The sequence below is a fragment of the Xenopus laevis genome, chromosome 1S (genome assembly GCF_017654675.1).
Source record: "Xenopus laevis strain J_2021 chromosome 1S, Xenopus_laevis_v10.1, whole genome shotgun sequence".
Taxonomy (NCBI): Eukaryota; Metazoa; Chordata; class Amphibia; order Anura; family Pipidae; genus Xenopus; species Xenopus laevis.
The window spans coordinates 29926635-30070813 of record NC_054372.1 but is presented as its reverse complement, the minus strand read 5'-3'; the positions used below and the strand labels follow the sequence as shown (position 1 = coordinate 30070813).

General features: G+C 40.2%; 4 protein-coding genes across 8 annotated transcripts; 2 read left to right on the top strand and 2 right to left on the bottom strand.

Moving 5' to 3' along the window:
- Positions 1–21054: 21054 nt before the first annotated feature.
- On the bottom strand, positions 21055–38817 carry kiaa1456l.S (kiaa1456 like S homeolog). 4 transcript variants are annotated; one of them, XM_041576184.1, is made up of 5 exons: positions 38541–38817; positions 38073–38196; positions 27313–27467; positions 24240–24413; positions 21055–23358 (listed from the first exon to the last, which is right to left on the bottom strand). In XM_041576184.1, the coding sequence occupies exons 2-5, from the start codon at positions 38117–38119 to the stop codon at positions 22343–22345; spliced, it is 1392 nt and encodes a 463-aa protein (XP_041432118.1). In that variant the 5' UTR covers positions 38120–38196; positions 38541–38817; the 3' UTR covers positions 21055–22342.
- A 34512-nt stretch (positions 38818–73329) lies between these two features.
- On the top strand, positions 73330–91126 carry LOC108706598 (LON peptidase N-terminal domain and RING finger protein 1). Its single transcript, XM_018243155.2, has 12 exons — positions 73330–73941; positions 77641–77759; positions 78895–79017; positions 79926–80078; positions 81121–81355; positions 82159–82243; positions 82911–83025; positions 83683–83804; positions 84134–84292; positions 85391–85553; positions 86709–86858; positions 89581–91126. The coding sequence occupies exons 1-12, from the start codon at positions 73476–73478 to the stop codon at positions 89737–89739; spliced, it is 2049 nt and encodes a 682-aa protein (XP_018098644.1). The 5' UTR covers positions 73330–73475; the 3' UTR covers positions 89740–91126.
- Positions 91127–96060: 4934 nt separating this feature from the next.
- ppat.S (phosphoribosyl pyrophosphate amidotransferase S homeolog) lies at positions 96061–124014 on the top strand. Of its 2 annotated transcripts, XM_018243153.2 has the most exons (11): positions 96061–96602; positions 101267–101333; positions 103783–103989; positions 110314–110426; positions 110707–110849; positions 119025–119097; positions 121785–121936; positions 122421–122548; positions 122697–122918; positions 123145–123265; positions 123391–124014. In XM_018243153.2, exons 1-11 carry the CDS (start codon positions 96475–96477, stop codon positions 123561–123563), a joined length of 1527 nt encoding a protein of 508 aa, XP_018098642.1. In that variant the 5' UTR covers positions 96061–96474; the 3' UTR covers positions 123564–124014. The 2 variants fall into 2 exon arrangements, with proteins under 2 accessions (XP_018098642.1, XP_041435416.1); XM_041579482.1 differs by lacking the exon at positions 101267–101333 and having other exon boundaries at positions 96466–96602.
- A 2399-nt stretch (positions 124015–126413) lies between these two features.
- paics.1.S (phosphoribosylaminoimidazole carboxylase; phosphoribosylaminoimidazolesuccinocarboxamide synthase S homeolog) lies at positions 126414–140086 on the bottom strand. The gene is made up of 9 exons (NM_001092779.1): positions 139864–140086; positions 138312–138509; positions 135080–135258; positions 134762–134941; positions 134553–134666; positions 129652–129735; positions 128804–128984; positions 126806–126964; positions 126414–126622 (listed from the first exon to the last, which is right to left on the bottom strand). Exons 1-9 carry the CDS (start codon positions 139877–139879, stop codon positions 126456–126458), a joined length of 1278 nt encoding a protein of 425 aa, NP_001086248.1. The 5' UTR covers positions 139880–140086; the 3' UTR covers positions 126414–126455.
- Between the last annotated feature and the right edge of the window lie 4093 nt (positions 140087–144179).

Sequence of the window (144179 nt, the reverse complement as noted above, 5' to 3'; positions counted from 1 at the left end):
ATGGGGTTTAATTAATATTTTCATTCAATTAAATGATTTTTTTAGTAGACTTGGAGATCCAAATGGAGACCCGTTATACAGGAACTCCAGGTCCTGAGCATCCTCAGTCCCATACCTGTAACAGATAAATATCTATCAGATGTAAATGAAAGAGAAATAACATATCAGAGTTTGCATGTAATAATAAGGAATAGGTTCCAATTTTCAGCATAAAAAAAAGAAGAAATCAACTTGCATTGGGCTTTTCATACATCTCTTTTGTTTTTTAAGTGTTAATTTCCACGGATTTCAAAAACGACTTCCCCATCAGATTTCCAGCACTGATTTTATATATATATATATCTATATATATATATATATTGATAATGGGTTGAGTGCAGAGGACTCTTGTATTTGACTATATGTATTTTGTGGTCACACCCTCATTGCACCCCCGCCTAATGATTTTAAAAAATAGTGGTGAGCACAACTTTCCTTTGTTTGTTATAGTTATACAGGAGCAGTGACCAGCTCCATGTTGTAGCTCCCACCCTTCCCAGCTATAGTCTGGTGATCCCACTGGTGTCTAATAAAAGGGCAGCCAAGTATGGAGGTTTACTTTGAAAGCAGCAAGTTAAGTTGCAGGTAAAACCAAGTCCCTTTGTAAAATGTATAATGAAGCAACAGAATTCTTAATGAATCAGATAAAATTGAGCATAGGACTGGCCAGATATGGGATGACTTTGACGTAGTTGGCCAGCTTAAATATATTGCAATATATGGACAAACAATCCCTGTTTTGTTTAAAGGGTAAGGCATTTTTTAGTAGCAGTATGCACAAAATGTCGCTGTCTTAAATATATTGATAATGGGTTGATTGCAGAGGACTCTTGTATTTGACTATATATATATATATATATATATATATATATATATATATATATATATATATAGTGAATAATAAGAAGTTACCGAGGAGTTTCATGACCATATAAAAACACTGGGGGTACTTTATTTATTATAATACACAAGGTTTTCAGTGAGAAATGACATCAGAACTTACCGTTTATAACTGATCACATCAGAACTCACTGTTTAAAAGGATATAATTTACAAGATATTCATGGCTTTTGTGTATTATATCAGGATATTTTAGACAAAAGCCAAATTTCCGGATTTAAACCTGGGAATTCGGCTCTGCTAGTGTAGAGAGTGCTATTGTGCTCATTGCACTTATGATGTGCCCCCATTGACCCACTCTGATGCTGATGTTTTAAGCACAGTGGTAGCATCACCGTTACAGGGTAATACTGGACACAAATGATATGTGTGGCCTGCTAGCAAGTAACTGAGTGTCTTCATGGCAATTGGATTAGGAACACATTTCTGTTTTTGCATTTTTAGGGAAATGCATGGTTTTACTACATTTTGCTTAGGGTTTCAATTTTTTTCTGGGTTCTGGGTCAGTTTTGTGGCAGTGAACACCACTATAACCTATTGCCACAATTGTTGCAAATGTCTACAAGAATTTTACCACCAGATGAAAACATTTCAAACATGTTTATGCCATCGGTGACAATTCTTATAATGGCCACCTATAAAAAAAAGTCTCATGTGTGCAAGTAATCATTTTTGTGCATTTAAGAAATGATTTAATTTTATTTATTCATTTACTATCAAATGAAGGTAAAAGCTTTAAGCAATCAAAAGCGAAGAAAGGTTGAAAAGTTCTCTAGGATGCTTCCCAGTATGGATTGAGGGACACCTAATGGTACAACTGAGAATTGGATCTCATTTTTGTAATGGTGTTAAATGGAATATATCCCCCATCACTCAGTTGGCCACATTGTTAATGAAATGTCCCTTGGCCTAGGTATTTCTAATGCCCCCCATTTAGCTGTGATGGTTGTTTCTGGCCTGTGTCTGTGCTGGAGAACATGGCAGTGGATCTAACTTGCTTTAAAATAATTACAATCTTTATATTCTTATGACCCCTTTTTTACGGTTCTAATCAGATTTTCCATAAACACTTATTCTCATGCAGTTCTCATATTCCAGTCGTGTTCAAGTTCCTCCTGTTTCCAGTTCCCCAGTTTCCAGTTCATCTCCTTCATCCTGCATTTCTCTGTTATTCGTCTGTTAACATTTCAAGGACTGATTACCTGGATACTGTGTTCTGACCCAATTTGTAATTAACCCTTAACAGACTGCCAAAACAGACACTGCTTTCAATATCAATTATGTTAACAAATAAAGTTAAAATCCTGAAACATTTGTTATTAATATATATTGTGAAGATGTTTATAATTTTATTTGCTTTTATAATGCAAAATGTTATATTTGGGTTTATAAACCCTTTTCCATCCTTCTACTACTGTGTTGGCTGAAATATCTTCCATGACACATCTCTCTTTTATTGCACCCCCAAATATATCTTTTTAACTTGCGAAGTAAAAAACTCCAAATACAAACCATAGAATTCGTCAGGAAATTTACATTGTCACAAGTTAAAGCCCCAGTTGTACCAAAATTAATTCTGCTCTGCCCAAAGATACTGCAGTTCTGATAATACAAAAATATCATTCCCACTGTCTCACAATTGGTTGAATTAGCACATGATTACACATGTGAGCAGTAACGCCACGTCAAGGCTTCAACCCTGTTACTGTCCATTCACTCCGGGTGTAACATTCCTCAGGGGGTCTAATAATATTATAGCAACAGTTAATAAATAATATAAGAAAATAGCGAGGCTTACTCATGTCTGTGAAGTTTACCCTTTGCTCAGAATATTCTTAATAAACTTCTAGTTCATCTGCAGGAGGATAAAAAAAACCCCATGTACTGGGGGGAAAAAACCTTTCCTGGCATAGATGATTGGACTATAAGCATTAATATCAGGGTGTGGGTTCAACAGACATGTGTATGAAGGCAAAGCTGAATGTTAAATGTTAGACCCCCTTGCCCTCTTGTTACACCCTTGGCCTTTCATATCTCACATTCACTCACACATTCACACACCATTCACTTCAACAATTAACTGTAACTAATACCTTTACCCACCTGAACCTGTAGGAAGGAAAATGTTATTAAAAATGTTCAATAACTATATACATGGTATAAGGTCCTACGACAGGAAGGACAGAGGATTTTCCTCAGTTGGCATGGAATGCTCCATTGGAGGCTGCAGGAAAAAAAAGAGAAAAATAACCCTTTAGCCAGGATGATATGGAATGTGCTAACATGTGGGTATGTAATTATATTAATCCAGGGCTATATTTCTGTTTAATTAGGTATTCAGTAATCATGTACTTACTGCTCTTAGCTGGAAGTGGGGTGGTAGGTTTTTATTTTCCAGCTCCACCCAGTTGATAGAAGAGAAGAAAGGGTGGTGTTTAATATTTCCATCCCCAAGACGTTGATTTGGATCCTTCTCTAGGAGCTGAAGGAATAAAAAACAAAAACATAAGATGACATAAATACAGTAGTATGTCTTTGAGTGCACTGGATTCTAATGCAGTGTTGTATAACAGAGACCATTTGCTAGCAATGGAGATTATGATGAATTAATTAACTACTATTTTATTTATAGCCCAAATGCATTGGGAACATTGCACATTCCATTCCAAATCAAAACATCGAGAAAAATCCTTTACAGAACATGAAGAAAAGGGAACTGTTCCAAAATATAGCAGTGCTTGCATTCTTCTTTACAAACTCGAATATTCACTGTATAAACAGAAAAATTAAATGTCCCACTGCTCACACTCACCTTTCTCAGAAGGTCCTTCAGATCTTCATTCAGCCAACGAGGAATCCTGGGCTCATCATTGATGATAGAGTTTATGATTTTCTCCCTGTCGTTGCCTTCATAAAAAGGGGAGTCTCCAGAGGCCATTTGACAGATTATAATTCCAACTGCCCACCAATCCACTGCAGCATTGTATCTCTTTCTTTGCAAGACCTTGAAAACAAAGTGATACCAAACTTCAAAAAAAGCTCTGAATGAACTCCCCCTATAGCATTCTGACCTTCCTACAATATTAAAGGAACTGATTATATAATTTTTCTTACACACATTTACAGAAAGGCAGAAGATTTCAAGTAGGAATACATTTAAATCTCAGTACTAATATTGTGACAATTAGGACTAAATATTGATTTCCCCAAATATTTTGTCATGGCAAGTGTTCTTGAGGCATAAAAAGAGATAAAATGACACAAAACTGGATTTTTAGCAACAGATTTGAATGAAGTCTATCACTAGCAAGAGAAAAATTATATACAGACATATATATCCCAATATACATTTTTAGACAACTGCTAAAATATTAATTAGAAATGACAATACTACTGATACCCCTATGTTTGTACATTTGATGAACTGGATTTAAATTTTTGCTTTGGGCGCATTATTATACACTCATTTTTGTTACTGATTTTAAGCTTTAAATGTAGTGAAACTGCACTGCTCACCTCTGGTGCCATGTATCTCATTGTCCCTGCTCGGCCACCGATGGTCTTGTCGCCAAACATGTTTGGAACTGCCAGGCCAAAGTCTGATATTTTGACAAAGCCGTCTTGATCCACCAAGATGTTGTCAGGTTTCAGATCTCTGTAATATAGGAAAGGAAAAATGTAAAAGTGATCAAAATACAAATAACTGTAGATGATCTGAGAGACAGAGCTATACTGACCGATGAACAATGCCGCAGCTGTGCAGGAATTCCAGGCCGCACACGATCTCCGCTGATTGGAAACTTTTAAATAAAAATAAAATGTTTTAAAACAAAGTATAATGCAAATTCCTAACATACTTACTTTTATTTATCTCTTATGTCAATACAAATAGGTGCAATTGCTTCACAGCATTATTTTATTTTCCTAAAATGCAGTTGTATAACTTACAGCACTGCCTCTGGCTCCAGGCTCCCGTAGTAATCCAGGTGACGTGCAAGGCTTCCTCCATTGAGGTAGTCCATCACCATGAAAACATGACGCTGGTTAAACAGACAAATGAAAAGAGATTAAAACACTGAAAACAATGGCCCAAAGGTGAATAAATGCCAATAATGTCACAGTTTTGTACCTGAGTTTCAAACGTAGAATAGCCTTGGCACAGGAATGGATTCAGATGAGGCATCATGAGCACACTGGCCTCTATCCGGATGCTGTTGTAATTGCATTCAGGACTCTTCCTGATGACTTTCACGGCCAGTTTCCGGTTGGCAAATGTAGCCAACATAACCTGAGAAAGCCATAAAGAAAAAGGTATTAAAGGTTTTCTTGTAGGGAGTGACACTACTAATCAGTCGTACTGATACACTTATTTGGTAGACGGATAAGACCACTGACTGGACTTCAGTACAAATAATGAAACTCTGGGAAAAGTAGAATTTGTGTTAAAAGTATTAACACAAATAATATTTTAAATCCTTTAGATAAAAATTCAAGATTAAATTACTGAAAATAAAATGTAATTATGTCAGTTAAATAGTTACATAGTTACATAGTTAAATCAGGTTGAAAAAAGACAAAGTCCATCAAGTTCAACCCCTCCAAATAAAAACCCAGCATCCATACATACACCCCTCCATACTTTTACATAAATTATATATACACATACCTACTCTAACTATAGAGTTTAGTATCACAATATTGATATTATGTCTGTCCAAGAAATCATCCAAGCCATTCTTAAAGGCATTAACTGAATCAGCCATCACAACATCACCCGGCAGTGCATTCCACAACCTCACTGTCCTGACTGTGAAGAACCCCCTACGTTGCTTCAAATGAAAGTTCTTTTCTTCTAGTCTAAAGGGGTGGCCTCTGGTACGGTGATCCACTTTATGGGTAAAAAGGTCCCCTGCTATTTGTCTATAATGTCCTCTAATGTACTCTAATGTAAAATATAATCATGTCTCCTCGCAAGCCCCTTTTTTCCAGAGAAAACAACCCCAACCTTGACAGTCTACCCTCATAATTTAAGTCTTCCGTCCCTCTAACCAATTTCGTTGCACTTAGTCTCTGCACTCTCTCCAGCTCATTTATATCCCTCTTAAGGACTGGAGTCCAAAACTGCACTGCATACTCCAGATGAGGCCTCACCAGGAAACTATAAAGAGGCATGAATGACACTGCCCAGAATTAGACAACGTGTTATCTACAAAAACCCCAAGATCCTTCTCATTTAAGGAAACTCAGAAACACACTGCCATTTAGTGTATAACTTGCATTTATATTATTTTTGCCAAAGTGCATAACCTGCATTTATCAACATTGAACCTCATTTTCCAGTTTGCTGCCCAGTTTCCCAATTTAGACAAATCACTCTGCAAAGTGCCAGCATTCTGCATGGAACCTATAGTTCTACACAATTTAGTTGAAAAAATATCTCTAGAAAAGCACAGAGCATATAATTCCCAGTATATTAAAATAATAAAGTATTTGTCTTCAGAAATCATTCACTCACTTTGCCGAATCCTCCTTGCCCAAGAATGGAATGGAAGTCGTAGTTGTGGACATCCAGTGGGCTAATTCTAACTCCTGTGGGAAATAAAAGTGCATGTATGAGTGACTGTCCTTCATAATCATAACCCCATAAATCCAGTTTGCAATGAAAAGTTATATTCACTATCCATGTGCAACACACAACACCAATTGAATTGCACTGTAAATGGCAGAAGTATCTTTAACAGGAAGGGACTCATGAACTTTTCTATATACAGTATATATATATGTTTAAATTATTTATATTTTATAGACTGGCACTTATACTTATAAACTTGCCCTGTCTTGAATATTATCTGATATTAAAAATGTTCCTTATATTTATTATACAATTGTAACCTTTTTAAGTTCAAGTTCATGGATAGTATAGTATGCCACAGGCAGTCTGATTCTAAATCAGTTCACAGTTTGTCTATTCCATTGATCCAGTGGCTTGTGAGCAACATGTAGCTCTCCAACTCTGAAAGCAAGTGCTTATTTTTGAATTACTGACTTGGAGGCACATTTTTGTTGCATAAAAACACATGTATTGCCAAACAGAGCCTCATATACTGTAGGTTGACATAGGGGCTACCAAATAGCCAATGACAGCACCCCACCCCAATAACATTTCTCATGCTACCATTGCTCCTCAACTCCTTTTACATCTGAATATTGCTCTCAGGTTTAATAGGTTGGGGATCCCTGGTCTATTCTTTGTTGCTGTTGAGTTAACCTGTTGCTCTGCATCTTTCAAGTTATCTTATCTGGTTGCTATGGCCCAATTATAATAGAAACCAGGCAGCGGTATTAAAAACAGACTGGAAGATAATGAAAAAGGCTTGGTGTTTTTAATCTGTCACAAAGCACAGTGTAGAACCTGTACTGACCAATGCCATGGGTGCAAATATACTATGCATGGGAATGAGACTGATTCTCCCATAGCAGGATTTTTTCAGGATAAACTCTTATTTGGGAGTCATACTGTGAACTGAATATTATCTTTTTCAATGACATGGAAAAGATTTACAAATTATTTCCAGAGAGCTGCAAAGTAGGAAGTAGTGTTGTGGCTATTTTGTTAGACATCCAGTCACTCCATCCTTTATACATTACATTTTTGGCTAATTAACTATGTTAGAAACATTTTTTATTTTGCACAGCCTATTTACCCAGTTTCTATTTTTATACTGAACAATTCCCAAGAGAGACCAAATTCAGTAAATTTGGATTTGAGCACATTCCCCAGGCTTATCCCAGAAAGCTAAAAATAAGGCAAAGACCCCTTTTTATTGCAGATACCCTATTAATGCTTTCCTCTTATAGCAGACTAGTCAAACCAAATTGCTAAGAGGTTATTTTGGCAACTGCACTTGAGCAATGTACCATCTATGTTCATAAATAATCTCTGATATATTAAAATATATGAAGAAATACAACCCCAATCTATGTCTTTAACACAATATACAAAATGTATCACAATTACATAGACAAGCTAATGGTAAATACAATAAATTATCTTCCATTAAAAAACAACATTTCTTAAATATAAGGGAGTATTCAATGAAAAATGATTATTTGCTGCATACTGTAATATGGACAGGTAACATGGATATATTTGTGCCTAAAACATGAGGGAGATCCCTGCTAGATAATAACATTTGCCTCCACATACAAAATAGAAGTCAAACTAATCCACATCTTAGCAAGACAACAAATAATAAATATAAAAATCCCCAAAAAGTAAATTGTGGCAACACAACAGGGGCCAGTGACAGTTTAACAGCTTTTCCCAGAGGGATGTCCCTTTACCTCTCTGTCTCTTCTCCATCTTCTCTTGGCGACGATCCTTTCTTCTTTTCTTCAATATCTGACCTTAATGCACCTCTGTCTCCTTCTCTCCCACTCCTAGAGGGCTCAGGTACAAATATCTCTCCAAAATTCCACGCTCTGTATCCGCTTTGATAGTCAAAAAACTTGCGAGACTCTCACCAACACTCCTCTCTCACAAGCAGTCCCATCAAAAGACAGTTGGGCACATGCATGACATCATCACCTTGGGCTCATGCTGGAAGATACCATTGCAGCAGCGCAGGGGCACAGCTCAACAGTTACTACAGAGCAGACACAGTTACACCTGTACCTGCAGTAGTTTCTGGTTGGAGCCATCTTGAGCAATTAGGGGGGTTAAGAGTGTGGTTTGTAAGGATATTGTCCTTCAAAACATCTTTCATGGTGAGCTTTTCTTCAATCAGTTATTGCATAAAAGGGGCAAGTAATAAATACAGGTATGGGATCTGTTATCCAAAATACTCGGGACCTGGGGTTTTCCTGATAATGGATCTTTCCGTAATTTGGGTCTTCATGCCTTAAGTCTACTAGAAATTCATATAAACATTAAATAAACCCAATAGGCTGGTTTTGCTTCCAATAAGGATTAATTATATCTTAGTTGGGATCAAGTACAAGCTACTGTTTTATCATTACAGACAAAAAGGAAATCATTTTTAAACATTTGGATTATTTGGATAAAATGGAGTTTATGGGAGGCAGCCATTCCGTAATTCGGATCTTTCTGGATATCAGGTTTCCGGATAAGGGATCCTATACCTGCACTACGATATTAAAATAGGTTTAAAGACAAATTGTCATGTAAGTGAGATGCAATGCTGCCTAAGTGACACAACTGAGTTTGACTGAATACCAATTTTTAGTGATCTAATGTATAGATTGTAAGCTCAATGGACAGGTCCCTCATTGAAACTACTCTATGTACTGAAATACCTAGTATATATTAATAATAACTTTACCCCTTTTTGTTTTTAAAACCTTGTAAAACACTGTATATATATATATATATATATATATATATATATATATATATATATATATATATATATCTAGTGATAGTTAACATTTTTCTCTTTGACTTAGGGACAACCTGTGCCCTGTAGGAGGGACGTATTCTTTCATTGTTTTAAGGATATAGGATAAGATTAGGCAGGGCCACTATCAGGGGGTACAAACAGGACTGTTGCCAGGGGATTGTCAAATTTTAACTCAAACAGGAGCATGACGGGTAACTTGTGTGTAAACTTATGTGACTTATTAAGCAAAGACAATGCAGAGAAGCATGACAAGGGATGATGATTAAGGATTCAATTTAGTGAAAGCTCCTCTGACCCCCAATGATTTAAATGTAAGATACATTCCACTGAACCCCAGTGAAGTATCTTATTAGCACATTATGTTGATATTACAGGTATGGGATCCATTATCTGGAAACCTTTTAACCCGAAAGCTCTGGATTATGGAAAGGCCGTCTCCCATAGACTCCATTATAATCAAATAATCCAGGTTTTTAAAATTGATTTCCTTTTTCTCTGTAATAATAAAACAGTAGCTTGTACTTGATCCAAACTAAGATATAAGTAATCCTTATTGGAAGCAAAACCAACCTATAGGGTCTATTTACTGTTTACATGATTTTCTAGTAGATTTAAGGTATAAAGATCTTAATTACAGAAAGATCCCTTATTCGGACAACCGCAGGTCCTGAGCATTCTGGATAAAAGATCCCATACCTGTATTACTATATTTTTTATATAACTTTTATATAAATTACTTATAACAGAGTAACATGAACTGTTTATATTGGGATCTATTTACTGAGCAGCAGCTGCAGGGTCTGTTCCCTCTACAGTTACGTTCCTGCTTTTCAGAGACATTAATGGTATTTGAATCACAGCAGTGTCCATCAAATTCAACCTTTTGTCCCAGCAAAACCTACCTAATTGCTAGCTGACTTTTAGAGAAGGGGCATGGCTAAACATGTTAGTATTACATGCTTGTGTTCATGGGTGGACCCCAGACAAATAATTGTACAGAGTCCCAAGAATACCAATGGCAGGACTGGGATAAGGGCACCTTAATCCTCCAAAATGAACACACACTCCACGGACTTCCAGACAGCGATGAGGATTACAAACAGCTTTATTTCATCAATATTCACCTTTAACTATTGCATAATCCAGACAAAGGGGCAGAATGACATCAGGACATTGTGACCTTTTGGGGACAGGCCTGTTATTTTTGGAGACCAAGTCATGACATCACATGACATCATGCCTTCTGTTCTGATAGGCCGTGGGAAAATGCCCCATCCATTCATTAAAATGGTCCTGATGTGATCGTATAAGCAGAGGAGAATCTGGGAGAAGCAGTTACATCCAAGAGTTCACAGGAAATGTCCTGCCTTCTAGTCATAGGAGCTACTTTTTTTAACAATTGAGTTTAGAGTAAAAACCATGATCCTGATTAAAAAAACTGGATTGCGACTATTTGCAGTGATCATGGAAAAACCAAATTCCACTGTTAATAAAGTATTGTATTTGAATAACGAACCGCCACCTTTCTGACTAACCTAAGCTATTAGCCGTAATTGTATTCTATGAATATGATCTACTTATTCATGATTCTCTTTTTATCTACATGTTGATTTCTGGACATTTTCTGCATCTTGGAAGCTTTACATGACACCCTTTGCCTTTACTTCATTCCATTCCATTGGTCTTCACTGTGTTTCTTTAAAGGGGTTGTTCACAGTTAAATTAACTTTTAGGGGAAAATTTATTAAAGGGCGAAGTGACTAATGCTGACGAAAATTCACCAGCGTGACGTCATTTTGGAACTTCGCCGATTTACTAACGGGCGCTGGCGTAAATTCGCTAGTGAAGGAGATAGACTCTAGCGCTACTTCACACTCTTAGCCAGGTGAATTTTCACTCAGGCGAATGGACGTAACTACACAAATTCACTAAGATGCGGATTTTACTGAACGTTACCTCTTGCGCCAGACTTGCCTTCGCCACCTCAGACCAGGTGAAAGTGTAATAGAGTAGATAGGAGTTCCTCTAAATAAAGTTGAAAAGTCCCAAAAAACGCTGGTGTCTTTTACTTTTTACAGGGTGATAGGCTGAAAAAGATCGTAAATTTCTTATCGGTTCTCTCCTTCCCCCCTACATTTCCTAACATATGGCACATAAACTATACACTGTGCTCATGTGTAGGGCAATATAACAACTTTATTTTATTTTATTAAGGTTCCCTGGGCTTGTGTAGTGTAATGTATTTGCTGCAACATATACGTCCATTCAACTTTAATTTACGCTGTATGCTAATTAGGCATCACTAGCATAACTTCGAACTGCTTATCATATTATCGCTATCGCAACTTCGCAATCGTTCAGAACCCTGGACGCAACTTCGGATTTTCGTGAATTAGCTTTGTCCTGGCGAATCTACGCCTGGTGAAGTGTTGCGATGTCAGCGAAGCCGTCACTGGAGCAATTTCGGAGGTAAGTAAATTTGCCCCTTAGTATGATGCAGAGAGTGATAATCAGAGACAATTCACAATTGGTTTTTATTTTGTAATATTTGTGGTTTCTGAGTTATTTAGCTTTTTATTCAGCAGCTCTCCTGTTTGCAATTTTAGCAATCTGATTGCTAGGGTCCAAATTTCCCTAGCAACCATGCATTGATTTGAATAAGAGACTGGAATATGAATAGGAGAGGTCCTGAATAAAAAGACGTGGAATAAAAAGTAGCAATAACAGTGAATCTGTAGCCTTACAGAGCATTTATTTTTAGATGGGGTCAGTGACCCCCCATTTGAAGGCTGAAGAGAGGGAGAAGAAGAAGGCAAATAATTAAAAAAAACTGTAAAAAATGTAACTGAAAAAAATTAATAATGAGGACAAATTGAAAAGTTTCTTAGAATTGAATATTCTATAACTTACTAACTTATAGGTGAAGCACCCCTTGTACTCCTTTACTCAAATATCACTCTCAAGTGTTCCATAAAGGACAGATAAGAGAAAATACGTATGTCCATACATTTCTTTATTGTTAGATTTGCTTTTATCCCCTTTGCTATGGTGATTTTATCAGCTAATTTCATATCTGTGTGAACAAAGCCCAGGTATGTGTCAGGGTTGACTTCTACACAGTTATTTCTTCATGCAGCTGTCAGATTGATTTGAAGCAGATGAGAAAGATCAGCACAGGATCATTTTCACTCTCATTCATTTTTTCTCCAGAGCCAGCATACATACTAATACATTTCTATAAGCTTTTAATTGAATGCTTATTTCATTGGCAACTTAAAAATGGTATTAAACACAAAACAGAATCAGGAAAGAGATAAATAAGTACAGCTATGGGACCCATATTTATTTTAGTTAATTTCCCCGGATTTAAGAAACCACTTCCCCATCAGATTTCCAGCACTGATTATAGATATATATAGTGAAAAAAGTACCCCCTCTTGTAAAATATAAGGATATTATAAGTTACCGAGGAGTTTCATGACCATATAAAAACACTGGGGGTACTTTATTTATTATAATACACAAATTTCAGTGAGTCATGTGACAGAAATGACATCAGAACTCACCGTTTATAACTGATGACATCAGAACTCACAGTTTATAAGGATATCATTTACAAGATATTCATGGCTTTTGTGTATTATATCAGGATATTTTAGCCAATTCAGCTGCTGGCATGTACCATCTATATATGAGTATTTGGCAGGGAGGTAGAAGTTAAAGCTGATAAACATTGAGAATGTCTCAGATGGTTTTGTGCCCCTGTCTTAACATAAAACCTCAGCTCGTTGACCCTAGCAACCAGATGTGAATTTGTCTTTTAGAATAAAGAGTGAACCTACATAATTTCTCATTGTTTCATATCCTGAAAGCTGCTAATATTTTGTGGCTTTTTTTTTGTGAACCTTTATAATTTCTCATTGTTTCATATCCTGAAAGCTGCTAATATTTTATGGCTTGGTTATATATATATTTATATATTATAGTCCTTGATAAAGGTCCCCAGGAGGGACTGAAACGTCGGAAGTAATGTGGTGTTACAAATAAATACACTTCATTCACAAGAAACTAAGAGTGTGCTGATCCTTCATCGCTTGTACACAATATATTGATCTTGCACCTCTGCCTCATACAGAATCGAGTGGGGACACCAACAGCATTTATATTTATATAGTCATATATAGCATTGTTGGTGGGACATTTCTCCTAAGATTCCATTGCATCAAGGCAATCCCTAGGCAACCCAGCCACCTACCTCGCCCCCGCCGTGTGTGCTGGGGGTCTGCAGTGACAGAGGGGAGCAGGCCTGAACTGAGATTCAAAATAGGCTCTGGAATTTCAGATACACATAGGCCCAAACAGGCCACACAGCAGCCCAAACAGCCTCCCACCAGCCCAATATACAGTGACTGTCTATGGCAACTTACAGCAGCCCCTCTGGCATTTGCCCACAGGGCCTGGAGAGGAGAGCAGGGGTAAACAGAAGACCCTTTAACAGGTACCTGCCCGACATGATATTAAAGTGATTGTTTCTAATCTATGATTTTCCCAGCAAGCTGTCCACTTTTCATTAGTTCAATTTATTTGATAGATTGTGATAGGCCACTGCAATGGAGATTTTTTAGACACCGACAGAAGTGCTTAATGCCTATGTTGCATTAAGTCATACAGTAATCACTTTCTTATCAGCTAGACTATAGTTCAGCAAGTAAAAATTATTATATTAAACTCAGCTGAATGTTTTGCAAAGGTGGATTTAATCAGTGTTTTTACCATGCCAGTAGGAACTCAATTTGTCTACATTTAAGTGGTATCAAATTCTTAGTATATACTGTAGACATATTTTCACATTCCACATGTACTTAGTGAATATTAGTAGTCAAGTGATTGTAGCCATTCAGGGCCTCCTGGAATTTAACAAGCTGCCATCTGATAAGACAATGGGTCAGAACAAACTCCAAAGCAATGAAAAAAATGGAATATAATAGATGGTTGTTCTCTGTCACTCTACTCCAGGTGTCTGCTGAAAGCTGATATGTTCCAGTGTATAATAACACTCCCACAAACACAGGTCCTATAATCTCAAGGTCTCTGTAACATCAGGAGGCTTTTGGTGCATCAGAATTGGCACATGGTTTGTCTTTCATTTATATGATGAAAGCAAGAGTCAGTAAGCTATTAGAGCTGCAACAAACTGCAAATGTTATGTCACTTAACAGTATCAGATGGCAATCTATTTCCACAACAAAGTTTAGTATAGGATAAAGTAGACAATGGTGATCTAAGGGTAGACACACATGGTCAGATTTGGGGAGATTAGTCGCCCACCGATAAATCTCCTCATCTTCAGTGCGACTAATCTCCCCGAACTGCCTTCCCGCTGTCTAGAAAGTAAATCACTTTGTTTTCCGAAGTTGCCCAAAGTTGCCTCACGAGGAAACAGTTCGGGGAGATTAGTCGCCCGAAAGAAGAAGAGATTTGTCTCCCTGAATCTGACCGTGTGTCTCTGCCCTTAGGAAATCAGATACTGGTCTTTATAACATTTTTAATTATTCCTAGTAACATACAGGCAGGTTAGGATGAAAAATTTGATTGCTCCCTGCCTGGATAAACTTCTAGAAAAGCACCCAACTTGGTTTTAAATACCACTTTACTTGGTAGAAGATTCCATAGCCTTATGTTATGGATATTTTATAACCTTATGTGATAACGTTTATAGTCATATAATACACAAAAGCCATGAATATCTTGTAAATGATATCCTTATAAACGGTGAGTTCTGATGTCATCAGTTATAAACGGTGAGTTCTGATGTAATTTCTGGCACATGACTCACTGAAACGTGTGTATTATAATAAATAAAGTACCCCCAGTTGCAAAATATGAGGATATTTGAAGTTACCTAGGAGTTCCATGACCTGTATTAAAACACTTGGCCTTCGGTCATGAAACTCCTCGGTAACTTATAATATCCTTATAATTTACAATAGGGGGTACTTTATTCACTATATAATACACAAAAGCTATAAATATAACAAATATCTTGTAAATGATATCCTTATAAACAGTGAGTTCTGATGTCATCAGTTATAAACGGTGAGTTCTGATGTCATTTCTGTCACATGACTCATTGAAACTTTTATATTATAATAAATAAAGTACCCCCTGTTGTAAAATAAAAAAAAGAGTTCCATAATCTGAAATAATCAAGTTCATCTTCACTATTCCTCTCTCAGCATCTGTTTCTCTTCATTCTGTCTTCATGCAGCAGTTGGGTTTCAGATATTCATTGACAGTTAGATCCAAAATTTCTTATGGGGGGGCTCCTTTTGCCCAGAAGATGTATTAGAGCTCACTCTATTAAATTCACCAGACATCATGTCTCTCTACATGCAGGATTTGTGCAAAAGGCAGTTATTTTGTTTGTCCTGGAATCAGTTATTTGAATGCGCTCTAATTCATCTGCTAGGAAAGGAAGCCCCCCTATAAGATATAATGGATCTAACTGTCAATGATTGTCTGACACTCAACTGCTGCATGGAGACAGAATGAAGAGAAACAGATGATGTTAGAGCAATAGTGATGTTAAACTTGATTATTTCAGAAGTGATGCAGAATATGCAATTGATTGTATTTAGAAATGTTCTTATTTCAGTATGATAAAGCTTATATTACATTTTAATTTCCGCTAGTTCCCCTTATTATATATATATTATATTAACACATATTTGCCCTTGTCCCCCTTTGTAGATTAATACATCTTCTAAATTAAGGTAGAGGTATGGGATCCATTATCCAGAAACCCATTATCCATTATCCCATAGACTCCATTATAGTGAAATAATCCAAATTTTAAAAATGATTTCGTTTTTCTCTGTAATAATAAAACAGTACCTTGTACTTGATCCCAACTAAGCTATAAATAATCATTACTGGAAGCAGAACCAGCCTATTGATTTCATGTAACTTTACATGATTTTCTAGTAGACTCAAGGTATGAAGCTCCAAATTATAGAAACATCCATTATCCAGAAACCCCAGGTCTCAAGCATTCTGGATAACGGGTCCCATACCTGTATTTGATATAGCTTGCCTTTTTCTGTCCAGAAGTTGCTCCTCTCTACATTTTTTATAAGATGTCGAATAGATGTAGCTAAATTAATAAACACAGTGAAATGCTCTGCCATATAATGTTCGCTGTGTGAAATATAAGGAGGTTAATATGACAATCAGTGAGAATTTCATGCTTCATGTGAAGACAGAGTGATGCTTTTAGGGATGCCAGAGAGTGGTCTAGAATTAAACAAACCATCTCTCTGCTTTGCTGCAGCTCCATTTATACCTATACTAAAAAAGAAAGCATATATATATATATATATATATATATATATATATATATATATATATATATATATATATATATATATATATATATATATATACATGTATTTTTTAATGAAAAGAATAGGCACATGGGGCACACCATCTTTTTCTTCCCCTCTCCTTCCTCCCCCTTTGTTTTTCCCTGTGGACACCAAATTAATGCTAAGATACTGTTATTACTGCCCAAAATGTTGAAAATGCAAATAAAAATTATTGAAAAGAAAAGAATAGGCACAAAACAATTTTTAATTCAAATCCTTTTTATTTGGCTTATGTTAACACTGGCCCTTTTATAACGTATAATAATTACTAAGAAAATATATGATGATTTTATTATAGGTTTACATTTAAACAATATTTTATATCAGTCTTATTTCTGTCTGTGCAGGATGGGAAATGTGAATAGTGTGATATATATATTATATAGAGGGTGGGGAGGAATCAAATCAAAATAATGGATGGAAAGAGAATGCATGGATAGAGAGTGCAACCTCCTAAGCCAAATATCTGTATTGAGGAACAACTATGTTTATTCAGCAGTCTGCTGTTTAACATGTACTGTATGCAAATGGAATGCATGTAGGTCAATGGTGCACTATTCAGAAGAAAAGGTATATTGATTCATATACAACAAGAGTCTCCAGCCAATGGTTTGGAAATGTCAGACACAACTTGTGGTGAGGCAGCAATCATCAGTGAGCTGTCTGTGCTATACCAGGCATAGCCTTAAAATGTGGCCTCCAGGATCAATTCCTCCTCCAGGGTTCTTTTTCATAAGGCTCTCATTATATGTCAAGTATTCCAAGAATAACTCATACATAGCAATTTTAAGAAACCCCCATTTGCATTATCTTTCTCATAAATCTATTAACGTAATTCTTACAGACCAAACATAAACATGGCGTCTTGCTGCACTATCCCTTAGATCCTCTTTAATGGCTAAAATACAAAGGCCTGTCTAACCAGCACAAATGTGTCTTGGAAATGTACCAGAGATATTGTGAGTCTCGTTGACTATCAGAGGCAATTAATTTCATCAATCCAATAATCAGTCACAATATTTGATCCATACTACAAATTAAATGAACAGCAGAACAAAGGCAGCCATTCATTGACAAATAAAAGCTGACGATGGAAAGAGTCAGCAACTTATCAGCCGTGAACTGCTTATAAATGACACAATTCTACATGTTTTTTAGCAACAATGTCGGGTTTCTTTTACCCAGCATTACCTTACCCAAAACTTGTGCAAAAATGCACCAAATCCAGGATTCGGTTCTGGATTCAGCCAGGATTCGACAGTTTTCGCCAGGATTCGGATTTGGCTGAATCCTTCTGCCCAGCCGAATCCAAATCCTAATTTGCATATGCAAATTAGGGGCTGGAGGGAAATCGTGTGACTTTTTGTCACAAAACAAGGAAGTAAAAAAATGTTCCCCTTTCCACCGCTAATTTGCATATGCAAATTCAGATTCGATTCGGCCAAATCTTTTGCGAAGAATTAGGGGGTTTGGCCAAATCCAAAATAGTGGATTCAGCGCATCCCTACTTTTATTGCATTGCGAATCTTAATTGCACATTGCAGTTTCGTTAAATATTCTGTCACAAAAAATGGTTTGCAATTGCGAAATTTTATTACACACACTGCAAACTATAAAATTTTTCACTTTGTGAACATTTATTCGCATTGCAAAGGGATTGCGAAGGATTTTTGTGTTAGTGACCAATATTACATTCCCCCATTAGTATCTTGATATTTTGGGTCATGGATGGAAATATGTTTAAAGAAACACTTTTTTCATCAATTCAGATCCATAAATGATAAGGACAAGCCATTTAGGCTTATATTGGCCTTCTCCAAGCATAATGCAGTCCAGATGTAACAATGTAGTGAAGACCATATTTATTCTACTTTTGTACCCAAAATGCAAGGTTACACACGTTTGTCAGTTGGCTTTGATAACACATGGCTTTAAAGGCGCTCTTAACATTGGTTTTTACCAGACATTCAGTTTATGTTGATTGAAGATCATAGATGCTACATCTTCTGTTTCCTAAAGCAGTATTATTTTGATTGCCATAGGCCATCACAACCTTTTATTCAGTGCCGATACACTTGTATTTTGTGTAATAACTTGAAAAACCCAAGTACTTATGCCTTTTATGTATGTATTACAGGCCAACTAATGCCTGATCCATTTTGTCTTGTGTAATATACCTACTGTAAAGAACTTTCCCCCTTTACACAGGTACAACAACAATCAAAATCCTCCTCTAAATACTGACTTAGTAACTAAGTATAAAGGGCTCTAGATACCAGCACAGTGCCTCAGAGTGGAAATTGTGTTCAATTTGCTCACATATAATTTACAATAGACTAGGGTACCAGCAGAGGATTTACCAATTTTGCATAAACAGTATATGACTTAGGATAAAGGGGGAAATTTACTAAAGGGCGAAATATCTTTATTCGCCAGCGTGACGTCATTTCGTCACTTTGCAGATTTACTAATGGTAGCTGGCGTAATTTCGCTGGGGAGATAGACTCTGGCGCAACTTCACACTCTAACGCCAGGTGAATTTTCGGTCTGGTGAAAGAGCGTTACTACACAAATTCACTAAGTTTTTGATTTTACTGACCATTATCTCTATTGCCAGACTTGCCTTCACCACCTCAGACCAGGCGAAGTGCAATAGAGTAGATAGGAGATCCTCAAAGAAAAGTTTAAAATTATTCTAAGTCCCAAAAAACGATGGCGTTTTTTTCCTATTTAAAGGGTGATAGACTGAAAAAGATCATACATTTTTTTTGGGGGTACCCTTCTTCCCCCCTACATTTGCTAACATATGGCACATAAACTATACTGTGGACACATGTGTAGGGCAATATAACAACTTTATATAATTTTAAGGTTCCCTGGCCTTGTGTAGTGTAATGTATTTGCTGCAGCGTATACGGCCATTGTACTTTAACTGCACGCCGTATGCTAATTAGCCGACGCTAGAGTAACTTCGAACTGCTGAGCGTAATTTTGCTGGCGTAATTTCACCAGTGTTCGGTACCCTGTGCGCAACTTCGGATCTTCGTGAATTAGCGTTGTCCAGGCGAATTCACGTCTGGCGAAGTGTTGCCATGTGCGCGAAGCCAGCGCTGGCTAATTTTCGCCGGTTAGCGGAAATGTTTAACAGCATGAAACAGTTACAACCCCTCTCTGCAAAGCTATGTAGGGAAACACTTATAAGTTATATTTTTATATAATGGGGTTTCTTGGAGGGATAGAAAGCAGAAGGGGGAAAGAAGTAGGGGGTGCATTACCACAGAATACAGAAACTATTATGACGGGTATAAAGACTTGATACTGACACTAAAAAATTTATTTTAGCATATGAATGTACATTAAGGGGCCGACTCATCAAGAGTCGAATATCGAGGGTTAATTAACCCTCGATATTCGACTAGGAACTAAAATCGTTCGACTTCGAATATCGAAGTCGAACGATTTAGCGCAAATCCTGCGATCGAAGGATCGAAGGATTATTCGTTCGATCGAACGATTAAATCCTTCGAATCGAACGATTCGAAGGATTTTAATACAACGATCGAAGGAATATCCTTCGATCAAAAAATCCCAGGCAAGCCTATGGGGACCTTCCCCATAGGCTAACATTGACTTCGGTAGCTTTTAGCTGCCGAAGTAGGGGGTCGAAGTTTTTCTTAAAGAGACAGTACTTCGACTATTGAATGGTCGAATAGTCGAACGATTTTAAGTTCGAATCGTTCGATTCGAAGTTGAAGTAGTAGTCGAAGGTCGAAGTAGCCCATTCGATGGTCGAAGTAGCCCAAAAAACACTTCGAAATTCGAAGTTTTTTTAATTCGAATCCTTCACTCGAGCTTAGTAAATCTGCCCCTAAATGTTACCTATAGGTCATGTTGATCATTTTTTGCTGAGAGGTTTGTTTTTGTATATAATTGTTAGTTGAAGTTCCTAAGCCTGACTCTCTGACACTCTGACTTTGCCAACCTGACTGTCCCATCTCAGCCTGTTAGTTACAGTTTCTAATGCTAACTGCACCGGCCCAGGGGTTATAACAGTGAGCAACACGGAACGATCCTCTTCCGTCTTCATGCGCAGTAGAACAAAAAGCCAAACTTTAACTAAAAAATCGGCTATTTTGTTCTACTACACATAAGTCTGCCCCGGGAAATTTGAAGAAAGAAGAAGCCAGAAGAAGATCGATCTGTGGTGCTCACTGGAATGACCCAGGGTGGTGCAGTTTTCTGCTGATAGGAACACCGACCTGGGGTTTCAGGTAAGTAAATACAATCACTTGCCTAAAATTTGGCACCCACAAGTGCAAGATGACTTTCTTTCTCCTTTAAGGGACAAGACTAACTCCTCTGAAGTAGTTTATAACCTGTTAATAACAGATTATAAATAATAATACAAGCCAGCAGTTTGAGCCTGTTCCCTATGCTATCCACCGAGGGGCATGATATAAAAAGCAATTGCCTTTCTCTATGCAGTCTCTCACAGGCATGTCTAGCATCACTGAACACATCAAATACTATATTTATTGTATTGTATTTAGGTTAGCTTAGGTATCAGGCATATGTATCTATAGGAACCAAAGGGCCTGTGCCTAGGGCTGCAGCTTTTGTGGGTAGCCCTCAGGTGCCTAAATAACAAATACAGACATACATTTTTTTTTTTAAATAAATAATCAAAAATGCCCCCCCCCCCAGCCACTGGAAATCTTAATGCAGGCCTCAGAGCATGGCAGAGTGACATAGGCTGGAAGTGACTTCATTTGCATCAGTGTGAGTGACATCACAACGTTACATTGGGGGTGTTCTAAGGTCCTAAATATAGCCCTGTTTAACTGTCCTCAGTAGAAATGATTGTGTGAAGGGAGAGAGAAGGGTCAAAGAAATGTATGCTTATATTTGTCACTCTCTGACATGACTAAGTAACAAATATAAGGATAAATATCACTGTTTAATTGATGATGTCATGCATACAGCTATTAAAGGTCAAGCAATGTCCTTACACAACTCAATCTCAGCCTTATACACCCCTAGCATAAAATAGGTGTACAATACCAAATATAAAGCAGCTCTACAGTTCAACAAGTTATCTTCCCCTAAAACTTTACTTATACAGTGTAAATGTCTTTGTGGCTCTCATTGGATTTCTGATGTCCATGGTAGTACACTAAAGACACAACCAGCTATGTTGTCTAGTTTGTACATTTCCAATATGCTCCCAGCATGAATCTTGGATCACGTCTCTAGTTTAACTAAGAAACTTGTTTTTAACTTTACCATCCCTATTTAATAGACTAGTCCCCATTTGGCCAAAAACATAAAATTTGTCCAGGAACAGTAACCCATTTCAGCCAATAAGATGTTTGCTTTTAAACAGGTAACCAGTAAATGCTACCTGCTTATTGGTTACTATGGGTTACTGCTCCTGTGCAAACTTTTATTACATAACCCCTATATTTTGTGAAACAACTGTATTGAAAACAACTTTTTTAAGTTAGACAAAAAGCTACAGTTTAATTGCATCCTCTTGGATAGTTTTCATACTTCTAATCATCATGACTGATTGCTAATTTTTTTCTTCTCTCCAATTATACACCAATTGCCATGGTCAAAGCAGGAACTTGTAATTTGAAGTTCCGGTACATCCGTTTCCAGCAGACTGCTAAGCTCCCCTTCCCGGAACACATGGTAGTATCTCATGAATGCTTTGGAATCACTGTGATCATTCTCCTCATCCCCGACTGATACGGTTTCATCCAAAATGGAATCATTTGATTCTGTCGTTGATGTTCGCTTTAATAATTTACAATGTGTAAGCTGACTATCTTCATGGCTGCCTATGTAGTTACTGTACTGTGTTTCCTCTATTTGTTTGGAAGCTTGCTTTGGGTCTTTAGGATCAAGTTCGCAGAACTTTCCATTTTCATTTTGTCCCGCATTTAAAGTTTTGATCCACTGAGTATTATTTTGTGATTTATTTTTAATGAATACATCATCATCAAAGCTATGTTTCTTCATAAACAACCTTTCGTGCCCAAGATCGATGCTGCAGTGCCGAGAAGGCTGGAGAGATACAGGGCTGTTTACCCATCCACCAACTTGGCTGAAACACTTCATCTTGTCAAGATGCCTTCTTAAGGCAGATTCATCAAGCGATCGAGAGAAAAACCATGAACGGAGTGATCGACCTATGGAACTGTAAAGTCTATTTTCATCATTTGGAAAAGTGATACAGCAGGATTCTGCGGATATGCAGTTGCCCGTTTTGTGCGATTGCTTCGAATTCCCTAAATTACTCATTTCAGTTCTTTCCAGCCCTATAATTTGGTTTGCAGTTGTGTCCTGTAGCTTATCATTATGGTTAATATTTTCAGGCTGGCCGGTTTCGGAAGGACGTCGAGGCAGCAATGCTTTGTTCCAGGGCACAAATACATCTTGCTTTTCAAAGCGACGACTCTTTTGCTCCATTGCCCAAACATACAGCATAATCCGACCACCTGGAACTAACGTCCTGGCCATTTCCTTTATTGCTTGGATTCTTCTTTGCTTGGTGGAGAAATGATGAATCACTAGGAGAAGAATAAGCAGAGTTCAGGAATTATTGACATGATGCTATTTTACTCTGACCATTTATAGAATGAAATAAAAAGTGTGTGTTTTTTCATATAAATGTATGAATAAATGGCTTAGCACACAGGAAGTCAACTCTTTCAAATAAAGATGCAAAGCACAAGCGGTGTGTGTGTTGCAGGGCAGCCATCAGGGTGGGACAGGGGGGAGAGTTGTAGGGGGCCCCTAGGGTAAGGGGGGCCCGGCCATGCCACACTTACTTGATAAGTCGGGCCCCCCATCTTTCTGAGAGGTGCTGACTTTGGGAAGGCATGGACGTTTAAGGTGCCCTGGCCACCAATTTTCTTATAATGTGGGGGGGGCCTGGCCCCCAATTTTGGCCACCAATTTTTTTTCTCATGTGGGGTCCTAGCCACCAATATTTTTTAATGGGGGTGCCCTGGCCACAAATTATTTTTTTATGGGGGGCCCTGACCACCAATATCTTTTTATTTTTTATTAACATGTGGGAACCCTAGCCACCAATATTTTTTTTGTTTTTTTACTGTGTGGTGGGGGGCGAACCTGTGGGGTGGGGAGGGCGGACCTGTAGGTGGGGCTTGCAGTGGGAGCAGCCCAGGGGGCCCAGGAAATTTTTTTGTATGGAGCCCTGTGATTTCTGATGGCGGTCCTGTGTGTGTGTGTGTGTGTGTGTGTGTGTGTGTCGGTGTATGTGTGTCTGTGTGTAGCAAAAAACTAAATACAATAAATTATCATTAAGCCTGTCAGCCTTTAAAAATATATATCAGTTGAAAAAGAATGCATGTACTACCAGACTACTCTACAGTACATTGATTCTGTAAAATCAGAAACCCCATAGGGATAGAATTGCAATACTTACCGCCAATGGAAATGACTGTGTCGATGCACTGGTCTCTGAATGGCAGATTCAGGTTGTCACATACCATAACTTCATGTTTGTTATTCTTGGCAATTTCCACTAGAGGCTTGCAGTAATCGCATCCCAGATTGTATATTTCACTGTTAACCCTCAAATATTTCCCAGTCCCACATCCTAATAGATGAAAAAAGTATCCGTTTTAGCTGTTTCAATTACATATATTCCGTCATCATATTTAAGACAAGAGTAGGTGGTTAAAGGTACAGTAACACCAATGAATGAAAGTGCTTTAAAGCAATTAAAATATGATGTACTGTTGCACTACACTGGTAAAACTGGTGTGTTTGCTTCAGAAACACCATGGGGTTATTTATCAAAGGCCTTATTTTTTAATTGTATTCACAATTCGAATGGTATGTTATTGATGAAAAAATTTTACAGTCTAAAATTCGATCGAATAGTCCCAACACGAAAACTCAAATCAAATTCAAATTAAATTTGAATTGAGTTTTCCTCAACTATTTTTTTGACGCGCAACATTTTTTTGACACAAAACTTTTTTTCCATCTTATTGGAGTCTATTTTTTGCCAAAAATTTGGCTCATCACTACTATTAACATCTTAAAATAGTTCAAGGGACCTCAGCCGTTGACTTCTACATGAACCTGGCAGGTTTTAGGCGGAGAATTGTCAAATTACAACTGTTTCGAGTTGGTGGTTCTAAATTCGAATTGGTGAGTTTTGACCAAAAAAAAATGTTGAAAATTGGAATTCAAATTCGAATTTACCATTCGAACCTTAGTAAATGTGCCACTATATATAGCTCATATAAACAAGCTGCTGTGCGGCCATGGTGGCAGCCATTTAGCTATTTAGTAGATAACCTCTTCCTATTGTATTCTACAGAGGTTATCTGCTATGTAAACCTGAGCCTCCTTTGAATGGCTGCCCCCAGGGCTACATAGCCGCTTAATCATATATATATATATATTATACTATGGTTGTGTTTCTGAAACCAACAAAAATGTTTTACCAGTGCAGATCCACAGAACATTATAAATTAATTACTTTAAAAAACATTTTTGGTGTTTGGTGTAATGCTTGGTATCTACTCATGCATAATTAATACAATACATCTGTACATGAGATTTAAAATCTGTAACCAAATCTGGGATTAGTGCAAATACTTCCCCTTTGGCTTGCCAGTATAATTTACTGTAATACTGGGCTTCATTGCAATTTGTAATTCTACTCTCAGGAGTGGAACATCAACTTTTCTTTCCTGGAAATAAATATATATACAGTATATATATTTATATATATATATATATATATATATATATATACTGTTTTGATAATCTATGACGATCGATATATATATATATATATATATATATATATATATATATATATATATATATATATATATATATATATACAGTATATATAACAAGGGAAAGTTGTGCTCACCACTAGTTTTTAAAATCATTAGGCGGGGGTGCAATGAGGGTGTGACCACAAAATACATATAGACAAATACAAGATTCCTCTGCACTCAACCCATTATCAATATATTTAAGACAGAGACATTTTGTGCATACTGCTACTGAAAAATGCCTTACCCTTTAAACAAAACAGGGATTGTTTGTCCATATATTGCAATATATTTAAGCTGGCCAACTACGTCAAAGTCATCCCATATCTGGCCAGTCCAATTTTCATCTGATTCATTAAGAATTCTATGGTTTAATTATACATTTTATAAAAGGGACGAATACGTTTTACCTGCAACTTACTAGCTGCTTTCAAAGTAAAACTCCCAAACTTGACTGCCCTTTTATTAGACACCAGTGGGATCACCTCATATATATATATACACTGTTTTAATAATTTATGACGATCCCTAAGCCTCCCAACAGCAGCCCAGACCACACTGAGCATGTGCGTAGTCTTGGTCTTGCAAAGATGTTTAACAAAGTTACAAGATGGTGACCCCGTGTGCCCAACTTTGAAAGCATAAATCATTTGTCTTATTAGGCTTATGGTGCAGTAAGTTGTTCATGTTTATGTTTAGTATACATCAAATATATTCACGGATCAAGACACTTACTAATTTTATTAGGCCAAGTGTCTTGATTCCATAAAGCTGTTTCAAATTGGACTTAGTTACAGCTCTTTCTATTTGAATACAGTTTGGTATAATTTAACATGGATTGCATATGAATACAACCTATTCTCAACCCCTTGGTCAAGCTATTAATATTGTTAAGGGGGTTATTTACTAAAATCTGAAAATCTGGTGCTGTAAAAGAATCGCGAAAATATCGGACACCTGAACACCCAAAAACTTTGTCGAAAATCTTTTTCGGATTATCACCCAAAAACCACAACTCCTTCAAATTATTGTACTAAACCCAGCACAGATCTGGTTGGAGTCAACTTTCCTAAGGAAAAGCATGTTATACTAGGGGTGCCAAAAGTTAGTCAAACCTTAATAAATCTGCCCCTAAATGTTTTCACATGTTTACACAATTTGGCTCTTGTTTACGAAGATCAGCACTGGCTAAAGGCCAAAGGAGAGAGGACCAACAAGTCTGTTTTTCTTTTCTACCAAAACTGATAATTCATTTGTAGCCCAGCATTTTTCCACCATTGAGCACTAGTGTGACATGGACCTAAAGGTAATGCTATGTCAATCAGATAGCCCATCCTATTTTTCTCAATAATCTACAGATAAAAAGCCCCTAATTAATTACAAAGGCTTGCAACAAACTTGCTTCCGTTCATTCCTTACATGGCGCTGCAACTTTTTTTATTTTTAAGAATGTGTTCTAGCATTAAATGTCTTAGGCAGGCCTCGATTTGCTTAAGATAATAGGTGTGATCCTGGCCACAAGTTGTATTATTCAAGATCAAAACTCTCCCAACTATAAAAGAAAATACATCTACAATATATAATTTATAATGTATGAATTCTAAAAGAATAAAAAAAAAATCTAAAAACACATTGATATAAATATTAGGCTAAACACATACATTGTTTTTACACTATCACCTCCTATGAATATTTTACCTATATCCACAATGAGACTGCCAGGCTCTTGTTCCAGAAGAAACTGGCGCACCTTTGGCCAGGCTTTACTTTGCACTTCATTGAAGTAAGGGGCTGTGCTTTCATACACACTATGAACATGTTGCTTTTCAAGTTGGGTAGCTTCATATTCCATTCTGTAAAGCAAGACAACTATGTTACGATTCCATTATATCCTGGTTATTCCTGATTAACATACATTGTAAATTGTCAATAGAGATCAAATCACTGTCACTTGATTAAAACAAAGCAATAAATTGTGAAAATACTGAATATATACACTTACCAACAAGGTATTAAGTAGTCCCTGTATTCCTGTAATAGACACATATAACTTTATCACGTTTGACTTTTGGATGTATACTTTATAAGGCTTTAACCCAGCTAAATAGCATTTAATGCCCTATAGCAGTTACACAGAAGTCATGGGACAGATTTACTAAAGGGCGAAGTGAGTAACACTGTCGATGATTCGCCAGCGTTACCGTTTTCAGGCAATTTACTAGGGATGCACTGAATCCACTATTTGGGATTCGGCTGAATCCCCGAATCCTTGGTGAAAGATTCGGCCGAATATCGAACCGAATCCGAAAGGAAAGGAAAAATTGAGAAAAATTCTTGTTTTGTGACGAAAATTCACATGATTTCCCTACCCGCCCCTAATTTACATATGCAAATTAGGATTCGGTTCGACCAGGCACAAGGATTTGGCCGAATCCTGCTGAAAAAGGCCAAATCCTGACCGAATCCTGAACCGAATCCTGGATTCGGTGCATCCCTACAATTTACTAACGGGCGCAGGTGTAACTTCGCTAGCGAAAGAGACAGACGCTAGCGATCATTCGCACTCTATTGCCAGGCGAATTTTTGCTCTAGCGAATGGACGTTACTTTGCAAATTCACTAAGATGCGATTTTACTGAACGTTAACTCTTTTGCCAGACTTTCCTTCGCCAGCTGAGACCATGCGAAGTGCATTTGAGTGCATAGATCTTCCTCAATCTTCTGTTATTTAAATCATATTTTTTAGTGGAAAAAGTCCCAAAAAATGCTGGTGTATTTTCCTTTTTTCAGAGTGATAGCCTGCAAAAGTCCTTAAAAATCTTTTTGGGTAACCGGGTTCCTCCATACATTTTCTAACATATGGCACATAAACTATACAGTGGGCTTATGTGTAGGGCATTATAACAACTGTATTGTCTTTATTAAGGTTCCCTGGACTTGTGTAATGTAATGTATTTGCTGCAACATATACGTCCATTCAACTTTATAATTTCCTGCCGTATGCAATTTAGCCTGAGCGAAGACGTCTAACGAAGTTGCGCTAGGCAGAATTGAACGCTAGCACATCTTTGCTTTGATTGCGACGTAACGCTAGTGAAAATTCGCTTGGCACCCTGGACGCAACTTCTCATTTTAGTAAATTATCGTTGTCGGAGCTAATTTTTGCCTGGTGAAGTGTTGCGATGGCATGCGAAGCCGCCGCTGGTGAATTTTCGCCGCTTAGTAAATTTAGCCCCATAAGTACTGAAGGCTGCAGAAGAAAAGAGTACTGAAAAATGTTTATAAAATGATTTTTTAATCTATGTAATACTGTTGCTAGCTCATTTTTATGATACCCACTGTGTATAATATATGAAGAAAATAATTTATATGTGCCCTGATTTTCTGAAAGGCTCATTATAAAAATTTATATCAGAAATGTTCTGCACTCAAAATAAAAGGACATGGTTGCTCTTCCTCTGTAAAGCACACCCTTGCTCCAATGGTTTAGTCAATTATTATCAGTAACACATATTATAAAGCACCAATATATTCATTAGTGATGGAGGGGTGTGTGTATGGATGCTGGATTTTCATTTGGAGGGGTTGAACTTGTTGGACTTTGTCTTTTTTCAACCCAATTTAACTATGTAACTATGTAACTATGTAACAATAGAAGGTTTATACATCAAATTTATAGATGACATACAAAAATACATACATATAAAATTGCATTTATTAGATGTGACCCTGAATTTTCAAGTGATCTGGTAACCCTGAACAAATAACCAATACAAGAGGTAAAGATGATCCTGCTCAACAAAGCTTATGAAATAAAAGCTTTCACCACCAACCACCGACAACACTTAGGGGCAGATTTATCAAGGGTCGAATTTCGAGGGTAAAAAACCCTCGAAGTAAAATCCTTCGAATTCCAATATTGAATTCAAAGGATTTTAGCGCAAAAGCTTTGATCGAACGATTGAATAAAAATCGTTCGATCGAACAATAAAATCCTTTGAATCGAACGATTGGAACGAATTTAAGCGATCGATCGAACGATTTTTAATCGACCCAATATGGGTCCCCATAGGCTAACATTGGACTTTGGTAGATTTAAAGTGGTGAAGTATGAAGTCAAAGCTTTTTTTAAAGAGACAGTACTTAGATTATCGAATGGTCAATCGATTTTTACTTTGAATCGTTCGAATCATTCGATTCGATCAATTCGTTCGAATTTGACCAATTTGATCAAATCAAAGTACACAAAAAATTACATCGAAATTCGAATATTTTTTCATTCGAATTATTCACTGGAGCTTAGTAAATCTGCCCCTTAGAGACAGGCAATGTATAAAGGTGCAGAAATTAAATCTGTCTCAAATTTGTCACAGAGGCTGCTGTTCATTTTTGTAATACCCAGTTTGAAAAAGTGACTAAAATAGAACTGTCACTCTATATCTAAAAATATTTCCAAAAAAAAGGCTAGATTAATTTTTGTAGAAGAAGTGGGATGTAGAAAGCAATTAATTTAAAATGCCCACGTGCTCCCCAAATTTAGGGATACCCAACCATTTGCTGACATGATTATAGGTCAGATATTAGTGCAGGCTGGCTACCCATATGTACAGGAAATTTGCACTGATTTGACTGGTTGGTTCCATAAGCAGAAAAGCAGCACATGTATCCCGGGTTTGCCAATAAAAACAAAAACAATATGGAGCCACTGCGTTCAAACAGGACTTGATCAATTTGAACTTAATAACAGAGCATTCACTTTTACTACACTTGAAGCTGACTTACCTTAAAATTCCAGTGGATATACCAAGAGAAACAGAGGCTTAAACAGCAAATAATAACACTAATGTACTATCATGAATCAAACAGAAACAGATTTGTTTTGTGTTTATATCTCCTGTAAGGCCTGATTTTATGGTATGCCATTTGCCATCAGTCTGAACATTAGCAGAATCCCTTGTGTACATTAGGGATGTCAAACGGGTTATTTACCTTCAAATTAACTTTTAAGGGGTTATTTACTAAACTCCGAATGCAAAAATCACGAAAAATTTGTGATTTTTTTTTTTTACAACTTTTTCGGAATTTATTAAACCTAGAGGATGGAAAAGTCCGAATCTGAAAATCCGGCTGATCAGACCTGTCGAGGTTGCCTATAAGTCAATGGGAGAAGTCCCAATGATTTTTTGAAGTGCGCTGGATTTCGTGCAAAACCCCAAAGTTTTCTGGTGAAAAATTCAAAAAATTTGTGAAAATCTGATAAAATATCCGAAAAAATCGTGAATATCGGATTTTTTCCCAAAAAGCTAATTTTCGGGAAAATGTAATAATAAATAAGCGGAAAAACCCGAGCCGTTTCATATAAATTCGGACTTTGATGAATAACCCCCTATAACCCCGTTTTTTTTTACCTAGCAGCTCTCCAGTTTGCAATTTGAGCAATCTGGTTGCTAGGATCCAAATGATCCTAGCAACCATGCACAATTTGAATAAGAGACTGGAATATGATTAGGAGAGGCCAGAATAAAAAATACAGCAATAACAATACATGTGTAGCCTTAGAGAGCGTTTGTTTTGGCCCCCATTTGAAAGCTGGAAAGAGTCAGAAGGCAAATAATTCAAAAACAATTATAAATAAAGGAAATAATGAAGGCCAAATAAAAACCAGCCATTCTATAATATACAAGTTAACTTAAAGGTGAACCACCCATTTAAATTGTCTTCCAAACATCCTCCCAACAATTGATCCCCCTCACTATCCCATTCTTTTTACCCAAATTGTAATATAGCTCACATATTTACTCTCTTCTTATAGGAATTGTTCAGTATAAAAATAAAAACTGGGTAAATAGGCTGTGTAAAATAAAAAATGTGTCTAATATAGTTAGTTAGCCAAAAATGTAATGTATAAAGGCTGGAGTGACTGGATTTGTAACATAATAGCCAGAACTATACTTCCTGCTTTGCAGCTCTCTTGGTTTCCAATGATTGGTTACCAGGCATTAACCAATCAGTGACTTGAGGGGAGGCCACATGGGCCATAACTGTTGCTTTTGAATCTGAGCTGAATGCTGAGGCTCAATTGCAAACTCACTGAACAGTTATGTCCCATGTGGCCCCCTTTCAAGTCACTGACTAACTCAGAGTTATAGAGCTGAAAAGCAGGAAGTAGTGTTATGGCTATTATATTAGACATCCAGTCACTCCAGCCTTTATACATTACATTTTTGGCTAACTAACTATATTAGAAAAAAATGTTATTTTGCACAGTCTATCTATTTACCCATTTTAAACTGAACTGTTCCTTTAATATACAGTAGACCACTTTATCTTTGCCGCAATGCAATTTCTTCCTTCTGTCCTTGTATATTTGTATCTCTCACTGCCATGCATGTTAACCACCTCCTTTCTACTTTACTTCACTTATTCGCTTCAACTAATATATTCTACAATGTTATATATTCAGAACACATTTACATCTTTTATAGTTTCCAAAGTATTCCTCCCTTGCTGCTTATGTTTTGGTTCCAATCCTTGTAGTCTTGACAAAGTTGCCTAATCTGTCCATGCCCGGGGACCAAATGCAGATTGAGAGAACTATGAGCCATGTGCCTGAACGCTGCTCTGTACTATATGCAGTAATAATTAAGCAAATTATATATATAAAAAAGTATTTTCAGCTTACATTCACGGGTTTTCTTGATTTCCTGCCCAGGATAAAGGATATGAACTGCTATTCATGAAGCAAAGCAAAGTTATTCATTGTTCCATTATGGATTTGTTTTCAGTTCAGGGCTGGTGCTTAATTCCCTGGTGAATTATACAGCATTCAAGTTGAGCATTGCTTTCCCGTTGTCATTGTTTATTGCGGCCAAGCAAAATTCAAAGGATTCTATTTCCTCCTACAGTGCCCAACTTACTTTGTTACAGATCCCCAAAACACAGTATTCTCACATTTGCCCATTCATTATAGAAAATACTAGATGCTGTTTGTTTTTTTTTAATGTACAGTGTAGTCAGAAATAATCCATCATAAAGATCTAACTTGAATATATATATATATATCTATATATATATATATATATAAATATATATATATATATATATATATATATTTTGAAAGCAGCTAGTAAGTTGCAGGTAAAACGTATTCGTCCCTTTTATAAAATGTATAATGAAACCATAGAATTCTTAATGAATCAGATGAAAATTGAGCATAGGACTGGCCAGATATGGGATGACTTTGACGTAGTTGGTCAGCTTAAATATATTGCAATATATGGACAAACAATCCCTGTTTTGTTTAAAGGGTAAGGCATTTTTCAGTAGCAGTATGCACAAAATGTCGCTGTCTTAAATATATTGATAATGGGTTGAGTGCAGAGGAATCTTGTATTTGTCTATATATATATATATATATCGATGTGTATTATTTTATGCCAGACTGACAAAAAGTATCAAATTCAATGTTTAAAAATGGTGGCACCCATAATGTACCATGGTGGTGTTATGTACCAAGTGGTGATATTTAGAGGCACATTGATCAACGGTCGAATTTCGAATTCATGTAAACGAGTATTTTTTTAACTGTATTAAATTAAATTTTCCTCTAAATTCGATTGGGGGGTTATTTGTTAAAAAATGTAATATCTTAAACTGTGACTACTTTTACCGAAAAAGTCAAAACGAATTTGAATCGATGTCAGGAAGGCTACTATCATCTTCACATTGGTCACTGGACCTCTCCCATTGACTTAGACATGAATTCGGCAGGCTTTAGGTGACGAATTGGATTAAATTGAATTCAAATTTTTTTAAAAATTCGAATTGAGTTACATTATTCACTAGTCGAATTTGACAGTTTAGACCAGTGATCCCCAACAGTACCTCGTGAGCAACATGTTGCTCCCCAACCCCTTGGATGTTGCGCTCAGTGGCCACAAAGCAGGTGCTTAATTTTGAATTCCTGGCTTGGAGGCAAGTTTTGGTTGCATAAAAACCAGTTGTATTGCCAAATAGAGCTTTCTGTATGCTGACAGTCCACATAGGGGCATCCAAATTGTCAATCACAGCCCTTCGTTGGCATTCCCAGGAACTATTTTCATGCTTATGTTGCTCCCCACGGGTGAAAAAGGTTTGGGATCCCTGGTTTAGACCATAAAAAAAAATCGAAAATTCCAATTTTCAATTCGACCCTTAATAAATCTGCCCCTTAATGTGTCTGAATGCTATTGTTTTAGTATTATAAATATGGTTAGAGCTATGGTTAGACCTGTGTTTTCCCCATAGATACAGGAATGCCTGTGTTTCAGCAGCACTGTATATGTGAGAGGCAGTACACGGGTAACCCTAACCCCTGGCTTACCCTTCATTCAGGTCCCCACCTGTCTGTTTTTTTATTGGGCCAGGTAGTGAAAATGGTGCTCATAGCAGGGGAGAAAGCTGAAAGAGAAGTATTTTCCAGAAAAGGTGGCAGCCCTAAATACAAATGACAGAAAGACAAAAGGCCTGTAAGAATTGCCAGGCAGAGGGTGAATACTGGCTCAAAAGGTTATTTTCTCAGCCAGAACATTCAATGAATAACCTTAAAAACTATATGTGTCAACAGCTCTGCCCCCTGATGTGCTAATTTATCACTTTCCCTCCAGTTCGGCCTTTCATGTCTTACATGATAATGTCAATTTGTTCATCTATTATATAGAAACATAATGTACGATAATTCTCTGAAGCTCAAGGATAATTGTTGTCTGCATAAAAAAGCTAATGAAATACGGAGCTGTGCCCTGGTTTTTAATGCGCTTGTGTTTTTTCTGCAAGTGGAGAAAAGCCAATGTGCTCCCACCTGCTCTTCAGTGTCTCTGCACTGACAGACAGAACAACAGGAGTGGATGTGTTTCACTAAAGAGGCAAACATATAAATCTAAATACAGATAAATTTGCTTACAATGCCATTATACTACTACTTAAGGAAATTAGCAAAGAATAGCAAAGTCTCAAACAATCTCTCAAGCCACTCTTTCTGGGTTACTGTGTTTTATTTTGCAACATATCAGTATCCGAGGAGTTAGATGGTAGAAGTGAAAACTGAAATGTTATATCACAGTTACATTCAGAACCATATTTTTATATATAGGCATCATGGTCTCTAAGGTGGCTTCAAGCAGCCAATAATATAAAGGAAAAGATAGTACCCTCAACCCTTTGCCATGCATTTGTTAATTTATGACTTTATGCACCCACATATGCTCATGACTTTATGTACCCACAGCTAAATATGTCACAGGGAGTAACTCCATTGTTATGAGATTAAATCAATACATATTTTGAATAAGTGAGAGATATGTAAGAAAAATAGAAGAATGAAGAATAAGGGATGTATAGGAACAGTTATGAGCGTACACCTGATCTCACACGTATAAGTGAAGAAACTTTGGCCAAAGAACAAACTATTATAAAGGTCTATTCACCATTTTTTTTTTAAGGGGATCAAATTCAAAGAGTAAAGAATAAAAAAAATAATACAACATAAAATACAAATTTACCCATTTTGTTGTAACTTTTACCTACATTTTTCAACCATATTTAACATCTCCCTCAATCTGAGAGAACATCAATAATCTTTTATTTGACAGAAAGCATTGGAAAAGGCCATATTAAAGAATTCTTAGTGATGTTTGAAATCAAAGATTATCATGACTTTGGTAGATGGTCATAAAAAATTATGGCCATTGCCTAAGTTGATATTGATGATGATAGAACCAATGACTGTCATGCCTCAGTAGATGCTTGGAACTAAAACACTGTCACAACTTCAGTAGATGGTTGAATTAATGATTGCCATGACCTCAGTAGATGGTTGGAACCAACAATTGTCATGACATGAGTAGACGGCTGGAATCAATGACTGCCTGACCTAAGTAGAAGGCTTCAACCAACGACTGCCATGACTTCAGTAGATAGTTAGAACCAATGATTGTCATGATTGTCAGTGATTGTTTTGACCTCAGTAAATGGTTGGAACTAGTGACTGAACTAGTCTTGAGGAACTAGTCTTGTTCTCTGGCTTAGATTTAGGGTAATGGCACAAGGGCTTTTTTGTACCTGCTGGAATTCTCACTTGAGCTGGATGACAAAATTCTAAAAAATTCTATGACTCTGTTGGGGCAATCACAGATCATATCACTCAGAAATGCTCGCTGACAAATTTCCTACCACTAATTACCTGACCCGTTGCCCATTGGCAGCGTAAGAGTGATTTCCATGTTTCAAATGGATCTTCTGTACATCAGTAGATTTCTATTTTGTATGAGTTTTTATTATACAGAAAATTATGCAATATTATTATAATGTCTTCACAGCTGTGGTAGCCTTGGCCCTAATCTATTATTATGATAGAGGTAGCTCTGTAATTTTGGTGCCAAAGCTACTTTAAAAATAAACTACTTATGGTTGGTTGACTGACTTCATTAGTTTTATGCTGCTAATTTAGAAAGACAAAGAGTACAAAGGATGTAATTTTACAGTGAACTGTGTCTCTTACAATTGTAAAATGAAATCTCCTGCCTTGACACTTTACGGTGATGGGATACACCCTGACGCCCATTCACGATGACATGTTTGTATTTCCTTAACAACCAAAGAAACAATGTGAGAAAGATTTAATAAGCACAGAAATTCTACTTTCCGCTCCTGCCTGTAATCCATTCTGGTTAATGTACAATAAATGCCATGCCTCTCAATAGGTTGGAATTATCTGTGACCTTCACATAAATTGTGCATACAACTGCAATGTCTAATAACATAATCTGCATGTATTGTTTTGTGCTACAACATTCTGTTGCCGCATATATTCAACTGATAAAATCAAATAAGACAAAGAGGGGTAAAGGACAGAGTTTACAAAAAAAATAAATTTTTTAATCTATTCATTTATTTACACTTTTTTTAAACAAAAAAAAAAAAAAGCTTGTGTTTATTGGAAGGCTTGGAAGTTACTATTGTTCACTCATTTCTAATCAATAGTTTTTCTAACAGCAAGGGCAGCAGAAGAATAAAATAGACTTCATTCAAACATCTGGGTCACATGCCCCCTTCTCCATTGAAGAAATTCCGTGTACCACATCAGTAACATTTGAATCATCTATTCATAGCTACCATACAAGATGTACCCCTCTGAGGCAAATTGGAGAGGCTTCAGATGGTTTTTTTTTGCCTTACTTTGGATCAACTGGCAGTTAGGCAGGTTAAAAAAAAAATTTAAAGGTTGAACTTGATGGACGTGTGTCTCTTTTCCTCCTAACTTACTATGTTACTATATGGTGGTCTCCAAGCTCTGATTAGTGGCCTGTGCATGGGACCCTCCCAGGGCCAGCCAAGCTGACTGGGCACCCTGGGCAACCTGGTCTACTAACCCCGTCCCCCATGTGCATACGTGCGCACGAGCACCATAACATAGGTGCAAGAAGGGGACGTGGAGGGGCATTTTGGGGCAGGGGAGGGATGGACAAGGGATGGGGGGAGGTTATGGACATGGGAGGGATGAACAGACAGAGGAGGGAGGGGCAGAGGAGCGAGTGACAGAAGAGGGTGGGACGGAGGAACAGAGGTGGAAGGGATGGAGGGACAGAGGAGCGAGCAGGGAACTACCTCTTTGCCAAACAAGCAGATCTTCAGGTGTATGACAATTGCACCACGGGGATCTGTGTAGCCTGTTCTCTGCACCTTCACTGAATTTGGCACAGGGTGCAAAGCGCAGCACTCTTGGCCCACTGCAGCCCTGTACTTTACACATCCCATAAACAGCCCCCCCCCCACTGGCACTTCCTATCCTGCACTTCTGAATGTAGTGCAAACTAGAGGGAGGCCAAGGAGATGCCCACTTACCACCACCTGCCCCACTCATAAATACAGTGCTGCTAAATGCAGGCATCACTTGCAGGCACATGTTTAGAATTGAGCACAAAGACCTGCACCAATAGGAGATTAGTTATGGGGCTGGGTTCAAAGTGCGTGAAACATTTTTGCCCCCCATTATTTTGCACCGCACCTCGCACTTTACAAATGAGGCTTATTGCCCTTGAGGCAGCTGCATCCTAGCAGAGTTCCAGTAGCTGAGAAGCCACTGATGTTATTGCCTTGAGCACCATTTGTTTACCCATGAGTACATTTCCATATAGATGGAAATGTATATTATGTATATACAGTAAATGTATAAATATATATTTCCATTTAGATGGAAATGTATAGATGCAGCTCTATAAACTAGATACAAAACAAATGTACTTTTAAAATCCTTTCTAAACGCAGATGGAAACACACTTTTGATTAGTCTAAGCCCAGAAATAAAATTGTATTTCTTGCAGAAAAAAAAAACATATACATTTAGCACTGCTCTACTCCTCGTTCCAGGTGCCAACAGCATATATTCTATTATTTAAAGAAATAAAATGAACTAAAACTCACAGATACAACTCTGCATGCCCAGCCATTATCTTTGAAATGGGATTCATCTGGTGCAATAGTCCTCCTTGGCAACTTTTCTTCTTCTGACTCTTTCCAGCTTTCAAATGACGGTCACTGACCCCATCTTAAAAACAAATGCTCTGTAAGGCTACAAATGTTTTATTATTGCTACTTTTTATTACTCATCTTTTTATGCAGACCATCTTCCTATTCATATTCCAGTCTCTTATTCAAAGCAATGCATGAATTTGGACCCTAGCAACCAGATTTCTGAAATTGCAAACTGAAGAGCTGCTGAATAAAAAGCGAAATAACTCACAAACTAGAATTAATAAGAAAATGTAAACCAATTGCAATTTGCCTCAGAATATCACTCTCTACAATAATACTAAAAGTTAATTTAAAGGTGAACAACCCCTTTAACCTGACCCAAGCCTTACAGCAGCATAAGGTGCCTATTAGCGTTACCTTATAGTGGAGCTTCCCCGGCCGTCACAGGCAAGTCCCAGCATTGTGCCCATGTTGTATCACTCCACCGCAAGGACTGGCATGTGCCCCCTCCATACCCAGCAGCTCCTGCCACCGCTCACCAGCAGCCCCTGCGTGCATCTCGCCTTCTCCTTAGATGAGAGTCCGGAGTGAAGCGGAGAGATAAGGACTAGTTAGTACGTGGTCCAGCATGGCACAAAGCCGAGGGATGCCAAGCCAGATGTGTGAGGGAGAAGCGCTGCTCCCAGATGCATCACTGTGGGAAATGGAACAAGGCACAGGCTGCCGGGGATTGGGAGGGGGCTGGGACTGTGATGCTCATGTGACCTCGCTTCTCTTTTCCTGCCTTGTGCTCACATCAGGGCAGCAAAGTGTGTGTCATTGGGATTCGGTGGGACAGGTCCCTCGTTCTTAACAGTCACCCGGCTGCTCCGACGCTGGCAGTTGCACATCCTGTTGCTGTAAGGCCGATAAGTGGCAGCGACTGCCCAGAACTGAATGGAAAGGCAGAGCGAGGTACTTGTCTATTCCGCTGCTGCTACCGAGATGCACACAGATCCCAAGGGGGAGGCCTGTGGGACTGAAGCTGCCACTAATAATCCTGTCCTCTGTCTAATCCATTATCCGAGACTGTCAGTCACCTCGGCTGCAGAGAGAGACTGGAAAAGGGGGGTCATGAGCACCCAGCATGGGCTCCCCTGTGACTTTTCAGCAGTTCTCTTGATTGAGCCCCTAATCAACTCAACAAAAAGTCATTTTCTAACTAGTTTAGTTTTGGATGGGAAATAGGTTTCTCCAGCACACACAGAAGGCGTCCCCCTCAAATAGAGTGGGACAGTCCGCAGCTATGTTGAATAATCAGTCATTTCAGTGAATTCATTACAGCTATATGTTTCATTTATGGCACATGGGAGGATAAATACAACATCAGTTCTATGTAGGGTTGCCACCTGTTCATTTTTGACCCGAACAGTTCCGTTTTTCTAAGGTCTGTTCGGGTCTCAACTTTCTGTTCCGCTTTAAGAACAATAATCTGGCCAGTAAATGAAAACCAATTAAATACCAAGTTACTCTCCTTGACATGGCTTAGTTATTATCAAGTGTAGTTAATTTCTTGTTATTACAGAAACAGAAATAAGCAAATTTATCAGTAACTTAACTAGAGGGGGGCGGGCCCTGGCGCGGGACGTGCAGCCGGGCCCCCCACCCCCTCCGTACGCCGTTTTTTCTGACGCAGGAGTCCCAGAATCAGTGGGAGTCAGTGGCGCGCAAGCTGCCGGGGGGCCCTGAGGGGGTGCGGGCCCTGGTAGCTACTCCACTGAAATTTATAAAAAATAAGAAATCGTTTTTCTAAATGAGCATTGCTGTATTACAAAGTTTTCTGGATAACTGATTTCTGTATAATAGATCCCTGACCGGTAGTTAATGGATTGCACTTACTGATCGGGATGAATAGATAGAAGTATGGTTTCCAGCCATGTGTGGTTCAACTGGACATCTCAGTTTGCAAAGGGCTGTCCTTTCAAAACTTTCTGTCCCATTTAAAACATTGCAAAAACTGAACAGAAATCCAGCCAGTTGCATATAAGTGATGCAATTGATTCCACAACATTATTGTGCCTGCCTCTGATGTAATCATGCCGACCCCAACATCACTGTTTCATCCCCAATGCTATCTGCCCCATCCCCATTGTTCGGGTTTAGCCCCAGTAAAAGTGGCAACCCTAGTTCTATGTACAGTATAATGCCTCCGGGACACATGCTAGTGTCAGTTACATGTATAAGTACCCCAACACATGAAAGGACAAATGGAGTGTCAGCTTTATGTATAATGCCCTAGAACAGGGGTGCCCAAAAGGTAGATCAGGATCTACCAGTAGACCTTTAGCTGGTGATCAGTAGATCTCAAAGAAACTGTGGACAAAGAGCTTGTCTAAATCACCCTCCTGTTTCATGCTTTTCATTCAGATATTTATTCTGTTAAACTTACATAAGAAATATTTGTTTGTTAATAATAGCAATACACATTTTCCTATAAATCAGTATTGAAATAATATTTTCCATAGAACAGAATGCTTTTATGGATGTAGATCATAATGAGACAACATCACTAAAAGTAGACCTCACATTAGTAAAGTATGGGCACTCCTGCTCTAGAACACATGACAGGATAAAGTGCCGAACCCATGTACAATATCCTAATGTTCTGAATGTTGTAAGAAATTCATTGATGTTGGTTAGTGTAGCCTTGCAGGGACAAAGCTTTTCCAAGCAAGCTTTAATTCAAGTGGACAGGAAAAAGTTGAGCAGCACTGGGGAAAGCTGACCATACACATACCAAGACAATAAGATTCCTACAATTTTCGGTATATTGAGTAATGGGATTGGGAGGCTCCTTTTCCAACAGATGAACAATCACAAGTGATATTGTACTATGCCGAGGCAGATTTGAGAGTACTGCTCAGTATTGGAAACTGTGAAGCCGCTGATATATTTAAATATATAGTTAATTTAGTCATTCTGTGCTACCTCACTCACTGTCTGGTCCTCATGTGGGGTTCAAAGACACCCTATTAAATTGCTCAAACCAGATGTGTTCTGTCAACATGCAAATTGCTTTTTTGGCCAGTGACCTTCCATAGTGTGTGAAGAGGTTCATCAGATGGAAGGTAAATGGGATTTAAGTGTGCAGGATCAGAATGAAGCATTGGGGGCCCACTGGGGCTGCAAAACTAAGGACCTCCATGGCAGTCACCGTGGGCCCCCTCCCAAGTTTAAACTCTGGACCCAACCCCTGCCTTCCCCCCAAGCACACGTCACACTTTAGGGGTCAGCTGATCATGGCTTACCTGTTACCTTGGAAACTACCCTGGCCCAGGGTTCATCTCAGGGAGCACCACAGAAAAATCCTCTTCTTCCACGTTTTATTTCTTTGTTACCCGTGGCCAACGAATGCACAGTAAAGTGAAAAGGCCAGCTTTTTTGTTAACGTTCAGCTTTTCACTCTACTATGAGGAAAGACGAAGCAGGACGAGGATAGCTCAGTGGTGCTTGTTAAGAAGAACCCTGCCTGGTGCAGGTTTCTGCTAACAGGAGCACTAGCCTGGGGTATCAAGTGAATATAACTAACTTTTGGCACCCCCCCAAGTAATTTTACCATTCTTTCTTCTTTAAAGTGGAGGCTACCATTTAACATCAAGTTACCGTAAGGTAGGGCTTACCTGCGATATATATATATATATATATATATACAGTATATGCCTCAGAGGGTGCCCAATAGCTGTGCACCCAGTGTAGTTGCACCCATGTCCTTCCTTCCACCCATGTCCTTTACTGCATGATTTTTATAAACTTAGTACTTTTGCTGTGGAGCCTTTGGGGCAGATTTACTAAAGGTTGAAATGGCTAACGCTGGCGACTTTTTGCCAGAAATCACATCCACAGGGATATCGCCAATTCACTAACAGGCGCAGGCGTCAATTTGCTAGTGAAAGAGACCGTCGCTAGCGTTTGTTCACACTCGCTGGGTGACTTTTTGCGAATAGTCTTTACTCCGCAAATTCAAAGTGCAGATTTTACTTAACCTTACCTCTTTTGCCAGATTTGACTTCGCCACCTAAGACCAGGCGAAGTGCTTAAAAGAAGCTAGATCTTCTGTCACTTACATCATATCCTGTGTGTTGAAAATGCATTAAAGTTCAAAAAAACGCTGGCGACTTTTCCTTTTTTTAAGCGGGATTGGCTGCAAAAGTCCTAACTAACTTTTTTTGGGTAACCGGTTTTCTCCAGACATTTCATAACATATGGAACATTTATTTTACAGTGGGCTCATGTATAGGGCATTATATTAACTCTCTTGTCTTTATTTAGGTTCCCTGAAAATTTGTAATAAAAAAGTGGTAACTTCAAGCATTTGCACCAACATTTATAATAAAGACCTCCATACAACTTTAAATTACCCGCTGTATGCAAATCGACGCAAGATCACTAGCAAATTTTTGCTAGGCACAAAGAAATGCTAGCGCATCTTCGCTATGAAATGCTCGCACTGGCGAAGTAACGCTAGCAGAAAGTCGCCAGTGTTCAGCTCCCAGGGCTCAACTTCGCATATTGGTGAATTAGTGTAGTGGTAGAAGAATTGCGCCTGGCGATGTGTGCGAATTGGTCGATGGCGACAATTTGCCCTTTAGTGAATCTGCCCCTTTGTCATATAAATTGTCATTTTTAGGGGTGGTTTCCACACAGAGCAGGAATAGGTATATATATATATATATATATATATATATATGCATAGAATGGACCAGCACACCGTTTTCTTCAATCAAACGTGTTTATTCAATACACACTGTGCATCCAACGTTTCGGCCCGCATCCGGGCCTTTATCAAGGATCCTTGATAAAGGCCCGGATGCGGGCCGAAACGTTGGATGCACAGTGTGTATTGAATAAACACGTTTGATTGAAGAAAACGGTGTGCTGGTCCATTCTATGCATATATAAACACTTTGGACCGAGCACCCGGCTTGGAGAAAAAAGAGGACAGAGTGCAGGTGTTTGTACTATAATATATATATATATATATATATATATATATATATATATATATATATATATATATATATATAATATTATTGCACCTGTATTTATCATTTCCTATTTTATATATTGCCTCTGCTGAAGCCTGCCCTTTATTTACTCTCGCTGCATTCACTCGTAGACACTTCCCAGTACACCATCTAATCTATCTGCCTAATAAATAGGGTAGGCTCCTGTCTCCAAGGATGCACAGCACCCCCTTCTAGATTAGGCTAGCGTGCCACTCTTCTCTCTGATAGGCAGTGACAATCTCATTATACATATGTATGCATGTGCATGAATGGTTCTCTGTTGACTGTATGCTATTGCATTTCTCTTACATGAGAAACCTCTATTTCCATTCAAGGTAATACCACTTAATTGTACAGACTGTTTACATCAAAGTTTGTGTAGCAGTAATTCATGGTTGTTTGCCATCAACAACCCTGATCCCACTGGAATCTCATATGGTTTTTTTATTGCTTGTTTGTTTTAGTATGAAATTAAAGTCAGTAGGGGTAATTTACGTAGCGCTCCACAGTGGGCTAAAGGAGGTCATACATGAACCAATAAAAGTCGCTTATTTGGCAGTTTATTAGTCCATGTATGAGGCCCTCTGATGGGCCTTCCTCATTATATGCCTGAAAATTGACCAGATATTGATTGGCCAGGTCAAAAACTCCCATAAGGGTGTTGACGGCCTGTATTTGCTGTCATACCAATCAGCCTAATATCACCCACCAGATATCAGGGAAAAATTCACTCGTTTGGCAGTTTAAAGGGGACTTGTCATCCAGACACCCAATAAAAAGCTGTATAATAAAAGTCTTTTTCAAATTTAACATGAAACCAAAATTAAAACAGCCATGCCTGTTATAAACTCATTTGGAAACTCAGTTGTCAATCATACTTTGCTTTTACCGCCCCTATGCATAAATAATATGGAAGCTTTTATCCAGAATGCTCAGGATCTAGGGTTTTCTTGTTAAATGCTCTTTCCGTAGTTTGGATCTCCATAACTTTAGTCTACTAAAAAATAATTTAACCAAACCCAATAGGGTTGTATTGTCATGAAGAAGGATTAATAATCTCTTAGTCAGGATCAAGTACAAGCTACTGCTTTATTATTAAACAGAGAAAGGAATTCATTTTTAAAAATGTTGAATTATTTGATAAAAATGGAGTCTATGGGAGATGGCCTTCCTGCAATACAGAGCTTTCTGGATAACAGGTTTCTGAAAAACAGATTACATACCTGTACTGAGATAAATTTTTCCACCGTGTTCTCTGAAAATGAGCGGCTGAATGAAGACTCAGTCCATGACTGATTGAATGCAAATGAAAGAAATGTTGGTTCTGCATAAATAATGCAAAAGAATAATCAGTTAAAGTACAAAGATAATAGCACTGTAAGCAGAGCAAGAAGGAGATGAGCAGCGAATAAAAGGCCAACTGTCTGCTCACATTGGCTAGGAGGAGAAATAGGCAGAAATTGTATATGTAGAGAATAAATTATACAAATATCTTGTATGTTAAGTCAAATGAATTATTTTCATTTTTGTTGTGGTCCTTTATAGTCTTAAAGTGGGAAATGGAACTTACATTGAAATAGTAAACAAATATCTTATTGAAAATTACTTATGCATTTTTTAATATGGATAACCAAATCCAAATCTATTCAAATAGAAATCATTTTTTCAATGACATTTACCTTCTAGTAAACAGGTCCCTCTGCTAAGCAGTCTATTAAGCCCTTTACTAGACTACAGATCTGCCACTACAGGTATGGGACCTGTTATCCAAAATGCTAGGGACTTGGGGTTTTCCAGATAATAGATCTTTCTGTAATTTGGATCTTCATGCCAATTTATGAAATTGCGACTTTTTCGGATCCACTTTTTGACACTGAAAATTTCACAGGAAAAAAAACTATTCTGGGATTTATTATGCAAAAAACCGGCAACAATTCTGAATACAATAATACCCCAGCTAATAACTGTTGAAAATATGCAGAAGTCAATGGCAGATGTCTCTTTCTTTGATTAGTGGTTTTAGAGGCTTTTGGATCTTTTTGACGCTGCGTGACAATATGAAAAAGTCGTAGTTCGACAGGTCGAAAAAGTTTTCCCATTCGCAACAATGCATACGTAAAATGTACGTATGCATTGTTTCAACATTCAAGCAATTGGAATATACACTAAACATTAAATTTAGTAGGAAATGTTAAATAGTATGTACTGTAAATAAGATAAGAAAAAAAAGTTTGTGTGAGACACTACTGTGAATTGTTGTACTTTTTTAGTGTTTCCTTTACAGGGGTAGCATACCCTACGTACAGTATATCATAGGCAAAATAACTTGTTGAAAATGTGTTCGCCTATTTTTTTTTAATTACAAACCACTAATGATTTCTTTTTTATACCTTTATCACCTCCAAAAATATAGTTAAGGAGATCTATGTAAACAAACCTCACCCTTCTCCCAGGGAAATGTGTGGTCAAGCATGTCCGATTTTACAATTACAAACGTCTCTGTGATTTTTGATGTATGTTCTTGATGTACAGTATGTGCTTTGAGATAAAAAAAATTTATTGTGCTGAGAGTTTTTTTAGTGGACTAGTAATTTAATGAACTACCTTCTTCTCCTCCCACAGTTGCTCTGTAGAACCACAGGAAGTTGAAACTGGTTTCAATTTCAGTTTTCGACCTGTTCAGTGTAAGAAATAACAGAAGCCATATTTCTTAATTAATGGGTGGGTTTTCTAAATAACTAAATAACTACTTTAAAGCTTTTTGTTTTGTTTTATAGGTTCATTTTGTTATAAACATAGCAGTAGAAGAGATAGTAAAGTAGGAAGAAGAAGAGAGGGGTCTCAAGGGCCAGAAGGGATAGGGTCAAATGAGTTGTGCATTATCGCATACAGATACAGAGACACCCCTTTATTGTTTCTGGGACATAACCCAGGTGCCCCAGACAGCGTCAAACTTCTTGGGACATCTTCAGGCTAGGTAGGTTAGTTTCTGCCTTGTAAGGGAGTCACTGATTAGCTCATTCCAGAGACTGAGGGAAGGGGCAGCCATCGATTTCCACTGTAGTAGTATTGCTTTTTTTAGCATAGTACAGTAGTTGTAGTTAACATAGGGGCCATTTTCACAAAAGGTTTTTATTCCTTAACGAACAGTTTTGCACATTAAGAAACAATGTTTATTTCAGGAAAGATTCATCAAAGTATTTTCGCATGTACTAATAGACATATCGCAAGCGAATGTCTTAGGTGCTATAGATTGAATTAATAATGTGTGACAATATCAAATGGCTTAAAATAACGCACTAAATAACGCATGTTATAAAATACTGCACACCATTCACTGAAAAAAATATCGCTTCTTAAGGGAAAAGTAAACCCTTGCTACTAAGATCCCCTCTCCCTCTAGGGTTGCCAAGCGGCCGGTATTTTACCGGCCTACCCGGTAAAGCACCTGCCAAGGCCGGGGCCGGTATTACAAATTTACCGGCAATGTAGCTGCCGGTAAATTTGTAATACACCTAACAAAAGCCCGTGGCCTGTTTTACCCAAGTCTGGTAAAAACTTGCTTTTTCGCCCGGCTTAGCGCGCCGTGGCTCCGACCCCTTTGACGTCACGATCCGCCCCATCCAATTGCGTACAGTGGCTCCACCCCCTTTGTCATCACGCCCCAGCCCATTTGAACGTCACTTCCCACCCTTTGTTCCCGTCCCCTCCACCGGCCGGTGGAAAATGTATTAAAAGGTGGCAACCCTACCTCCCTCCCTGCTTCCCCCCCCCAGCCTAGGTGCTACCGTTGTTAAATGCCCCTAAAGATGGCCATACACAGGGAGATCTGCTCATTTGGCGACATCCTTGCTACTAAAATCCCCTACCCTACATAGACCCCCTTCCTGCTCCCCCCCCCTCAGCCTAGGTGCCATACACAGGGAGATCCACTTGTTTGGCGATATTGCCAAGCGAGCGGATCTCTCCCCGATGTGCCCACATTAAAGGGCCCAATGATAGGATCTGAATGGAGGCCAAATGGGCAGTCGGATTGCAGGGCCACATCAACGAAAAGATGCGGCCGCAATCGGACTGGATTTTTTACCCTGCTGACTTTCGGCCAGATATCGATCGGGGACGCCCGTCGGATGGCCCCACACACGGGCCAATAAGCTGCCGACTCTGTCTGTCGGCAGCTTTTATTGGCCCATGTATGGGGGCCTTATCTCTTTACTTACCCCTCAGTGCAGATTCTGTCCAGCAGAGTTCACTTGAAGGCATCTTCTTCTCTTTGTGAAGTAAGTGCCGTATCGGCGCATGCGTAGTAGGAGTAATTTTCTGTTTTGCGACAACTACACATGTGCCGAAAGTCATGGGATTGCCGAAGTACCGGAAGAAGACTCGAAGATTACTGAAGCGGCTGAAGATGGCAGCCGTGAACTCCTCTGGACAGAATCTGCACCGCAGTAAAGAGTTAGGGGCATTTAGCAAAGGTAGCAGCTAGGCTGGGGGGAGCAGGGAGTGGGGTCTATTTAGAGTAGGGGGGTAGGGGATTTTAGTAGAAAGGGTTTAATTCTCCTTTAAGTTAGTCAAGTGAACTTTTAGAGAATCAATCTTAATTCTAAAAATATAAGAAGTGAAGCCACTATTAAGGCATGCTATAAATAACACTCACTTAGTCTGTGCCAAGGAGGCAAGTAAGAGGGGAGCGGGTTTTAGGCAGATCAAGCTCTGCCGCCATGTACTGTGTCACAGCAGCCCAAAACTGCTGAATTTTTGGGCATCCCCATAATACATGAAGATATATTAAATAACTACATTTATGAAGGTAGGGCGGATAGTGTTTTCTACATTTCTATGTTTTCTGTATTTAGTCAGTGGGCAGTAATCATACTTCATTTTGTAACTGAAAAGTCATTGTTGAGCTTGTCTAGATAAAGGAACAATTATAAAGAGAATGAGATTTCAATAAGTGTTTTCGTCTTTACATTTACTGCTATTTATAATTACCAAACTCAGTCTGCAAATAACATTTCAAGTGGGCAGCTCTTAACTCAGTGCTTGTTCCCATACTATTTTACTAGTTGAATTTAGTGCTTCAGGATCAGGGGTATCAGGGCTATGAGACATCATAACTCAGAACATTTGCAAATTCTTGTATTTGGCCTTCATCCAACAACAAAAGGTTCCTTCTCAGCTGTGAGAATGGAACAAATATCTGAGGGTCCAGTAGAAAGTTCTGTTTAATAGAATCCCTAGAGATGGTACATTTATATGTTACTCATCACGCTGACATGCCCTTCATCCCCAAGACTTGGAAACCAACGATAACAGAGAATAAATGTTGTTTACTCCGTCCAAACAGAGACTCATCCAAATATTTATTTTTCCATTACTGTGTTTTGTCTAGACACAGATAACTGTTCAGTTTTCACTAAATGAAGATAATGATCTCACAGGCTGGGGATAACATGATTTCATTAGATGTGGTAGCAAAGGACATGTAAAGCCTACATTTTCCTACCATGTATATAAGTTGGGCATATCTTCCCCACCCAAGCTACATCATTTGTACTGCATATACCCCCTCCATTTGCCAGTAGCTTTCACCCGATTGCCATTTTCCCTCTGACACATCATCAGTAACATTGACATGTGCAAACAGGACATGTATGCTGTAAAGTTCATGCAATTCAGAAAGCAGGGTTACACAGGCACAACATACTTTCATAAAAAGTTATGGCTGGGTTGCGCACTGTAATGGTTAAGTTGAGCTCAGCAGAGGTGGTTAGAAGAAAAAAATAGGATCAGACAGCTAGAGCAGAGTTTCCATGGGAACCAGTAATGCTATGTCTTCATTGGCTGTTAGACTGGAGGGTGTGTTAAGTAATCTGAGCTGAGAAGAACTAAGCATGCTCATAAGTCAACAGCCAAAGTAAATTCCTGAGGGAGGGGCAGAGTAGGTTAGAGGAGGAGAAGAATTTCTAAGTGATTAAAAGGATGCTGCAGCCTTACTGTTAACCTTTTAACAAACAGAGTGACAAGTATCTAAAGATGGTGTTTACATGTCCTTGTATAACTCATAACTGCTCTTCTTGTTCAAAATACTTTTACACCTAATATTTCAAACAATAAAATACATATAAATTATCTATATTGACTTTCATCTGCTTGCATAATTACAGCCCACATGTAGTGCACAACTGAAAGTTTTGTGTGTAGCTTTAGAAATCTACTTCCACGTAGCCAAGATGCAAGCTCCTTGCTCCAGGGCTAGAACTAGGGGTTGGCAGGAGAGGCATGTGCCTAAGATGCAGTGGTGATAGGGCACTAGACATGTACCTCATTTGCCACCTACCACTATCCTATGCCCTTGTGACAGCACTTGTTTGTGCATACTTTGAATGAACAAGCACACACAAATGAGCAAGACGGGTGGGGACAAGGTTGCTGCCCCAGTTGCATACAGTGCCCGCCGGCTTTGCTGTGTTCTGTGCCTAGAACTACTCAGCAGCTGCCAGTGGCAGAACTACCGGGGGAGATGGGGGTGCGAGCGGGCCAGGGCCCGCACCCCCTCAGGGCCCCCCGGCAGTCCGCGCGCCGTTGCGCGGCGCACATTACCAGACAGTTTCCGGGTGTACGAAGGGGGGCGGGGGCCCGGCTGCGCGTCCTGCGCCAGGGCCCGCCCCCCTCTAGTTACGCTTCTGGTAGCTGCCCTATATAGCTACACCAAATTTGCCCAAAATCAACACAAACTTGCAACATGAGCTGTGAATATATATTTGTTGCTCTCAGTTGTCCAGAGGTTTAAAGGAGAACTAAAGCTTAGAGGGATTCTGTCGTCTGTCGATATATTTTTTATTTCTAAATGACACTGTTTACACTGCAAACAATTCACTCTACAATATAAAATTTCATTCCTGAACCAGCAAGTGTATTTTTTTTAGTTGTAATATTGTTGTGTAGGCAGCCATCTCAAGTCATTTTGCCTGGTGATGTGCTTTCAGAAAGAGCCAGTGCTGCACTATGAAACTGCTTTCTGGCAGGCTGTTGTTTCTCCTACCCAATGTAACTGAATGTGTCGCAGTGGGACCTGGATTTTACTATTAAGTGCTGTTCTTAGATCTACCAGGAAGCTGTTATCTTGTGTTAGGAAGCTGTTATCTTGTTACCTTCCCATTGTTCTGTTGTTAGGCTGCTGGGGAAAAAAGGGAAGGGGTTGATATCACTACAACTTGCAGTACAGCAGTAAAGAGTGACTGAAGTTTATCAGAGCACAAGTCACATGACTGGGGGCAGCTGGGAAACTGACAATATGTCTAGCCCCATGTCAGATTTCAAAATTAAATATTAAAAAATCGGTTTGCTCTTTTGAGAAACAGATTTCGGTGCAGAATTCTGCTGGAGAATCAATATGAACTGATGCATTTTGAAAAAAATTTTTTCCCATGACCGTATTCCTTTAATAAGGAAGTAGGACTTATAGCTCCCCATCTTAGTTAGGGACTGACTTAAAATATACAGAATATATAGAATATAAAAGGCACAATACAAGGCTACTTAGTAAGTAATTCAGATTCTTCTTACAGGCAGATTTTGCCTTTATGAAACTGAATTACTGACCAGCCTACATGGCGGAACTACTGGGGGAGAAGGTGGTGTGATTGCATCAGGGCCCGCACCCCCTCCGAGCCCACTGGTGAATCCCGTATCCGCCGATAAGATTGCTTCCATTCCCGGTGTTGCTGTCACTTACCTGAGGTTAGGGGCTGACTTAAAATATTCTGAATATATTTAAAAGTATATAAATAAATATAAAAGTCACAATACAAGTCTGCTTAGTAATTAATTCAGATTCTCCTTACATGGCAGTTCAGAAACCAGTGCAATAAGCAACAGAATTTAATACTCAGCCCTGTAGCATCAACTTCTATTATACGTTATTCTAATTTTCTGTTTAATGATTTGGGATGACTCATAAGTGTAGCTTCTCAAAAGCAGCCCAGAATGCACTGAGCATGTGCAGTGCCACTGACACTCCTAACAAAATCCACGATGGGGAGCTCCTGTGATAACCGTTAAGGCCTGGATCATTACTGTTATAGATATTCTGATCCTTTAGGCCGATGCAGTAAATTCAGTAAATAAAATACAGCATTTCACCTGACAGCAAATACAGCAAAGTCACCTGACATTAGGGACAGGTACCTGCTCAGTGCTCCTACATTGTTGCGCCCTAGGCAGGTGCCTCTTCTTCCTACCCCTAGTTCCGACCCTGCTGAATATAGCACTGTTAACTTCAATTACATACAGTTATATTCTAAGCCTTCCCTTTTCCAAGCTCTTCCAACCTCAATTCAGCTCCAGCAATCCAAAGCATGTTTTAAGAATGTCTTCAGCAGTGTTGCATTACCATGTCTATATCTAGTGACCTGTAGATCAATAGAGCACGCTTCAATATGCATATAGCAATAACAAAATCTATAGGGAATATATAACACATCGGTATAGAATCAGAAAGCTGCTACATGCCCATGACATTTGACAAAGCATTATTGATGCTACCAGCCAAAAGATCTCAACATTTACAACATCTCAAATCTCCATGCAGCAGCTCACGGTAATCAATATCAGCTTTCCTTATGCTGGAAACAATTATAAATTGAATCAAGTGTCTCAAAAATACACTGTTATGTTTTAAATAATTATCACAAATATACTGTCCATGTTTTTTGGTTAACACAAATATTTCTATGCACCTAACTGTAAGGGGAGCACAAGTGGCCGGTGAACACCAGTCACTAGAAAAGTATTTAGGTAGAATTTTATTATAAAAAGCAGACTTAATACACATAGGTGCAATGAGCCACAAATGACATTTTTTGTTATAGCAGACATGATGAGCATAGATGCAATGAACCAAGAATATTTCTTTTTTTGCAGAAGACAATACAGTATACACATACAGTAGATACAATGAACCAAGTATATTGCCAATAAATTTGCAATATTGGCCCTGGTCTTGGCCAGTATTTTATTGGCTAGGCTGGTAAAATAGTGGCCAGTTGGCAAAACTATGTACACTGGACATGACATTGGACACTCCTCTCACACTTAGCACACTAACATTCTTTAATATATCATGAATTCTCCAATTCAAGCTGCAGCCTAAGAAACACACCAGTCATGAACAGGGGTGCTTCGCCAATGAGGCGAGTTGAGGCTGTCGCCTCAGGCGGCAGCGCCCCACTAGGTACCAGGGGTGGCAGAAATGCTCCTGGTACTTTAAGAGCGAATTTCTGGAGGAGGGAGGGCAGCAGCAACTGCCGCTGCCTCAGGCGGCGGAGGGCCCAGGATCGCCCCTGGTCATGAACCGTTGAAACACAGTGGGGCAAATTAGGCAGTTTTACCTAGGCAGTAACCCATAGCAACCAATCAGTTACTTGCTTTTTTCAGCCAGCTGCAGGTTGAACAATGAGAGCAAACATTTGATTGGTTGCCATAGGTTACTGCCCAAGTGCAAATTTGCCCAGTGTTTATAAATGAGCCCCAATATCTAGAAAAAAAGAGCCAGCGCCATAGGCACAGGACCAACAAACAAAAATATATAGGGTAATATTGTTTCAAACAACACCCCTTTTGTGCTCAAAGGTAGGGTTTAAGTATTCCACCACTATGTGGGAACCCTTGTAGTTATCGCCACCACCTTCTGTAGTATGGATAGAAAAGGTTTTAAACTTTCCTAATGGATTTCTAGGTGGGTACTCACAGACATAAATTTTCAACTCGCATATAAAAACTTTCCAACGTTTATCCCAGCTCTCCTTCTCGTATAGCTGTTAAGTGATATGCAGCAGCAAATAGTGTAAAATCCTTTTTATTTTAAAACAAGTATTAAAAAAATGCACTCAAATAGCATCTCATGTAAAAAAGCATATCTATGCTCCGTCCTGTTGGGACTGTCCCCTTGTGGATTATCGCACAGTCTCTTGTCTCTGTAGGGTGTAGAAACTGGCCTGCAGTGTTTTCCTCGTGCTCCCCAACCGGGCGCCTCCTGTGACGTCACCAGCCTTACTCGTTTCGTCAGCGACTTCTTTAGAGGCTTCAGAGTAAGGCTCTGAAGAAGTCACTGACGAAACGCATAAAGCGAACATAATTGACATTTTGGGACTCATAACTAGTTTGGACTTACATGAGCTGTTGAAAGGCCACCCTGCTTTTTTCCCTTTCTTTCCCCTTGCTTTTCAATCAATGTATAGCACTACAGTGCACAAAATTCTCCCACTGCCTCTTTGCAGTTACCGTAAGTATACCTGAACTATTATCCCTAATTGGCACACAGTCGCTTCCAGGGTCTTACCCCACACACTAACTCCTTGTCAGCTTCCCAAACTGGGCCAGCTTCAAAGTTCTGTGCTGTCATTAGATGACAGGAAGTTTGACTTTCCCAACTTCCCTATATATATTTAGATTCTCTGGGCCTGGAAAGTTTTAGGAAAATCCCCAACGTAATCAATCTTAGGGGTTGCTGCCACTTGCTAGACAATCTAAACATTACATTAACTATGGGAACACAACCCATCCAGAGATCTACTGAATGGTATACCAGGTGAACTATGAGCTTCTAAGTATGTACCACATTTATCTAGTAATGACTGGGTGCTGAATGATAACTTAGCATGTTTGACATACTACACAAGAAATTAGTGCACATGTTCACTGCATAGTCATATATCAAAATCAGTGCATTTTAGGAAAGGTCCACTCGTAGATTAATAAATGTTTTTGTAAATTTGTTAACATTGAGTAAATATTTTAAGAATTACCCATCTTTTTTGATGCAGTTACAGTATATGAATTATTTTATGTCAAAACAAGAAGCATGTGCTGGTATTCATTTAAAAAAAATTGTTAATTTTATTCACCTGGGGTGCAGAAAGTGTATTGCTAGTGTAAAAGAATCAAAGAATCTGTGATTTTGTTCCCAGTAAAATACATTGTTTTTGGCAATACTTTATAAATACATATCTTACATGGAATGTCTGGCTTCAGCTCTCCAGACAGTAAATGACTCTCCCTTGTTTAATGTCTGTGGGCGATCCATCAAGATGAACAAATGACTAATCTGACAGAAAGCAGCAGTATAGTTCATCTGCCTTTGGGTGCTCTTTTATTAGAAATGTTGGATGCTATCTTTAGATATCTTTAATATGCAGTGAAAGTAACAGTATGAATATATATGCATACTATTATTCTGGGAAGGAAACAAAAGCCACAGGAACTTGTCTCTCAAATGATTTTAACAGCCTAGAAAGGGGACTGGAGCATGTTCCAATGAAGAGGCTCACAGAGCAAATCATCAAGCTTCCATTAGTCAATTTGAATATATTACCCCTATAATGTTTATTCTAAATAGAAAAATGTTCTCCTAAATTTTCCTATAGCTAAACTCACAGGAGACAATTATTTATTTAGTGAATAATGCATCCCCTATTGTAAAATATTTAGTGAATAAAGTACCCCCTATTGTAAAATATAAGGATATTATAAGTTACCGGGGAGTTTCATGACCATATAAAAACTCTAGGCCGAAGGTAGGTCATGGAACTCCGAGGTAACTTCTAATATCCTCATATTTTCCAACAATGGGTACTTTATTTATTATAATACACAAGTTTTATAGAGTCATGTGACCAAAATGACATCACTACTCAGCGTTTATAACTGATGACATCACTTGTCACCATTTATAAGGATATAATTTACAAGATATTCATGGCTTTTGTGTATTATAAGGATATTATAAGACATTGAGTATTCCATGACAGTATAAAGGCACAGTGCTTTTATACATGCCATGGAATGCAGAGGTGACTTTTAATATCCTCATATTTTACAACATGTATTAGAGTATTTACCCATAGGACCCAGATGTCAAAAGTCAAATTGAAATTTCTAACATCTTTCCAGCGGTATTACATTTATTAACCTTCTTCCGGAGGTTTATGTGACTTTTCAACTGAATTTTTAAAATGTATTGCTATTTCCCTCATTTATCATTTGCTTGGGGAGGTGTACAGGTTGCAATTCCCAGCAGTTTGGGCTCCAGCTAAATTCTGGTGAGTGAAGCTAAAGACAATAAATTATTCTTATATAATGCCACATACATTATGGATTACATCTTTGATATAGGAAGCTACAGGGCAGTTTGCTTTTATTACTCTCATCCAGACATTCTGGATAAAGCGCAAACCCACAATGCAGTGCAAAATGGGGAAAGGGAATTCATTTCAGAAACTGATGGTGATGATAATGATGATTAAAAAGAAGACAAATCCAGGCTACCAGTCAGAAGCAAATGTGAAACACCCTTTACTATAAGGCACGTTTAGACACCCAAGTTGTTGCTTTTTCTACACATGCAGACAAAATAGAAAAAGCATCTGTAAAAAATACTTATTATTTAACTATAATGGAAATTAAAGAGTAAAAACACTTAAGAAGCTGTGATGCCTTTCCTCTCACTACTCCAACCCAAATGTACTAAAAAGGCCATTTGATCAGATTTAGAAAGAATATTCTCTCACCAATCCATTCTGTGTTTTTGCAGCTCTTTACTTATCAGACAAACTATTATCTGGTGCGCTGTGCTGACTGATATTTAATGACTTTCCGTCTGCTAGAAAGAGAACATGGCTCAGGCAGTGGAACACTGTGTTTTTAATCTCTATAATATTTCTATTTAGAGTGCAGCAGTTTCTAAATTACTGGTGCTTTCTACAGCCAAGGTCTTCCTAATGCCTTTGCAAGAGTGCAACCGCATTTTATTCATCTTCCCTAGTGGGCAAGAATTTTGTTATTAGCTTTTACTTATAATGCATTCACTAACAAGAAGACATCATAATATTTGCATACAGACGTGCATGCTTTACTGATGTACATTACAGGAACTAAAGAATGATTGGCAGGCAAGGAATTGCAAAAGGCTAGAATTTACATTGATGTCTTTATTCATGGTACTGTCTCTTCCTGATAACAAATACATATTGATGTCTTTGTTCTGTTTTGATGGAGATGTCTTTCTTATTGGGCAAGAGGGCAGTGTAATATTGTTACTGGCATTTGGGCATGGTCTTCTGCTGCTGGAGAATTTTCAGGTTGTAAGCCAATATGTAGCTAAACTACTAGAGAAAGCAGGAAGCACTGACAACCAACTAACGTCTTAACCTTGCCTCATGGCAGAAACAGTGCTGCTAGTATTTCCAGGCATTAAAACTGTGAGAGTGATATATAGACCCTCCACTTTCCATCCCCATGGTAAAAAATGCTACCAGAACCTTCATATTTCTGATGATGAGGGCCTACAATCACATGCTCCTTTGTCTGGTGATCAAATGTTTTAGTATAGGACATGACAGTCGCATAAGTGGTGGCAAATGGGGCAGCATCATTTAGTGGAACAATTAGCACAGTTATAGCTAATAAACTTCAAATAAACCGGGTTCCCCCATAAATTTTCTAACATATGGAACATAAACTATACAGTGGGCCCATGTGTAGGGCATCATAAGAACTCTATTTTTTTTACTAAGGTTCTCTGGACTTGTGTAATGTAATGTATTTGCTGCAACATATACGTCCATTAAACTTTATAATTCCCCGCCATATGCAAATTAGCCTGCGCGAAGACGAAGTTTTGCTATGCATAATTAAACGCTAGCGCATCTTCGCTTTGATTACCAAAGTAACGCTACCTAAAATTCGTCAGCGTTCGGTGCCCTGGATGCAATTTCACATTTTAGTAAATTAGCGTTGGTTGAGCGAATTTTCACCTGTCAAAGTGTAGCGATGGGTGTGAAGCTGTTGCTGGCGAATTCTCGCAGGTTAGTAAATTTACCCCCTACAGTGAACTATTAACTATTTTTATTACCCTTTTTTCCATTAAAATAACCCTGTCCGTTGTTCTTGTTCTAGTGTTTCCCCTCCCCAAAATGGTAATGTAAGGAAACCTTACCGTGGTGGTCTAGTGGACGGCGGGGTCCCCCGCCATGTCTCCGGCGGGGACGCCCGCCGCATGTGTCTCTTCTCTCCAGTGCCGGCTTCCTCTAAAGGCGTGCGCCGCACGCACTTCCATTTCTTAAAGGCGCAGTGATGCTGGTGTGTGACGTCAGCGCGCAATGGCGCCAAATTCAAACTGTATTTAAGGGGAAGTCTGGTTTGATATCATTGCCCGTTTTTAGGTTCAATTAGCTTGTTCCTGGGTGTTCTTTCCTTGTGCCTGCTTTACTACTCTGACTTCTCCAATCCTGATCCTGCCTGTTTGTTACTACTCTGACCTCTCCAATCTGACCTTTGCCTGTCCACTGACTATTCTACTTTCTCCTATCCTGATTCCGGCCTGTCTGACAATTCTCTGCTTGTGCTGGTCCGGCCTGTCTGTTCCTGGTGGTGTTCTTCCTTCCAGTATCCATGCAATTGGGGGCTACACGCTTGTCTTCTGAGGAAAGGGCCCGTAGGCGATCCCTGGGTCTATGCATATATTGTGGGGATAAGGGGCATTTCCTTAAAAATTGTCCCAAGAGGCTTGGAAGTCCTCAAAACCTAAGTGGAGAAGGGAAGCTCCATTGGGGTAGAGAGAATTCCTCTTCCCAATTCACTTCAAAAAACTTAGTACCTGTAGTTTTGTCCTGGCCAGAGGGTTCAGTTAAAGTTTCGGCCTTGGTGGATTCTGGGGCTGGGGGAAATTTTTTAGATGCTGCCTTCACAGAAAGGTATAATATTCCCGTTATTCCCCTTACACTTCCTATGAGGATTTCTGCTATTAATAAAAGCCCACTGGGGTCAGGTCTGGTAACCCAAAAATCCAAGGCATTTTCCATGTGTGTGAACAATATGCATTGTGAAAAATTAGCTTTTCACATTCTCTATGGTTCCTCGTCCCCGTTAATTCTGGGGTTACCATGGCTACAGGTACACAACCCCCACATTGATTGGGTAACTGGGGAGGTTATTCAGTGGGGTGCCAAATGCAAAGACTCATGTCTAGCTTCCACTTTAATGGTGGCAGTTGCTTCCCTAGAGAAACTCCCTTCTGTTAAGCATTGTTCTAAGTCTCGTTCTTGGGTACATGGTTCCCTATCGGCAGGTTCATCCGCTCAGAAAAGAGCAGCCAATAAGACCCATAGGGAAGAATCCAAATTTCTGGTTGGGGACTTGGTTTGGCTATCCACAGGGAATATCAAGCTTAAAATTCCTTCTCTTAAGCGGGGGCCCAGATTTATAGGTCCATACCCTATTTTGGAAATTGTGAACCCAACCTCTGTCCGTCTTGGGTTACCTGAGATGTTTATGTTTTCTAACCTGTTTCATGTTTCTATGTTAAAACCAGCCATACAGGTTCACCAGCAAGTTTGTCCTCCTCCAGTGTTGGTAAAGAGTCTGGCCAAATCTAATGTCAAGGCTGACCACTTTAGGAGACAGTCCCATCTTAGGTCTCTTGGTAAGCTTGAGGGTCCAGTGGCCCCTCCTAGAGGGGGGGGTAATGTAAGGAAACCTTACTGTCAGGCCCGGACTGGCAATCTGTGGGTTCTGGCAAATGCCAGAGGGGCTGCTATAAGGTGCCATAGAAAGTCAGTATTTAATGGGCTGGTGGGGACTGTTTGGGCCTCTGTGTGGGCTGATTGGGCCTCTGTGTACCTGAAATGCCAGGGCCTGTTTTAATTCTCAGTCCGGACCTGCTTACTGTGGTGGTCTAGTGGACGGCGGGGTCCCCCGCCATGTCTCCGGGGGGGCGCCCGCCGCATGTGTCTCTTCTCTCCAGTGCCGGCTTCCTCTAAGGCACGCGGGGCATGCACTTCTATTTCTTAAAGGCGCAGTGATGCTGGTGTGTGACGTTAGCGCGCAATGGCGCCAAATTCAAACTGTATTTAAGGGGAAGTCTGGTTTGATATCATTGCCCGTTGTTAGGTTCAATTAGCTTGTTCCTGGGTGTTCTTTCCTTGTGAATCATGCCTGTTATACTGTGTATTGACCCTTGCCTGCCTGCTTTACTACTCTGACCTCTCCAATCCTGATCCTGCCTGTTTGTTACTACTCTGACTTCTCCAATCCGACCTTTGGCTGTCCACTGACTATTCTACTTTCTCCTATCCTGATTCCGGCCTGTCTGACAATTCTCTGCTTGTGCCTGTTACTGGTGGTGGTCTTCCAGTATCCTGGTGAGACGATCGTGCCCCTTTGCTCGTCCAGAACCGTTAGCTTTGCTCCTCAAATAAGACCTGGCGGCATCCGATTAGTTGAGGGCTCCTCCCGAGGTGAAAGGCGGCAGTTATAGGCAGAAGTGAGAGCCGTGACCAGGGAGGTTATCTTGAGTTCTGGATATAGGGTGCTGAATTTGACAGGTATCTTTTCATGGATCTTAACCCCCCTCCTCCCCAGATTAGCTGCATCTTGAAATACTTACGTTTAATTGTAAATACATTAGCTTCAAAAAAAGAACAAGATGTTTATTTTCCTCAGTGTATTCAAGAAGCTCATTTTGATACTATGGCAACAGCTAAAACAATCCAAGCACTCGGAATGCTGATGTGATTGGCACATTCTATCCTAAAGACTAGAAATCAGATAAGCACTAGAACATTTATATGCTTCTGCAAATGACTCACTCGGAATGCCTAATGATAACGCAAATATGTGCTTTTAGGTTCCCCACTGCATAATTCTCCGTGTGAATAGCCTTTCTACATTAGCATTGTGCAGTTTGTCAGACAAGGGTTTCTGAAGTGGTTTTGCTGCAGATTAATTATGTCGACACAGCCATTCTGAGAACAGGAACAGGCAATCAGAATGTGCAAAAGTGTTCTTGTCTTTGGTTGTGATTTGAATGCGTAGAAGAATTAATTGGAACTGGTAACTGATTAGCTTCTTGCTCCTTATTGTTATACATCGTCAACCAGGATTTAAATAGAATCTTGAAAAAAATCAACACACGGGTCAAAAAAAATGTTAACATTCTTCAGTACCTGAGCACCTTCCATATAAACATATCTTACTGCTTCCATATGTATTCACATAATGAAAATAGCTTGTGTTGACCCCCAAACACACAAATAGCCAACAAGCACTGTAGATCTCATCATTAGTGCCTAGGATACTGGTAAAACCATAACAAAGTCCCACTGACCAAAAGGTTATAAAAATGTTTCCCTTTTTTCAGCTTGAGGTCTCATCCCATATCGCCTAGAAGTTGCCTCACCTGCTTCAGATGGAGGGCAGCAGATAAGTCCTGTACTTGCCCCAAGCACTTGCATCCTCCTCCATCAAATGCAGTCTAAAGAGACCAAATTCTGGGTTTCCCTTTTTTCTATAAACTCGGAAATAAACATAACTCCCTTGTGCCAATACGGATTCCTCCCTCCCAAAGGGCATGGGTAATGGTAAGGCTCAAATAAGGGAAAGGATTAACCCTGAATCCCCCAACCCAAGTGTTGCAATGAAGATGAAAGTTACTGCTTATACCATCATGCTCCACGGGCGGTGATAAATAACTGGTTTACAAGGCCAATGACAAAATGATATTGTGATGCAGAATATTTTCCCTTTGTTTATGAAAGGGTGGTTCACGTTTAAATGACCTTTTGGTGTGTTCTAGAGTGGCCTGCTCCTAGCAACTTTTCAGTCGCTCTTCATTTATTATTTTGCATAGTTTTAAAATCATTGTTATTGGTTATTATCTTTGTGTTCAAGCCCTCTTCTATTCATGTTAAAGGCTCTCATTCAAACTAGGGTAATTTTGACCCTAGGAAATAGATAGCTGCCAATATTGTAAACTGGAGAGCTACTGAAGAAAAAGTTAAATAATTGAAAAAAACAGAAATAATAAAAAAATGAAGACCAATTGCATATTGTCTCAGAATATTACTCTCTACATTTTTGTTTAATTTTAAAGTGTATGGTGCGCAACCCCTTTAAATGCTTTGCACTTTCTGTTGTACTGTGGTAGTCAGTTTTAGCTGATTGGTTGCTGTCAGCAGCCTTGTAACTACCAGATACCCTGCAACTGGGATAAAGTGCTGGACCAATTAGTCCATGGTCAGAATCAGCAATGGTAATCAGCAATAGCCTTAGACATGCCAATATTTTAATATTTATGTACTCCTGTACTGTATGTACTACTCAGGGCCATAATCATAAAATAAATGATGTATAATCTCTGTAACGTTCTGAAGAAGAAGAAAGATTACATGCCACCATTATATAGTCTATAATTTGCTCACAGTCAGCAAATTATATACTAAGACTATAAGCCTTACTTTTAGAAACATTAGACAATGCTTCACAATTCAGAAATATCATTATAGACAATATATTGATTATTGTGGAGCTTTATGAAGGCTCCTTTGTGCTAGTAGCTTCTTCACGAATATTTCTAGCTATAAGGCAAGTATATGCATGTTTTGAAAAAAATACTAAAGATTTTTGCCTTAAAACGATTACTTGGAACTCACCATTACTTGAGAGACATGCATTTTTTTGTAAAGGGGATTACACAAATTTTCCATCTGCCATTTTACTCATGAATGACTCTTCATAATGTATTAGTGTGATGTTTGCCTTACGGCACCACAACGAAAATGCATTTACACTCCACAGATTCTGTTGTTATGACTTTTTATTCCGCCTATATCTCAGTATTTATTCCTTTGTATGCTCATTAACTGTATTTCTTTTTTAAAGAGAATAGTTATTTTATTTAGAATATATTTCTTTTTGAATGAGAGACAGTAAAGATGATATATAGGATAGGGCCATATTTTTCAAACATCTACAGATAAATCCAGAAGTATTTCCAGCATTTGACATATTCTCCTTTTATTAATACTTTTCTGCCTAAGCAGAGTTCATCAGAATGTGTTTACATGCCATGCTGCACTATGGGATGTTAGAGCTCAACAGCACATCTTACCTGCAGCTAAAAAGCCAAAGGATCCTAATGAACTTGATAAAGCAGCTTTTTGCATAAACATCTTTCCTAGGGTCATTTACAGAGATCAGACAACAAAAGATTTAAGGGCTCATTTACATCCACAAGTGCAGTGAGCACAGTGCAATTTCAAGTGCAATCACCATGCTTTTTTTGATGCAATTGCACCATAAATCTTATGCTATTGTGCTAAAAGTTTTCAAATCTGGTTGAGGTAACTTCCGGTGTTTAAATTCTTTGGATGCAACTGCTCTGTGCCTAGGAAGTGCTGAGGAAACAAGGAGCAAAATTAGTAACACCTACACACAACACTCATGTGACAACTACACACAATAAAATATGTGAATATTTCAGAATTAAAGGCCAACAAAGAAGTATTTGAGACATGCTGCGCCATATGATTTTGGTTCTTATACCAAGACCAACACAGCCCTAGGATAGTAAAAGATTTGTACCTCTAAAGATGCCCCAGTAGCTCCCCATCTTTTCTTCTGCACATTCACAGCACATGCTCTGTGCTGCTGTCAGATATTATAACTATATACAGCTATAAACAGCAGCCCAGAGCACTCTGAGCATATGCAGTGCCACTGGCACAAATGATAGCCTAGCAATATTGGAAGATGTGGAACTGATAATTTTGAACCTTACTGTTCTATGGCTACTAAACTACTGAGTTCGTACAATATATAAAATACAGAATGTATAGCCATAACCTTTTGTAGGCATTTGTTTTCGTTTAAAATAACTGCTGAAAGAAAATGATATTGCCACTTGGTAATACTGTAAACCTCCTGTAGATTAGTGATATGTGTCATGATATAAATAAGCAAGAAGTTGTGAGTTTTGGCCAAAAGTAAAGACCAAAGTTAAGATGAAAAATTCAAATAATTTATTGGGACATACAGATGACCGCCTAATGCGTTTCGTGCCTACTGGGGGCACTTAATCATAGACTATGAAACCCCAGTAGGCTATAAGTTCCCAGTAGGCACAAAACGCGTTAAGCGGTCATCTGTATGTCCCAAAAAATGATTTGAATTTTTTATCTTAACTTTGGTCTTTACTTTTGGAGAAAACTCACAACTTCTTGCTGTTTTGGATTTTTCCACCCATGGATTGGGGTGAACTGTATTTTTCTCCCCTCATTCATTATTTTTTTATAATTTTTTTTGATTAATAATGGTATAATTACAGGCATTGTGCAATAATTTCTTTAATATCATGATATAAATACTTAATTAGAAATAATTGATATCTCTAGGACATTATGGAAGGACAGCAGAAAACTAAACTGGAGTCCAGGTCCTTAAATATAATGGAAAACCACAGACTCTCCAAAACTACAGCTAAATACTCAATATTGAGCCACTAGGGAAAAAACAACACATATCATATTGTGAACTCCAAATGATCAGATGTTTCTAACCCATGTTAAAATTCAGAGCTTCTGTATCACAAAGCATTTGGCACATTGAGTCCTACTTTCCATAAAACAATATCCAATTAGCTGAACATTGTGACAGTTATTCCTCTAAAAGGAATATGACTGATACTTTGGATAATTTATTTTGACATTGTTAATTTATCATCCATAACAGACAGGGGGTTGCATACCTAAAATTAGTAGTGAGTTAATTACATTTCACATTCATAGCTATCATACAAGCTGATATTGGGTTATTTTTAACGTTAATGAAAAATTACTGTATCGGGTACTTTCTGGTCTAAAATCAAGGCTGGATGAATCTGTTGGAAATTATTGTATTGTGCTGCAATAAATAACTACTGTATTCCAAAACAGATTGCTTTCTGTCTATTGCTCATTGGTCCATTCACAGCAAATTCCAGGCTTCTGGGATTTATTGTTTTGGGGTTTTGTCATTTAACCTTGGGCTTTTTACCAAATTTTGCAATAGTATTTAGCAGTCCCATAGAAAATATAAAAAAGATGGTTTCTACTGTAATTTGCTTGATTGTCCATCGGTGTTTCCAGAAATTAAACACAGATTAAACAGGAAACAAAAACAGGTACTTACCTTGTCTCTGCCTACAATTTCACATACTGAGAAATAAATTTGGCTTATGGGTCAGATGAGTGGAGAACAGGTGATCCAGCCTACACCCAAACAGCATGGCAGTATGGTGCTCTGGAGGAAAGTACATTATTTAACATTATTTAACAGGTAGCATGCCAGCCCCAGATGAAAAATTAGCAAGCACACCACAGTTATTTAATGGGTAAATCGCCATGCATATTGGGCCTTTACCTACACCCATACAGCTGTGTGTGCCATTAAAAAGAAAATAGTTATGGAGTCCCAATGCAAGCTACTGAAATTCAAAATAGTAATAGGCACTGTATTTGGGATGCCTAAAATAAAAGACAGCGAGTTATGTGAATGATTACATAGTCCTTATAAAGCAGCGTATATCATGTTAGCTCTAATAATAAAAGTAATAAAAAAAAAAAATTTTGCTTTTCATTTGTTTGTTATATTCTTTAACCACTAGATGGCACAAAAATACTAGCAGATGAAAAGTTTGCAATTTAAGCCATTAGAGGTGCCTAAGAAATTGGGCACATTTTAAATACTAGCCCATTTATTGATACCGCTCACTCTAAGGGAGCCTGTTTTTATAAAAATAACTATTTTTTTCTCATTAAAATAGCACCCTCCATATGCTGAACATTTTTATTATTTATGAAAAGTCATATTTTGGTAATATGTTTCCATGTGCCAGCCCCTTTTCAACTACTCGCCCCAGAGTCCTTAGTTTGCTGTTGGGATGCTAAAATGCTTGTCACCGTTTTTGCCCCAGTATTTATTGTTTTTAAATAAAAACACCAGATAATTCATTTATACACTAGAAGAATCTAACTTCCATTTTTAAAACTGGAAATTCTGCTCTTGAAGTTACCAATAGCAGCTTTTTGTCAACCCTGGTAATTTGTTTGGCGCTTCTGCATGAGGCGAGTTTATCAACTAAACTCATTGGTGCAACTCCCCTGATTCTTGGAGTGCCACATATATTTGCACATATTTTCTCATTTAAATGCCTGTTTTAAAATAAAAAAAAGTTCTATTCTATAGTTTTTACTATTGGTCTGAAATACATATTTTAACTTACTGAAATTTACAAAAATTAGTGATGTCTAATGGACCTCTGTTATTAAGTTACTTTATTACTTAAAATAATTTGTGTGTTTAGGTCAAGCAAAATGTTTTTGTCATATACCCTTATACATCATAAATAATATATACAGTTTTCCCTTATTTTACATTGTTGTTTTGTGGTCCCACCTATATATAATGCATAGTACATTTCCCTGATTTTACACTTTCCTGGATTTTACATCATTTTTTTGTGGTCTGCAGAAAAATGTAAAATGGGGGTTCAACTGTAATTGCTCAGTTATATCCCTCAGTGTGACAAAAGCATTCAAATTGAGCAGGAGATGCTTCCTTCTACAGTAAATTAAGTTTTTGCCATTTGGCCCAGCCCTAACCCAGACCAAAAACAGGGGGAGCTGTGGTTACATATTCTTGAAGACAGCAAACCCTGGTATCTGCAATCAAATTTTAATCATTGGCAAAAGCACTACATTGTGGGAAAAAAATCACGACAATTGTATCTAGTACAGTGCACTTACGAAATGAATCAATTATTCTTTTTCACCCATGTACTGTAATATATTCTGTAACCCCCAAATTCTTATTATACAGTGAACCTCTACCAAAAAATAATACAATATAAGCTATATATAACAAATATTTAGCCAAGTACATAACATTTTCTATTTACCCACCCAGATATAGTTATTAGTAATTAAACAGTGGCCTAAGGGCAAACCCCGGATAACGATACTGTTCCAGTTAAAGAATGCTCAATTCATCACCAGTTCCTCCACTCAACTCTTCAAACTTATTTCTGTCCAAGTACAGATATTTTACCCCGGGCCAATAAACTTCTACATTAAATAGATTTACTACAGTGTTTTTCAAACTGTAATGCTGCCAAAAATACATGTAAATTTGGCGAATGAATGCACATTGTCAATAAATTACTTTAAAATTATTTAAAGGGCACTTTTCACGTAAAAAAGTCCCCCCCCCCCCGCCAGAGGAATGTGGGCTAATTTAAGCTGCATTCTGGTTAGAGGAAACATCACTATAGGGGCCAGAAAATGCATCTAGTGAGCGCTGTACTGCTCAGATAAAAATATAAAGGCAAATTGCTGCTTTGTTTCTATGGGTTATTTAAAAAGAACAACATTTTCTATGTCTCTAACTAACTTTAAAAATATTTGAATGCACCGAAACTAATAAAATGTATTTTCTGACTGGAGGTGCAGGCTAACACAGTCCACACTCCGTTTTGGAAACGGCACCATTTGGCACACCTCCCAACTGTCCTATTTTCTGCAGGACAGTCCCAATTTTGACAGCTCAGCCAGCAGTCCCAGCTTTTTAATAAAAAGTCCCAGGTTTCTCTTTGATCTCCTGCACTGATGCCAGAAAAAGATACAAAACAATATGTGTGTATGGAAAATATCTTGTTCCCAGAGTTTAGGGTTTCAATGATCTTCCTATGGGGCTCAATAACTAGTCATTTCGCTGCTGAAAAGTGTATGTAGGAGATAGTTCATATCAGTCATTTCAGTAATAGATCTTAATATAAACAGCTATTTGTTCAGTTAATTAGTTCCATTAATTAAAATGTACTAATAAGTCAGCCAGTTCCTTGGGGCATACCTCCCAACTGTCCCGTTTTCTGCACGACAGTCCCGATTTTGAGCTCAGTGCGCAGTCCCGGATCGAGGTTTCTCTTTGATCTTCTGCACTGATGCCAGAAATATAGTTTCTGAAACTGAATTCAAATAAGAGGCTTTTTGGCCGCGAGTCCAGGACACTCAGCGCCTGCACTACAATTTAAGATGAGAAAAGATACAACTGTAACAATTTAAGATAAGTAATTTTGCCGTGCTACGCACAGATATTTTTATCTCTCTTTCTGTTTTACAAATATTGAGAGGTATGTCATTTGGGCCAGAAATTGCTCTTCGTAAGTGCTATGCCACCCACATAAGGAGCAAGCGAGATTCAGCCTCACATGGGGCTGAATCTGGGCCTACAGAAAAATGCAGGCTATGCTCATGTTGGCATCAGCCTTCTAACTTGGCAGTGCAGAGGCTGATTCTCAACCTGCATATATTGCAGCCGCTTATCAGTCCCACTGTGCCTCTTATAGTTCCTGCCCCCTGCAGGGTCTGTTTCCTCTATAGTTACAGTTGCTTTTTATTAAATGATTTGTAAGTTTGAATCATAGTAGCTATGGATGAAGAATATACATTCATCAAGTTCAAACTTTTGTCCTAGCAAAACCTACTGAACTGTACCTGCAAACTGATTGTTCCTGCTCAATGTACAATCATTATTTCCTTGTGTTGAAATTATGTCATCTTGAGATTTAAAGGAGAATTCATCCTTAAACTTAAAACAAACACTACCCCCTCTCTCCTCCCCCCAGCCTAAGTGTTACCCTGGGCAAATGCCCCTAACTTTTTACATACCCCTCAGTGCAGATGCAGGTATTGGAGTTCACGGGTGTTATCTTTAGCGGCTTCGGTAATCTTCGTAATGAGACCGGCATGTCAGCGCATGCGCAGTTGGGGCAATTTTCTATTTTGCGACAACTGTGTATGTGCCAAAACTCACGAACATTGCCAAAGCACCAGTCTCATTACAAAGACTACCGAAGCGGCTGAAGTTGGCGTCCGTGAACTCCGATGCCTGCTTCTACACCAAGGCATTTGCCTGGGGTAACATTTAGGCTGGGGGAGGAGGGAGGGGGTCTATGTAGAGTAGGGTTTTTTTACGTTTAGGGTTGAATTCTCCTTTAAGGGTTCTCCAGCATGAAGATATACATGCAGGCATTATTTTCATTATAAACCAGAGGATGGAATGTATTTTTTTAAACATGTATTCATTCACGGCCAGATTTATTAAAATTCAATTCTAATTCAAAATTCTAATTCTAATTTTAGAATTATTTTTATGGTCAAAACTCTCAAATTCGAATTGTGAATAATCCAAACTCGATTCAAATTTAAATTCGAATTTTGAGTATATCAAAACTTGGCCATTTAAATAAATGTCGCCACCTAAACCCTGCTGGGGCATTAGTTACAGTTTGTATTCATCTGGTGAATTAGTTAAGGATTCTGACATAATAAGAAAAAAAATGGTATAAAAGCAATTCCTATAAGCACATGCATTTTATGTAACAATATGTTATATAAACTTGCTCTCTGAATACAGACTGCAGAGTGTTATGTAAACCTGTAGGAATATAACACCAAGGTCTCACAAAATCTCTAAGTACTTGCGATTGCTTGTCTCTGCTTAGCTATCCAGCTACAGCATCATAAAGCATGGCCAGGGCATTTACTGATCACATCCCAACATCAAACCAGTCTCATCATTACTGGGGCTCAAAGTCTTCTTTGATCAGTGTACAGTAGAATGTTTTTTAGAGAACCAGAGAAAAATGGTGTAAAATCCGGGATAATTTATTATGTATTAGTGGGACCATAAAAAATCGTTGTAAAATGAGGTAAAACTTGAAATCAAGGTATGTAGAATTGAGGTTTCACCGTATATATAGAGCTCAAGAAGTTGATCCACTTGAGAAGCATTTTGATTGGGTAAACCCTCCCCTTATTTGTGTTCAAAACAGAAGGAATAGCAGGAAGGAAACCCAATTTTACTCCTGAAGATACCAAAGCGATCACCTGCAAGCAATTGGCCAATCTGACAAGTTAGGGACTCTGCTGCTTTTTTCTCCCAAAATAGAAGGTGTATGCTATAGCTTATTATGGCAGGTATTCCATACTTGGGCCAGGAATGTCTGGTCTGTTAAAGGACCAGTAACATCAAAAAGATTTTTTTAAAAATTCGTTAGTACACAACGAAAAAAACCACCAAGACAAATTATACTTTAAAATCCCAAAGTCTTTATTAAGAAATAACTTACAGAAACTCTGCTTACTGTCCTCTACAGAAAAGGCAACAGGGCGGAAATGAAAGTCGCCGGGCGGGAAGAGAGGGACAATGCGGTGACAGGGAGGCTGCAATGGGAGAGCTGCACGGACACAAACACATTCCTATTCACACAGCTGCTCAGTTACAGTCACACTCTCAATTCACAAATACACAGCGCTCGCATCCCTCAGCTCTTGGGAGGAGGATACAGCAGCCCCGGGCCTCCCCTCTCCCTGTCACTCCCCGCAAGGTAAATAATAAAAATAATCCCTGTGTGGGCCTTGTGTTGGACAGTGAGTCCGCTAGTGGTGATACGCCCGGTTGTGTGTGTGTATGGGCATTTATAGAGAGCTGACAGGCCTGAAGAGAAGCCCAGAGCCGGCACCATTTTCTGTGAGAGGAGCCCAGGGGGAGGTGTATGTGAGCGCCTTCGCCAGGAGGGAAGAGAAGTGGCGGAGAGCAAAGCAGCACAGAGAGTAGCCGCATCGTTCATGCTGGAGGCGCTGCTGCACACGGAAGCACGGAATGTGGAAGCTAAAGGATCCAGCAGCATAGAACAAGGGAGGATGGTCGCCCTGTCGCCTTTTCTGTAGAGGACAGAAAGCAGGGTTTCTGTAAGTTATTTCTTAATAAACACTTTGGGATTTTTCGTTGTGGTCCTTTAATTCAAATAATCTAGTTTTTTTTAATTATTTGCCTTCCTCTTCTGCCTCTTTCCGGCTTTCAAATGGGGGTCACTGGCCCAAAAACTAGTGTTGCAAGGATACAAAGTTATTGTTCTTTGAATTTAGTTCATATGTGCTCAAAAGCGGCATAAGAGGGTGTAAGCTGTACCCCCTGCCAGGGGGGAACACTTACTCATATAAACAACAAGTTTTATTATTCCAGAAATAAATTTAATATTTTTTTAAAAATATAAAATTATTTATTTAAATGGAGTCTGTGGCAGATGGTCCTCTTGTAACTTGGAAAATTCTGTATAACAGGTTTCTGGATAATGGATCCCATACCTGTACTGGACAATTTACTACTTCATTAAATAGACAAATGTTATACCTTGTGGCCGGCCACATTAGATAAATAGATAATTTCAAGTGACATTGTCTAGTTGAAGCCAAACTGTGGATAGCTGCCTGCTTATCCCTGCAAACTATTGGACAATGGGTAAATTTCACTGTGAATGATAAATGACCAATCGATTTTTCTGACCAATGTTGGATGAAAAACGTTAGATGAACGATCGTTCAGTGCCCACTAACCTCACGATAATTTGACGGATTTGTCGGATAGCACTAAAATTAGTCGTTAGTGAGAGAAAAATCGTCTATGGTAAGCTTAGGATGGCATTGGCAATGATATGTATGCTCTCAGGGGGTATATTTATCAAAGAGTGAGTTAGAGATCACCACAGTCCGCTAGAGTGAAATTCCACCACTCTCCATTTCTATGGCATTTCTAAAAGTATTTTTATCAAAGGGTGAACTTTCACTTTCGCCCATTGATGAACACTCTTTTATTATTTACCGTTATCCCAAAATTTATGTTTAGAGTATAACGTTCGTGTCTCTGGTGTTTTAGTCTGGCAGCTCAGTGAGACGAGCCCCCCCCAGGACTTCTTTAGAAGGTGAAAAATGGAACTTCAATATTAATAAAACGGTCACAAACTGAACATATTTTTGAAGGTGAACAACCTCTTTAACATTGGCATTAAAAGGGACCTGTCACCCTGACATAAAAATCTATGTAATAAAATGCCTTTTTAAATTAAACATAAAACCCCTAAATTATTTTTTTAATAATGCACATCTGTTAAAAAAACCTCAGCTGTCAATCATATATTGCCTGCCCCATCTCTAGGGCAGGAAATTACTTTCACTTTGAATTCTGCATTTGCTAGATGTCACTGCACTCCACTCGTTCCCTCCATATGGTCAATAATTGTGTAGCTAGTACATGGCAGAGTATAAGTAACATTTGGGGCTAATAGAAAGCTAATAGAAGTCACATGACCAGGGGCAGCTGAGAAATTGACAATATGTCTAGCCCCATGTCAGATTTCAAAATTGAATATAAAAAAATCTGTTTGCTCTTTTGAGAAATGGATTTCAGTGCAGAATTCTGCTGGAGCAGCACTATTAAAGGAATTGTTCAGTGTAAAAATAAAAACTGGGTAAATAGATAGGCTGTGCAAAATAAAAAATGTTTTTAATATAGTTAGTTAGGCAAAAATGTAATGTATAAAGGCTGGAGTGATTTGATGTATAACATGTCAGTCAGAACCCGACTTCCTGCTTTTCAGCTCTCTTGGTTTACTCTGACTGTTACCCTGGTTACCAGGCAGTAACCAATCAGAGACTTGAGGGGGGGGGCCACATGGGTCATATCTGTTGCTTTTGAATCTGAGCTGAATGCTAAGGATCAATTACAAACTCACTGAACAGAAATGTACCATGTGACCCCCCTTCAAGTCGCTGACTAACTCAGAGTTATAGAGCTGAAAAGCAGGAAGTAGGATTCTGGCTGTTTTATTAGACATCAAATCACTCCAGCCTTTATACATTACATTTTTGGCTAACTAACTATATTAGAAACATTTTTTATTTTGCACAGCCTATCTATTTACACCGTTTTTATTTTCACACTGACCTATTCCTTTAACTGATTCATTTTGAAAAATGACCATGACAGTATCCCTTTAAGCATTCTTACATTTGCCGGTGACTTTTCTCAATTTTAGACAATTTTGGGGCAAAAATCTGCTGGCCACCAAAATGTCTATAGATTGACTTGTTTTACCAATATTTATTGAAATTGTATATGAATTAGAGCCTTATGGGGCCCCTATATCTCCTGGGCCCCTAGTTACGGCCCTAGTAACGCGCAAATCAGTCCCATTTTACTTCATGGAAAAATTTGCAAATCAGTGAAAATTTGAAAAAGACGTATTTTCACATATGTTAATTTATTTTTTAGACAAATTTTTCCCTCTGCAAGTATTGTGCTATTTTTGGGCTACTTTTGAAGCAACTCTTGGCTAGTTTTGGGCTGGTTTTGTAGGTGACTTTGGCTGGTTTTGAAAAGTAGACCTGGCAACCGTGTAGGGTTGCCACCGTTGCAGCCGGCTAAACCCGAACAAAGGGGGCTGGTCAGATAGCATTGGGGATGGAGCAGTGATGTTGGGGTGGGCATGATGACATCAGAGGCAGGCACAAAGATGTGGAGTTATGATGCCGGGTCAAGGTTGTTGCATCACTTATAAGCAACTAGCTGGATTTCTGTCCAGTTTTCACAATATTTAAAATGGGACAGAACAGACAGCCCTTTGACAAACTGAGATGTCCAGTTGAAACCCACACAGCGGGAAACCTTTACCTCTATCTATTATCTATTCTGCCCGATGAGTAAAACCAATCCTTTAACTACAGATATTGGATCTTTTATACGGAAATCAGTTATCCAGAAAGCTCTGAAATACAATGCTTATTTAGAAAAAACATTTCTTATTTTTGATTGATTTGCTTATATCGGTTTCTGTAATAACAAGAAATGAACTGCACTTCATAATAACTAAGCCACGACAAGGTGTTTATATTAATTGGCTTTCATTTATTGGCCACAGGCCCAAACTGGCAATCTATGGATTCCAGTAAATGCCAGAAGGGCTGTGGTAATTTGCCATTTATTCGGCCGGTGAGGGGCTGCTTGGGCCTCTGTGTACTTGGAATGCCAGGGCCTATTGTGAATCCTAGTCCAGACCTGATTAGCCAGATTATTGTTTGGGTTTCACAAGGCTGAAAACCTAACGGAAAGTTGAGACAAGAACAGGCCTTACAAAAACTGATCGGGTGGTAACCCTACAACCCTGGTAGTAGGGCAGGAAGTTAGTTTGATTATTAACAATTGTGAAGCAGCTCACATTTTCCACACTCAATTGAGCAGACAGATAGCCAACATTGTACCAGCCCTATAGTATATTCCCACCACAACAATAGACCATGTTTCCAAGAAGTTCCACACTAGATGACAGGACAATGCCTCATGTAACCACCCTTTACACAGTATTATCCCCTGCTACCTTTCCCCTCCCATCTGTTATGAAACTTGCTCAGCAGTGTGTTTTGTAACCTTCCACAGCCGTCCACAACCAATGAGAAGTGTTGCCCTGTGCTCACGTGACGTGCTCGCCTCACGCAGCGGCTGAGTTTATGTAACCGGGAGAGGGTTGGAAGGTTTTCCCTGTAGTAATGCTGGCATTGTAGTGTACTGACTAGAGGTTTAGGGTGGCCGCTCCAGGATCATGTCATCCCCCGCCGTGCCAGATGGGATACCGTGGCTCAGGGAACTGCTGCTGGACTCTCACTCGCCGTCCAACCCCCGGCCCAGACAGCTTGAAGCATTGCTGGAGTATCTAGTGCACAAATACAGCTCGTGGGCTGCCCTCAGTAAGGATGAGGCGGGCGGCTTCACTCTGACTTGCCCGGGCTGCGGGGGGTTTCTTAGGGAGCCGGTGAGCGTTCAGTGCGGCCACATGTACTGCCGCTGTTGCTTGAGAGGAGAGCCCAGGAGTCGGTGTCGCCTGTGCCGGGAGGAGATGGGTGGAGCTCCACGTAGGACCTGTGTGTTACTTCAGCAGCTGGCGGACAAATGGTTCCCACGACCACTGCCGGGGGCTAAAAGTGACCGGGATGAGGTGATCTTTCAGCTGCTGGGAGCCGGGGACTATGCAGAGGCCCTGCGCACAGTCAAGAGCTTCATGGAGACGGGTAAGTGAATGGGCGAGGCTTTTCCCCAATACAAAGAGTCCCTCACTCAGTAACACATTCACTGACAGCAGTCGCCTTACACGGGTGGTTCTCCTTTAAGTTAACTTATTATGTTATAGAGTGGCTAATTCTCAGCAACTTTTCAATTGGTCTTCATTGCATATTTTGTATAGTTATAGTGAACTATTTGCCTCCTTCTTCTGACTCTTTCCAGCTTTCAAATGGGCTTCACTAAAATCAAATGCTCTGTAAGGCTACACATTTATTGTTATTGCAAATCTTTATTACTCACCTTTCTATTCAGGCCCTCTCTTATTCCTATTCCATATTCACATTCAAATCCGTGCGTGGTTGCTAAGGTAATTTGGACCCTAGCAACCAGTTTGCTGACATTGCAAACTGGATAGCTGCTGAATAAAAAGCGAGATCATTCAAAAACTACAAATAATAAAAAATGAAAACCAATTGCAAATTGTCTCAGAATATCACTCTCTACATAGTACTAAAAGTTAACTCAAAGGCGAACAACCCCTTTAAATTAACTTTTAGAACAATGTAGAGAGTGATATTCTGAGACAATTTGCAATTGGTTTTCATTATTTGTGGTTTTTGAGTTATTTAGCTTTTTATTCAGCAGCTCTCCTGTTTACAATTTCACCAGTCTGGTTGCTAGGGTCCAAATTACTGTAGCAACCGTGCATCTATATGAATAAGAGACTGGAATATGAATAGGAGAGGGGCTGAATAGAAAGATCAGTAATTAAAAGTAACAATACATTTCTAGCCTTACAGAGCATTTGTTTTTTTAGATGGGGGTCAGTCAAAAACGGGCGCCGGCGTCGTTTCGCGAATTTTTCGCCGTTTCGCGAAATTCGCGCATTTTTCGGCGAAACGGCACAAATTCGCCCATCACTAATGAAAACCAATGCATAGAATTGACCATTCTGTAACATACTAAGGGGCAAATTTACCTAGGGTCGAATATCGAGGGTTAATTAACCCTCGATATTCGACCGTCGAAGTAAAATCCTTCGACTTCGAATATCGAAGTCGAAGGATTTACCGCTAATCCTACGATTCGAAGGATTTTAATCCATCGATCGAAGGATATTCCTTCGATCTGAAAATTGTTAGGAAGCCTATGGGGACCTTCCCCATAGGCTAGCATTGGCCTTGGTAGGTTTTAGGTGGCGAACTAGGGGGTCGAAGAATTTTTTAAAGACAGTACTTCGACTATCGAATAGCCGAACGATTTTTAGTTCGAAGGCCAGTTATAGAACCGGGGAGAATGTCTGTCTGTTTATTATTGAAAGCCTAGTTTGAAGATATGTGGGGTGGTGGGATGATGACACTTACGGAACTTGTTTTTGGAATAGTTTTTGGCAGATGCAGTGGGTGACCTCAAAAGTCTGGAGTCACTGGTCTCATGCACGTTACACAATGAAATCAAGGATCTGCCTCCCCACAGACTGGGAACCCCTGCCTTATTGTTTCTCTCAGCTGTGGCTGCTGGTGGCCTTGAGAGTTGTAGTTGAACAGTAATATTTGTTTGTTGGTGTACTGGGATTGGTGGCTTAACAATATCTGGCCTCCAGATGACTATAATTGGTGCAGGAAAGCCTCAGGTAGCATGTTACTCAGTGATATTGGGCATATTAAACGGGAACTATCGCAAAAATTAAAATGTAATGTTTCCTCATACTGAAGTAAGACACTTTCTAAATACAATGAATCAAAAATTCTGTATTGTTTCTGAAATAATTAAGTTGATATTCACTATTCCTCTCTCGGCATCTGTTTCTGTTCATTCTGTCTTCTTACAGCAGTTGGGTGTCAGATGAAAGATCCAATATATCTTATAGGGGGGGCTTCCTTTCCTAGCAGATGTATTAGAGCTCATTCAAATAACGGATTCTAGTACAAACAAAATCTAACAAAATAACTGCCTTTTGTACAAATTCTGCATGTAGAGAGACATTTTAATAGAGTGAGCTCTGATACATCTTCTAGGCAAAAGGAGCCTCCCTATAAGATATATTTGATCATTCACAGACACCCAACACCCAAATGAAGAGAGATTGAGGAGAAACCGATGCTGAGAGAGAAATAGTGAAGATAAACTTGATTATTTCAGAAACAGTACAGAATTTCTAATTGATTGTATTTAGAAAGTTCCTTAATTCAGTATGCTGAAGCGAATATAAAATTTTAATTTTCATGATAGTTCCCCTTTCAAAAATAAAATGCAACCCTTCACACTAAAGAGCCACTTAATCTGCAGCTGGGCCCACTACCTGCACTAATAGTGGAAATGACATCATCTGAAGAATTCTAACATGAGATCAGAGTGGACTTCAGTGCAGAAGGTTAGGAATGGTTGTGCTACTCTGGAGTGACAGCCTATTGACACACGGGGATTACTGCAGATCTCTCAAGTATTCAGAATACCCAGAATTGCCTCTGATCACTTTCCGTTCTTATCTCGGCAAAGCTAGAGGATTATGGTTACACATGACGGTGATGTAGGAATTGTCAGGATTGAGAAGGGACTTTACAACCTGAGCTGCTTATCAGATTACCCCCGATATAGCCGTGCTCATTAATGGCATATCGGGGAAAGATCCGCTTGTTTGGCAATGTCGCCAAACGAGCGGATCTTTGCGTCTATGGCCACCTTTAGACCGATTCAACATCTTATCTGCCAATGTATGGTGGCTTCTGACGGGTCTCCCCGATTGATATAGGGCCATTATAGAATAACAAATTCTAAGAATCTTTTCAATTTGTCTTCATTATTTTTTTAATTATTTGCCTTCTTCTGAGTATTTCAAACTTTCAAATGGGGGTCACTGACCCCATCTAAAAACCAAATGCTCTGTAGGGCTACATATTTATTCTTATTGCTATTTGTGATTACTCATTTTTCTATTCAGACCTCTCCTATTCATATTCCAGTGTTATTTAAATCAATGTATGGTTGCTAGGGTCATTTGTCTAAAATTGGAAACCGGAGAGCTGCTGAATAAAAAGCTAAATAACTCTAAAACTACAAATAATAAAAAAATGAAAACCGATTGCAAATTGTCTCAGAATATCGCTCTCTTCATTATACCAACAGTTAATTTAAAGGTGAACAACCCCTTTAAGAAAATAGAATTGCAACTGCCCCAGAATGCCTCAATAAGTCCCCAGTATTGAACGTGTATTGCAGGAGGCTTATGTTGTTTGAATAGTTATTCTCTGCAGCCTTTCCTTTTATCATATATTTTGTTCAAACCGTAAATAAAGCAGCACATAAGTGCTTTGAAACCATTGGAATAAAGGACTTGTAGTCCAAGACCTGGTAATAAGTGGTTGCCGGTGCCAGGCCAGATTGTTTTCATGCAGGAAAGAATCCCCGCTAAAATCACGCGAGTCCTGGTTATGAAACCTTGCATGTCATCTCTTATACAACAGCAGCTTAAAAGGGGAGTGTAAAGTCACTGCAGGTCATTTACTGTGTGCAGAGAGCTAGAGCTTTAGAACTCCTTCCATAGATTCACTTGGTAGGATACAGTTTTAATGATTCATGCTTCTGTCATGATTTTTATGATGTTTTTATTTCTAGTTTACACAGCAAATAATTCACTGTACTATGTAAGATTTCATATCCAGAAACTGTTACTCTTATTTGTAACTCTTTTTATCTTCCTCTTACAGATCCAGATGATTTAATACTACATGTTTACAGAGCCGACTCGTATGCTGGTATATGTGAATTTGGGAAGGCTCACAATGATTTGGACTTTGTCCTTTCTATGCAAAACAACTGGCCGGAGGTGATTATAGACAGGTTCTGGAACATTTATAATAAACATGCTGCTTTAGAGACTAATGTTCCTTAAGTATCTGGTGTTACCATGTCTAGCTCCTGGATTGTATTTGGAGTACCTATGTTTAGATTTATAAAGATAGGGTGGTAACATTAATCATTGCAAACAGGACAACAATTACAACAGGTATGGGATCCATTATCCTGAAACCCGTTATCAAGAAAGCTCCTGATTATGGAAAGGCCGTCTCCCATAGACTCCATTATAATTTAATAATCCAAATTTTTAAAAATGATTTCCTTTTTCTCTGTAAAAATATAACAATAACTTGTTCTTGATCCAAACTAAGATATAATTAATCCTTATTGGAAGCAAAATAAGCTTATTGGGTTTATTTAATGTTTATATCAGGGTTGCCCAGACTTTTTTGAATTGATCGACGTCTTGGGCACCCCTGGTTTATATGATTTTCCAGTAAACTTAAAGGAGAAACAAACCCGTAACATAAAAAACCCTACCCTTTGTAGACCCTCATCCCCCCAGCCTAGGTGGTACCTGGGGCAAATGCACCTAACTTTTTACTTACCCCTCTGTGCAGATTCTGTCCCCCGAAGTTCATGGCAGCTATCTTCTTTTCTTCGTTAAAGTTCGGAAGCAGACCTTCATTTTCAGTGCATGCGGAGTTGGAGTAATTTTCCGGTCCTGAACAAGTGCGCATGTAGTTAGGGGCATTCGCCCGGGTACCACCTAGGCTAGGAGGGGTAGGGTTTTTTTATGTTACGTGTTTGTTTCTCTTTTAAGAAAAGATCCATTATCCGGAAAACCCCAGGTCCCGAGGATTCTGGATAAAAGGTCCCATCCCTGTATTAATTTGATTGCAAAAGTCAAACTTAAAGATTCCTAATGCCTAAATTTTCAATGTCCTAATGACTGGGTGATAGGGGTGGCAATTTGTTTTCCTCCAATGAGTATAAAAATCAGACTCTGGGTCCTGATTACTAAAAAAAAAAAAAAAATCCTCTGTCCTGGGATGGGATACAATATTAGTAAGTACTGCACCTTCATCTTGCCTCTCACATTGATTGTGCACATGCGCAGTAGAGTAAAAGCCATTTATATCATGTATATGTTTATGTCGTAGGTGTATTATAAGAAAGCCAAAATACTTCAGGCCAGCGGACATATGTATGAATCCCTGACATTTTATCTTAAAACCCTGGCTCTGGATGAAACCTACGAACCAGCTAGGTCTGAGGTTGAAACGGTAAGAGTTTTTTCTATAACTTTTTCAGCAACCATGAGCTTTATAATGTCCTGTTAATGCTTATTCCTGATCTGAAAGCTGCTTGTTTTTCCTATTCACATGAACCTTTACCCATATTTGTAGTACTCTGCTTGTTCACTTGTGCAGCAAACTATTTTTCTGGCTATTGATCTGGTTTCACTTTCCCTCCCCATAACAACTGGTTTGCTTTAATAATTCATGATGTGCTGTGCTCCGTGCATCTTAATTCTCTTTGGATTCCTAAGCTGTGCCAGGGACAGAGCCAGTGATTGGGCAGAATGGAAGTTGTAACTATGAAATCTAAACTCTTGGTATTAGTATTAAAGGGGTTGTTCACCTTTGAGATAGCTTTTAGTATGATTTAGAGAGTTATATTCTGAGACAATTTGCAATTGGTTTTCATTTTTTATTATTGAAGATTTTTGAGTTCTTTAGCTTTTTATTCAGCAGCTCTCCAATTTGCATCTTAACCAATCTGGTAACTATGGTCCAAATTACCCTAACAACAATGCATTGACTTGAATAAGAGACTGGAATATAAATAGGAGAGGCTTGAATAGAAGGATCAGTAATAAAAAGTAACAATACATTTGTAGCCTTACAGAGCATTTGTTTTTTAGAAGGGAGTCTGCGATGCCCATTTGAAAGCTGCAAAGAATCAGAAGAAAAAGGCAAATAACTATAAAAAAAAGAAATAATTAAAATCAAATGTTGCTTAGAATTGGCAGTTCTATAGCATAATAAAAGCTTAAAGGTGAACCACCCCTTTAAATAATGATTCTTTATAAACCCATGCCGAGTTCATCTGTGTGTTTTAATACGGTTTTAAACTTCTTACCTTTTAGGTTTCATTTGTTAATTATTTATAAATCTGACCTACTCCTTAGATTCTCTGTGACTTCCTTGCTCCTGCTCAAGACACAGTAGAAGGTATTCTGAAGGATTTGGAAAGAAGCTCCTTACCAAACAGTCAGCTGAAACTTTTTGTGCTGGGGGCAGATAAAGAAGATGTTGCTTATGATCTACCAGGTTTGGAGCAGGTAATTAAAAAGTTAATAAGAACACATAAGGCCACACAGGGCTCTTTCTCGACCTGCATTTAAAAGCTGACATAGAACTAATCGGCTCCAAAACAACTTTCTGTGTCTGCACTGACAGTTTTTACCACTGAGCCAGTTTGCATTTTTACGCCAATATCCATTTTGTGTGTCTGCACACAGGCTGATGCTGTACCTGTCAGTGCAGCTAAAGGAGGGAACAAATGGGAGCAGATTGAGTGAGAAAATTACTAGTAATGCACAAAGTAATGTTGCCATTGTCTTAATTATTGGTATGGCATAAAAATGGTGTTCTCCTGCTACCAGCCTAATGTTTCTTAAAGGGAAACTGTCATGGGAAAACTTTTTTTTTATTTATTTTTTTCCAAAACACATCAGTTAATAGTGCTGCTCCAGCAGAATTCTGCACCGAAATCCGTTTCTTTCCGTTGCATCCGGAATAGTTCCCCTGAAAGCCGCCACGCGAACCTGCGTTGACACGACCCTCCGACACTGCTAAAAGATCTTCTGTGCAGTTTCAGTGAAGCTGGGCTGGGGGTGGCGCGATCCTTCCATAGGCTAATTACAAATGAAAGTAGGACTTAAGCCTATGGAAGGATCGCTCCTCCCCCTGCCCAGCGTCACGGAAGCAAGGCAGAAGATCAGTTAGCTGTGTCAGCGGGTCGGCTGCGCAAAGGTTTGTGGGGCTTGGGGCAGCTTTGAGGGGAACTATTCCGGGTGCAGCAACTACTTGATACTGACACATTCCTGTGATTTTAATAGGAACGTGTCCGTATCACTTTTAAGTTCTAGGTTCCTTTAGCACCATGAAGTGCCCTAGGTAATCACACATGCACTGAACCCCAAAAATGTGCACATTCCTGTGCCTCACCCCAGGGAAGGGAACAGGATGACCATCCTGGAGAACATGGAAAGGGAAATACTAATTTTAACTTACAATGCATAATAATGTAGTTATAACTGTTAAACTGAAGAGTCGAAACGCTGAATCAGAAGATAACCAATATCTGGTATTTATTCACAGCATGAAGAGGTGCCAGAAACCACAAAGGATTTTAGCAAAAGCATCCACAGAACATCTTCTGCGCATACCATTCACTCTAAGCCTCACGCTGGAGATGAAAGCTTAAAAAGGGTGACCTCTGAACCTATACTAAGGAACCACGAAACAGGAGTGCTACTGAAAAGGAAATTCTCCCTTTCTGAGCAAGATGCAAATATATGTGAGGATGTGAGGAAAAAGCACATAAAGCAGGGAGGTATGTTTGCGTACGCTGCAATTACTGATAAATGTGTATTGACAAGTGAAAAGTTTCACTAAATTTGTTACCAAATGGGACACTTCTTAAAGTGGACCTGTCACCCAGACACAAAACGCTGTATAATAAAAGTCCTTTTCAAATTAAACATGAAATCCAATTTCTGTTTTTTATTAAAGCATTCATAGCTGTTGTAAACTCTCTTAAAAATCTCAGCTGCCAATCAAACACAGTCTGTCCCTCCTCTATGCCTTAGGCATAGAGGCGGGCAGACAAATACTTTCACTTTCCATTCAGCACTTCCTGCTCTCCCCACATTCCCCATTTCTCTTTACTGTTTAAGTGTGTAACCAGTACATGGAAATGGACATTGGGTCCCCCATTCTGGTGCACAAACAAGATTCTGAGATGATGGAAGGCTTGTCTTAATAACAGTGTCCACAAAATGGCTAATGCCTGCTTGCTATAATTATGAATTCCCAGACTGAAGGAAACAAGATTCAAATAATTAATATAGTGTAATTAAAGTTAATTTTGCTTGACTAATGTGATAAAATAGGATTTTGAATAATGTTTTTGGGTGACAGGTCCCCTTTAAAAGCATAGATATATGTGTAGTTTTATAGTGTGTTTTTGTACACGTTTTTACTAAATGACTAAAAAGGGGTGTATTTTCTTTGTGTTTTGCTCCAAACAGAGCAGTTGTGTAAGCATCAGTTTTCAGAATACTTCATGAAAATAGCAAGCTAAGGGGAAGGGAATGATAACAAACATTTAGTATTTCATTGTATGTCTGTTTCTAGAATCCGCACGACTAGAGCTCAATGGAAAATCTGTTTCCGATGCCATTATTGATGTGGTTGACTTTGAATGTTCACTATGTATGAGGTTAGTAACATGTTAACATTTAATAGAAAGCATATTCTTATGATAATGTTTTCCCCTTCCATAATCAAGCATTTAGCTTCAAAATATTTTAGCTTCAATTATGTTTACTTTCCAAACCTCATCCTAATAGACCTTCAAGCTGGGCTTTCAGGGGCATCTAGGGGAACAAGGAGGCATTCTCCCCAAATTTTACCCTAACTGGAATTCAGGCCTGGCCTTTCTGCTATTGCTACAAGTCCCAGTGGGGCGCCAGCCCTACAGTTTGGGAACCACTGCTAGAGTTTGTTGTTCTCTTTTACTGGATTCTCTGTCATTTAGGAACTTTGGCACATGTCACATCTCATGGCCTCCCAAAGCTTTAATCTATAAAACACTCAATTCTTATTAAAATCCTCCCTTGTTCTGTGCCTTCTTCCTCTGCCTTAATACATTCATTTTGATTTTTTACTAACACTCACTCACTCTTCCCTTTTGATACAAACAAAGTAAACCCTTCCTTGTGGAGACAGCTACATTTGCCAAAAACTGACCCCAGTTTAACCGTAAATCGGATGCATTAGAACGATTGGTCTGAGCTGTAAATAAACAGCCTGCATGCCAAGTAATATTCTATACGAAACCTATTCACAGGTTTTGCTTAACATATCAATGTGTATATTTTTTTTAGACTGTTCTATGAACCAGTGACCACACCATGTGGGCATACATTTTGCAAGAAGTGCTTAGAACGATGTTTAGATCATTCTCCACATTGTCCCTTATGCAAAGAAAGCTTAACCGAGGTGAGTACTAACAATCATAAACTGATCTTACCTGATTTAAATTTTATATAAAATGGTATATCCTGGATTCACTACACCCCATGTGATGATGCTGTGATTGCTGGAAATAGGATTTGTATGGCAATATATCCATGTTATATATGGCATCAGTTAAAAATGTTCAATTCTTAATTGTTTTTTGTGTAAGCAAAACCATAAATAAACACCTTTAAAGAAAAATGTTCAGTTCACCGGTAAATTAAACTGAAAATGTTTGCTCCCTAAGGGTAAGGACACACGGGCAGATATGGGGAGATTAGTCGCCCCGGCAGCGCTTCGTTGTCCGAAGTTGCCTCACGAGGAAACTTCGGAAAACGAAACGCCGCGATTGCCAACCCGCTGGCGATTTTTCATTATAGCCGGCTGTAAGGTAGGGGAAGGCAGTTGGTGGAGATTGTCGCCCCGAAGAAGAGGCAATTTGTTGCAGGGGCGACTAATCTCCCCGAATCTGCCCGCGTGCCCTTACCCTAAATCATTCTGGGTCATCTGATATTGCAGCATGCTTGATCACATAAATATATATTGGGAATAGCTGGCAGTTGTAATCCAGAGTCTGGAGATCTTCACAATTAGCATTTTGTTTGCTTTTGCAGTCATGAGTGTTTGTTTTTTTTTTAGTTCTTGGCCAAAAGAAGTTATAATGTGACTCACCTCTTGGAGTATCTGATTAAAATGTATCTCCCTGAAGAGCTCTCTGAAAGGAAGAGGATTCACGAAGAAGAAACTGCAGAGTTCTCAAAGTAATTTGCCTTCTTGTTTGATTACAAAAGTAAATGTACTGTTTGAATAACAGCATGTATGTCACTTTGCATGTGTTCAGTGATGTCATCCGTGTTATTGGGTGCTTAGTGATGTCACTTGTACCATATTACAGAGACTTGTGTATTATAAAAAAGAATGCACCCAAGTCACAGTTTAGTATATGATCTTATGAAAACCTTGATGACTGCTACCGAAAACAGTAGAGGGTATTTCATTCCCCATAACCATGCAAGTGTTTTTATCTATCAGAATGACTTTTTGAATTGTGATATATTACATACTTTGACAACAGTCTTTATTTTTTTAGCTTAACAAAGAATGTGCCAATTTTCGTCTGTACAATGGCTTACCCTACTGTGCCTTGTCCTCTTCATGTGTTTGAGCCTCGGTATCGACTGATGATCCGAAGATGTATGGAAACTGGTACAAAACAATTTGGGATGTGCATAAGTGAACCTGAAAATAGGTAAAGCCATAATACTGCAGTGTTTTTATGCGTACAAACAAATAATAGTTTTTGCAGTTTAGTGTTTGAATTGCTATATTACAATTGAATCATTATATAAGGTTATAAAATATAACAATGCTTTGCATATATAGAGTTTCCAAGTATTGCATACAAATTTAGCTACAATTCACAAAACAACAATGAGATATGTTCGCATGGGGGAACTCATTGACAGAGTTGCTGTTATCCTAACTCGAATGCAGCTGAAACTGCCATATAGCTAGATTTTGTGTTGCAGTGCCCTGCCCACACATTTTGCCCATTAGTAAAGGTGTGGTATTTGCGACATAATACTTAAAGTAGGGATGCACTGAATACAGGATTCGGTTCGGGATTCGGCCTTTTTCAGCAGGATTCGGCTGAATCCTTTTGCCCGGCCGAACTGAATCCGAATCCTGATTTGCATATGCAAATTAGGGATGGGACAGAAATCACGTGACTTTGTCAGAAAACAAGGAAGTAAAAGATGTGTTGCCCTTTCCACCCCTAATTTGCATATGCAAATTAGGATTTGGTTCGGTATTCGGCCAAATCTTTCGAGAAGGATTCGGGGGTTCGGCCGAATCCTAAATAATGGATTCGGTGCATCCCTAACTTAAAGCAGTACAGGTATGGGGTCCGTTATCTGGAAACCTGTTATCCAGAAAGCTCAGAATTATGGAAAGGCCGTCTCCCATAGACTCCATTTTATCAAAATGATTAAAAATGATTTCATTTTATCTTGTACTGATCCCAACTAAGATATAATTAATCCTTATTGGAAGCAAAACCAGCCTATTGGGTTTATTTAATGCTTACATGATTTTCTAGTAGACTAAGGTATGAAGATCCAAATTACAGAAAGATCAGTTATCCGGAAAACCCCAGGTCCCGAGCATTCTGAATAACATGTCCCATACCTGTACAATACAGACCATGGTAAATAAAATGTTATACGGTATGTTTGAAAAAACAGTGGACTGCATTTTGTTTTGGAACTGACCTGATCTATTGTGTAACTATAGTAACACATTTCCTCCAGTACATAAAATATTGTTTGTTTTTTTTCCCCTTCAGTTTTGCAGATTATGGTTGTATGCTGCAAATAAGGAATGTTCATTTCTTGCCTGACGGACGTTCTGTGGTGGATACAGTTGGTGGAAAGAGATTTCGGGTCTTGAATAGGGGAATGAGAGATGGTTATAGTACTGCAGACATTGAGTACTTGTCGGATATTGCGGTAAGTATATGGCAGATTTTTATTCCATAACTGCAATATAATGTAACCTAGAGCCTCCATTCACTGTGTAGGTAAATCAGATAGTCGTTTATTATACAGAGTAATGTTTCAGGGATGCCAGCATACATAGGCACCGTAGGGAATTTTGTTTCTATGGACCACTACTTTACAAGGGAGCTTATCTTGGCAGCCGCACACATAGCTGTCGTTTGTACAATGTAATAAATAGGGATCAGGGCCGCCATCAGGGGAGAGTGTTGTCCCGGGCCCAGAGGGTTTTAGGGCTAAAGGGGGCCCCGGCCGTGCGGCACTTACTTGATTAATTGGGCCCCCCTGCTGTCACAGGGCTGCCGACTTCGGAAGGCAATTTTTTTTTTACCATGTGGGGGCCCTAGTCACCAATGTTTTTTTTTTATTACTGTGGGGTGGGACGAACCTGTGGTTGGGGCTTGTGGGGGGGACGGCAAGGCCCAGGAAATTTTGTCGTGTGGGGCCCCATGATTTCTGATGGCAGCATTGATAGGGATGCACCGAATCCAGGGTTCGGTATTCGGCCAGGATTCGGGCTTTTTCAGCAGGATTCGGCCTAACCGAATTTGCTTATGCAAACGGGGAGGGAAATCACGTGACTTTTTGTCAAAAAACAAAGAAGTAAAAAATGTTTTCCCCTTCCCACCCCTACTTTGCATATGCAAATTAGGATTTGGTTCACTATTCGGCCGAATATTTCGCAAAGGATTCGGGGGTACAGCAGAAATCCAAAATAGTGTATTCAGTGCATTCTTAGTAAATCTCTTTGTAGGGGTGCACCGAATCCACTATTTTGGATTCGGGCGAACCCCTGAATCCTTTGTGAAAGATTCGGCCGAATCCGAACCCTAATTTGCATATCCAAATTAGGGGTGGGAAGGGGAACATTTTTTTACTTCCTTGTTTTGTGTCAAAAAGTCACGCTATTTCCCTCCCCACCCCTAATTTGCAAATGCAAATTCTGATTCAGCTGGGCAGAAGGATTCGGCCGAATCCTGGATTCGGTGCATCCCTATCTCTTTGCATGTCATAATTCTGTTGAGTGGAATGTGATTAGGACCACATTAAAGTAGCAAGAATGTATTTAGATACTTTGTCTAAATATGGAATTTATATTTTCTTAAGGTTGGTCAGGAAGAATTTCAGCAACTCAAGGAGCTTCATGATGCTGTGCACGCACAAGCCCGCTGCTGGTTTCAGAACTTGCGCAACAGGTTCCGCAGTCAGATACTACATCACTTTGGAGCAATGCCAGGAACAGAGCAGGATATACAGGTAATGTGCCGCCCAACAAGGTCCGTAAAAGTTATTTGTTGTGCAATATTAGTGGTTCATTTGGGTTTGCAATAAACAGCGAGGGCACGCTCTTTGATTCATAGCATTAGTTTGTATAAAAGCACCAACAGTCAATTGCAACAATGAGAATTGTTCGTTATGCCAGTTTTGGTATTAGTTAAAGGGGTCGTTCACCTTCAAACACCTAGTTGTTTTCAGTTAGTTCATCAGAAATAACAACCTTTTCCAATTGCTTTCTATTTTCTATGTGTGACCGTTTTATTGAAGATTAAAGTGTCATTTTCCACCTTCTAAAGCAACTCTGGCATGGGGGGGGGGGTCGCTGACCCTGTAAACTATTCTAAATTTCATTTAGTTGATACATTTCATATCTGCTGAGCAGAATACCTATGTTTCATAATAGGCGGCTTTTAGAATACAATACAATAGTTGCTAATACTCCAGAGATGAGAAATGTATCCACTAAATGTTGCAAAATTGTAACAGTTGATAGTCTGCAACTGAATTACTGAGCTGCCAGACTCAAACACCAGAGACACGAACATTCAACTTTAAACTTAGATTTTGGAAAGATGGTAAACAAAAATAATGGAAAATAATTGAAAAAAGTATTTATTTCTGGGGGAAAATATGAAAACAATTAAACTGAAAAAAGTGTTTGAAAGGTGAACAACCCCTTTTAATAGCTGTAACATGTGCAAGAAAATTATACCTACTTAAAGCGGTTGTTCACCTTTTACTTTTAGTATGATGTAGAGAGTGATATTTTGAGAACATTTGCAATTGGTTTTCATTTTTTATTATTTGGGTGTTTTTAGGAGTTGCTTAGCTTTTTATTCAACAGCTCTCCAGGTTGCTATTTAAGCAGCCTGGATGCTAGGGTCCAAATTACACTATTAACTATGCAATGATTTGAATAAGAGACTGGAATATGAATAGGAGAGGCCTGAATATTATTATTTATTATTAACAAGTATTTATATAGCACCAACATATTTCGCAGCACTGTAAAGTAAATGTGTTTATACAACTAAATCACATGAATTACATACATAGAACATATGGAGTTACATACATCACAACCAATACCGGTACAAAAGGTGAGAAAGGCCCTGTGCAGAAAGAGCTTACAATCTAAAGGGAAGGGAATAATACACAAGGTGTGTGAGTGGGCAAGATCAGAATTAAGTGGGTGAGAGATGTGGTACTGTATGTGGTATTGCATTTTGTAGTTAAGAGTTAGAGTAGGCTTCTCTAAAGAAGTGCGTTTTAAGAGATTTCTTGAAAGCAGAAAGGTTGGGAGAAAGTCAGACAGACTGTGGGAGAGAATTCCAGAGGAGGGGTGCAGCCCTTGCAAAGTCTTGAATGCGAGCATGTGAGGAGGTAATGAGAGAAGAGTTGAGTAGCAGGTCAGAAGCATAGTAAGCAGTTGGGTGAGTATATAGAGATGAGTTCAGAGATGTAGGGTGGGGCAGAGTTATGAAGTGCTTTGAATGTCAGGGTCATTCATTTGAATTTTATTCTGAAAGGTAGCGGAAGTCAGTGTAGGGATTGGCAGAGTGGCATGGCAGAGGAGGAGCGGTTGCTGAGGTGTATGAGCCTCGTGGCAGTGTTCATTATGGACTGGAGAGGTAACAGGTGGGGAAGGCCAATTAAAAGAGAGTAACAGTAGTCTAGATGTGAAATGATGAGAGAGTGAATAAGAATTTTGGCAGCATCTTGGGTGTTCCTTAGGTGGAAGTGACATGATTTAATAAGTGACTGGATATGAGGAGTGAATGACAGGGCAGAATCTAGAATAACCCCAAGGCACCGGGGCCTGGGGAGAGGGGGTGATAGTGGAATTGTTAGCTATGATGGATACTTCCGGGATGTTACTGGTGTTAGTTGGAGGAAAGAGAACCATTTCAGTTTTAGAGAGGTTTAATTTAAGGTAGCGTTGTGACATCCAGGTAGAGATAGCGGACAGGCAGGAGGAGACGCGAGTAAGGAGATCAGGAGATGAGAGATAGATCTGAGTATCGTCGGCATAGAGGTGGTAGTGGAAACCATACGAGTTGATTAATTTGCCGAGGGAGGAAGTATAGAGGGAGAATAATAAGGGTCCCAGGACAGAGCCTTGAGGAACCCCAACAGAAAGAGGCAGGGGAGAAGATGCTACTCCGTTGTAGGAGACACTGAACGAACGATTAGTGATGTAAGAAGAGAACCAGGACGGGGCTTTGTCATGAAGGCCAATGAATGGAGGGACTGGAGGAGGAGAGGGTGATCTACAGTGTCAAATGCAGCTGAGAGATCTATCAGTATTAGTAGTGAGAAATTTTTGTTGGCTATAGCTGTTAAAAGGTCATTAGTTGAGTAATAGAAAGATGAGTAATAAAACGTAGCAATAACACTACATTTGTAGCCTTTTCAGAGCATTTGTGTTTAGATGGGGTCGGTGACCCCCATTTGAATGCTGGAAAGAATCAGAAGAAAAAAGGCAAATAATTAAAAAACTATAAAACGGAACTAATGAATACCAATTGAAAAGTTGTGTAGAATTGGCAGTTCTATAAAAGTTTACTTTTAAGGTGAACCACCCCTTTAAACATATAGTAAAGGGCTGAGTGGCATAAGTGTGGCAATTCATACACATCAGTGTTATGGTATTCTGTCTGTCCCTTACCTTGTATGATTTGTGTTTCACTTTATTTTGTAGGCAGCCCCAAATGGACCCGCTTGGTGCTGGTGGCTTCTTGCAGTTTTACCTGTGGATCCCAGGTATCAGCTGACAGTAATGTCTATGATGTCCCTTAAAGATCGCTTGTTGAAAATCCAGCACATCCTCACCTGCTTTTCTAGAGACCAGCCCAAATGACTAGCCGCCTTCAGCGCCCTTAAGATGTATCCAGCCCTGACTGTGGTCACAGCGGTGCTTTTCACTATCTTTGCACATTTAATCTTGGTATAAATTGCATTTATGGATCTCATAAGTAACAGAATGTTTAATGCGGACTTATTGGATGGCTTGTGTGTTACAGTAAACAGTGCACTATGTAAAAAAAAAAAACAAATTCGTTTTTTGGGTAAATTTGATTTATTTAGAATGTATGGATTCCAAGGTGTATACCATTCTGCTGCATTTTTGTAGTCGCTGAAGTTCACTTCCCGCAAATTGGGGACACGGTATACATTTTTCCACAAGGTAGTCCATGCAAACGAATTATTTATTAATAGTGCTGTGCGTTATTTTAAACTTACCAATGACTGAAACAATTACTTTCTGTCCAAGTCTGCACATCGTTGGGTTGATCGACCACTACATGTTAAATGTATGCGCCTTTTGAGAACAGAGATGGCAGGAGCCTGTGTGCTAATCTGTGTAAGACTTGCAGGTTTGAAACTGGCAATTTAGCTAGATTTTAAAGGAGAACTTAACCCATATGGGGGGAAAAAAACCCTACCCTACATAGATCCTGCTCCCCCCAGCCTAGCTGCTACCCCTGGTAAATGTCCCTAGCTCTTTACTTACCGCTCGGTGCAGATTCAGGGAATCGGAGTTCATGGGCGCAATATTCTGGTATTTCGGTAATCTTCGGTATCAGCACATGCGCAATTGGAGCAATATTCTGTTTCGCGACAACTGCGCATGTGCCAAAAGTCACGGAAATTGCAAAAGTGAAGGAGGAAGACCCGAAGATGACCAAAATGCCGGAAGATGGTGCCCATGAACTCTGAATGCCCTGAATCTGCACCGAGAGGTAAGTAAAGAGTAAGGGGCATTTTCTTCATCAAATAAGTAATATAATTAGTAAGACTCTATCTTATATTAAGGGGTTACAGCATTACTTCGCACATATATGGTGACCCTAATCCTTCCACAAAAGCCAGGCAAGTTATTTTTAGTGAAACTCTTGGCTTATTTAAGATCTGTATCTCCAAAGATGCCCCAGTAGCTCCCCGTCTTCTTTTCTGCTGATTCACTGCACATGCTCTGTGCTGCTGTCACTAAAGGTGGCAACATCGCCAAACGAGCGGATCTTTCCCCGATATGCCATTAACGAGCATGGCTATATCGGGGGTAATCTGATTGTTCGGCGAACAGTCCGATTACAATGCGTGATGTGTTCCATCGGGATCGGTCGGGTCAAAATCAACCCTGACGGATCGACCAAATGACCGATCTCCGCCGGATGAAAGATGTCGGCATGTGTGTCTATGGCCACCTTTACTGAGCTTAGGGACCCACTCACAATATACAGTACACAACAATATAAGGCTGATTAGTAATTAATACAGATAATTAATACATGGCAGCACAGAAACCAGTGCATCTAGCATCAGAATTTATTAATCAGCCCTGTAGCATCAGCTTATATTACAGGGGAAGCTCATTTTTCTGCTGGATAATTAGTGACGAGCCCTAAGCTTAGCTTCTCAACAGCTGCTCAGAGCCCACTGAGCATGTGAGTGTCACAGACACTTTCCAAGATGGTGACCCCCCTGTGACAAGTTTGAAGTCCTGGATCATTGCTGCTATTGACAAGCTGAAACTTTAGGCTGGTGCAATAAGTCCAGTATATAAAATATGGCATTTTTAGTCATATTAATTTTTAGGGTTTAGTTCCTTTATGTTGCTCTAAGTTGTACAAACCTTTGTAATGCTGCCCTTCTTGGACAAGTTACCGGTATATGGATTGATTTTCTTAATATGAAGCTAATGGGATAGATTACACATTCTTTTATGACCCTGAGCTGCCCATTATCCTATATAATTCTGTCAGTGTATAAGAAGAATATCTGTGATAAAGTGATTGTGCTGTACATCCTTTCCTTGATACAACAGAGCCAATCTTTGTATGATCCCGATTGTGTATTATAAAATGTATTTGCTACATTCTACTGCACACTGATTGCTGTTCAGCCTTATCCATTGCCTGTGGGACTAGAAAGAATTGCAGTGGCCAAGTTATATGATGATCTTTTGAATGCTACTGTGAAGCGTTTTTGTATGTAACTTGTACATATTTATGTAAATCTTGTAAAACTGCAAAAGTAATTTAACTCATGCACTATGTTTTCATATTTTATTTTATACAAGTAAACTATTAAAGAAAAAAATATATGGCATTGTGTGGAAAACCTGTTGGGGAGAACATGCCCCATGCTGAGTCTTAGTTAGTAAAATTATGTAAAGGTAAGTGGTGCATTACAATAAAATCACACTGGAAAAAGGTGCTACTTATCTGGAAAAGTTGCAAATTACAGAAAGGCCATCGCTCATAGTATTCATTTTAATTACAGAAGTCCAATATTTAAAAATGATTTCCTCTCTAGTAATAATAAAACAGTAGCTTGTACTTGATTCTGACGAATATCGAATTAATCCCTAATGAAGACAAAACAACCCTACTGGTTTTAAATATTTTTTAGCAGACTTTAAGGAATGGAGATCCAAATTACAGAGAGATCCCTTACCCGGAAAATCCCAGGTCTTGAGCATTCTGGATAACGGGTCCCATACCTGTATATAAAATGAGGTATACCTGCTGTGAATAGCAAAAACTGGCATATTTAGAATACTTACAATTGTATTGTAACAATTTTTGTAATTGATGTATATTGCAAAGTTGCTTGAAATTATGTTTACTTTTCAAAAAACTTCAGTTATGTTTGTGTGGAGTTCCCCTTACATTTTTCAGCTGCTGTAGCCAATTGGCCAAAATGAACAGCAGGTGTCACTATAGCTCTGAAAAAATGTTAGATGAATTAGTTTTGTGACTTTACATTTCCTTTCAAACTCAAACCTGTTTTGAAGCTTACAAGGTCAGACTCAGGACGCAGTGCCTCTGCCCAGATCCCCTGCAACTATGCTATGGTACAGCTAACTAGCCGGCTGTAAAACAGAGGAGCCAGAGAACCTGCTTGGGGCACATCTAGTAACTTTCCACGGAGCAGAAATTCTCAGGCTGCAGCAGCCTTTAGATATGGAGCTCTCAGCACACACTGCTCTTGCAAATCACGTGGGACTGGGGAAGTGCCACTAAATTCAAACCTGGGTGGCTCCTGAATTTGCAGCTTTACATTGATATTACAATATACCTATAGGATAGGCCTTATTTGCCAACTCGGGATAAATTTAAGAACAGTGGTCCAAAACAGAGTTGATCCCCCACCAGCAGTGGAAATTATTATTGTGATATTATGATTATTATTAATAATACATTTATAAAATTCCAACAGCGCTGTAAGATTAATGGTTATAAGAGAAGAATTTGAGGGAAGGATGCATGATAATGTGTAAGGAGAAGGGATTTAATAAAATAAAGTGAGAAAAGAGAGTAGAAAAAATACAGTAGTTTGAAAGGTCAGTTTGGTAGGCCCCTGACAGCACGTAAAGATGGCCCTGCCCAAAAGCACTTACAATCTAAAAGATGGATGGGAGCCTTGCACTACTGCCTTACCTCAATTCAACATCAATATAAGCCACAGCCATACAGACTGAATGGCATTTTTCCAAGCAGGGTCGGACTGGGCTGATGGGACACTGGGAAAAAACCCGGTGGGCCCAGATCCGCACCCTAGGCTCCTGCACTGCCGCCACCGGCCTGAAGAAGGGCCCGAAGAATGCATTGTGTGCAGGCATTGTGCAGATGTACGTGCACCCGGACGGCGCAGGGAGGGGAGCCATGAGGCAGCAGCCCCTGTGGGCCTCCGGTCCCCCAGTTTGACCCTATTTCTGAGCAACAATTGCTTGACAAAGGTGCACCTGCCATTCTAACCAAAAGGGATCAGTTTCACAGTTTTACCACCCACAGAGCAATTCTTTTCGGGGCAACAATACGCCCACACGAACAATCATGCCAATGCCCTTATATTATGGGAGAGTCCCAAGCTTTAACTTAAAAGTCCTTGTACTATACCTAAAACACAGAACAAGATCCCCTTGAGAATACCTTTAAAAAAAGTATTTCCCTAACTGAGGGGGGGCCAACAGCTCCCATTAATAAGGGACGCGTTAACACTTGCAAAGTACTCAGGGTGAGCCAAAGTGACAAGCTATTATAGAGAATGCGTGGCTGAATGCTTATTTGATTTCTTGGAATTATGACTATTTCCTGTGACTGTTACCCCCCAAGGGTAATTATATAACACGTTCAACAACTGCAAATGTATCAGCCTCCAACAGCAACCAATCGATGGGAGTGTCTGGTTGCTCCAGGGCCAGAACTAAAGGTAGGCAGAAGAGGCACCTGCTTAGGGAGCAACGATGTGGGGGTGTTCGCCAGGTACCTGTTCAAAGGTCTTCTGACTACTCCTAGTCCGGGTTCACTCCCCTCTGCTGCTCTCATCTCCCTCCTCTCTCCTCCCCAATCCTTTATTACCCTCCCCTCCCTCCATCACTCCCCCCTACCACCCTCACCTGCCCTTCCCCTTTGTTGGTGGTTTCTTTTATTATGGGGCATGCGCACACGGGGGTAGCTGACCTGGGTGCCTAGGGTGCCCTTTCAGTTTGGCCCAGCCCTGGGTTGCTCAGTGAGTTACACAAATTGTATAGAAGTTGTAACAATGCATCTATGTGCTTTTATATACGTGTGTAACAGGGTAATGATCTAGCAATACACAAGTGCCAGAGGAACAAGTCTCAGGGTATCTATAGAGGAAGCAGGAGGTATAAGGACCCCATGGAGCCCTAATTCATATACAAATGTAATAAATATTGATAAAATATTGAAATAATATCTAGTCATGCCACTGACAAGTCTACAAATGTGCAGGTGCTTTCAGGTAACCAACATGCATATACATGGGACTCTCCAGGGCCACCATCAGGGGGGCACAGGGGGTACTGCTGTAGCGGGCCTGGGCCTAAAGGGGGTCCCGGCTGTGCTGCACTTTTCGAAATAGCCTGGGCCCTCTTGACAGCAAAGTCCCGAAGCCACGAATGGAGTCGAAGTTGAAGTCCCGAAGCCACAAGTTCAGTTCTACTGAACACCAATGTGTGTTTATTTATTTTTTTAAAGCCCTAGCCAGCAATGTATTATTTTAATACTCTATAGGTCCCTGCCACCAATGTTTTTTTTTTAAAAAAAAATATTCTCTGGGGCCCCAATGTTTTTTTTAACTTGTAAGGGGGGCCCTGGCGCCAACATTTAAAAAAAAAAAAAACTTTAATGGAGGGCCCTGGCGCCAACATTTTTTTTTAACTTATGGGAGGCTCTGACCACCGATGATTTTTAAAAACTTTTATGGGGGGCCCTGGCGCCAATGTTTTTTTTTTTTTAACTTATAGTGGGGCCCTGGTCACCAATTTTTTTTTTTAACTTGTAGGGGGACCCTGACCACCAATTTCTTTATAAAAAAACTTTTATGGGGAGCCCTGGCACCACAGTTTTTTTTAGGGGCCCTGACCGTCAATGGCTTTTTATAACTTGTGTGTGTGTGTGGGGGGGGAGGGTTCTGTTTTTAGCGCTGATGTCTGTGTGGTCTTTTAACTGTGGTGTGGGCGGGATCTGGGTGGGATTTGGGGCTTGAGTCACGAAAATTTTGTTGTAGGGAGCCCGTGATTTCTAATGGTGGCCATGGGACTCCTAGCAGATACAAAGGGTTCAGAAGTCTGTACTGACCAACTGCAGGAGTGCGAAGGATCCAACCTTAAGAATTGCAAAAGTTCAGTCCTATGGCACAGTGACACTAAGGAGTCAGTCTTCAGTTTGTATTTGTTGTGATTTTTGAATGAGAAATGATGTTCTACTGGTCTCCAGTCTGCGTTTGAACCGGTTTCTCCCTGGTTTGACTGTCAGACTAAAGTTAAAGGAGAGGTCCATCTGTTAGTCTGTTATAGAATGGCTCCTTCTAAGCTTTTCACTTGCCCTTCAGGTTTTCTTTTTTATGGTGTTTTAATTAGTTGCCTTTTTCTTCTCACTCTTACTATCTTTCAAATGGAGGGTCACTGACCCCACCTGAAAACAAATGAACTGTAAGGCTACGCATGTATTGTTATTATTATTGTATTGCTCATCTTTCTATTCAGACCTTCTCCTATTCAGATTCCAGCCTCTTATTCAAATCAATGCATGGTTGCTAGGGTCATTTGGACCCCAGCAACCAGACTGCTGGAACTGCAAACCGGACAAGTGCTAAATAACTCAAGAAAACCAATTGCTATTTTTCACGTGATCTAAGTTGCCCTGCCAGTCACCTGGGTGTAACGGACACGCCCCCTTTGCCCAACGCTAGCGGCAGCCAGTAAGTGTGTGTGTTTACATCCGGGTACCCGACGGACACGTGCTAGCAGCCTCAGCTTCTCTAAGCGCCACTTGCTGTTCCATCTCCGGACACTTGGGGGCGCCTCGAGGTAAATGTGATGAGCCTCATGAATCTGATACCCACAGAGGATTTAGTTTCCTTCCACCGGCGGGACCGAGTACCTCGCTCCGTCACCTCCGTCCCACAACGTTACCGCCTTCCTTGTGTTCCGTAACCCGCTCCTGCCCCCCTCTCCGTCCACTCCAGATTGGAGCCTGACACTTTGCAATTTAAACCTCCCCCTCCTGCCCAGGAAGCGCGAGGTGTGTGTGTGCCGCTTGGGCCCCACGTGTTACACTCTGTGATGGAGTTTGAGGAGCTGGGGATAAGGGAGGAGTGCGGCGTGTTCGGCTGTATAGCGGCGGGGAACTGGCCTACCCAACTGGATGTGCCCCACGTCATCACCCTGGGACTGGTTGGACTGCAGCACAGGTAAGGAGCAGTAGCCAATGAATGGGCAGCAGGGATGATGTGCAAAAGCTGCTGGACCCCAGGGGGATGCTGGGATATGTAGTCTGGCAACAAGTAGGGTTGTCACATTAGAATGCACGTGGATTCATGGGCAACAGGCACTTGGATTAATGAAGGTACTTGGTAGATGGGTCTGTCTCCTTATGTGGGGCCATGCTGGGAGTTGTAGTTGCTATTGCCTTTAAAGGGGAAGCTGAGATTTAGTTGTAGTTAGGGTTGCCACCTTTTCTGGAAAAAAATACCGGCCTTCCTATATATTTATCTTTAATAACATTGGGAACAGCCATCATTTTTACCGGCCAGGTGGCAACCCTAGTTGTAGTTTGAGCCCTACTCTAAGCCCTTATGTCAAGTGAGTGATGTACATGTTCAGGTATGGGGGTGCCAGACACAGACACTGGGCAAGAATGAACCATGATTGGTGGGTCACATGATCCCTAGCAGCCACTGGGATGGCTCTGTGTTCCTTTTACACGGGCCCCTCTTTTTACACAGGGTCCCTATGAGTTCTGGGTCAGTAGCTGAATGGTTGGCAGGAATATTGGCAAGTGGAGCAGAACAGAATTAGCCCATTGGGTTGAATACTCATTACTGGGGACTGGCCTGAAATGCTCCCTCACTGTATGTGTCCAACCAGCCCCCACTCTATCCTCCTCAAGTTGCAAGTGCAACAATAACCATAAATTCCTTATTGGTCACATGTGGCCTTGAATCCTCTGCCCCTGCAACTAGTTATTACCCTGCCTGACTAGACCCATACTATCTGCTTCCTTCTCCCTAGTGTGTGGAGCATTGGGTGTCTTTTTATTCTCCATTTCTAAGAGTCACAGCTAACACTACACCTAGTTGTGGTACAGATATTCTGTCCCAACGTGTCTGTTACTGGACTTCAGGCTTCCCCCCTCCTCGACCAAAGCACTGAACCCCACATATTGGGAATCAATATACTACGTCATTGATTTCAGTAGAACCATAAACACTAGGAGAGAGGGGCACACCCAACTCAATGTGAATTTGTGCATAGTTGACTGACCTCATCCATCTTAAATGTGTGGTTGATGGAGTACAGGTATGGGATCTGTTATCCGGAAACCAATTATTCAGAAAGCTCCAAATTACATTATGGCTGTCTCCCATAGACTCCTTTATAATCAAGTAATCCAAATTTTTAAAAAACATTTTTTTTTGCTGTAATAATAAAACAGTAGCTTATACTAGATCCAAACCAAGATATAATTAATTTATCCTCATTGGAAGCAAATTCAGCCTGTTGGGTTTATTTAAAGGGCATGTAAAGCCAAAAATAAAATAAGTCTAGAAATGCTGTATTTTGTATACTAAATATAAACATGAACTTACTGCACCACAAGCCTAATCAAACATGTAATTGATGTTTTCAAAGTTGGCTACAGGGGGTCACCATCTTGTAAGTTTGTTAAATATCTTTGCAAGACTAAGACTGTGCACATGCTCAGTGTGGTCTGGGCTGCTTAGGGATCATCATAAACAAAGCTGCTTGAGTTCTGCATGGCTGGGAAGTAAGGCGGGGGCTCCCTCTGCTGTTCATAAGTATGATTGTTTCCCTGCTCAGCAGTTAGGGACCATCTGACAATTCCTATCCACAGCAGTAAATTAAGGGAGAATTTCACTGCATATAGTCAGGTTTCTTATAAAAACAGTACACTTTTTTTAATTAAAGTATATTGGAGATAGGTTTATTTTTCATTAAAGAAAGTAAAAATGGGATTTTATTTTTTTGACTTTACATGTGGTGTGGTTCACCTTTGGGTTAACTTTTAATATGTTGTAGAATGGCCAATTATAGGTAACTTTTCAATTGATCATCATTATTTATGGTATTTGAATGATTTGCCTTTTTCTTCTGACTCTTTCTAACCTTCAAAGGGGTTCACTGACCCCATCTAAAACCAAATGCTCTGTAAGGATACAAACTTATTGTTATTTATTTTTTTTATTACTCATCTTTCTATTCAGGCCTTTCATATTCCTTTTCTTATTAAAGTCAGTGCATGGTTGCTAGGGTAATTTGGATCCTAGCAACCAGATGGCTGAAATTGCAAACTGGAGAGCTGCTGAAGAAAAAGCTTAACTCAAAAACCACAAATAATAAAAAATGAAAACCAGTTGTCTCAGAGTATCACTCTCTACATCCATACTAAAAGTTAGTTTAAAGGTGAATAAACCCTTTAAGGTATGAAGATCCTAATTACCGACAGATCTGGGAAACCCCATGCCCCAAGTGTCCCATACCTGTATATATATTTTTCAAATGGCATTTTCAAGTCCCGTTTCTCGCTGTTGTGTGTTCTGGAATCGGGTTTCTTGGCACATTTCTTTGCAAATAAAGTCACTAGTGCCATTGTGTTAAATGTCCATGTGCTAAAGAGGTTAAAGTTTTGACATCCATATATTCTTCTTGACCTTCTCCATTTAATTACCGTATGGCACTATAAATCATCTGGCTATGTTTAGGCACAAGCACTGACACAACTGTGGCCTTCAGGTTTGTGAATGTGCCAGGGCAAGCAGTTCTATGTCCGAGTCATTGGGCAGTACGGGCTTTAGTGGAACTTGTAGGTCTTAACCTTCTAAGGGTCAAATACTGCCCTCCTGTGCCAGGCTCTTACCCAACCCACTTATATATAACTGCCAGGATCAAAGGGGAACTATCGCAAAACCGAAAAATTAATATAAGCTTTAGCGTACTAAAATAAGAAACTTTCTAAATACAATCGATTTAAATATTCTGTACAGTTTCTGAAATAGTCAACTTTATCTTCACTATCCCTCTCTCAGCATCTGTTTCTCTTCATTCTGTCTTCATGCAGCAGTTGGGTGTCAGATATTCATTGACAGTTAAATCCAATATATCTTATAGGGGGCTCCTTTGGCCTAGAAGATGTATTAGAGCTCACTCTATTAAAATCACCAGACATCCTGTCTCTCTACATGCAGAATTTGTGCAAAAGGCAGTTATTTTGTTTGTACTGGAATCCGTTATTTGAGTGAGCTCTAATACATCTGCTATGAAAAGAAGCCTCCCTATAAGATATATTGGATATAACTGTCAATGAAAATCTGACACCCAACTGCTGCATGAAGACAGAATGAAGAGAAACGGATGCTGAGGGAGGAATAGCGAAGATAAACTTGATTATTTTAGAAACAATGCAGAATATTTATTTTTTATTTAGAAAGTTTCTTATTTCAGTTTATATTAATCTTTTTTTTGAGAGTTCCCCTTTAATATTTTAGTATTCCAGTCAAATATTTCTATTGTTAGCAAGCAGACTATGCTTGCAGCAATGTTTCTATCCCTAAAGCAGCCCTGTTACCCCCGGGAGGGGGGATGTTTTGTTTTCCATTGCACTCCATTGGATGCTGGTACCTTATGCTTGCTCAGTGCATACGGGCTCTCTACAAAGGTGCTCACTGTGGCTGCAAGATTGCCATGCAGATTGCTACACTCTACTGTGCCAACATCACTTCTCTCACCATTGTGCCAAACTTTGCACCCATTACGCTGGGCCTCTGCCATGTCTGATATAGTCTTGCCTGAAGCCACTCCAGCTCAAATTCAGATTTAGGAAACCAGGGAAACATATAAACTGAATAATATTATGTAGATGAGTGGTGTTCGACTCATACCAGCCTGCCGGCTTCTGCACGCTGCAAGACTTTTAAGTGCCATGAAACTTACAGCTTGACTGCATTGCAATTAAAGGAAACAGACTGTGCTCCACTTAAGGGCAGGGGCACACAGGCAGATTCGGGATATTTAGTCGCCTCTTCAGCGGGACGACAATCTCCCCGAGCTGCCTTCCCCCTGCCTTCTGCCTGCTATAATGAGAACGCCTGTGCCAATGCACTCGCGGCTCTTTGATTTCCAAGTCGCCCGAAGTTTCCTCATGAGGCAACTTCGGAAATTGGAGCGCCGCGAGTGCATTGATACAGGCGTTTTCTCATTATAGCAGGCGGAAGGCAGTTTGGGGCGATTGTCAACTCACAGAAGAGGCGATTAGTCGGCAGGTGACAATCTCCCCAATTCTGCCCGTGTGCCCCTGCCCTAAAGGAGAAGGAAAGGTTAAAACTAAGTGCACTTTATCAGAATGGTCTATATAAATATACCAGTAAACCCTCAAAGTAATGCTGCTCTGAGTCCTCTGTCAAAAGAAACCACATTTCTTTCCTTCTACTGTGTACTCATGGGCTTCTGTATCAGACTTCCTGTTTTCAGCTTAAACCTCCAGGGCTAGGGCTTGAGCATGCTCAGTTTGCTCCTCTCCCCTCACGGCAGTAATCTGAGCCCAGAGTTATGAGTGAGCAGGGAGAGAGAGAATTGATGTCACACCAATCTAATATGGCAGCTGCTATCCTAAACAAACAGAGATTCTAGAGCTGTTTACTCAGGTATGGTAAAGCATTCTGCAGAATAATTGTAGTGTTCTAGCTTGCACTAATGTGGCTCAGCACCCATTTCTCATGTCACTGTTTTAAAGTCTTGAATAATGGATTGTATCCTGCTGGTGGGCAGGATGGGCAGTGTTGGGCGTTTGCAATGCATAAGGCTGATAATGTATTTAATCAGACATTTTCTGTTACAGGGGACAAGAGAGTGCTGGCATTGTAACAAGTGATGGGAGCTCTGTGCCAACGTATAGAATGCACAAGGTACAAATGTTCTGTTTGCTCCTGGGTGGTCAGATCCGTGCCAGAAACACTCCTTCAGACTTTTGCAGATATTTATTTGCAATCTGAACGCTGGCAGAACAAGTGTGGGCCATTATAATGACTCCAGTGCCATTCCTTTGTTTTGTGCATCAGTCCCATTCCTGGACATAGGCTACACATGTTTATCAAAGGGTTCATAACGAGCTTGGTACAATAAGTTTTGTATTTAGCTAAGAGTGAAATAAATGCATCAGATACATTTGGATACATAGGCACAGTGAGAGTCCAGGTACTATAGGTATTGGATCCATTATCCGGAAACCCATTATCCATAAATCTCCAAATTCTGGGAAGACTCAGTTTTATTCCATTATTCAGAAAGCTTTGCATTACAGGAAGACTCTATTTTATCCAAAAAATCCACATTTTAAAGATTTTCTTTTTGCTCTGTAATAATAAAACAGTAGCTTGTAGTTGATCCAGACTAAAGGTGGCCATAGACGTAACAATTACGATCTTTCTTGCAAAAGAACTTTCCAAGAAAGATCGTTCATTTCAATACACACGTGTAGAGCTGAATCGTCAGATATACAAAGTGCTTTGCCCTCTAGAGCTTGTGACAGAGGCATCATTCTTTGGGTGGGAGAGATTTTCTGACCTTAGAGCAGACTTTGCACCTATTGCATGACCCTGTGTGTATTGTATGTCAATAGAAAATGGGTTAGGGAATTGTTTATTTCTCACATTGGGACGATAATGTGTCCTTGTAATGTCAGGGGTGAGGGGAGCATTGTTGATCAGCAAGGGTTCCAGTCACTGTTGACTGCTGGAAATTTATTGCACTTTATTTGGAATTGAAATAAAAAGACCAGCGTGGGGAATCAATTGCAGCAGCTGGCTTGCCTCCCTCTGAATTAACTTTATATAGAGTATATACAGGGATATAACTACAGAGGGGGCCCAGGGGTATAGGGGACCCCATTAGGCCCTAATTAATGAGTAATTTCAACATATATTTGTAAAAAAAATGACAACCTCTGGATATTCATAGAAAATCAGATGGCACACTCAAATGCATTTGTGGTAAAGGTTGTAGTTTTATTAAGATCCCCACAACGTTTCCGAGGCACAGCCTCCTTTCTCAAGTGCTCTCCGAAACGTTGTGGGGATCTCAATAAAACTACAACCATATAGCACAAATGCATTTGTGTGTGCCATCTGATTTTCTACGAGTATATGGACTATGGATACCAAGGATTGCAGCAAGGATCCCAGATAGAGCACCACCCAACAAAGTGAGCAGATTCTGCAATATTATATACATTATACAACCTCTGAATATGTTGGGGGCCCTAAACTTAATTTTCTTTGGGGGCCGGTAACATCTAGTTACCCCGCTGAGTGTATATACAGGTATAGGACCTGTTATAAAAATCATGTAAACCTTAAATAAACCCCATAGGCTGGATGGGTCAAGTACATGGTATTGTTTTACAGAGAGTTTTACAGAGAAAAAGGGAATCGTTTTTTTTTTAAAATTTTTTGGATAAAATAGAGTCAGTGGGAGACGGCCTTTCCATAATTCAGAGAGTTCTACATAACTGGTTTGGATCCCATACCTGTCTTACCCTCTACTGTAAAATATACAGATATTCAAAATTACAGAGGAGTTCCGTGAGCATATGAAAGACACGAGTCCCATGACACAAATGGTGACACTAAGCAGCAATTATAACGAATGGCATCAATTATGACTGTTTATAAGGATAGAGTTCATAGGATGTTCACGACTGCAAACAGTCTGGCTGGAGCAAAGGTGCGAGTGTGATATATCTGGTTTGATCTAAACTGATTTAGCAAAAAGTGTCTTTATAAAGAAGATTAAAGAAGAACATAGATTGAGTACTGTATTTGGCTTCCTAAATGTATTTTCTGTTTAACACAAGCAAATGCCAGGGGCACCAAATAGTCTTGATTTTCTATTTCTTGAGGAATTGTGTAGCAATCAATGAAATTACTGTCTAATAATATCCCTCTCCTGGTGAATTTCCTATAAAAAGAGAAAATGTAAATCCTTGAAAACAAAGTAATGTATAATTACTACGTTCATCCCAAAATTAAAGTTATGCGAATAGAAACGGCTTGTGATGTTGGGTCTGCTTGGAGAGATGACTCTTATCTGCTCACCAATTTTATTTCTAAGCAGAACAACAGTGCTTTTCCCACAAAATCCATTTTCAGCCAACTGTAACCAGTCGACCGTAATGAACAGCAGGTGGGGCTGTTTGTAAATGCAAAAGTGCTCAGAAGAGAAATTTTACATTCATTTATATTTCCTTTGATGAAACCTGGCTCAGACCACAACTGCTGCTTTTTAGCTTTTCATCTCGGCTATGATTTGTGCAAATTGGGGTTGCGCAAGAGCATAATGTCCGACTTTGTTTTTTAGGGCATGGGCTTGGTTAACCATGTGTTCAGCGAAGAGAGTCTGAAGAAACTGCACGTGAGCAATCTGGGCATTGGCCACACCAGATACTCCACCAGTGGGAATTCTGCCTTAGAAAACTGCCAGCCCTTTGTGGTTGAGACGTTACATGGAAAGATTGCTGTAGCGCATAATGGGGAGCTTGTCAATGCTGCTCAGCTCAAGCGAAAGGTAAATACAACCATCTACTGCAACCCTTTTTATAAAATTATTTGATGTTATATATTGTCTTTAACATATTCCGCAGCACTTTATAGAAATTATGCATCATTCATATCCGTCACTGCTCCGATGGAGTTTACAATGTAAGGTCCATATACTGTATACGTTCATGCAGCCAACACAAGGCTGATCTTTAGCTGGAACCTGCTGTATGTTTTTAGAGTTTGGAAAGAAACTGAAATACCCAGAGGGAACCACATTGGATTTATTTGAAAAATTACCTGTCACAGCCAATCAGCAGGTAACATTTACTTGTCAACTCTGTGTTGCCAAGGTATTATTGCACCTGGGTAAACTTCATACCTTTCGTTACATATCAGATGTAGACTCAGAGTCGGACTGAAGCCTTGGGGGGCCCACCGGGGCTGCAAATGAAGGGCCCTCCTGCCAGTCCCTGGGGTCCCCTCTCGACCTCCAGTTCCTGGGCCTGCCACGCGCATGCGCAAACACATCACACCACACGTATGCACAAGCTCCGCAGTACAGGTTCAGCTCTTTATGGGGCAGCCGGGGGAGCAGGTCTGGGCTGACGGGGGCCCACCAGGTTTTTTCCCAGTGTCCACCTGGCCCAGTCCGACCCTGTGTAGACTCTATTCAAATAATGCCCTAGTGCAGCAAGAATTTTGGATTGACTTTTGTGGACTTTGCCAAATCCAAAAAATCCTCTTGATTTAATGTATCCCTATTTTTTCTTTTTTCTATCAAGGCCTTTTCTTCGATATCTTCAGCTGTTTTTCATACCATTATCTGGTTGTGGTTTTCGCAAATAGGTAAAATGCTGAACTGAAAGTCCCACTGCCATACTAAACACTCATTTTTGTGTGAAATTTCATTTGGATTTTTTTTTCCCTCCCAGATAAGGCTCCAAGGTTCAGTTTCATCTGCAGATGTTGAAACTCCAGCACACACATTGTCCTGGGGTACAACCTTCATGCACTTAATCGCAGTGAGACCTTTGATAAAAGCCAGTGAGCATATAAATATTTTGTAATTAAACGGTGCTTTGGATTAATTGTGATTATCTCCCACCAGGAATGTTCTTTAAAGGGGTGGGAAAAAAAAAGAAACCTTAGTCATTTTGTATTGTATCCACACTTTCTATTGTTGCCTATGGAGAATTTATGCCTCTAAGGGCAAGTGGGAAATATTTACCAAACAGCAATAAAAATGTTCCTATACTTTATCCTTTATAACTACAGTTTCTTACTTTGTTAGACGTTTCTGTATTCAAGTGCTTGTATTTATATACTAATTTAGCTTTTACATACTGTAGCTGTGCCCCAAGCTTGGAACGCCTTTTTCCTCCACTATAACAACTGCAGGGAGGGATGACCTCATGCTGGGGTGCAACACTCTCTGTATAAACTATTCCCCCCTATTGTTTTCTTTCCTGCTCAGTTGCTTGTAGGCTTTTAAGGTATGGTTCCCCATTTTTAGTGTGTTATAGAATCACTAATTCAGAGCAACTTGTCAGTTGGCCTTTATTTTTTTCTTTCTTTACAGTTTAGCAATTATTTGTAGTGATGAGTGAACTTTTTCGCCAGGCATGGATTTACTACGAATTTCTGCATTTCACCATCTGCAAAAATCTTTTGCGAAACTGTGGCAAAAATCAGCCTCGAAAAAATTTGCAGAGACAAAAAAGTCGCCATAAGAGAAAACTCCCCATTGATTTTAATGCATTTGGAGAGAGAAAAAAATTGTTGCATGTAAATTTTGCTGCTCATTGACTTCGATGCGTTTCGCAAATTTTTCACAGATTTGCTCATCACTATTATTTGCCTCCTTCTTCTGACTTCTTTCAAGTTTTCCAATAGGGATCACTGACCCCATCTAAAAGCAGATGCTCTGTAAAGCTACAAATGTATCAATATTGTTACTTTTTTTTACTTTTCTTTCTATTCAGGCCTCTCATGCATGGTTGCTAGGGTAATTTTGACCCCAACAACCAGATTGCAGAAATTTAAAACCGAAGAGCTGCTGAATAAAAAGTTAAATAACTCAAAAACCACAAATAATAAAAAATGAAAACCAACTGCAAATTGTCTCAGAATATCACTCTCTACATCATACTAAAAGTTAATTTAAAGGTGAACAACCCCTGTAATGTAACTCAAGCAAAGGTGGCAAATTTCTGATCAATGGTGTGAAATCTGTATGTTGCAGTACATATGCTGTCCTCATGAAAATAATGCATCAATAATTATGTTCTGTTTCTGTAATAATCCGGTTATCTTTTTCTGTTCTCTCAGTCTCTGCTTATGCAGCTCTGTGTCGGAGTTGGTTGTTTTGAAAGAGCGCTTATATACATTGTCTAGACAAAGGGATTGCACACCAATCTGTTTGACCTGTTTTCTAGAATCTGATTCCGACTCCTACATATAGAGAGACAGATTGCATAGATGTGGATAGTTAAAAGTAATATAATTATTTCAGAAATGGCACATAATTGATCATTTTTACAATGTTCCTTGTTCTCAGGAGAAGTTCATTTTAGTTCCCCTTTAAATTTTGCATAAGGAGGAGAATAGTGGCCTGGCATAAGGAATTAAGCATTAAAAGCTGTCAATGAATGCATTTCAGCCAATCTACTTTAGCTGTTAGTACCTGTAGAACACTCGAATAGATGATCCCCTTCAGCCAGTGATTTTCACTCTTAACACTGACCCCAGTAGGGGGAGTCATTGATAACTGGCATAGATTAAATATTTCTGTAGTGTCTGTACTGTTATGAAATGTAAGTAGGTCCTTAAAAAATAAATGTTCATTTCCTGTAATAATAATAATCATTTGGGGCTGCACTGAGAACTCTTCCTAACATTTCTACTGTTTTTAGTAAGGTTCACTTAACTTTTGCTTAGTCTCAGGGCACAGATATTTTATGAAGTTCATTTGAAGACCATCAAGCTAATGTTATACATTGAGATATAGGCCTGAAATCACCTCTTCGTATAAGGAAAACTGCTGGTACAGTGCAGTTCCCCACCTTGAGCATTTTCAAGGAATACACTGGATCTTAGATCTGAATGGGACTGGGTTTGTTTAGGTTTGCAGATATCAGTGCTGTTGGTAAAGGCTATAATACAGTAAAATAAACCATTTTTACAATAGAGAGAATAGAAACAACTGGGTTGTTTATTTGGGTCATCCCCCTTTTACTTGTACTGATCCTTTAATGTGATATAAGCTCAAGGCATTTATTAAAAGTAAATGCTGAATTTACCTTTTTTGTTTCCCTTTATATTTAATGAATTCCTGATGTTTTGCAAATTAAAACAGAGTAGCAATTGACATTCTCTTGAATGAGAGGAATAGTCCCTGAAAAGTTTTGTTCCATATCCAGATTCAGCAACCTGAGTTGGGGCCCGAGTCCTGCAGCGGCTCCATGTTATTTCATCCAAAAAATACCTGTTGACGTTCTTGTGGCTGAGAAGATGGTTTATAAATAGTAGGGATGCACCGAATCCGGGATTTGGTCAGGATTCTGCCTTTCTCAGCAGGATTCGGATTTGGCCGAATCCTTCTCCCTGGCCGAACCGAATCCTAATTTATATATGCAAATCAGGGGCGGGGAGGGAAATCGCATGACATTTTTTCTCAAAACAAAGAAGTAAACATTTTTTTCCCTTTGCATATGCAAATTAGGATTCGGATTGGTATTCAGTCGAATCTTTCACAAAGGATTCGGGAGTTCGGCCGAATCCAAAATAGTGGATTCAGTGCATCCCTACTAAATATTGTCATTAAATTCAGTCAAACAACTTTCCTCTTAAAGGGGTTGTTCACCTTCCAAACACTTTTTTCAGTTCAGAAATAAAGACTTTTTTTTTCAATTGCTTTCCATCTTTTATTTTTTACCGGTTTCCAAAAACTTAAGTTAAAAGTTTCATGTTCCTGTCTCTGGTTGGTCTGGCAGCTCAGTGATCCAGGAGCATCGGAACTGTTACAATTTGCTACATTTAATTGCTACAATTAGTTCATACAATTAGTTAATACATTTCTCAGCAGTATTTGTGGAATATTAGCAACTATTGTATCAATTCTAACAGCTGCCTTTAATGAAACTCAAGAATTCTGCTCAGCAGGGACAAAGATAACAAATGTATCAACTAAATATATCAATTTAGAACAGTTTAAGAGTCGGCGACCCCCCTGAGCTGCTTTAGAAGGTGAAAAATGAAACTTTACACTTCAATTTTAGAAAAATGGTCGAAAATAGAAAGTGATAAAAAGTCTTTATTTCTGGTGACCAATCTGAAAGCAACTGAACTGAAAAAAAAGTTTTTGAAGGGGAACAACCTCTTTAACATCTGGGGGAATATAATAAATAAGTCTATATTGTGTAATGCATAATACAGTGGTGTGAAAAACTATTTGCCCCCTTCCTGATTTCTTATTCTTTTGCATGTTTGTCACACAAAATGTTTCTGATCATCAAACACATTTAACTATTAGTCAAAGATAACACAAGTAAACACAAAATGCAGTTTTTAAATGAGGGTTTTTATTATTTAGGGAGAAAAGAAATCTAAACCTGTGTGAAAAAGTAATTGCCCCCTGAACCTAATAACTGGTTGGGCCACCCTTAGCAGCAATAACTGCAATCAAGCGTTTGCGATAACTTGCAACGAGTCTTTTACAGCGCTCTGGAGGAATTTTGGCCCACTCATCTTTGCAGAATTGTTGTAATTCAGCTTTATTTGAGGGTTTTCTAGCATGAACCGCCTTTTTAAGGTCATGCCACAACATCTCAATAGGATTCAGGTCAGGACTTTGACTAGGCCACTCCAAAGTCTTCATTTTGTTTTTCTTCAGCCATTCAGAGGTGGATTTGCTGGTGTGTTTTGGGTCATTGTCCTGCTGCAGCACCCAAGATCGCTTCAGCTTGAGTTGACGAACAGATGGCCGGACATTCTCCTTCAGGATTTTTTGGTAGACCGTAGAATTCATGGTTCCATCTATCACAGCATGTCTTCCAGGTCCTGAAGCAGCAAAACAACCCCAGACCATCACACTACCACCACCATATTTTACTGTTGGTATGATGTTCTTTTTCTGAAATGCTGTGTTACTTTTACGCCAGATGTAACGGGACGCGCACCTTCCAAAAAGTTCAACTTTTGTCTCGTCGGTCCACAAGGTATTTTCCCAAAAGTCTTGGCAATCATTGAGATGTGTTTTAGCAAAATTGAGACGAGCCTTAATGTTCTTTTTGCTTAAAAGTGGTTTGCGCCTTGGAAATCTGCCATGCAGGCCGTTTTTGCCCAGTCTCTTTCTTATGGTGGAGTCGTGAACACTGATCTTAATTGAGGCAAGTGAGGCCTGCAGTTCTTTAGATGTTGTCCTGGGGTCTTTTGTGGCCTCTCGGATGAGTTGTCTCTGCGCTCTTGGGGTAATTTTGGTCGGCCGGCCACTCCTGGGAAGGTTCACCACTGTTCCATGTTTTTGCCATTGGTGGATAATGGCGTTCACTGTGGTTCGCTGGAGTCCCAAAGCTTTAGAAATGGCTTTATAACCTTTGAAATTGAACTCAGGTGTGATAAACCACAGTTAAGTTATTTTTTAACAAGGGGGGCAATCACTTTTTCACACAGGCCCATGTAGATTTGGAGTTTTTTTTTCTCCCTTAATAACGTAAACCTTCATTTAAAAACTGCATTTTGTGTTCAATTATGTTATCTTTGACTAATAGTTAATGGTTTTTTGATGAGCAGAAACATTTAAATGTGACAAACATGCAAAAGAAAAAGAAATCAGGAAGGGGGCAAATAGTTTTTCACACCACTGTAGTCACGTTTGTGATTTGTACATCAAACCCCTAAGTGTTACCTTTTGATTGGTTGCTATAGGCTACTAGAACTGTAGCAAAACAACAATTGTTTGTGTAATACTTAAATATTGCCATTTATTTGACATTGTCTGCACTCCAGGGTCTGACTCGTGAAGCAATGTTGCAAGCCAGCTGATAAAGAGGCCTGAGAAGAACCGACTCCTACTACATTGTTTTAAGGGACAGGCCCAGAAAACAGAAAGGGATAAGCAGATACTGCTTTAAGTATCTAAGAGACTAAGGAGAGTGTTCCCTAAATTTCAGTCTCTCCCTTGCTCTCAGTGATTTATGGCAATGTTAATAATGAACTATACTAGTGTTTCTGAAGCAAACACAGCAGTTTTACCAGTGCAGGGCAACACTACATGATATTTTCATTACTTTAAAACACTTTCATTTTTTGGTGTTACCGTTCCTTTAATCATGTCTCTTTCTCCGAACAGGTCATGCGGCACGGTGTGGGCCTCTCCACCAGTTCAGACAGTGAGTTGATCACCCAATTGCTGGCCTTCACTCCTCCACTGGAAGAAGATCACACTGCTGATTGGATAGCACGGTACAAATTCATTCTCTACTAGCCAATGGCATGCCTAGTAGTATTGTTTTATGTACTGTACATTAATAAAATGCTTTAACAATTGTATGTTTTTACAGCATTTTTTACTTTACTACACATTAGTCTGGCATTTTTATTTATGTGAAGAATATGTAAACCATTAAAAAAAATGAATGTACTTAAACTTGTTTTAGAGGTAAACTATCCCTTTTAATTGTGATGAGTAATAAGAATTTATAAACATTGTGGTCATAATACTCTACTGAAATTCTGCTTTCAGTATTAGAAACTTAATGAACGAGACACCAACGTCTTACTCCCTGCTTGTCATGCATGATGATGTCATATACGCTATACGCGATCCGTATGGGAACCGACCTCTCTGCATTGGGCGCCTCATCCCCGTCAATAATGAAGGAAGAGGTAAGAATGCCATGGGGTAGGTATAGCAAAGGTTGTGGTTTTTTTCTGCTTGATATCTGCTACAAATTATGTTTTTTGCCCTGTTTATGGTGGCATTCATATTTTACTTACACTTCTGTATCCCTGTCTCTCATTTGTGCTTCCCAAGCAGAGCTATTTTATCTACATAGAGCACAAATACTCTAGGCATAAGAAGGGGAGTGGTATTATACTTGTTTAGATGCTCTTCATTAATGAGTACAGAATTCTACCCAGCAGCAACCCCTTATATAGACTTGCACAGACCCTGCATTGTGGAGAAGGAGTAGGGTACCTGGCGCTTATTATACTGCACATCTCCTTCCCACTGCTAACCATTTCCTTGAGTAATGTTCTAACACAGCATCTTGTTTTCATAGAAGTGTTTAACAAATTCCATATTATCTCTTCTGTTAATTTTAGCTCACCCCCCCCCAATTCCCATAATATAATCTAATCACCAAACATATCCTGCAGTTCTGTTCTTTTCAGCAATGCTATGACAAGGTTCCATCCAAGGGTAAGGCCACACTGGGCCTTTTTGGCGAGATTTGGTCGCCTGGCGACTAAATGCCTCGTCTTTGCGGCGACCAATCTCCACAAACGCCTTCCCTGACTCTGCGCCAGCTAAAATGAAAAACGCCGGCGCTAATCACATGCGGCGATTCATTTTCCAAAGTCGCCCGAAGTTTCCTCCTGAGGAAACTTCGGGCGACTTTGGAAAACGAATCGCCGCATGTGATTAGCGCCAGCGTTTTTTCTTTTTAGCCGGTGCAGAGTCAGGGAAGGCGTCTGGGGATTAGTCGCCAGGCGACCAAATCTTCCCAAAACTACCCAGTGTGGCCTTACCCTAAGGCTGTGTGCCAGTTACTAATCTCTCTGTTCTAGGGCTTTGTATAATAATGGGCTGTTATGACTGGGCATCACTTTTTGGCACTGCCAACCCCGCAATGTTTGGGTGCTTTCATTTTGTTTGAGCAGATTTGTATCCTGCTGGGACCTGTAAGATAAAAATTCAAGGGCTTAATAGTCATTTGATAACAATATACAGTTACCCTGCACTAGTAAAATCCGTGTGCTTGCTTCAGAGGATCTTGTGTTATTTATTAAAGCAGTTTTGTTGCAGTGCAGGGTGTTATGCTGGGCTGTTTTAAGGGCAATGACACACACAGCGACTGCTTGTTGCAGACTACAAAATAGACAATACTGATAACTGTGATTTAGCAGATACCCTGCCATAGACAATATTGAGAATTCTATTTTCTGGCATTTAGTAGCTTCCATATGTCATAGGCCTTATAGTGTCTATACATCTAAAACATTTTTTTAAAATATAAGTTTATATATATCTTGTGTGTGTGTGTCCTCATTCTGCACATTTAGGGGACAATTTGTGACTGAAGTGTATAGTCATCTGTGTGTGTGTGATCATGATGCCTTAGAAAAAATAATATTTGACCAGAAAACCTCTGGAGCTGAATGAATAAACTGACTAGTGAATAATATGCAAGAGCTGTGTTGGTTTATTCATCGCATTCTGTGTAAGTAAAGAGGAAATCTGTCTCTGCCACAGTTAAAGTATTCGGTTGTCTGGTGAAGAAATAACCAACGCAGTTTATTGTGGTTTTTTTTAATTACTATAGGAAATGTATGTCAGTCTTCCATTCTGAGTGTTTTATAAGTTCATTTAAAAGTGAACCACCCCTTTACATAGTTAAATTGGGTTGAAAAAAGACCAGAGTCCAAATGAAACCCAGCATCCATACACACACTGACCCCTCCATACACTCACATTAACTATATATACTCATACACTAACTATGATTCCAGATGTTGCTGAACAGCTCTCTCCCCTTTTTTCCCAAAATATAATCAGTAGCTAATGCATGTTTCGGGAGTTGTAGTCTAACCGTATCCATAAGAGGCAGGGCCCTATAGCAGGGGTTTATGGAAAGTACAGCTGATGAGCCAATGATATTTCATGTCAGAGTTTTACCAAGGATGCTGATCAGCACTTGAGCGTGCCCAATAAGCACCTATAACAACTCAAAGCAGACGAAGAGATTGGTAGAGTGATTCATGCATTAAATGGAAAGCTTATGCACAAGTTCACTATATTATTTGCCTGATCTGAGGGCCCGTGTGGGACTTTTGGGGTCACATTCTGTACTAACTACCGAGCCTTCATTGATTTCCTCAGTGGCTGATTTCTCTTGCCTAATTGGGGGACACAGGCACCATGGGGATGAAGATCCTGCAGCTTGGAAAAGGACACTAACTTGTTAACTTTTGACTCCTCCTCCTGCTCTGGGCTTCATCCCCTGCCTCCTCCTCCTATATCCAGTTTCTTTTAGTGTCCTCAGAGGAGAAGACACAGAAAAACTTGTGGCTGGAGCAATTTATCTAGGACCACGGTTATGATCATGCCACAGATGGGGGCCATTGATCATTTTCACGCGCCCCCCCAGCTGTTTTAGGTTCCAACCTAAAAAGAAAAGATCCTGTGCCCAACAGCCTTTCCGCTCTACGGAGGTCTGCAGGCTAGCTCCCCTCATTCCCTGTGACTGCGTTTCCGCTCTACGGAGGTCTGAACCAGTCTTGCTATTCACATTAATTAATTGTTTCCTTGTGTTTAGCAAGATATATATATATTTTTTTATATCTACAGGGATTTCCAAGTTCCATGGGCACTCAAAGGCTGGATGGACTGGGTGAGTATATCTATGTCACCTGTGTCCGCCTCTCCCCCCTCCTAAGGGCCCAACTCACAGGCGCGCTCCCTAAGTCACACAGCGCTCGTCACTCAGCGCCATTCTCAGGCGCGCACTTCCGGTTCTCTCTGTCTCCTGGGCGCCATGCGGCGGTGATACGCATACTGGTCACTGGCGCCAAAACGAGCGGAACAACGCACTTCCGGTTGTTCGCTTCGCAGCCGGCAACCTCCAGCGCGCTTCAGCTCTCCCGCGACTGCTCTCCTGTCGCCCACACCAGAGAGACACCGGACCCCTCACTTTGAGAGACAACCTTTCAGGCGAGTACTCGATACACTGCTCCTATGCGCATTAGGCTGCCTGTACTTTTATGCTGACATATGTGACTTAGGGAGCTGGGAATAATCAATATTTCCCTTCTCTATTGCAGGCTCTATTCCAAAGGCCCTGCGCCAGGTTATCCCCTGCCCCTCCTTTTATCTTTATATAAGGAGTTTTCAGGCTGTATTGCCACCAGGATATGGCAGACAAAACAGAGGAGCCCAGGACCTCAAAGTCCTCAGCACCTTCTCGCAAGGCTGCACAAGTGTCTTACCTTGCATGTGCAGTGTGCAACACCAAATTTCAGAGTGTTTCGTCTGAATCTGTGTGCGCAGCGTGTAGACACCCTCCCTCACCACCTGTCGCAAACACAGCCAGCACTGCCAGCACTTCAGACACCGATTTGGTCCGTGCTCTCTCTATCTCACTTGCTGGACTACAAAATTTATCCCGCATTCCTGAGACTTTAGACAAGGTTCTAGAAAGACTGTCTAATCCTACTAGGTCACAGGACAATAGACCTACTGCCTCTAAACGATCCGTTATCTCGCCCCCAGATTCCCCTGGGGAACAGTTTAGCCCCTCTGATGAGGAGGGACAAATTCCTTCGGGCGACGATTCAGAGGATCAGCCTGACCCAGATCAGGACACTCCCAGAACCCAAAGGGAGGTAGAGGGACTTATACAGGCAGTACTTACAACGCTCAATATCGAAGACACAAATTCGACTGTAGAGCCAGCCAAGAACATCTTTAAGAGGCAAAAGAAAGCCACTTACATCTTCCCAGCATATGAGCAATTAGAGGAAATTGTCAAATCTCAATGGAAAACCCCTGATCACAGAGTGCAAATCTCCAGGCGTTTTTCCCAAACCTATCCTTTCCCACAAGATTGCATTGATCTCTGGTCATCCCCTCCGGCGGTTGATCCACCAGTTTCCAGACTTTCCAAGGCCACCACTATCCCTGTGGCAGACGCAGCGTCATTCAAGGATCCAATTGACAAGCGTCTAGAAGGATTCTGCAAGGCAACCTTTACAGCTTCCGGTATGGCTTTCAGACCAATATTTGCTATAGCCTGGGTAGCCAAGGCTATGGAAGTTTGGGTTGAACAGACAGCACAACTTATTGGGTCCGATGACCCCTCTACTGACGCCCTCTTATCACAAATAGCAGACGCCACTTCCTATATCTGTGACGCTTCACTAGATGCTGCTAAACTGGTGGCTAAGGCATCAGCTCAATCGATAGCCGCCCGAAGATTCCTTTGGTTGAAGTCATGGTCAGCTGATTTGACATCCAAGCGATCACTCGTTAGCCTCCCCTTCCTGGGCAAACAGCTCTTTGGGGCCGAGTTAGACAAGATCATCTCACAAGCCACTGGCGGTAAGAGTACCTTGCTCCCTCAAACTAGAGCGAAGAGAGCAACTTTCAAGAGAAGACCGTTTTTTCGGCCCTTTCGCCAGGGACAGCGGACGAAGTCTCAAGCGGACAAGTCCACCTCCAATTTTCGCCAACGCTACCAGCACAAGCAAGGAGCCCACTGGTCGTCTTCAAAGGGACAGGCCAAGCCCTCCCAGGACAAATCCGCCACAGCATGAAGGCGTACCCACCCTCGGAGGGACCCCTCTGGGCGGCCGTCTAATGTCCTTTCGAGAGGTGTGGAAAGACCAAATACGGGACCTCTGGGTCATTCAAGTTGTGTCTCAGGGTCTCCTCATAGACTTTGTTCATCGTCCTCCCCGCAGATTTTTCATATCCCGACTGCCCCTAGATGTTCCCAGAAGGCAAAAGTTCCTCTCAGTAATCCAAAACCTCTGTTCGGCAGGAACTATTCAACCAGTGCCTCCAGGGGAAAGAGGATGGGGATACTATTCCAACCTTTTTATGGTCCCCAAAAAGGACGGTTCCCTGAGACCGGTTTTGGACTTAAAGGACCTCAACCCCTTTGTGAGAAAGCTCCATTTCAAAATGGAATCCATACAGTCGGTTTTGGCATCCATGGAGGAAAACGAATTCATGTCAGTCATAGACGTCAAGGACGCCTACCTCCATATCCCGATTCACCCGAATCATCACAGATTCCTCAGGTTTTATGTCAACGGCTCTCATTGGCAGTTCGTGGCGCTGCCATTCGGTCTATCGTCCGCTCCCAGGACCTTCACCAAGGTGATGGCAGCAGCACTAGAACAGCTCAGGATCAGGGGCATCACAGTTATTCCCTACCTGGACGACCTCCTGGTCAAGGGTCCGTCTGCGGCGATTGCCCAGTCACACACTTCTCAGACACTCAAGGCTCTGGAGACCCTGGGTTGGGTCATCAACTACAAGAAGTCACATCTCTGCCCGACTCAGACCATAGAATACCTGGGGCTGATTCTAGACTCCCAACGAGCGACGGTCTTCCTTCCACAGGAGAAGGCCAAAGTCTTACGGACGCGCATACAGACTCTCAGATCAATCTCCCCGGTCCCTCTTCGCACGGCCATGCGAACACTGGGTACAATGGTCGCCTCATTTCCGGCCATCCCATATGCCCAATTCCACACCAGGCCTCTCCAACACCTGATTCTCAGGCATCAACGGAGGGATCGACGGCACTTGGACCGCCTGATCGTGATCCCGGTGCAGGTTCAGAAGTCCCTTCTCTGGTGGACCCACCCTCTCCGTTTCACGCAGGGAAGGCCCTTTCCCAACCACACTTGGACGGTGGTCACGACAGACGCAAGCCTAACAGGGTGGGGCGGAGTTCTAGGCCAAAGAACAGCCCAGGGCTGTTGGAGCCAAGAGGAGAGACTTCTCCAGATCAACTTATTGGAACTAAGAGCCATCCTGTACTCACTGCAACAATTCTCGCCATTCCTTCGGGGCAAGGCAGTGAGGATTCAGTCGGACAACGTGACCGCTGTGGCCTACGTGAACCACCAAGGGGGCACTCGCAGTCCCGCGTCCTTACTGGAGGCAGCCAAGATTCTGACTTGGGCAGAAGACAACATTCCAGAGCTCTCCGCGGTACACATACCAGGGGTCGACAACTGGCTCGCAGACTACCTGAGCAGAGAAACTCTGGATCAGGGCGAGTGGAGTCTCAACCAGGAGGTTTTCCAACTGATCGTGGACAGGTGGGGTCTTCCAGAGGTGGATCTCATGGCATCCAGATGCAACCGGAAGGTTCAGAACTTCGTTGCCAGAAGCATAGACCCGTTAGCTCTCGCGGTAGACGCTCTGGTGATTCCATGGAACTTCGCCATGGCCTACGCATTCCCTCCACTAGCTCTGCTTCCGAGACTCATCAAGAAGATAAAGAGAGAGGGAACACGGACCATCCTTGTGGCACCCTACTGGCCAAGACGGGCTTGGTTCGCCGACGTGGTGGACCTGTCCATCGACGTCCCATTTCATCTCCCGGCAAGGGAGGACCTGCTAACACAAGGGCCCGTCAAACACCCGAATTCTCCTCGCTGGGCTTTAACGGCGTGGCTCTTGAAACCTTAGTCCTTCGAAGATCGGGGGTCCCCACGGCAGCCATTCCAACCTTGCTGCGGGCACGTAAGCCAGTATCCGCGAAGGTCTATCATAGAGTGTGGAGGACCTTCATCGGCTGGTGCGAACAAGGAGACGTAGATCCACAGAGGGCCTCTGAGAGTGACATTCTTTCCTTCCTCCAAGATGGGCTCAACAAGGGCTTGGCGCTGAGCTCTCTGAAGGTGCAGGTGTCGGCCCTTTCCATTCTCTTTCAGAAAAGATTTGCCTTACGGAGCCATATCAAGACTTTTTTACAAGGAGCGACTAGAATCGTGCCTCCCTATCGATGTCCAGTTCCCCCATGGGATCTCAATTTGGTTCTCTCCGTCCTTCAGGAGGACCCTTATGAACCTATTGCGGTCATTCCGCTAGCCACTCTTACCGAAAAGGTTGTTTTCCTACTGGCAATCACGTCTGCACGTAGAGTTTCGGAACTGGCTGCACTCTCTTGCAGGTCCCCGTTCACCATCATCCACAAGGACAAGGTCGTTCTTCGTCCCACGCCTGACTTCCTCCCCAAGGTTGTCTCAGAGTTTCACCTCAACCAGGACTTGATAGTTCCTTCGCTATGTCCGGAGCCCCGGAACCCCTTGGAGACCAAGCTAAACAAGTTGGATGTGGTTCGAGCAATCAGGGCATACTTAGATGCAACACAAGGGATGAGGAGGTCTGACTCTCTTTTTGTTCTCCCGAGTGGCCCCAAGAAGGGCACGAAAGCTTCCAAGGCAACGATAGCTAAGTGGATCAGATCCACCATCATCAGAGCATACTCCGTGAAGGGCAAGGAGCCTCCACTTCAAGTTAGAGCTCACTCAACACGAGCCTTGAGCACGTCTTGGGCAATTCGTCATCAAGCGTCTGTTGAGCAAGTCTGCAGAGCAGCTACATGGGCATCTCCGCATACCTTCACGCGCTTCTATAGGCTGCACACACAGGCCTCAGCCAAAGCCAGCTTCGGGAGGAAGGTGTTACAGGCTGTCATTACCTGATCATCTTTGGGGTTACAGTGTCCCGCCCTCAGGGGTTGCTTTGGGACATCCCCATGGTGCCTGTGTCCCCCAATTAGGCAAGAGAAAGAGAGATTTTTGTACTTACCGTTAAATCTTTTTCTCTTGTCCTATATTGGGGGACACAGGCCTTCCCGCCCTGTTGTTTACTACTGTGCAATGTATTGCGTTTGTGTATAGTTACTCCGTTTTGGGAGTCCTTGTTTTGAGGGTTCTGAGGGGGTTGAGGACTCCTTCTCTGTTTTGGGTTGCTTATCTTATACTCCTCTTCGGTTGAAACTGGATATAGGAGGAGGAGGCAGGGGATGAAGCCCAGAGCAGGAGGAGGAGTCAAAAGTTAACAAGTTAGTGTCCTTTTCCAAGCTGCAGGATCTTCATCCCCATGGTGCCTGTGTCCCCCAATATAGGACAAGAGAAAAAGATTTAACGGTAAGTACAAAAATCTCTCTTTTCTTTGGTCTGGATAAACTGTGGGACCCTTATAGTGTATACTATCTCTGCTCATCTCATTTTGCATATGAGGGGGAAATTAGAATTATCATTTATTTATATAATGCTGACATTTAACACTTACTTGTTTGTCTCTTGTTTCAGGAAAGCGCTCGGCAGAGACTGAGGGCTGGGTGGTGTCATCCGAATCCTGCAGCTTTTTATCCATCGGTGCTGAGTAAGTGATTTATCCAGAGCTCTGACCAAGAAGTAGCCGCACACAACAATCCTAGATGAATTTGTGTGTGTGTGTGTATTTGGCTGCAAAGGATTGTGGCCACACTTGCCCTATGTACTGGCCAAAATATAATAACACTGTGACCTATGTTGCTTACAACCATATCAATTATACAGTGTGGATTTTCGCCGTTGCTAGAGGCAATATCCATACAATATCATCATGGACATGCAATATCCATACACTGTGCATAGGGGGTAAGCCCCAATTGGCCTGCAGTCTCTGTCTTATTATGTCTGTGGAAGTACAGAGTTCTGCTCCTGTTACAGTGCAGAAAAATTTGCACTTGATTTGTGTCCATATGGAAATTTAAAATTATGAGGTTATTCTCCTCTATTACTTCCAATATACAGAAAAAACAACAGGCCAATGATCTATATGCAAATTCTACTTAAAGGAAAACTATACCCCCAAAATTTAATATTTAAGCAACAGTTTATATCATATTAAGTGACATATTAAAGAATCTTACCAAACTGGAATATATATTTAAGTAAATATTGCCCTTTTACATCTCTTGCCTTGAACCACCATTTTGTGATGGTCTGTGTGTTGCCTCAGAGATCACCTGACCAGAAATACTTCAACTCTAACTGTAACAGGAAGCAAAAGACACAACTCTGTCTGTTAATTGTAACCTAACATGTATGGTTTGTTTGTGTGCACCGTGAATCCTACGATCTCATTGGGGGGCCCTTATTTTTTAAAATGTCAATTTTCTATTTAGGATTACCCAATGGCACATACTGTTAAAAAGTATATTATTATGAAAATGGTTTATTTACATGAAGCAGGGTTTTACATATGAGCTGTTTTATGTAATATCTTTTTATAGAGACCTACATTGTTTGGGGGGTATAGTTTTCCTTTAACAAATACATATGCAGAGATGGAGCATCCATAATTCTTGACAGTTGAGAGGTATGCAGCCACTGAATAAGAATAAAGCTGAGTGAGTGAGCTGAGGTTGCCAACTGGTTACTACTAATAAAAGCAGCTCTTCTGTGTGTAACCCCTAATGGTCTAACCTTCCACCTGGAATCTCTGTTGGTAAATGTGTGACTGTTTCCATCAGCCTGTGCATGCAATAATGGATGCCTGCAGGGCCTGCCCAATATTCTGGTTGTTGGTCTGAATATAGAATTAACTGGTGCATGTAATGGCCTGGTTATGGCTATTTGGTAAGATAATTAAATGGCTGGATCTGCTAGCGTATAGCTTTTAAGCAGGGTTTTCTCTGAGTCCCTAAACCTGTCAAACTTAATTCTAAACACCCCTGGTTAGTCTTTGGGGCCACAGCCTGATTAGGCATTCCCTGATTAGACAATAATAATGAAAAGAAGAGCAAATAGAGTTGATCTAAATTCATTCAATCTGTCAGCAGGAAAGGAAACCTTAAAGGGATACTGTCATGGGAAATTTTTTTTCTTTTCATAACGCATCAGTTAATAGTGCTGCTCCAGCAGAATTCCGCACTGAAATCCATTTCTCAAAAGAGCAAACTGATTTTTTTTAAATTTAATTTTGAAATCTTACATGGGGCTAGACATATTGTCAGTTTCCAAGCTGCCTCCAGTCATGTGACTTGTGCTGTGATAAACATCAGTCACTCTTTACTGCTGTACTGCAAGTTGGAATAATATCACCCCTCACCCCCCCCAGCAGCCTAACAACAGAACAATGGGAAGGTAACCAGATAGCAGCTCCCTAATACAAGATAACAGCTGCCTGGTAGATCTAAGAACAGCACTCAGTAGTAGCACTCAGTAGTAGTAAAATCCAGGTCCCACAGAGATACATTGTTACATTGAGTAGGAGAAACAACAGCCTGCCAGAAAGCAGTTCCATCATAATTTGGAAATAAAAACTACATCATAAAAATCATGACCGAATCTCTTTAAGTAGTACAATAGTATATTGCTGGTGTAGGGAGGATGGAGTATAACAGTGGAATAGGTCAGTGATCCCCAACCAGTAGCTCGTGAGCAACCAGGCCCGGATTTGTGGAAAGGCCACCTAGGCCCGGGCCTAGGGTGGCAGGAATTTAGGGGGCGGCATGCTGTCCAACCACACCCATATTGGTTCAAAAACACCGGGGATGCACAGGAGATACAATAATTTTTTAAATTTCCCATGCACCAATCCTAATTGCTCTGGTCCAGATGATGAAAAATTGTGTGAATAAAGGGGAGGGGACAGGGGTGCAGAACATCAGTGGGCCTAGGGGTGCCCACTATGTAAATCCGGCCCTGTGAGCAACATGTTGCTCCCCAATCCCTTGGATGTTGCTCCCAGTGGCTTCAAAGCAGGTGCTTGTTTTTCAATTCCAGGCTTGGAGGAAACTTTTGGTTGCATAAAAAAACAGTTGCATTGCCAAATAGAGCTTTCTGTAGGCTTCTAGTCCACATAGGGGCTACCAAATAGCCAATCACAGCCCTTTGTTGGCATCCTCAGGAACTATTTTCATGTTTATGTTGCTCCCCAACCCTTCTTACATTTGAATGTGGCTCACAGGTGAAAAAGGTTGGGGATCCCTGGAATAGGTAATACTAAGCAGGTGCAGAAATCTATGGGGCTTGTTCTCATCCATAGCTGTGTTCATAATGGCATGTATGTGTTTTTTGCAGGTATTATCGGGAAGTCCTGCCAGGAGAAATAGTAAAGATTTCACGGGATGGAGTTCAGACCCTGGATATTGTGCCAAGAACAAATGGAGACCCATCTGCCTTTTGCATCTTTGAATATGTTTATTTTGCCCGACCTGATTCAATATTTGAAGGTCTGTATATTACAGAATTGGGCACATTAGGGTGCAGTCTGCATTAGGATTGCCATTTTCCTGCTCTATTTTATACCCATGTTGGTTCTTCATGATGCTGCTTTTTAACCCTCTGCATGCCAGCTTGTTGTAGATCATGCCGCACACTGGGGCTTATTCATAAACACTGGGCAAATTTGCCCCGGGCAGTAACTCATGGCAACCAATCACATGCTTGCATCCATTGTTGAAAAAGGCAGTCACTGATTGGTTGCTATAGGATGGTGCCCATGGGCAACTTTACCCAGTGTTTATAAATGAGTTTTAATTTGTCAAAAGTACAATTGCGGCATAGATAGAGTGCTATGGTTCTATTATGCTGAGGCTGTAGATTTAGCAGTGGGTGGCGTTAAAAATGGTAAACCGGTTTGGTTAACCAGCAGTGGATTGCCAGTACTTGCTTTAGACCACTATCAGTGAGCCTGTCCCCTTACTGATTCCACAGGGCAAATGGTTTACTCTGTGAGACGGAGATGTGGGCAGCAGCTGGCTATAGAAGCTCCAGTAGAAGCCGATCTGGTCAGCACTGTGCCAGAATCTGCAACTCCGGCAGCGTTGGGCTATGCAGAAAAGGTATCTCACTTTATTACTACATGTAGTTCGGGGAAGGAACTTGTTTCTTTGATACTTCCCATGCAAAGGATAAATGGTCTTAAATGGTACTTTTTGTGTTTCATTCTTTAATAATGAAAACATCTCTCTGTCCTTTTTCAATTTGCAGTGTGGTCTTCAGTATGTGGAGGTTCTGTGTAAGAACCGCTACGTAGGGCGAACCTTTATTCAGCCCAACATGAGGTTACGGCAGCTTGGAGTGGCTAAGAAATTTGGAGTCCTTTCCGATAACTTCGTTGGCAAACGAGTGGTTCTAATTGATGATTCCATTGTGAGAGGCAATACTATCTCGCCTATCATTAAACTTCTCAGGGACTCTGGAGCCAAAGAGGTGAGATGTTCATTTTACACGTCTCTATTAATATGAGGAATAATGTTTTGTGTTTAACAACAATATCCTTGTGATCAGAACAAAATCCTCAAAAGGGCCCAAACATTTGACCAATCCAAGACAATTTCTGCACCATGAATAACAGGGATATTAGAATTGAATAACTTATTGTAAGGACATCACCTGGTAGATCAGGAAATGTATTTTAATTTTGTCTTCTTTACAGGTTCATGTACGAGTAGCATCACCACCTATAAAATACCCTTGTTATATGGGAATAAACATTCCTACAAAAGAGGAGCTGATCGCAAACAAACCAGAGTTCAACGACTTAGCTGGTTATATTGGTAAGCAAATGTTCAATTATCCAGTGCTGAATAAGATGTATGGGATGAAGGCTTCAGTATTCTGCTGTTCAGGGCTGTTCTGCATGGATTCACATTGTTTAAACTTATTTGTTATGTTTCTCAAGGTGCAGACAGTGTTGTTTACCTCTCAGTGGAGGGACTTACGTCGGCAGTCCGGGAGGGTATCAAGGCCTTCAAGGATGAGCAGAATGGAATAAACGGCAAAACAAGATCAACGTCTCATGGTCACTGCACAGCCTGTTTGACAGGAGAATATCCAGTGGAGCTGGAGTGGTGAGGCCATTTCTTTGAGCCTCGTCAGGTCACAGATTCATTGCAGGACCTCTGATGGACAGCTGCTACCAAAACTGCCACTTGCAAATGTCTTCCACGTTTCCCCTGGACTGCAGCCTTTTCTGACTTTCTGGGTTGTTGAGGCCGACTTGTTTACAAATGAGACATGTAAATGACTGTACTCGCTTTTTCTATCGCTCTTTTATTTTGTGCTAGAGCAACTGTGTGTAAATAGTCAATTTCTTAACCACGTATGGGCATTCTTCTTTTTAACGGATGGTTGCTACAAGAAGGACTAGGAGTGGGCCGACACCACAAAAAATGAACTTTATCAAGATTGACTTGCACTATATTAAAGGTAAAGCAAACCCTGTTTCCAAATCAAGGTTTAGATTCTCTGTAGCTCATATAAGGCAATACATTCTGAAACACTGTACAGTAAATGGGTGTATACATAAAAAATACAGATTACATACAAAAACCACAACTGATCTTAAGGTAAAGCGCTTATAACTAAAAGAAATAACTACTACAGGTATTGGACCTGTTATTCAGAATGCTGGGAAGTCCCTCCCCACTGCCATTTGAAAGTATTGCAGGTACAGATTTTTTTAATTGAAGTATATTGGGGATCGGTTTTTTTTTCAGTTAATAAAGTAAAATGTGTTTTATTTTTGCCTTTACATCCTCTTTAATGCTTCCAACTCCAGCTGCAGGGACAGATTTAAACTGATAAACTGGGATTCTATTTGGAAGATTATTTTGCTGCAGCCACTGGTTCTGCAGAGTTGGAGAAAGTTTGCATTAAACAATACAAAAACTATAATATCCACATTAGATTACATGACAATACAGGATCCAGTGTAGTCTTGCTGTATCGGCTTCTGGCAGATATTATTTGAATCAGTGGCGGAACTACTGGGGGTGCAGCGGCACCAGGGACTGTGCCCCTGCACCACCTGATGGGGCTCGCAACCCAGAAAAATCTGTTCCACTTCCTGCAGACAAGCACGCCCGCCGGTTAAGTCACAAGCAGTGCGCCCATGTCAGTGCCAGGCATGCCGGCCTTAGGACAACTGCACCTGCGTCCAATTGGGCCCTCACTTCCTCTCTCAATGTGCGCAGCCAGTGACCAGAATGTTCCTCAGTCTGAAACGGACATCCAGGGCGTATCTATTCCCCTCCTCTTCCTCCCCCCCCCTCACTGTCCGCTGGCTTTATAGCTTAAAATAGTGGCAGACTGGGGGGGAGGGGGTTCGAGAGTGTGGGTGGGTTTGAGAGTGAGTGTGTGCAGGGGGGGGTTTGGGAGAGTGGGGGGTTGAAAGTGCAGGTGGGGTTCAGAGAGTGGGGGGGGTTTGAGAGAGTGCAGGGGGGGCTGTTGAGAGAGTATGTGGGCAGGACAAATGACAGTCAATTGCAACAGGGGAAAAGGGCAGTAAAGAAAGAAGGCAGGCCAGTAAGGATACAAATCACATTTATTACACTGCCTTGTGGTTTTTAACCCTTTCCTTGCTTTCAATAGCAAAAATTGCAGTTGTGCCCTCCTACTATGATATTTGGGGTATTTATTCATGGAATTGCCACTGTATCATCCTACTATGAGTTCTGGAGGTATTAAACATGATATTCTTACTGTGTTCATCCTACATTTAGTTCTGTGGTATTAAACATGGAAGTGCAACTGTGTATATTCTGCTTAATGTTTTAATAATTAATTAAATTGCATCAGTGTCTTATCTCAGAATGATGAGATTTGTGCTTTAGGTACAGCTAAAAGAAATGTTTAGCTATCAATAAATATATTTGATATTTCTACCATAGTGGGCACGGTCTAAATTCAGCAGGAAGTCCGTAAGTTTGCTCATAGTCTGTACAGAGAGATCACATAAAACTATGGCAGCGTAGGTATTCCCTGTACTAAGCACAATGGTCACAGAACCCCTCAGTGACTTATAATTTCCTGATCATTTACAGTAGGGGATACATTATCCCGTGAAACCTCAATTTTACATGTCATTTTTACGTGTAACTTTTACATTAACTGTTGTTGCTACTTTTTAATGACTCATTTGTGTATTCAGACCCTCTCCTTTTCATATTTCAGTCTCTTATTCAAACCAGTGCATGGTGGCTAGGGGAATTTGGACCCTAGCAACCAGACTGCTGAAATTACAAACTGGAGAGAGCTGCTGAATAAAAAGCTAAATAACTCAAAAAACACAAATAAAATGAAAACCAATTGCAAATAGTCTCAGAATATCACTCTATATCATACTAAAAGTTAACTCCTAGGTGAACAATCCCTTAAGGGGGGGCCCAGTTCTAAATTTCTCTACCGGGGCCCTTAGGGGTCTAGTTACGCCACTGATTTAAATTGTGCCATTTTGCTAATTTATGACGAACCAGAGCGGCCCAGACCACACTGAGCATGTGCACAGTCTTGGTCTTGCAAAGATGTTTAACAAAGTTACAAGATGGTGACCACTGTGGCCAACTTTGAAAACATAAATCATTTGTTTAATTAGGCTTGTGGTGCAGTAAGTTCATGTTTAGTATTTAGCATTTCTAGCCTTATTCTATTTTAGACTTTAATTTCCCCTTGACTTTGAGTCTGTATCTCTGCTGCTGTTCAAGCTTCATACTAATGATTTATGGTTTCAAAGTTGGCCACAGAGGTCACCATCTTGTAACTTTGTTAAACATCTTTGCAAGACCAAGACTGTGCACATGCTCAGTGCACATGGAGGGAAGTGGGCCCGGTTGCCCGGCACCAGCTAGTTACGTTACTGATGCAGTCACATTGGCCAACAGCCTTTTACAAGTTGAGGAAAAGTAAAACAGAAAGCAGAAATTATGAAAGAGAACTCAGTGCTTTATTGGAATGTTAAATGAGAGCTCAGATGCTGCACTCCCTCAGCTTCATGTCGGCTTGCTTGAGAGATATCCAGGTGTTAAGAGTGCAGGAGCGTAACTTGGACCACACTAGGTGGTTGTTTAAGCCGAAGATTTGAGCAGCAAACTGAGCTGCAGCTTCTGGCGAGAGAACGGTGGAACATCCAAGCCCTGAACACAAAATTGGGACATTTTATTACAGCTGCAAAAACAAAAAAACTTTTATCCAAGGCAAATGTAGCAGTGTAACTTCAGACTACTTCTCTCGCATATACTGTAAATAAAGTGATGCGAGACTTGTGCTCCTCTACTTTTAGACAATGTTATTTATTGGAAATATAAAAGATGTTTTACCACTGGGCATTCGGAGGGAAGACCAGACATCCTGTGCAGCCCAGTCTGCAGTGAGAGGAGGGCAGTTAATTACGGGATAAGCAGAGTTTCCAGACATGACCGGTCCCAAACCATTGCTTCTGCCGGCCACTGCTATAAACACTGTAGCCATGCCATCACCTAAAGCATCAAGAAGAAAATGGAGGGGGGAGGGGTGACTAATTATGGAAATCATGTAAAAAAAAAAAAATCTAAAAGTAAAAAAATCATCAAACATGTAGAACTTATGGTATGGCTGTGAGCCATTAAAGGAACAGTAACAGCAAAAAATTTGTGTTTTAAAGTAATAAAAATATCATGTAGTGTTGCCCTGCACTGGTAAAACTGCTGTGTTTGCTTCAGAAACACTACTGTAGTTCATATAAACAAGCTGCTGTATAGCAATGACGGAAATGGAAAAAAAGTCTATATGGCACAGGTTAAAGGTTCAAACAACTAGTTGGTTTCAGATAGATCACCAGAAATAATGACTTTTTCCAATGACTTTCTATTTTCTATGTATAACCATTTTTCTAATATTGAAGTGTAAAGTGTCATTTTTCACCTTCTGAAGCAGCCCTGGGAGGGGGGTCGCCGACCCTGTAAACATTTAGTTGATACATTTCTGATCTTTGTCCCTGCTGAGCAGAATCTCTGGGTTTCATTACAGGCGGCTGTTAGACTTGATACAATAGCTGCTAATATTCCAGAGATGCTGCTGAGAAATGTGTCAACTAAATGTTGCAAAATTGTAACAGTTCAGAGTCTGCACCTGAATTACTGAGCTGCCAGACTCAAACACCAGAGACAGGGAACTTTAAACTTAGATTTTGGAAAAACTGTAAAAAATAAATAATGGAAAGTAATTGAAAAAAAAAGTCTTTATTTCTGGGGAACAATCTGAAAACAACAATTGAAAATTGTGAAGTGTTTTGAAGGTGAACAACCTCTTTACGGGTCAGGGTACACAGGCAGATTCAGGGAGATTAGTTTTCCGGCGACAAATCTCCTCTTCTTTGGGCGACTAATCTCCCCGAATTGCCTCCCCTGCCTTCCCGCTGGCTAGAATCTAAATCGCCGGTGGGATGGCACTCTGTGCGATTAGTTTTTCGAAGTCGCCTGAAGTTTCCTCGTCAGGCGACTTCGGAAAACTAATCGTGCTCATTGCCATCCCACCGGCGATTTACATTTTAGCCGGCAGGAAGGCAGTTCGGGGAGATTAGTCGCCCCGAAGAAGAGCAGATTTGTCGCCGGACGACTAATCTCCCTGTGTGCCCTGACAAATTTTCCTTTGAATGGCTGCCCCCATGGCTTCACAGCAGCTTGTTTATATAAACAATAGTAGTGTTTCTGAAGCAAACACACCAGTTTTACCAGTGCAGGGAAACACTACATTATATTTGTATTACAGGTATAGGATCCCTTATCCAGAAACCAGATATCCAGAAAGCTCTGAATTACAGAATGGCTGTCTCCCATAGACTCCATTTTATCCAAATAATCCAAATTTTTAAAAATGATTTCCTTTTTCTTTGTAATAATAAAACAGTACCTTGTACTTAATCCCAACTAAGATATAATTAATCCTTATTGGAAGCAAAACCAGCCTATTGCGTTTATTTAATGTTTAAATGAATTTTTAGTAGACTTAAGGCATGAAGACCCAAATTACGGAAAGATCCGTTATCCGGAAAACACCAGGTCCCGATCATTCTGGATAACAGGTCCCATACCTGTACTAACGTTTTGATGTTACGGTTCCTTTAAAGAGACAATGGCCAGCTCTGTATTCAGAACGGGACCATTCATTGCTATAAAACGTAATAGTTCACATATAGTTCCACTTACATTTGTATATACAGTGTAAAACTGAGTTCTACCATTCTCTGCCACAAGATGTAGACAATTCTCAAGCTATTTCCCCCACAACATCACAGTATTAGTTTCACAAAGAAAACGGCAACATTATAAAACACACACCTTCATACTCTGACTTGATCCGCAGGGTTTCATCGGGGCCTTTGTGTGCAGAAGTCACTCTCAGCTCACAGGGAAGGCCATAGTTTGCACAGGATTTCTTAATCTTCTCACAGTGTGCCAGATCAGAAATGGATCCCATCAGCACCACCACCCTACCCTGGCTTTTGGAAGTCAGCAGCAGCTGTGAAGGAAAAGTACACAACTAGGTAAAAAAGTGTAACTGTAGTTTTTTTTGAATGCCTTTTGAGCAGATTTTCTAATTACAGATAAAAAACCTCTTCAACACTATTGTTTCAGTCACCAATTATAACGGATGTATTGTAAAGCAAATGCACCTATTTCAGGTAGTGCTGGTACAACAATATTGGCAGAATTATAGGTAAAAAATGTAAAAATCGCTCTTGAATGCACATTAACCAGTTAAATAAAACACTTTTAGAAAGGATATTCCCTTGTGATGTTCAGATTTTAAAAATATGCTTAAAAACATCCGTATATTTAGCTTTTACTAGGAAATTCAGGATAAAAACGTAAGAACTGTCAAACACCATTGTTCAATTTTAACTGGGAGCATTTCTCGGGTAACCATCTGTGCAGTAGAGAGGAGAGTTCGTGTGGGAGAGGAATGGGTTTCATACATTATATAGAGCCTGACTAATAGGGAACATGATGTTCTCAGAGCACATGGCACATTTGGCAAGAGCCCAGGCACAGTCGCATCTGATTTAATGCACAAACAAAAAACTGAATTCTACATTATTGCCATGTTACACTCAATTAGAAAGTGCTGTTATGGCACAGGATGGTCATTATTACATATAATATTCGGATAGTTCATTCTTTCTTACCTCTACTCTGTCTGCCACCCACTCAAAATTTCTCTTCACCATCTGCAGAGCTTCAGCCGTTACCTCCTTTAGGTCCCGATATGTCTGGGAGGGAAAGATGGTCAAACCCCATCATCCGACTGTTAAAAAGCATTTTGGCAGAACGGAAATACGTTGTCTTATTCTGGCTTGAAAGGGTGGTATACTAATTGTTCAATGAACAGGGCTTGTGCCAAACTTATTGATATAGGGCAGAGAGAGACACTATTTCGGGAGATTAGTAGCACATCAACTAATCACTTCTTCTTCAGGCAACTCTCATCTTCCCGGATTGCCTTCCCGCCTGCTAGAATGTAAATTGCTGACAGGATGGCACTCTGATCGCTTCGGCTTTCCGAAGTCGTCCAAGTTTCCTCGTGAGGCAACTTTCAGCGACTTCGTAAAATGAATCATTCCAAGTGCCATCCCACTGGCGGGAAGGCAGTTTGGGAAGATTAGTGGACGAAGGAGCAATTTGTTGATGTGCAACTAATCTCCCGAAATAGCAGCGCATGTCTCTGCCTTTAAAGGACCAGTAACATCAAAAAATGTTTTAAAGTAATACATATTTAATGCAGTGTTGCCCTGCACTGGTGAAACAGCAGATAAACTCTGTAGAAAATAATGGTGTTATCTGTTATCCACCAATTAACCTGTGCCATATAGTCTTTTTTTCAAATTCCGCCATTGCTACTCAGCAGCTTGTTTATATGAACTATAGTAGTGCTGTCCAACTTCTGTGGTACCAAGGGCCAACATTTTACTGACTGCAGGAAAATCCCTCATCACTCATATGTGAAAAATTTAAGTCATGTTAAAACATACCCTTAAATCCATATGCCTCATCCTCCCCTGTGGATAATACAAAAAAACCCTCAACACATGATTAAACACCTTAGGGGCCCTTAACAACAATTTCCAAATGCTAACAAACCCCCAGAACAAACCTCAGGCTTACATTCCACAGGTAGCATAGGGCAAGCATAGAATGTCACACACACAAGCAGCACTGGGCAAGCATAGAATGGCACACACAAGCAGCACTGGGCAAGCAGAGAATGGCGCACACAAGCAGCACTGGGCAAGCAGAGAATGCCACACACAAGCAGCACTGGGCAAGCAGAGAATGGCACACACAGGGAGGGAAGACAGAACAGAGCAGGAGACAGGGAAAGCTATCATTCTAATATGTACTACATACAGTGACACAGTGCTGGTACCCCATTAGCATTTTGAATACGTTGTGAACAGGAGAACAATATGGGCAGTTTCAGTCTGGGTCTCAGGTGTGAACAGTACAGGGCTTTAGGATATAAACAAAAGAGGTGTCACAAGTGTGAACAATACAGGGGATTAGAGTCTGGATTAGAGTCTGAATTTGAGGTTTAAACTATGCAGGGGCCAGTTAATCTCTGTAGTGATACCTTTTAAATCTTACATATGGTAAGCAGACACAGCATGTGGGGGGCCCGTGGGCTGCATGCGGCCCGCCAGTTGGACAGCCCTGAACTATGGTATGGTTTCTTTTTTTTATTTAGAATTTTTGTATTTTATTTTCTGTAGAACTTTTACATACATCTTGCTTATATACGCATGATCATGACCGTTATGAATTCTGTTACATTAACACAGATTGGTTAAGTAGACTTTTAAACATTAAAGCCTCAGCTTCTAATATTTAAGTGTGTTGTTGTCTATATTCACACTGCCCTTTTTCATTCATTCAGTGTGTTCCTAGATAAGTGCCACCCAATCTGCTAACTGTGCTTTGCTGTTTCCAAGGGGGGAAAAGAGAGATAAACTATTAAAGAGGGAAAGAAAAGTGGGGAGGGTCAGAGGGTGACTGTAGAGGAGCCATATCTGTAAGTCAATCAGTTTCCATTTGGGTTGTCTCAAACTCCGCCCAGGGGAGCCATAACAGCTCATTCTTATATCCTTTGTCTTGCAGATATGCTCTAATGGTCTCCATGTTCCTTATCACTTTCACTTTATTGATGAGGGCTTGTTGATTTGGTAGGGAGGCGCTCTTCCATTTAGCAGCTATTAACGCCTTCGCTGTTTATTTGTGTCGCGAGTTTATTTGATTCTGAAGTTTTCAATGTTTTGAGGGGTAGACCCAGGAGGAATGATCGGGGATCGGGTTCAATAGGATGCTTAAAAATGGCTGACAAAGTGTGGGCTACCATTCTCCTGAATGCTTTTACTATCTCACATTTCCACCACATAAAATTTGTCCCGTTCTCCACAACCTCCAAGACATTGTATTTCTTGAAAGGAGGGCCAGTTTTGAGGGAGTATAGTCCATTTGAATATCAGTTTATAAGCCTTCTCTATAATTATGGTGCACACCAATGTTTTACTGGCCTTATCCAAGATCTTCTGCCACTGCTCTTCTTCAAGTATATCTTCTTCCCATTTGGTCATGTACTTTTGTGTTAGTGTGGTATTGTCCTCAGCAAGCTTGTTATACTGTATAATATTGATATCAGATGAGTGTTTCTGTCCGAGGAGTTGCAGAGGTTCGAATTATGTGGGGACGGCTGGCGGTGTGTTGCCCTTCAAAAAGGTCTGAGATATAAAGTGACGTATCTGTAAGTAGCGATAGAACTGGCCATTTGGTATCTTGAAGTTGTCTTTGAGATTTTGGAAGGTACGTATCTCCCGTCCTGTGACCTTATCTTATCCATCCAAGGAAGGAAGTCTCTTATTACCTGGTGGTAATTTATTACCCAGGAATGAGCAAAACAGCGAGTTGCGTGCGGATAGATATGAATGTCCCATATTTGTATTGTGTGCACTGTTGTGGGGTACAGTATTGTTTCTGAAGCAAACTTCAGTTTTACCAGTGCAGCGCAACACTACATGATATTTCCATTACTTTATACCACTTTAATTTTTTGGTGTTACTGTTCGGGAGGGGGGAGGGTTTTTGCGCTAACTAGGTTTTCTTCCCCTTTAAGCACACACAAAGAAAAACTGTTTTTTTTTGTTATTTCTTGCACTAAACAGAGCGACTAATGCTACTTTATGTTAGGCCCTTTTGGAGGTAGATAATTACCTCCCCTTCCTTTCACACTTTGTTGATAGTTTTGTTAGCACTGCTATGAATTTACCCACTGTATTTGCAGTAGGGATGCACCGAATCCACCTTTTTGGATTCGGCCGAACCCCCCGAATCCCGAACCCTAATTTGCATATGCAAATTAGGGGTGGGAAGGGGAAACATTTTTTACTTCCTTGTTTTCTGACAATAAGTCCCGAAATTTCCCTCCCGCCCCTAATTTGCATATGCAAATTAGGATTTGGATTCGGTTCGGCCAGGCACAAGGATTCGGCCGAATCCGAATCCTGCTGAAAAAGGCCGAATCCTGGCCGAATCCCAAACCGAATCCTGGATTCGGTGCATCCCTAATTTGCAGCCAGTCAAAAGTCAGCTGAGAGAGAGGCTATGAATGCTATAATTCCCCAAAACGGTTTAGGGAGTTAACAGCACACAAGCTGATCTTTTCCAGAGAACAGATCTTTCTGTAATTTGCATTTTCATACCTTAAGTCTTTTTAAAGTAGAACTAACACCCCCCCCTCATTAGAAAAGCCCCATCTACTACCCTAGATTTTCCTCCCTCCCTGTTTTCTACCCGCTTAGTGCATTATTCCAGAAAAGTGTCCCTGGCAGCATGTTCACTAATTTATGTATAGTAGCACAGCGGAGCTCAAGTGGTCTTCGGTCTTCTTCCTTCCCCGGCAATTCACTGAAGTTTTCAGCGTATGCGCAGTTGGTACGAATACTGGACTGTTCCAACAGCTCATGCACCAGTACAAAGGTCCCTTACAGAAGACCGAAGACTCAGAAGATGGCGCCCATAAGCTCCACTACTCTGCATAAATAAATGAACATGCTGCATGGGACACTTTCTGGAATAATGCACTATGCGGGTAGAAAGCAGGAAGGGAGGACAATCTAGGGTAGTAGTTTTCTAATGGGGAGGGGGGTTAATTCCCCTTTAAAAATCATGTAAACATTAAATAAACCCAGTCAGCTTGTTTTGCCACCACTAACAATTTATTAGTTGCCATCAAATATAAGGAACTGTCCTTATTATAACAGACACAAGGAGATTACACAGCTGTATTATGGAGCTTTATGGATAATGGGTTTCTACATTATAGATCCCATACTTACATCAGTAACGACATCATTTACCAGAGAACAATTCACAGAGACACCACTAATTCTACTTAGATAAATTCCCAAATTCTTCAAACATACAAGGATTATTTATTTGATTTGTAATTAAGAAGAGAAAGAGAGAGAACCTTGTTTATGCTGTTTAAACTCTTTTTTATTACCAACACCCACTTTACAACAATTTTCAATTTCAATAATACTTGGAAAAAATCTCTTAAGGACCAATTAACCAATTCCACCTATTTGTTTGTCACTTATCAATTAGTCTGATGAAATCTTGTATTTAGTAAATGATTGATTTCAGTAAACTAAAATATATCAAACAAATTAGCACACCATCAATTAATGATAGAGATATATAGAGATATAGAGATATAGAGATATAGAGATATAGTCTTTGTGTGTATGCACTCTTACCAGATTTGTAGTTACTTCGGGTGCGTTGGTCAATTTTGATTATACAAGAAGATACAAGGACTCATTCACCATTTTCCAGTGAATAAAAATAAATCAATAAAGGATTTCACTCCATTCAATTTCAATTCATTAAATTTCAATTCATTAAAAAACCTCATGATTTCAAAAAGTGACTAGTGCTCAAAATGGTTCTCTCTCTTTTTAATTTACCATAGAACAGACTTCTGCTATAACCTCAGGAGTAGTTAAAGCCCACACAGAAATAACCAGAGACTTACTTGCTTATCTTTCTGTTGGGACTTGTCACCAGCCGGCCACAGACGCCAAGAGTCATTATCAATAACATCAGCGAGGACAATCTCCTTCTTTGTAACATCCACACCAAACTCAATCTGATGCAAAGACGGAACATGTAAAACAGAGGCAAAGCCTTAATAAAGACAGAAGACATAACCAGCCAGGAGAAGCCACTTCAGTAGATCTGTACCTTCATGTCTACTAGTGTGCACTCCTGGCTCATCCAAGCTTTCTCTAGAATCTCAAAGATGGCCGCTGTGGAATGAGTCATGATATCCACTTCAGCCTGACCAATCACAAGCCCTCCACAGCTGAGTTTTGCAGAGATCAGTTGTTCCTCAGACCACTGAGGATCATGGTTGGCATCATCCTTTTAAAAAAAAAAAAAAAATTGATTTCCTTAGATCGTAAATGAAATGAGGTAATGATACGCATAGAAAGTTAAATGCAGACATTAATAATTTCACATATTTACGTTCATATCATATATTATACAGGGATAGTTTACCTTAAAAAAGGTCTCCACTTTAGGGGGGAGGAATTTGTAGCCTTCCTTAACACCCGGATTTCTCTTCAAGAATGAGCCAGTGGCGATTCTTCGGCACACCCACTCAATGGGTATCATCTCGCAGTGGGTAGCAATGAAAGCCGTGTCGCCGCACTTTCGGACAAACGCAGTTTTGATCCCTACGTGATTCAACAGTTACAAACAGATCAAATAGATAAACATTACAATCATATTGAACTGACCAAGCAGACAAAGATATAGTTTTGTGAATCGAAGTTTCGTACGACTTTCGGACTTGCGTTGACCGTCCTGACATTTTTCTTACCATGGAGATCGATCGTTTAGTTAATCGAACAAGTTAGAAGATTTCTGTCGGCTAATGATCACTTCTCTGCATGTATTGCCTATCTGATTATATCAATGGGTGACTGTCACTAGAATTTGTATGAATACTTTTGTGCGATTGCTGTCAAGGCCAGAACACCATCTGATTTGTTATTTTACAACTTTATTTAAAGAAGAACTAAAGCTTAACTAAAGAAGTAGGTAAGACATGTTGAACATTATGTTTTGGGCTTCTGTACCAGCCCAAGGCAACCACAACCATTTAGCAGTAAAGATCTGTGTCTCCAAAGATGCCCCAGTAGCTCCCCGTGTTCTTTTCTGCTGATTCACTGCACATGCTCTGTGCTGCTGTCACTTACTGAGTTTAGGGACCCACTCACAATATACAGTACACATAGAATAGAAATGTCACAATATAAGGCCGATTAGTAATTAATACAGATAATAACTACATGGTAGCACAGAAACCAGTGCAACTAGCATCAGAATTTAATTATCAGCCCTGTAGCATCAGCTTATATTACAGACCAACCTCATTTTCTGCTGGATAATTTGTGACGACCCCTAAGCTTAGCTTCTCAACAGCTGCTCAGAGCCCACTGAGCATGTGAGTGTTGCAGACACTTTCCAAGATGGTGACCCCCTGTGACAAGTCTGAAGTCCTGGATCATTGCTGCTATTTAGAAGCTGAAACTTTAGGCTGGTGCAACAAGTTCAGTATATAAAATATGGCATTTGTAGCCATATTAATGTTTATGCTTTAGTTCTCCTTTAATCTGGTTAGTGGCAGGTCGGGAGATTGTGATGTCCGATCATTCGTCAGATACAAGGTTAAAAATCTGCAATCTGGCCATCTTACATTGCACACCATCTCTATACTAGGGATACACCCACTCCGGGATTTGGTTCGGAATTCAGCCTTTTGGACGAATCTAACTTCCTGAGTGAACCAATCTGAATCCTTTTCATTAATAAGAACAAGGAACATGTGTGTTTTCATGATAGTTCCCTCTATCAGAAGCGGTGTGTACTCCAATCCCAAGATTTACTGGATGGGTATATTTGGGGTGCAGACAATTAACACTACTGAAGGGAACTTACAAAACAAAAGGAATACGTTTCCAGAGTATTAACCTGCAATTAGCTAGTTAGCAATTTCTACCTTTTTGAGATGTTTGTGTAGTGCAGGTCCGGACTGAGAATTAAACTAGGCCCTGGCATTTCAGGTACACAGAGGCCCACTCAGCCCACACAGAGGCCCAAACAGCCCACTAAATACTGACTTTCTATGGGACCTTATAGCAGCCCCTCTGGCATTTGGCAGAACCCACAGATTGCCAGTCCGGGCCTGGTGTAGTGTGTATATAAAGTACAGTGGTGTGAAAAACTATTTGCCCCCTTCCTGATTTCTTATTCTTTTGCATGTTTGTCACACTTAAATGTTTCTGCTCATCAAAAACCGTTAACTATTAGTCAAAGATAACATAATTGAACACAAAATGCAGTTTTTAAATGAAGGTTTACGTTATTAAGGGAGAAGAAAAACTCCAAATCTACATGGGCCTGTGTGAAAAAGTGATTGCCCCCCTTGTTAAAAAATAACTTAACTGTGGTTTATCACACCTGAGTTCAGTTTCAAAGGTTATAAAGCCATTTCTAAAGCTTTGGGACTCCAGCGAACCACAGTGAGAGCCATTATCCACAAATGGCAAAAACATGGAACAGTGGTGAACCTTCCCAGGAGTGGCCGGCCGACCAAAATTACCCCAAGAGCGCAGAGACAACTCATCTGAGAGGCCACAAAAGACCCCAGGACAACATCTAAAGAACTGCAGGCCTCACTTGCCTCAATTAAGGTCAGTGTTCACGACTCCACCATAAGAAAGAGACTGGGCAAAAACGGCCTGCATGGCAGATTTCCAAGGCGCAAACCACTTTTAAGCAAAAAGAACATTAAGGCTCGTCTCAATTTTGCTAAAAAACATCTCAATGATTGCCAAGACTTTTGGGAAAATACCTTGTGGACCGACGAGACAAAAGTTGAACTTTTTGGAAGGTGCGCGTCCCGTTACATCTGGCGTAAAAGTAACACAGCATTTCAGAAAAAGAACATCATACCAACAGAAAAATATGGTGGTGGTAGTGTGATGGTCTGGGGTTGTTTTGCTGCTTCAGGACCTGGAAGACTTGCTGTGATAGATGGAACCATGAATTCTACTGTCTACCAAAAAATCCTGAAGGAGAATGTCCGGCCATCTGTTCATCAACTCAAGCTGAAGCGATCTTGGGTGCTGCAGCAGGACAATGACCCAAAACACACCAGCAAATCCACCTCTGAATGGCTGAAAAAAACCAAAATGAAGACTTTGGAGTGGCCTAGTCAAAGTCCTGACCTGAATCCTATTGAGATGTTGTGGCATGACCTTAAAAAGGCGGTTCATGCTAGAAAACCCTCAAATAAAGCTGAATTACAACAATTCTGCAAAGATGAGTGGGCCAAAATTCCTCCAGAGCGCTGTAAAAGACTCGTTGCAAGTTATCGCAAACGCTTGATTGCAGTTATTGCTGCTAAGGGTGGCCCAACCAGTTATTAGGTTCAGGGGGCAATTACTTTTTCCCACAGGTTTGGATTTCTTTTCTCCCTAAATAATAAAAACCCTCATTTAAAAACTGCATTTTGTGTTTACTTGTCTTATCTTTGACTAATAGTTAAATGTGTTTGATGATCAGAAACATTTTGTGTGACAAACATGCAAAAGAATAAGAAATCAGGAAATAGTTTTTCACACCACTGTATATAAAGTACCCCCTATTGTAAAATATAAGGATATTATAAGTCACCAAGGGGTTCCATAACCATAACATATAAAAGGTCACGGACACTCACCAGCCTCCTGCAGCAGTTTGAAGACGCAGCTAGTTGTCTTGTTGGAAATGGAGGCTTTTCCTTCCATGTGATCTTTCCGTACTGCGTCGCCGGCAGTAATCTGGTCTTTGGACTTCATCAGCACGCAGCCATAGTGCTCGGGCAATTCATACACCTCTTTCGTTTTCCCTTCATTTAATTTCTTGCCCAGCTTCAGGTCTTTATAGGCGAAGAAATGAAAGTAAACTTGTGCCAGTGGCTATTTCTCAGAGATGAAGAACAAGAACCTGCCTTATCCATGGCAACCAATATGGTGCTCTGTATATTAAGTAAGATTACACATGGGATGCATATACTGTAAACAAAAAGATTTCCTTGTAAATGTTGAGCACAAAATGTTTGGCACAAAGTATTTGCCGGCAGAGAGAAAACATCATTCAGGGTGAAATTTGCAATGACAACCTGTTTTGTAAGACGGATACTCCAGAGCCACACACTTACTACTACTCTAAAACTGTTCCAACTATTGGTTTTACGTAGGGATGCACTGAATCCAGGATTCAGTTCGGGATTCGGCCAAATCCTACTGCCTGGCCGAACCGAATCCTAATTTGCATATGCCAATTGGGGTGGGGAGGGAAATTGTGTAACTTTTTGTCAGAAAACAAGGAAGTAAAAAAGGTTTTCCCCTTCCCACCCCTAATTTGCATATGCAAATTAGGATTTGGTTCGGTATTTGGGCGAATCTTTAGTGAAGGATTCGGGGGTTTGGCCGAATCCAAAATAATGGATTCGGTGCATCGCTAGTTTTATGTAATAAAAGGCAAAAAGTTTGCCCAGGTCCAGTTACCCATAGCAACCAATCAGAAGGCAGCTGGTCACCTGTTTAAAAGCAATTGGTTGAATTGTCATTGACTAAATGGGGGTGATTTAAGCTTGTTGTCCTCAGAGAAGTACAAGTCTGCAACTGCCCAATAGTTACCCAGGCCCCACTAGGATAAGGGATCAATGGAACGTCATGCACCATAATCAGCTTCTTGCCAACGCTCCCCTCCTGTGTGTGTGACATGTGCATTAGACAATTGTGTATCTATAGAATAATATGACATGTGACTGGGCTGTGATTATATGATACACTTGTATTCTCATTCATTTCTATTGGCATGACAAGCAATGGAAGCTGTGCCTGGGAATTGATGGTGATACAGAGCCACCACCTTATCCACCAAACCCACAGTGTGTCGGACTAAGCAAAGAGTTCATTCAGATGCAGACTGTACTGAATTCTATGCTGCTATGCAATTGTGTGTGTGTGTTTTCATACAGGGGAAGTGGGACATGAAGCACAAGTTATAGTTGTACGACACAGCCAGGGGACTCTGCACAGGAGAATAAGTGCAGTTAAGTGGGCGCTGATTTCTGCTTACTGAGATCACGGAAATACACGACTTCACTTTCTCTCCCGACGCCCAATCTCCGAGCCCAGCAGACAGCCTCACTGGCAGCATGTGTTCACCCTGGGCCCGCCCATCATGGCCCGCTGCGTAGGGGAGTACGGTTATCGGGTACTTACCTAAGTAGGACTCCATTTCACCGATAAAACCGGGAAACACAGCAATAGAAATGAAGTGGCGTTAAATCGGAGGTCGATAACATGCACACTCGCTCTGACAGAACTACATACGAGACCGAACCTCCCCCTCTCAGGACACTGGATGTGGATGCCCGGCAGTACCACGTGGTTCTGTATGTAAATTCTCTCAGGCAGAAGTACCTACAGCGAGAAATTCCCTGTACACATTGAGGGAGATCTAAAAGCAATAGCGCCCCGGAGGGATGTCAAAGAGGAAGAGCTAGCGGACACGCCTACAGCAGGGAACCAATCACTGCGCTCCTTACGCGAGGGCTCATTTACATACAGTTATCAGTGAAGCTGCAACCCAGCCAGGTGGGACGACAAGTAAAGCAGGAGGCAGGGTTGACGGGTTTTATAAAGCCCAGGCAGGTTTTGACAGTACAAACTAGCCAAGGTTGGGTCTTTGGCTGGTTTGTACTTTGGAAACCAGCCAAAGTTTTTTGTTGCCCTAATGTGTGTCTCCCAATGCATTTTGGGTAATGTAGTTTTTGTTTAACAATTTTCCGCTGCCAAGTTTAATGTAAACTTAATGTAAAGACCAGTAACACAATTTTTTTTTAAAAAAAAATATTTATTTTTAACGAAAAAAAAAAAACCCCACCAAGACAGTTTAAACTTTTAATTCACAAAGCTTTTATTAATAAATGACTTACCGATTCTCCGCTTGCGCTCCTCTTCAGAAACGGCGACAGGGCGACAATCCATCGTGCGGTGCTAGATTTCTCCTGCTGCTTTCTGAAGAGGAGCGCAAGCGGAGAATCGGTAAGTCATTTCTTAATAGAAGCTTTGCGAATTAAAAGTTTAAACTGTCTTGGTGGGGGTTTTTTTTCGCTAAAAAGAACCTTGGTCCTTTAATGTAAGACTACAATACCCAGCATGCAATGGGACTGACTTGTGTAGAAATCAGGAGTTACCAGATTTTAGGCTCTGTACCCCAGTCTCCCGTCTCTCTTAAGCATTCTCATGTCTTCTAGTAACTTTTCTCAATTCAAGACAATTTTGGGGCAAATATCTCGTGGCCACCAAAATGTCTAGAGGTTGACCTGTTTTACCAATATTTATTTAAATTGTATATGAATTAGGGCCTCAGGGGTTCCCTATACCTCCTGGGCTCCCCTCTGTATTTACGCCCCCTAGTGACGGGCGAATCTTTCCCATTTTGCAAATCAGTGAAAATTTGAAAAAGGCGTATTTTCACATATATTTATTATTTTAGATTTTTTTTTTCCACTGCACATATTGTGCTATTTTTGGGCTACTTTTGAAGTGACTCATGGCTGGTTTTGTAGCTGATTTTGGCTGGTTTTGAAAATTAGACCTGGCAACCCTGGAAGGAGCCAAGCCAAGCAGCTGCCGGGAGTCCCACATTAGCCCCACACTGAATGGTAGGAGCTGCTGTTTTTGTTACATGCTTTTTATTCGGACGCTCCTAAAGAAACCTGCATAACTCCTTTTGTAAAGATGGGGGAATGATGAGGGATACCCATCTGATTTGTTTCTCAAGTATTCTATACTGAACACAATTTAACAACATCATCTCTTTATTCAAGGTTGGGACAAAAAGGCATCCCATAAAACTGAAAAACCCACCTTTTGGAAAGGCTTTTCTCTTCTTTCCTGAGATGGTTATTTTTGTGATCAGTATCAAGCATCATGTATCAAGAATTTATCGATATGAAAATATATATATCTCCAAAGCAGTGACTCATCACTCAAAAGACTTGCTTAAAAATAAAAAATTTTAGTTTGAAAATCACATTTTGAACATCAAAATTGCCTAATTGCTGCAAACTAGGTTTTCTAAATGCTCTGTATTTTCTAAATATTATACAGACATATGACATCATTATTGATAAATATATCACTTACAATAACACAATATATATGTATGAAGCAAAAGACAACGCTCTGCTACAGACAAATAATAGTTTGCCCTGCAAATACCTACAAAGGACAGACTTTGCTGAACCCTCTGCTGTGTAAAAATGGTATTGCAAGATTGTCTCGCCCCTGCCTTGCTTGTAGCCTTTTAGTGTGAAGAGACATGGCACTACTAGTAGCAGCTACTTGCCATGGCTACAAAAAGCCAGAAAATACCCTGCCATAGACAATAGCTGACAAGTAGCTGCTACCAGGACTGCCATCAGAAATCATAGGGCCCATACGACAAAATTTCCTGGACCCCCTGGGCTGCGCCCACCGCAAGCCCCACCTATAGGTCTGCTCTCCCCACCACACAGTAAAAAAACAAAAAAAATATTGGTGACTAGGGTTCCCACATGTTAATAAAAATATATTGGTGGTCAGGGACCCCATAAAAAAACATTTGTGGCCAGGGCCCCCCCATTAAAAAATACTGGTGGCTAGGACCCCACATGAGAAAAAAAAATTGGTGGCCAGCCCCCCACCCCCACACATTATAAGAAAATTAAAGGGCCCCTTAAACATCCATGCCTTCCTGAAGTCAGCAGCTCTCTTACCCTTACCCTCGGGGCCCCCTTCAACTCTCCCCCCTGTCCCCCCCTATATATATATATATATATATATATATATATATATATATATATATATATATATATATAAACAGCACAGAAACCGGCACTCTCGATAAGGGTTTAAAGTATGCCTGGGTGCAGTGTCCAAAATCAGCATAAATACATATCCAAAAAGCGGTCCGCACTCTCAGGTCTTATAAAACACTTATATTTATTTGAAAAGGTTGGCTGACGTTTCGGCCTCCACCGAGGCCTTTCTCAAAGTACAGAAAGATGAAAATGAACATGCTTAAATACAATCCTTGGCGCGAAAAAATCCCTAATTGGACTTGACTACTTAATTACATCATCGCTATGCGCCCAAAATTAGCATACCCTAACGGATATTTGCTCATTCAGTACTACGTATATACACAACCAGTAAAACTAACCCACCCCCCTGTTAAAAAATCTGTTAGGATCATTAAAAACATACTTGTAACTGTTCCATGGCAAGGATACCATATTGCTATTTAAAATCCATACTGCACCTTATCATATGTTTTAGTAACTGCAAGCACTTATTTGTTATATTTTTTGTTTTATTATATTTTCCTGCTCTTGGGACGCCTGCTTTTAAGCTAGTTTTAAGCTAGTTTGAACATAGCCTAAGTTTCGATACTCAAATGCCTATTTATATTTATATAGTATTATAAACGTATGTGTACTCCTGCTAGACCTACAATCTTTACTCAAGTTTTTACTTTGTAACATTATTTATGACACCAGTATGGATTTTAAATAGCAATATGGTATCCTTGCCATGGAACAGTTACAAGTATGTTTTTAATGATCCTAACAGATTTTTTAACAGGGGGGTGGGTTAGTTTTACTGGTTGTGTATATACGTAGTACTGAATGAGCAAATGAGAAAGGCCTCGGTGGAGGCCGAAACGTCAGCCAACCTTTTCAAATAAATATAAGTGTTTTATAAGACCTGAGAGTGCGGACCGCTTTTTGGATATGTATTTATGCTGATTTTGGACACTGCACCCAGGCATACTTTAAACCCTTATCGAGAGTGCCGGTTTCTGTGCTGTTTTTGTATGCTTACTACTTTAAACCTGGCACCCGTGTGATTATTTGAACTATTTGGACTATTTAACCTATGAAATGCTAAATATGAGATGGACGATGGAATCCCTGTGTTGGAGGGACGCAACACCCCTTCCTTTCGAGGTCTTAAGGGTCTAACAGGAGGCGGCTATGGAGGAATCGATGAGTCGTGGCCTTATGGGGGTCCTACATACTCCCTGATGTGGGGCTAATAAACGAGTGTATGATGATATGGTGCTGAGCGATCCATGCTGTTGATGCCGGTGAAACATTGATTCCTGCGGCGCTGTCGCTGCACGCCATGGCAGCACTGCGGCGTTATAGCGGCATGCCGGGGCAGCAGACTAGTACCTGCGATTTAGCGGCGAGATGATCCAGGACGACCCTTCCAATTGATGCCGGTACAGCACTAAGGTGGATCGCTACACGCTGGGGCAGTGGACCAATAAGGGTGACAAAGCGGTGCGACGATCTAGGGCTGTCCGCCCTACTGAAGCCGGAACAGCATTAAGGCGATAGCCGCGGCCACACAAGGCTGATTACGGCGTTATGTGCTTTGCGGGACAATGTTTTAAGGGCAACGGAGAATGTCTGGTCCATCAATGATAGTGCTAGTTGACCGCATTCCGGAGGAGTCACCGACAGAGCCATACATCGCGACAA

Bases quoted from the DNA above. Each gene is read 5' to 3' on its own strand.
- paics.1.S (NM_001092779.1), bottom strand. The intron at 135,259-138,311 runs GTGAGTGTCCGT...TGAATCACGTAG, and splicing joins CAAACTGCTGCAGGAGGCTG to GGATCAAAACTGCGTTTGTC. The intron at 129,736-134,552 runs GTAAGTCTCTGG...TTTCCCTCCCAG, and splicing joins CCCAACAGAAAGATAAGCAA to ACATATCGGGACCTAAAGGA.
- kiaa1456l.S (XM_041576180.1), bottom strand. From the start codon at position 38,593: ATGGGCACAATGCTGGGACTTGCCTGTGACGGCCGGGGAAGCTCCACT. The intron at 27,468-38,540 runs GTAACGCTAATA...CTTGCTTTACAG, and splicing joins CGGGGAAGCTCCACTATAAG to AATGGAATATGAAGCTACCC. The intron at 23,359-24,239 runs GTAAGTATTGCA...TTCTTCTCCTAG, and splicing joins CACAGTCATTTCCATTGGCG to TGATTCATCATTTCTCCACC.
- ppat.S (XM_018243153.2), top strand. From the start codon at position 96,475: ATGGAGTTTGAGGAGCTGGGGATAAGGGAGGAGTGCGGCGTGTTCGGC. The intron at 103,990-110,313 runs GTAAATACAACC...TTCTCCGAACAG, and splicing joins CTGCTCAGCTCAAGCGAAAG to GTCATGCGGCACGGTGTGGG. The intron at 119,098-121,784 runs GTAAGTGATTTA...TGTTTTTTGCAG, and splicing joins TTTTTATCCATCGGTGCTGA to GTATTATCGGGAAGTCCTGC.
- LOC108706598 (XM_018243155.2), top strand. From the start codon at position 73,476: ATGTCATCCCCCGCCGTGCCAGATGGGATACCGTGGCTCAGGGAACTG. The intron at 77,760-78,894 runs GTGATTATAGAC...TTTATGTCGTAG, and splicing joins TGCAAAACAACTGGCCGGAG to GTGTATTATAAGAAAGCCAA. The intron at 84,293-85,390 runs GTAAAGCCATAA...TTTCCCCTTCAG, and splicing joins ATAAGTGAACCTGAAAATAG to TTTTGCAGATTATGGTTGTA.